The following is a 144,179-nucleotide window of genomic DNA, read 5'->3' as shown; positions in this document are numbered from 1 at the left end:
GTCTTTTGCCAATTTTAAGGTGTTTTTGGTAAAGGTCCCTGGGTTCAATCCGTGGTCCAAAACAAACAAAAAAAGGGAATGCATTCCGATGGGTAACTTCATGTTAATTGAAATGACCCAGACACACAAGGAAAAATATTGTATGATTCCACTTATATGACCAGGCAAATTCAGACACAATAAGAACACAAGTTATACGAAATAAAGTGGCTGACCAGGTATGGTGGTGCACGCCTGTAATCCCAGTGGCTCAGGAGGCTGAGGCAGGAAAATTGCAAGTTCAAAGCCAGCCTTAGCAAAGTGAGGCACTAAGCAATTCAGTGAGACCCTGTCTCTAAATAAAATACCAAATAAAGTGGCTCAGTGGTTGAGTGCCCCTGAGTTTCAATCCCCAGTACCAAAAAAAAAAAAAAAAGAAAAAAAAAACGATAGAGCAGAGAGGAGAGGGGAGACAGGAGAATTATTTTGATGGACACAGAATTTGAGTTTTGTAAGGCAAAGCATCATAACACAGCACTGTGACTGCATTAATGCCATTGAATTAGTCACATGAATATGGTCAAGATGGTGAATTTTGTTGTACTTATTTTAATTTTTTTTTTTGTGTGTGATGGGGATTGAACCCAAGGCCTTGTGCAAGCACTCTACCAACTGAGCTATATCCCCAGCCCTACAGTAGAATTCTATTTATTTATTTATTTATTTATTTATTTATTTACTTTTTAGATTTAGGTGAACACAATATCTTTATTTTATTTTTATGTGGTGCTGGGAATCGAACCCAGTGCCTCATGCATGCCAGATGAGCATGCTACTACTTGAGCCATATCCTCAGCCCCTACAATAGAATTCTTTAAAAATTGTTCCAGGTTTCTCTGTAATAAATTCTGCTGCAATGCAGCCTTTCATTTAATAAATCTTTATTGGGCATCTGCTATGACTCAAGCAATGTGGATAATCTTTTGTAGATAAAAAAGGAAAGAGACACAACCAGCATTTATCAAGTACCTACTCTAGACACCCTGGCTCCTCAGGATTTTGAGAGGTAGAAGCCAAAAAAATGCACAAATAACAGTAAGGACCCTATAAGAGGATCCTCAAGGGTGCAGGTGAAGCACTACTGGCTTTGTGAAATGGAACGGTTCCATCGAGTCTCCAAGGATGGCCACCATGGTAACAGTAGGGCAGACAGGGTGAATCCAGGTGCCAGCAGGAAGTAAATGGTGGGGAAGAGAACAGAGACAAGTATGGTGGGGACATGGGACTTATGAAGAGGACGTGGGGAAGACTGGAAGCCAGGGGAGCTGGCTGGTTCCAGATCCTGAAGAGGTCACAAAGCTAGTCGCAGCCTTAGTGGGTGAAGCCAAGGACATCTGCGGGTGAAAGAAGCAAGGGATCTTGAGTGGGAGTAAAGCAAAAGGAGAAGGCAGGATCGAGATGCTGTCCATGGAAAATTCTGGTCTGAAATGAGTTTGTGTTGACTAAAGCATCTCTTGCTAACTTCTCAGCACATGGAAAGTCTCATCTGTACACTCCAACTCCTGCCTAGTGAAGAAAAGCCAAGTGGGAATTTTTTCATCAAGACCTTGATTAGGGGAAAATTCCTTAGGACAGACAATTATGTCCATATATTTCTCTAATTTATATTTTGAAATGCATAAATGTTCCCAGAGGCCTGGTGACAGACTTAACATTTATAAATACAAAAAAGGTAATCTGCCGCAACTGCTGGCCCCTTTCAGAATTAACCGGTCTGGCTTTTTTTTTTTTTTTTAAAGACAATTGTGCTTTCAATTTTTAAATATGCAGCTAATCAGTCTAAGAAAAAACCAAGTTTACTCCAATAATGCTGCAGAAGAGCATATTCCCTCAAACCCTGTTTCTTCAACATCAGAGTTTTTCTTCTTGAATCGAGAGCTGGAGACCTATGTACATCACCAGGTACGTGAAGGAAAACCTGAAGCTCTGCGAGGTGTAGGCAGATGTGGTGGTGCAGAGTCCCTACTAGGTGGCAGCCCTTAAAAAAGTTACTTAGCCTCCCTCCCAAGAGGTCCCTTAGTGTAGTAGCTAAAAGCCAGGGACTTCTTGGGCTCAACTGGCAGTCAATCTCTCAATGGGGAGGTACTAAATTACAGTACATATTTAATGACATAATTATGAGGAGTAAATGAGTTAACATGTAAAATACTTAAAAGAGTACCTGTCCCATAAAGAGTAATGTATAAATGCTTTCTGGTTTATTATTAGTTAAAAAGAAAAGAGAAGAGTTTATGAGGGGAATGGGATAACAAACATGGAGGGAAATGAATTACAGTAGATGGGGTAGAGAGAGAAGATGGGAGGGGAGGGGAGGGGGGATAGTAGAGGATAGGAAAGGTAGCAGAATACAACAGTCACTAATATGGCAGTATGTAAAAATGTGGATGTGTAACCGATGTGATTCTGCAATCTGTATTTGGGGTAAAAATGGGAGTTCATAACCCACTTGATTCTAATGTTTGAAATATGATATGTCAAGAGTTTTGTAATGTTGTGAACAACCAATAAAAATAAATAAATAAAAAAAAGAAAAGAGGATATAAACCCTCATAGGGTACTTGTGACAATTAACTGAGATAAACACAAAATACACAGATTCAAATTTTAGCTCTGCTACTTATCGATCCTAAAACAAGGACCTTTGTCTTGCTGTACTTGATCTGAGAAAAGATCATGGAAAGATCCATGGAAAGATCATGCACTTGCAGAACTTAGCACAGGACCTTGCACACAGTGAATAGACAGTAAGTGTGGCTACTATCATCTCACAACTGAAACACATGGTATAAAATGAGAGAGAGAGAGAGAGAGAGAGAGAGAGAGAGAGAGAGAGAGAGAGAGAGAGAGACAGCTCTCAACTCTGCTGAAGAGAAAGCTCCTTCCAGGTGAAGAAGTGGTGAGCTGGGTATAAAGAGGGAGAGGAGTCTTCCAGGCTTCCAGGAATAGGCAAAAGAACACTCTAGGCAAAGAGATGATGTCTATAAAACCTTCCCTTCAAGGTCCTCACCATCTGTCCAGGGAGGCAGGGTGTACATGGTGTTGAGTATAGTTATTCAGGTGGAGGAATAAATACTCTGCAGGAAGATTAAAATCAGGACCATCTGAACAAGGCTGGAGAGACCAGGAGAAGTATCACCTTAGCCACGTTTTGAAGGACGTGTGAGCCACAGAAGGGCATTCCATGCACAGGGGACAGTATGAAGATTTGCAATGATGCCATGTGTAAAGTGTCTCAAAAGTGCAAGCACATGGAGTCCAAGGCAGGATTTGAAGATGCATAGTGAGCACTGTGCTAGGGGATTTCCACATACCTCAGTTGATCCTTGTAACAACTCTATGGGATAGTTTGTCAAGGTTATTAATGTTGCTATAATAGAAAACCCTGAAATCTCAGGGGCTTTCCACAATAAGGGGTTATTTTTATTTTTTAAAATATTTTTTAGTTGTCATTGGACTTTATTTTGTTTATTTATATGTATGTGGTGCTAAGAATCGAAACCCAGTACCTTAGTCATGCTAGGCAAGCGCTCTACCAATGAACCACAATCCCAGCCCAATAATGGGTTATTTTTCAGTTGCATTAAGTCTAACACAGGTGGAGCAGCCCTCCTACAACCTCAGTGTTTTAGTCAGCTTTTTTTTTCTGCTGTGACTAAAAGATCTGGCTAGAACAATTTTAGGGGAAGAAAAGTTTATTTAGGGGTTCACAGTTTCAGAGGTATCAATCCACAGACCACCAGCTCCATTCCTCAGGGCTCAAGGTGAGGTTGAACATCATGGCAAAAGAGTATGGCGGAGGGAAACAGCTCACATGGTGATCAGTAAACAGAGAGAGACTCCACTCACCAGATACAAATATATATCCCAAAGCCACACCCGAAATGAAACACTTCCTCCAGTCACAACCCACCTGCCTCCAGTTACCACTTAGTTAACCCAATCAGGGATTAATTCGCAGGTTAGGCTAAGGCTATAATCCAATCATTTCTCCCCCAAACCTTCCTGCATTGTCTCACACGTGAGCTTCTGGGGGACACCATATCTAAACCATAACAACCAGCTATGCCATCCTGAGCACGTGGCCTCCAGGGTGGTCATGGCAGGAAAACAAATAGAAGAAGGTCACAAGGGCCACACCAATTCCACTTCCTGTCAATTGGCCAAAGCAAGACCCCTGGCCCAAACTTAACTTCAGGAAGAACTGAGAGACACAGAGGTATTTGCTGAGCAACTGTCATAAGTAGATAACGTTATCATATTCCCATTCCATTAGAGAGGTTAAGTGTTTCTTTCACCCAGAGCCACACAACCAATAATCAATGTAGCCAACAGTCTCATTTAACCATCTGATTCTAAAACCTACATTTTACCCACTTAATGGCATTGTCAGATGTGAAGAGCTTTTTATTATGATAAGATTGGATGATATACTGTAGACAATGGAGAGCTACTCAAGAATTTGAAACAGATAATGGCATGATTAGATTTTTCTTTTGCATAGATCACTTGGGCTGTGGTTTGGAAGATGGCTTTGAGAGATCAAGATCAGATGTATAAAGGACATTTAGGAAGCTGTGACCACAGTTCAGATGAGAGATGATGAGAGTCTCAAGTAGAGCAAGAATAGAAGGAACAGAGAAGAGGGACATACTGGAGAAGCTTTGGGGACATGGATAAAATTAGCCAGATTTATTGATTTATTATGAGAATGAGGAATAAGAACTATTCAAGAAAGATATCCCGATATTTGAATGATGGCCTAAAAAGACAATGTCATCAATAAAAGTAAAATATATAATAAAAGCAAGTTTAGTAGAGAAAATGGTGATTTCGGTTGTGGAAATTTGAAAGACATCAAAGTACAATGCATAATCAACTGCTTATAGAGCAAAGTTAGGGAACAAGTTAGGGTGGGAATTCATAGATATATAAGTGGCTGTTGGATAAAAGACAAAGTTAGAATCCTGCAAAAAACAATCATTGAAAGACAAAGTTCTCAAAGGAGAAAGAAGAGGAAAAACCCAGTGGTGGTACAATCAAAGCAGCAGACAGTCCAATATAAATATCAGTTGGGTTTTGTCATTGAAAGTCGATGATGATCATAGTGGAAAGGCTTCAGTGCAGTAGGAGTGGGGGGCAGAAGTCATCACATTGCACAGGGAAAGCAGATGTAAAATGCTGCCTCTTTTAATTCTCTCAATAAGTAATTTTGTCATCACTACTTTATAATGAAGCTCAGAATGGTGACTTGGGGTCTTGGGGCCCCAGATATGAACTCAGACTCTGGAACATGGCTATTTCAAATTGGGTTCCTTGGAATTAAACTCTGAGATGGATATTGCATGTAGATTTACTGGGGTGCATTTTCAAAACCAAGGTCTATGAGGACTGGGGATGGGAGGTGGGCAGGGGTGACGAAGGAGCTATAGGAGGGCTACTCTGACCTTGCAAAGACCTCTTGAATTGGAAAGGACATACCAAGCTGCCTTAACATAGAGGCTTTTAGTCCACATTGCCCAGACATTGGGAGTGAGCTAATTCCAAGAAAGGATTTGACCTGGGGTCTGGCAGCTCCCTTTGGTCAAGGACAACTCCCAGACAGGGACTCACCCAGAGCCATCAGGACGCCAGTTTTCCCAGCAGCCTGGCTACTGAATACAACAGATCGGAACAGGGACTCTGTGGGGCCTGTGACAGGATCCATGACAGCACAGTCTACTGGGTAGCAATCTCAGTTCATCCACTTACTAGCTATGAAACCTAGATTAGTTTCCTAATCATTCTATGTTTTAGTTTTCTCAATTCTACATCAGGAAAAATACTATATATATATATATATATATATATATATATATATATATATATATATATATATACTCATTCTGATAATTATCATGAGGATTGGATGAGTTAACAAAAGAAGTTTTTAGAAACATGCCTGATACAGGGTCATACTTCATAAGAATAGGCTGTTATCACTAAAGGTAGAAAAACCACTGGAGCCCAAGTCTGGAGATTTTCAGACCTGGGTTGCTTCTTCAAATCATTCAGCATCCTCCAGTCTAATTCTGTTTCCAGTACATGAAGTACTTAAGTATGGTGGGTCACATCACCATGGTGAAGTACATAGGCTATATCTGGTTAATTTGCTCCTTTACAAAAGTCTGTGTTAATTTAATATTACCAAAACAAGGATCTCAACAACCTGGACATTTCAGTAATTTTATCCCAAACCTTTGCCCACTCATACATCTGAGGGTTCAGGTGATATGGCAGGGTTTAGCTGCACCTGCCTCCTAGCTGCAGGCTGAGTCCAGGCCTGCTCCACGTCACTCACCTCTATTATCAGTGCCCATGACATATTGTTTTCAAGGTAAAAGGGAGGTACTCATGAGAACACCCAAATATGCAAGCACAGTTCAAGGCTCTGCTCACCTCTGTGGACCTCCCCTTGGCTAAAGCAACTCAAGTAGCTGAGCCCAAAATCAAGCACATGCAGCAGGGTAAGGAGCATATGCACAACACCCAGGGAGGTTGGAGTGAAGGAGGAAACAGAAAATTGCTAAACAATATCCTTCTACACATCTGAAGAACAAAGATTCTAAAGTAGAAAAGAGGATATCTGTGACCAGAATTTAAAGAAAAAGAAAGAAATAAAAAGCTGCAATTGCTGGGCATGGTGGTGCATACCTATAATCCCAGCAACTCAGGAGGCTGAGGCAGGTTTGTGTCCAGTTTAGGAAACTTAGTAAGAACCTGTCTCCAAATAAAATTAAAAGTTCTGGATATATAGCTCAGTGGTAAAGCACCACTGGGTTCAATTCCCAGTACTGGTGGGGGCAAAGGTTGCACTTGAAAGCCTTTATTAAATATGTTTTGCTGGTGTGTCTGGGTAAGTCCTTCTAGCCTCTCTTTAACTAAATTTCCTCATTTATAAATCATAATTACAATATTACTTCGACTTAACTTGCAGGCATGAGATATCATCATTCTCATCTATGTGTCATACTTTTATGTGAAATATTGAAGCACCTTTTATGACAAATTGAAATTTTTGCCATCTAGTATAATTTTTTGTTGTTGCTACTAAGAAGCAAGGTGTTTATTTGAAGAAATAATCAACTCAATCTGGAGAATGCTTGTAATTCTTTACTGAGTGTTCCAACATGGGCCTGATTCCCAGCGCTGCCATAGAAAGACACAAGAATTGCAGATTAAGTAGACAGAAGCAGATGGAATCTAACAAACTACAGATTCCACACACCCTGGGTCTTCATCTAAAGGCCTTGACAGTGCCCATATTATCTAGTTAATTTCCTGAACTCCTATGTCTTCAAGATTGGTTAAATAGAAGATGGTACCAAAACACTGCTGAGATAGATCCCTTTCAGCCAGTGGCCTCTGCTAAAAATCTAATTCAAGTCTCATTGCCAATCACACTAAATACACAGCTGAGCACATCCCTGCTTAATTCCAAAATCTTCTATTTGGGCACTGCCTGTGAAGAAGCAGTAAGTTTCCTCAATAAAGGACGAAAGAATTGTGGTTCAGCAACCTGCAGCTTCTTGTCCAAAAAAATATATATATATTTTTGTCTTTCTAATCCATTCAATTACAGCAAGACAGACGCCAAACTCTTATGGCCTCTTAGTCTAATCAAATTTGTTTACACAAAGATGAACTCTCCCTCTCTCCACTTGCCAGAAACAAGACAGAATCTTTATCCCCATAAAAAACTATCTTACTACAAGCATCATCCAGCTCCTTAAAGGTACTCTGAAATCATTTAGATTTTAGTAATGCTTTTCATTAAACCTCTTCCAGACAGATCTTTTATAAGTGCTACAGACTTCTTGAAAGAAACACCAGAGAAAGTCTCAGTGGCTTAGTGACTATTGTTAGGACTGTGTTGAGAGCAGCTGTGACCTGCTCAGAGTTATTATAATATGCATAGAACAGCAAGTTTTTAGCTGTGCCTAAACCTGTGTTACTCTGTTTTTTAAAGCAGTAGTTTGCCATGAGCTACTATATTTTGAATACAAGTGCCAAGTAGAATAAGTCTAAACCTTGATCATATAATTAAATAGCCACCATCAGCCCAGTACAATCATAAGGCATGAATTGATAAATTATATGGGCCAACTTATTAAACTAAATCAAGTATCTAGACACATGGACATCCAAAATCATATCAGAAACACCAGACACAGGAACTTATCAACCTCACCATATGCAACCCCTTGCTAAGACCCATAAAAGGAGGAATACCCTGAGAATAGACATGGCTGTACCCTGATCCCATCATCTGACCACTCATCACCAAGCCCTACCCATAAAAATCACCACAGTGACACACCTATGACTCTCTGTTCTCTGGCTTCATCTAGTGAGGCTACTTCTGCTCCTGATGACTATTCATCACCCAAGCTGAGAATCTGAAACTGAAACTGACATCGATTGTTGTCCAGACCCTCTGTTTTGACAGAACTGGTTCTTGATATTCTTATCTGGCTACCTACAGTGACTCTGACTCTGCATTCATCTCACTGCCTGTGCACTTGTCTCAGCATTCTGTAACCCTGTGGCTGCCTTAACCCTTCTTTCATCTATCAGTGAGATATATATATATATATAAATATATATACACACACACACACACACATATATATCATATATGTCACAGCATATATATATGTGTGTATAGATATGTTATTATGTGAAGTATGATATGTGACTTGAGTGTTAGAGATATTAGAAATTAAGATTGGAATAAAAAAAACATGCTTTCCTAGGTGACCCACAAGCATTTGGAGAATCATCATTAATAAAAATAGTATATCCCATGAATTTATTGTTATTCAAAAGTTCTGACACTGTGGAAAGACACAAACATGTTTGGTCTATGTTAATGACATAGCTTGCACACAACAGGCTGCCATAAAAAAAGTTCCACAAACTGAAGGGTTTAAACATCAGAAATTGTGTTATCTCACAGCTCTGGAGGCTGGAAGCCCAAGGTCCAGGTGTGAGCAGGGTGGTTCCTTCTGAGGACCATGAGGGGGGACTTGTTGCAGGCCTGTCTCCTCTCCTCACGCTTGGCTGACAATTTGGCATTTTTTGGCTTTGGATACCTCACCCAATCTCTCCTTTAGGTTCACATGGCACTTTTCCATCTATCTATCCTCAAATTTCCCCTTCATATAAAGACACTAGTCATGCTGGATGAGGAAATAGCCCAATAACCTCATTCTAAGTTGATTATCCCTGTGAAGACCCTATCTCCAAATGAAGTCACAATCTGAGGTTTTAGCGAGTTGGACTTTGATATATAATTTGGGGGAGATATAATTCAACTCAGAATAGTGACCTTGTGTGACATAATAAACCATAAAAAATACAATTGATAAATTGAATGTCATCAAAATCAAACACTTCTGGTATCCAAAAAAACACTGTTGAGAAAATGAAAAAAAAATCAGCCATAGACTGAGTGAAAATATTTCCAAACATGTATCTGATAAGGAATATATAAAATATAAAGAAATCTTAATAATGACTCAATAAGAAAAATGAAATGACAAATAATCCAATATAAAATGAATAAAAGATTTGGACAGACATGTCAATGAAGAAGATATATAAATGGTCAATAAGCATATGAAAACATGCTCAAAATTATTAGTGATCAGGGAAAAGCCAATTAAAACTACAGAATACCTCTGCACATCAATACATGAAAAATCAAAAGGAATGACAATACAAAGTGTTGGAAAGGCTAGGGATCAGCTGAAACTCTCATGTAGTTATGTTGGAACACAGTATGGCATTTCCTTGTGAAAGTCATCATATCTCCATATACAATACATCAATACAAATCTTAGGTATTTTACACAAAAGAAACAAAACCCACATCTATACTGAGACCTACATGAATGTTCATAATATCTTTATTCATAGTAACCCAAACCTGGAAACAACCTAAATGCCCATCAATTGAAGAATGGATGAATGGTGATATACATGTACAGTGGAATACTATTCAGTAATAAAAAATGAACTTCTAATACAAAAGAATATATATCCTGTATTCAATATATATGTCATTCTAGAAAAGAAAATACTATAGAGACAGGAAATAGATCAGTGGTTAACAGGAATTGGGAGTAGTGGAGGGAACTAACTGAAAAAAAGGAGAACAGTAGAACTTTGGTGTGACAGCTATTTCTGTACCTTGATTGACAGACTTCTGTATCTGGATGATAATGATATTAGACGACAATGCATTTACCAAAATTCACTGAGCTCTACTCTTAAAAAGGAGAATTATTGTATGTAAATTATTTTTAAAGAACTACCATATCTCTCATTCCTCCAGCATTTACAAAGATTGCTGAAGCTGCCCCACCTCCATGTGCAATGCACCATGCAAATCCCCACCACAAAGTCATCAGGGATGTAGTTTCCTCCTTGCAGCTCATTACTAGAGCCAGCTTCCCAGCTGGAACATAACATATACCTGCTGACTGAGTTATTCTCCCTCTGATCATTTATGGAATGAGTGTCCTCAGCCCTTCTCCTTTGCAGATAAATCAGGTTCTGATTCTGCCCACTGATTGGTACCTTCCCTGCCTCTCCCTCTGAGCACAAGTAAGCAACACTGAGGTCCTTGGGAGGCAGAATTGAGGTGGGGGAAGCTGAGGAATTAACTGTTATGAAAATATGCTTCACTTTCCAGGGCATTGAGAGAAGAATCCCACACCTGGAAAGTATGAAGAGACCAGAGCAGAACTGTGAGAGTTGGGATCAGGGTGGTCCAGAGAGAGAACTGGGCTGGGCCAGGGGGTGATGAAGAAGATCCTTCTGTGGGAGAAGAGAGATGGGTCTCCATCCATGTTGTCAGGTGCTAAGGAATGTGAGGGAAAGGGGGTTGTGGTAAGAGCTGCCTAAGTGTTGCATATTTGATTTGTGTGACTTTGATTCATCTTTGTAGTATTCTTTGAATGTGGCTCCATCCCAAATGAACCACAGAGGTCATGGTTTTAAGATGATCATACATATCACAACCTTATGGGGATCCCATATCTCACTATGCAGCAAAGGATAAGCAAAAGATGTAAAAGACAGCTTTCAAAATCTTAGGATGTTTGATACATTATGATTTCATTAAATCCTGATAAGAACTTGGTGGGGCAGATAGAATGGGTCTTATTTTATCTAACTAAATAACTGAGAGTAGCTGGTGTTCAGCTCAATGACAAGAATCTGAACCCAGGTCTGAAGGACTGCACATCTTGTCCCCATTGTTCTCTCTGCAACCTCTCACTCTGTCTGGTCTGATAAGAATCATGGAATACCAGAGAGAGACTCAAAGCGGAAGTCCAGTTTTTGGTGTGTAAAGTGGCACTCAGGGTTTACTCCAGACATGCCTAGTTCCCTTCAGAGCAAGGATCGCCAATAAGGATTCACAGCATGTCAGGTTTCCAAGTCATCATCTGCCTTTTGGCTGGACAGTCACTCTTGGTCTCAAAGAGTTGGCTACACCACAGGCTCACAGACCACTAATCGCATCTCATCAAACATTGGGAGATAGCTTCCATTTCTGCTTATCTCCTGGAATCCATGCTTAAGAAGAAAGAGGATCAAGTTTATCAATCTAGCACCATCCCATACAGCATTCCTGTACAGGAAATGCTTTTGCCCAAAACTCCATGAAGACATCTGGCCTCCCTAGTTTTCTTCCAAGGAGAGCTGTGGATGGATTAGCAGTGATGAGTGGAAAGAGGCTGTGAATTTGAGGAAAATGATACAAGTAACACTGCTATTATATTGTATTTTCTATAAATTTTCGATAAATATGTAACTTTGTTCTTTCCTTTGGTACAATATAAACCTAATATCTCACGTGTTTTTGCATTTTTGTCTCCAATGCTTTCAGGCAACATGGGCTTTCAGAGCAGTTAGTTTTCATTACTCCATCTACCCACCATTCCTCCACTTCATCCTCTCAGCTTTAAGAGTGCATTTATCTCAATTCAGAAAAGAAGAGAAATACCTATGCTATTGCTTTTTAGATGACTCTGAACCAATTCTAACATAGCACTCAGAAGCAGATATTGCTAATTCTTTAAAGATTCTAAAGCTCCCTGAAAGAGATATTTTTAAAAACTGACACAAATTATCAATGGGTCATATTATTTACTATATATTAAGGTTTCATAAAAAAACATGAAACAATCTGATCTGTAACTCACAATTTGAGTGTTAACTCAAATTTTTAAAATATGTAATTTTAAAATTAATGTGGTACAGATAAATTAGAAGTCATACCTGTTGGCCTCAGAGTTATTTAGTATCTTTAATTCTCTAAAGTTATTTAGTATCTTTAATTCTGTGTCATGAGGAAGGATTAACAGCTCAACTGCTTCACTGTAAGCATAGCAATTACTGTGGTTGGAATTCAGGGTTCTATAAACTATCCCATCAAAGTACGTGGAGAGCAGTTGTTGAATCAGTATAGTTAAGGATTGCTGCCATTACGCCACTTAGATCAGACATCTTAATTTCCTATAATAAGGTCAACTATTGCAATGTTTGCATAAGAAGAGTGAGGTAGATGATGGGACTGACCTTTGACCTAAGACTCAGGAAGCCTTCTGGAAAGATCCCAGCAGCAAACCCTGCTGTCACTCTCAGATCACCTCTCAGCACATCATCCTAGTCCATGTTCCTGTCCTGTCTGGATGAGTTGATGAGGGTTGTTTGGACTAGATGTAGAGACTGAGAATTAGTAGACACCCAACTGTATTATGATTTGGAAGATTCTTCAAAGGATCCCCTTTCTCCAAGGATAGTCCCTCTACCTTCCATTAGGATATCTGAAATCCAGATCTCAAAGGCATTCTAGTTCTTTTGACATTTTTGTCTAAGATCACACATCTTTCGTGGGGCACAGGGGAGGAAAAAGAGAAAGACAACACTGGGAACACTGGGATTGGTCTTTCTCCAATAAACAAGATTGCAGAGCTGGCTCAAGAAATCCTTCCTTTCTTTCTCTCTCTCTCTCTCTTGTCTCTCTCTCTCTCTCTCTCTCTCTCTCTCTCTCTCTCTCTCTCTCTCTCTCGCTCTCTCACTCTCTCTCTCATCCTACTCATTCAAAATATACTTTCCACTTACATCTTCTCTTCCTTTTGCAAATTTATTCTCTTTCCTTCCCTCTCCTTTCTCCCTTTGTTTCTCTTTCCCTCCCACCTCTGACTTCTTTCCCCAAGATCAATTATAGAAAAATATCAAGAAATTATGATATTCTTTTATCTTCTGTTGGCCCTTTTAAAGACTTCTCAAATCTGCTCAAAATTCAAATTAAACATGTGACTTATAACATCACCCTAATCCCCAACTTCCTTGAAAGTTGTGTAATGAAATGCACAAAATACACAGAATCTGACTGAACCCCTGAGAAAACTTTGCTTTTGTCTTCTGAACAATGCAAGTACATTTTGAAAATATGCTAGGATTTTCATATAGTTATAAACATATAGTATAAATATGGTGATAAGACCCGCCAGCCGCAGCACGCACGGGTCAGCGACCAGCCTCCGAGGCTCGGCTCAGCAGGCACGGTGCAAGGACCCTATGAAGAGGTCTCTAGCCAAGCCTTCATGAAATAGTGATCCGGGAACCGAAGCCAGCCGAGATTGGGGCAGACCAGAGAAAGACCAGTCCCACGCCTCCCTTCGGACACTCCAGCAAGGAGCCTGGGGCCTGCCATAGCAGAGAGGTGACATAACCAGAGTTTGGCAGAGGAGATTCCATCCCAGCGGGATCCACTTTAGCAGGTATGTGACTCCCACTCCCACCAGATACAAACAGCCAGGAAACCTCGGGAATCTCTCTGTGGGCGTGACTGTGGGGGCTGAGGGAAGCAGAGGGGATTCTCGATCCCCAGCTCCCCTTACAACCAGTGGTGACACCCAAGGTCTTAGCCGCCAGTTTCCAAGGCCGTGCCCACCAAAGGGGTCCAGAAAAATTAAACTGTTGTTTCCCAGATTACTGCTCCACAACACTGGGGCTTGGATGAATGACAGAGACAGTGCTCAGTCATTTGGGAAATAGGGCACGCAGTGGGGATGCAAGTGTAACCGGATCCTTGGGGAAACGCCTCCAGTGAGCAGGACCTGGCTGGCTGGCTGGTAGGAGGAAGGGGGGAGGGGCCAGAGAAGTGAAACGACTCTGGACTAACAGGATTGAGAGACTCCCAGGAGCCGCCTTACAGGGGTTGCTGTCGGCACATAGAGGGCAGAAGCTCGGCTCAGAAGGCACAGCTCCGCCTACTGGAAGAGAAGAAAATGGATCTCTAAGACTTCATTTTTTTTCTTTTCTCCCCTTTTCCTTCTTTCTTTATTTCCCTTTTCAAGCTTTATTGTTCTTTCCATTCTCCTCTAATCTATATATCTCTCTCTCCTTCTTTCTTTTTAAGAGCACCTTCCTTCCCCTACCCCCCAACTTTCATCCCAAGCATTACGTCTTCCATTATGTGTAATTGTCTAAATGCAAATAGGTGAATGTTTTGCGGCTGTCTATAGGGCTCCTAAATACCTAGCTATTACCAAACACCCTGATCCAATCGCCTGTTAATATCCCCCTTCAGTAGAGCAATCTTCCAAAGTAGCCAAGATATAATAACCCTCATACCATCACAGCACCTAACCTAAACATAAAGTCCTAAGACCAAACAACATATCACTATATGCATACAGAATCCGGAAGCCTTTTATGAATTGAATGAATCAGCTTTAAAGTACAATAAAACCAAACATTTCTAGGCATAGTCTCCCACCACAAAGGTGAGACCACAGAGATATACAAAACCAAAACAAATTTATAGGAAAAAACAGAAACACAGCAGTTAAACAGAGTTGGAAAGTAACGTGAACAACATGAAAAAACAAGGGAAGAAAGAATTACAAACAATGCAGGACAACTTAAATCTACAGGGGAACCTAGAGGCATCAGAAAAATGGACAGAGAAAGAACTCAAGGCATACCTGACTCAGATGGAATGGAATCTTAGAGAAGTCATGAGACAGGAAGTCGAAACAATGAAAGAATACTTTGAAAATGAATTGCATAAGCAAATTCAAATTGCAAAGAAGGAACTCTACCAGGAGATAGAGATCTTAAAAAAAAATCAAACAGTAATCCTAGAAATGCAGGAAACCACAAATCAAATTAAAAACTCAAACGAGAATATTACAAATAGACTAGATCATATAGAAGTCAGAACATCAGATGATGAAGACAAAGTTTATCAACTCGAAAAGAATCTAGTCAACACAGAAAAGATGTTAAAAAATCATGAGCAATCCATGCAAGAGATACAGGATGTCATAAAAAAAACCAAACTTGAGAGACATTGGGATAGAAGAAGGTATAGAGTTTCAAACCAAAGGAATGCACAATCTGTTGAATGAAATAATCTTAGATAACTTCCCATATTTGAAAGATGTAATGGATTGCCAAATCCTGGAAGCCTACAGGACCCCAAACATATTAAAAGCTACAAGACAAAGGAGGCAGATTACATTCAGGGGTAACCCAATTAGGTTAACAGCTGATTTTTCATCACAGACTTTGAAAGCGAGAAGATCCTGGAACAACGTATTTCAAACCCTGAAAAATAATGGATTCCAACCAAGAATACTGTATCCAGCGAAATTAAGCTTCAGATTTGACAATGAAATTAAAATATTTCATGATAAAAAAAAGTTAAAAGAATTTGCAGCCAGAAAACCAGCACTGCAAGGCATTTTGAGCAAAATACTACAAGAAGATGAATTGAAAAATAGCACCCAAAACTAACAGTGGGAGGTATCTCAGTGAAGGGGGAGAAAAATAACCAAAGAGGAAAAGCTAGCCAAGTTAAAATAAATAAATAAACAAACATGACTGGAAGTACAAACCATAATCAATAGTAACCTTAAATGTTAATGGCTTAAATTCACCAATCAAGAGACATAGGCTAGTAACCTGGATTAAAAAAAAAACAAAAAACAGATCCAACAATATGCTGCCTTCAGGAGACTCATCTGACAGGAAAATACATACACAGGTTGAAGGTGAAAGGTTGGGAAAAATCATACCACTCACATGGCCCTCAGAAGCAAGCAGGAGTGGCCGTACTCATATCGAATAAAATCAACTTCAAACCTAAGTTAATCAAAATGGATAAAGAAGGACACTATAAACTGTTAAAAGGAACAATTCACAAACAAGACATAACAATTATCAATATGTATGCACCAAACAATGGTGCTGCAATGTTCATAAAACAAACTCTCCTCAAGTTCAAGAGTCAAATAGACCACAACACAATAATTATGGGTGACTTCAACGCACTGCACTCTCCATTAGACAGATCCTCCAGACAAAAGCTGAATAAAGAAACTATAGAACTCAATAACACAATCAATAACCTAGACTTAACCGACATATATAGAGTATATCAACCATCATCAAGTGGATACACGTTCTTCTCAGCAGCATATGGATGCTACTCAAAGATAGACCATATATAATGCCATAGGGAAACTCTTAGTAAATATAAAGGTGTGGAGATAATACCATGCACCTTATCTGATCACAATGGAATGAAACTGGAAATCAATGATAAAAGAAGAAAGGAAAAATCCTGCATCACCTGGAAAATGAACAATGTTACTGAATGATCAATGGGTTACAGAAGACATAAAGGAGGAAATCAAAAAATTCTTAGAGATAAACGACAATACAGACACAACATATTGGAATCTATGGGACACAATGAAAGCAGTTTTCAGAGGGAAATTCATTTCCTGGAGTTCATTCCTCAAAAAAAGAAAAAACCAAGAAATAAATGAACTCACACTTCATCTCAAAACCATAAAAAAGGAAGAGCAAAACAACAGCAAATGTAGTAGAAGACAAGAAATAATTAAAATCAGAGCAGAAATCAATGAAATTGAAACAATAAAAACCATTGAAAAAATTGATAAAACTGAAAGTTGGTTCTTCGAAAAAATAAATAAGATCGACATACCCTTAGCCATGCTAACGAAGAGAAGAAGAGAGAGAGAACTCAAATTACTAACATACGGGATGAAAAAGGCAATATCACAATGGACATTACAGAAATACAGAAGATAATTAGAAAGTATTTTGAAACCTATATTCCAATAAAATAGAATATATTGAAGATATTGTTAAATTTCTTAAGTCATATGATCTGCCCAGATTGAGTGAGGAACACACACACAATTTAAACAGACCAATAACAAAGGAGGAAATAGAAGAAGCCATCAAAAGACTACCAACCAAGAAGAGCCCTGGACCAGATGGGTATACAGCGGAGTTTTAAAAAACCTTCAAAGAAGAATTAATACCAATATTTTTCAAGCTATTTCAAGTTATTTCCTGATCTAAAATATCTAAAAAGTCTTCTATACCTCCTCCAAATTTGACTTGAAAACTGAACAAATATTTTTAGTTTTCTTTTCATGTTATATCATGTAGAGTTAAAAAAGAAAAAAAGCCCACTGATTTTTACAAAATTTGCCTCCAAATATCTTTAGTCAGATACACAGTTTTATTAGGTACATTTTAAAGACAACTTTCTGAGTTACTGTGGGCAACAGTTTTACCAATGTTTCCACCAGTATAGAGCATGCTTTAGACATGAAGTGTCCCTCCAAAAGCTCATGTGTGAGATAATGCAAGAAAGTTTGGAGGTGAAATGATTGGTTTATGAGAGCCTTAACCTAACCAGTGCATTTATTCTCTGATAGGGATTAACTGGTAACTGAAGGCAGGCAAGTAGGATTTGGCTAGAGGAGTTGGGTCATTGGGGTGTGCCTTTGGGCTGTATATTTGGTCCTGCCTCACCTTAGGCCCAAGCAATTGAATCAGCCATCTATGGACTGAGACCTCTGAAACTGTGAGCCTCAAATAAACTTTTCCTCCTCTAAAATTATTCTTGTCGGATCTATTGGTCACAGCAGTGAAAAACTGACTAAGACAATGGGTCATGATTTCTCCAGAATCTAATAGTGGTTACCCCACTTTCTATCTTCAGTGTTTCATCTGCTTCAAAGGCTAATGCTATGTGTTTTAGGTTTTTGTTATGGCATTCCCTCTATCCCCCCTTTCCAGTTGGCCTTTGTTACAGAGCCAGTCCCAAATTCACAGCTTAAAACAACAATTTGTTATTTCTCAGTATTTTGTAAGTTGGTTGGTTGCTGCTCTGCTGGGCTCAACATTTGGCAAGTCAGCTGAGGACTGGGCTCCCCTGGGATAGTTGGGCCTCTCCATTTGAACTTGCAGCCTTAAGGAAGCAAAAGTGGGTTCCTTTATTTTTTATTTTTATTTTTTTCAAATGCATCCCAATTTATTTTATTTTTTATTGTTGTCATTACTTCTTTTTTTATTATTGGTTGTTCAAAACATTACAAAGCTCTTGACATATCATATTTCATACATTTGATTCAAGCGGATTATGAACTCCCATTTTTACCCCGTATACAGATTGCAGAATCACATCGGTTACACATCTACTTTTTTACATACTGCCATACTAGTGTCTGTTGTATTCTGCTGCCCTTCCTATCCTCTACTATTCCCCCTCCCCTCCCCTCCCCTCTCTTCCCATCTTCTCTCTCTCCCCATCTACAGTAATTCATTTCTCTCTCTTGTTTTTTTCCCTTTCCCCTCACTTCCTCTTATATGTAATTTTGTATAACAATGAGGGTCTCCTTCCTTTACCACACAATTTCCCTTCTCCTTTTTTTTTTTGATATGAGTATGGCCACTCCTGCTTGCTTCCGAGGACCATATGAGTGGTATGATTTTTCCCAACCTTTCACCTTCAGCCTGTGAATGTATTTTTCTGTCAGATGAGTCTCCTGAAGGCAGCATATTGTTGGATCTATTTTTTTTTTTTTAATCCAAGTTACTAGCCTATGTCTCATGATTGGTGAGTTTAAGCCATTAACATTTAGGGTTACTATTGATATGTGGTTTGTAACTTCCAGTCATGCTTATTTATTTATTTTAATTTGGCTAGTTTTTCCTCTTTGGTTATTTATCCCCCTTTACTGAGTTACCTCCCACTGTTAGTTTTGGGTGCTGTTTTTCAATTCCTCTTCTCATAGTGCTTTGTTCAAAATGCTTTGCAGTGCTGGTTTTCTGGCTGCGAATTCTTTTAACTCTTTTTATCATGAAATATTTTAATTTCATTGTCAAATCTGAAGCTTAATTTCGCTGGATACAGTATTCTTGGTTGGAATCCATTATTTTTCAGGGTTTGAAATACGTTGTTCCAGGATCTTCTCGCTTTCAAAGTCTGTGATGAAAAATCAGCTGTTAACCTAATTGGGTTACCCCTGAATGTAATCTGCCTCCTTTCTCTTGTAGCTTTTAATATTCTCTCCTTGTTCTGTATGTTGGATATCTTCATAATTATGAGTCTTGGAGTTGGTCTATTACGGTTTTGTATGTTTGGGGTCCTGTAGGCTTCCAGGATTCCATGTTTCATATCTGGGAAGTTTAATGAGACTATTTCATTCAACAGATTGTGCATTCCTTTGGTTTGAACCTCTGTGCCTTCTTCTATCCCAATGACTCTCAAATTTGGTTTTTTTATGAGATCCCATATCTCTTGATGCATTGCTCGTGATTTGTTAACATCCTTTCTGCGTTGACTATATTCTTTTCGAGTTGATAAACTTTGTATTCATTATCTGATGTTCTGACTTCTATTTGATCTAGTCTATTTGTAATATTCTCATTTGAGTTTTTAATTTGGTTTATGGTTTCCTGCATTTCTAGGATTACTGTTTGATTTTTAAAAAAATCTCTATCTCCTGGTAGAGTTCATTCTTTGCTATTTGAATTTGCTTATGCAATTCGTTTTCAAAGTCTTCTTTTATTGTTTGGACTTGCTGTCTAATGACTTCTCTAAGATTCCATTCCATCTGAGTCAGGTATGCCTTGAGTTCTTTCTCTGTCCATTTTTCTGATGCCTCTAGGTTCTCCTGTAAATTTAAGTTGTCCTGCATTGTTTGTAATCCTTTTTTCCCTTGTTTTTTCATGGTGTTCACGTTACTTTCCAACTCTTTTTAACTTCTGTGTTTCTGTTTTCTCCTATAAATTTGTTTTGGTTTTGTATATCTCTGTGGTCTCACCTTTGTGGTGGAGACTATGCCTAGAAATGTTGGCCTTTATTGTACTTTAAAGCTGATTCATTCAATTCATAAAAGGCTTCTGGATTCTGTATGCATATAGTGATTTGTTGTTTGGTCTTAGGACTTTATGTTTAGGTTAGGTGCTATGATGGTATGAAGGTTAGTATGTCTTGGCTACTTTGGAAGATTGCTCTACTGAAGGGGGATATTAATAGGTGATTGGATCAGGGTGTTTGGTAATAGCTAGGTATTTAGGAGCCCTATAGACAGCCTCGAAATGATCACCTATTTGCATTTAGACAATTACACGTAATGGAAGACGTAATGCTTGGGATGAAAGTTGGGGGAAAGGGGAAGGAAGGAGCTCTTAAAAAGAAAGAGGGAGAGAGAGATAGATAGAGTAGAAGAGAATGGAAAGAACAATAAAACTTGAAAAGGGAAAGAAAGAAGGAAGGAAAAGGGGAGAAAAAAACTAATAAAATAGAAATTTAAAAAAATGAAGTCTTAGAAATCCATTTTCTTCTCTTCCAAAAGGTGGAGCTGTGCCCTCTGAGCCGAGCTTCTGCCCTCTTTGTGCCAATGGCGGCTCCTGGGAGTCTCTCAATCCTATTAGTCCAGAGCCATTTCTCTTCTCCTGCTCCTACCCCCTTCCTCCTGTCAGCCAGCTAGACTCCCACTCACTAGAGGAGCTCTCCAAGCATCTGGTTACACTTGCATCCCCACTGCGTGCCCTATTTCCCAAACGACTGAGCACTCTCTCTGTCATTCATCCAAGCCCCAGTGTTGTGGAGCGGTGATCTGGGAACCGACAGTTTAATTTTTCCAGACCCCTTTGGTGGGCACGCCCTCGGGAACTGGTGGCTAAGACCTTGGGTGTCACCGCTGGTGGTAAGGGGAGTTGGGGGTTGGGAGTCCCCTCTGCTTCCCTCGGCCCCTACAGACATGCCCATGCCGCTGGCGGTAGGGGTAGTTGGGGGTTGGGAGTCTCCTCCGTTTCCCTCGGCCCCTACAGTCACGCCCATGGAGCTCTGGGTCGAGATTTTTGAGGTTTCCCGGCTGTATGTATCTGGTGGGGGTGGGATTCACACACCTGCTAAAGCCGATTCTGCTGGGAAGGAATCCCGTCGGCCGAATTCTGGTGACATCTCCTCTCTGCTATGGTGGGCCCCAGGCTCCTTGCCGGAGTGTCAGAAGGGAGGGGTAGGTCTGGCCTGTCTCTGGTCTGACCCAGTCTCGGTTGGTTTAGGTTCCAGTTCGCTGTTTCACGAAGGCTTGGTTAGAGACCTCTTCATAGGGTCCCTACATCTTGTCTGCTGAACTGTCTCCTATTGTGCTGGTCACTGCGGTGGGTGGCGGGTCTGTACCTCCGTGCCACGTGGCAGAGATTCACTCGTCTGGGGCAAACTGTCACCTCCAATAATCCTACAAATTCACCAGCAGGTCTCACTACAGCGGAATTTTGCTAGAAGTTTCTCAGCAGGTAGAATCTGCACGTATTAATGCGTCTCTTTGACCCCGTTATTGAGTAGATACTGAAAGCGCTGCCTCCCCACCCGCCACCATGTTGGGTCCCTCTCAAATACTCTTCATGTCTATTGAGATGATCATATAGGTTTTGTCCTTTTTATGTTTAATATGCATATGTTGAACCATCCTTGCATTCCTGAGATAGACAAACTTAATTATGGTGTATAATTTTTTTTAAAGAGATAATTTTTTAATATTTATTTTTTAGTTATCTGTGGACACAACATCTTTGTTTGTATGTGGTGCTGAGGATCCAACCTGGGCCGCATGCATGCCAGGCAAGTGTGCTACCGCTTGAGCCACGTCCCCAGCCCCTGTATAATCTTTTTAGAACAGCTGTTGGATTCAGTTTGATAGCATTTTATTGGGAATTTTTGCGCATATATTCACCAGGGATATTATTAGTCCATAATTTTATTGTTATTATATTCTTATCTGGTTCTGATAACAGGCCCATTCTGACCTCATAAAAGGAGTTTGAAAGTACCCCCTTCTCCTTTAATTTTTTGGGGGGGAGATTTTGAGAATTGGTATTAGTTATGCTTTAAATTTTTGGTAAAATTCAGCTTTAAAGTCATCAAGAGAGATTTTCTTCACAGAAGAGGGCACATTACATGCAATGCCACGGAAATTCTTTTAAAAAGATCATAAGGGACTATTTATGAACAATGACAGGCCAACAAATTTCATAACCTAGAAGAAATGAATAAATTCATAGAAACATATAAGATTAAATAATTAGTCTTATATATATTAAACATATAAGATTAAATAACATACCAAGATTAAATCAAGATGAAACAGGAAGCCCAAGCAGAACAAAAACAAATGGGATTGAGTTAGGAATTTTAAAATTTCCAACAAAGAAAAGGCCAGGAACCAACTAGAAGAAACACATGAATTGGAAACAGTGAAAATAGGCAACTAAATGTTACGGAGGGTGAGGAACAGCCAGATTACTTTGGACATTATACATCACATTAAAGATTTTCTCTTTATCCAAAGCCATTGAATACGTCTTAGGTTTGTGATACCATCAAGATTAGGATTTTGAAAAATCACTCTGTCTACTCTGTGAACAATGGGAAAGGACAGTGAGGTGGGTCACAGGAGCAGGTAGATGATCTCAGGTTTGAGATATAGGAAGAAAAAAGTGATATAGGAAGAAGTAAACAGATTCAAAATGTATTTCAAAGAAGGAATTAGTGAGACATTGTGTTTGCAGGGTGAGTGTGAAACAGTGGGAGTTATCAGGATGAACAAGCTTAGAAGTTACAGAGGATAATGACTCCATAAAGGGGGGGAAAACACATGTTGGAGTTAGGAGAAAGGAAACTTTCTAGAGGTCTGAGAAAGAAAAAAAATAGGGGGAGGAACATAGTTTGAACATTGCTCACTGTTGCACATAAAAACTGTGCACTGGGGGCTGTGGCTGTGGCTCAGTGGTAGCACAGTTGCCTGGCATGTGTAAGGCACTGGGTTCAATTCTCAGCACCACATATAAATAAATAAAGATCTATTAGCAGCTGAAAAATACATTTAAAAAATTGTGCACTGGGTGTAGAAAGAACAGGAAGTACAGCCACAGTGATTTACAAACATCTCCCTTTCACTGGCACAAGCCAGCTTTTCTTACAAAGGAGCTGCTGCTGATACTGCATTTTTGTTTTCTCCTTCTAAAAGCCAGGTGCCTCCACAGGAACCTCTGTCTCTAAGCCCTTTTTTGTGGCCTCTGAGATATTTCTAGGTTCCAAGCTCATTGGTAGAACCTCAAATATTCATTCATTCTATCAGCCATGCTTAGCCACCAGGTGCAGCACATCATAAATATGACAAGATGTTTTTGTTTTTATTTATTTTATTTGTGGAGCTGGAATCGAACCCAGGGCCTTGTGCATGTAAGGCAAGCACTCTTACCAGCTGGGCTATATCCCCAGCCCAAATAAGACAAAGCACTATATAAAGCAGTCTCCTCCCTCAAGCCTATCATCAATGGTGTAATCTAAGGCAAGGCAATGAAACACAAGTGACAGGGACACAGTTCTAGTTCATTGCCATGCTTCAGGACATAAGCCTAGTGGAGTCGGACTATATGGAAATTAGTAGGAGGGAAAACCCAGCTATAGAACAAGTCTCCAGGACAGAATGACTGGCAAGGAAAAGAAACAGGGCACTGTCCTCACCTTCTAGGCAGCAGAACTGGAGAATCATTCTAAGTTTACAAAAGCAGTGTATTTGACGCCGAGACACAGCTGAAAGGTACCCCTGAGGCCTTGTGGGGAAGTTCCCGTTCTTCCCAGGTTTTTCTTCCATGCCTAGATAGGTTCTTTGGAGGAAAAGTTTCCTGAAGATATTCTTCTCCGAATAGATCTTAGCTCCTGTGCATTCTAAATCATTGTGATAGTCTTGAGACACCCCCATCTACTTGCAAAAATCTTTTTCAAGTTCGGCAACCTCCAAGATGAATTTCTTCTCATGTGTCCTGCTAGGAGCACGTGAACCCACTCCCTCTTCCTCCCTGATGGCACAGTTTGCATCCCCTCTCCGGAGCACACTCCTCTCCTTCCTCTACCAGCACTACTCTCTTGCCCAGCCTCTCCAAACATATGCTCTTGATTATATACTTCTGCTGTCTTAGCTACAGAATCAACTGTTTGCCCTATGCTTCTTCCTCAAGCACAGTCCATGCACAAAAAAGGAAGCCACTCTCTTGATTTTGCAGACGTATCAGCAGAGTACCCAAAAGCTCACAACCCACCCAGAGTCAGCACTGTACACTCATCCCAATGCAGACAATGGAGTAAGGACAGGAAGGGTTGTCATCTACAGCTCACCTGATTTTTAACAGATGACACACGTGTGCATGCACACAGAGATGGTTCCTAATACTAGGCCAAGTTCCCCTGGATTTTCAGTCCCCTTTACTGAAAACTATACTATATGTAATTCACTCTATCACTTAGAAAACAATTATTTAAAAATTGTCATTTATCTTAGAAACATTCACTAACTTCCAGTGTATTGGTTCAGTGTAGTCTTAAAATAACTTGGAGGTGAAGATTTTATTGTCAAGAAAGGGAAGCACTAAGAATATAAAGGCTAGCATATATCCAACCAGTTATGACCACTCTGAATTTGATAATAAGAATATTGTTCCATTTTAGTCACCTTTTCTCTTCCTTCCCTTTCACCTTCCCTTCCTGATGTAGGTAAATGACCTTGCTTTCCCAGAACTCTGTCACTCTCATTTGGATATGTGACTGGGGCTCAGTGGTAGAGTACTTGCCTATCACTGTGTGGGGCGCTGGGTTCAATTCTCAGCACCACATAAAATAAATAAATAAAGGTGTTGAGTCCCTCTACAACAAAAAATATTTGAGAGAGAGAGAGAGAGAGAGAGAGAGATGGGGCTGGCTTCCTACCACTCCCCATACTTTGGCTGTTCCTGATGAAACCTTCTGTTGGCCCAGATGAGTCCCTGGTACCTTCCAGACCAAGTCACCTTGCTGCAGGTGTCAGAAAAAGGTACTGATAGTTTGTTATCTGCCTAAAGCGCCTGCACATTTTGGAAAACATTTCACACAGAAGAGTTCAGAATCCTGGGAATCAGTCCGCATTTTATTTTACAGTACATTCATGTAAGTTCCTGCATTTCCAAGATAACCAGATCACATTCAGGTTAGCACTGCTGGTAACAAAATCATACAACTTCCCTGGCTTCAAATACAAGATAGGGCAATGCACATTAATACTTCTTTCCCTTTAATACTGCAGAAGATAATACATCACACACACAAAAATCACATGCCTTTTACAATCCAGTGTGAAGGCATTTTTATGTTAAAATTAAGCCATGTGGAACATGGGCACAATAAGAGTTCCAAAGTTCCCTAAAATTCCCAACAATGCCATCTTTCTCTTAACTGACAAGGATAAGATTCAGCTTCAATGCCTTGGGAAGTGAGGGATGGGAAAGCAGAGGATTATTTAATTCTGAAACTCATGGCTTTTCAGGCTACTTCTGTGAAAATTATTTAAATAATCTAAAATTGTAAAGAGTTAATATGAATAAGGGATAGTAATATAGGAAGCACCTGGGAAATAAATTCCACCAGTCACTGATGAGAAATTTAAACTGCAGACATTTCACAAAAATGGAAAATCTGTATCACATCCAGTAATATGTAAATTCTCAAGATACATTTTCATTTTACTGAATGAACACACTATGATCCATGTTCTGGTCTTGAACAGTTCAGAAAAATTCTCCATCTGCAATATTTACTAAAAGCCATCCTAGATCATTACCCATCTAAAAATACAACTGACCAATATACCCAACCCTTACAAACTGAGCTATAATAAAAACGAAAACAAGATATGTAGGAGAAAAATCAGAAGTGTGGGAAAGCAAGTTAGACTTGTTTAAGTCGTGTGACTAAATAAACAATTTCATTATAAAATGGTTCAGACCCTGGTCCAACACGGCTGGAATGATGAGTTACTGAAGATACAAGCTCCCATCCAGAAAGACACTGTGCTACGCAGCATCTTTCTCCTAAAAGTTCAATGTGCTTTAGGTAAAATCATTACTTCACTGCATAATTAAGTACATGATTCAGAATATCTTCAGACTTGCTGTTAACTCCAGTGACTAATGAGCCTCTGCCACTTGCTTCCAAGAAGCTGCCGAGTCCTGAACATATCGTGTTCTGAATAAAATTGATATGCATATTTGTTGATCCTGAAAGAAATCCCACCCCTTTCAAGGCAGAAAAATATGATGGAAGAGGGAATAAGACACTTCTTAGGAAAGCCACAAAACAACTTATGAAAAACCAGAGCCAGTGCATATTTTACAACCCCTGAAGAAAGCCCCCATAGCAGGGTGGGCAAAGGGAGCAGTGATGTTTTTGAAACCAGAGTGACTTGCAGCTAACTGCCTAACAGTAAATTCACAGAGTAAAATGCAGAATAAGTCGACATATAACCAAGGTTTACATTATATCTAGAAATATGTTTTATGCTTTAAAAAAATTACAATGCACTCCAAAAAAAATTTTCTGATAATTCATGTACAACAGAAGGCACTGTTATCCGCATAAATCCATGGATTCTGCATGGCAAAAACCTGAGACCTGCAAGTCAATCCAATCCTCTAAAAACCACTGTAGGCTGTCAGCCTTTGGAGCGTATGGTTTGTCCTTTTCAATGCAATGATTCTGTTTTTCTTTAATTTCATACATTACAGTAGCTGTTGAAAATATATATTTCAGGGTGAGAAAGGTCAAAGGGGAAAGGGAGAGTGGATAAAAGTACTGCCTAATGCCAGATGATAACTGGTGCAGCAGGAGGGCCCTGAAGAGCAGCCCCCTAATTTCTCCCCTTGACTCTCACACTCCCTTTGTGAAATTGTGAGACAAAACACAGCGAAGACGTCTGGTCAGCTGATGTCCTTCCTTCAGTTGTTGCCCGGCACAGTCCCAAAGTTAAAGGCAGAGAGAACTCCTTTGTTTTCAAACGTGAAGCCTCCCTGTTGTTTAATCTTCTTCTTTGCCTCTAGCATTTTCAAAAAAAAAAAAAAAAAAAAGAGGAAGAAAACAGAAGAGTCCATAAGGCACAAAGTTGGAAAGAATCTCAAAAGAGCCAGATTCTTTGCATACTTAGAACTGAAGAACCGTGACTTATGGTATTTGTTACCTGGCCAAATTGAATGCCAGCCTTTAGCAGGAGCACATCAATAAGTAATTATGTTTACTATCACAGAAAAACATTACTACAATAAGTGAAATGAAAACAAGTCTCAAGCTAGATTCCAATAGCTTTACTGTCTCTACTGCTGAAAAGGCACCCGACTTCTCATAGCAGGAGGGTCGATACCAAATCCGAAGACCTAAGTCTGTGAAGAACCAGAGTTCTCAACTCTAGACGCCCAGCCATGATGTTTTCTACCAAAATATTTTTGTGATCACAAAGTCTTTTCCATTGCTAATCTAGGAGTGACCATAACAATCTCAACATAAAAATAAAATAATTTCTTTAGCTTAAAAACTGAAAATCAACATGAGTCACCAACACAAAAAGCCCAACAAATATAAATGGAGAGCATTTGTTACAGTTTGGATTGTAAATATCCCCCAAGAGCCTACATGCTGAAGGCTTGGTTGCCAGCCTTGGCACTCCTATGGGGGGGATGAAACCTTCAAGAGGTGGGGCCTAGTTACGGGAAGTTAGGTCAACAGGGGCATGCCCTTTAAGGGAACACTGGGCCTTGGCTCCTTCCTTCCTCTGTTTCCCAGCCACCTCGATGAGCAGGTTTCCTCCACCACAAACTCCTACATGATGTTCAGCCGTACCACAGGCCTAACAGCAACAGGGCCAAGTGACCTTGGATTGAAGCCTCTGAGACTAGAAGCAAAATAAACTTTCCTTCCTTATAAGTTAATTTTCTCAGACATTTTGTCACAGCAACAGAGAGATGACTAATGTAGTATTTCATTTCCAGGAATACAAGTTCCTTGCAAGAATTCATAAAGAGACTTTGGTCTACCTGTGGTTAAGATGTTTAGGTAGGTGTCCATCTGATTAAGTCTCCCTCAGCAAGATTCATGCCTACCCTTACTTTTTACCTATACCTCCAAAATAACGTAAGGATCTGAATGGGAATACCACTAATAAACACATAATGGACAGATTTTTGCAAATCTAAGATATTGGAAATGATTAAAAAGAACAACCATTCAATGATGACAACTCCTCATTATCATAAAGGGTTGGTCTCTAAAAATTTAAAAAGCATATTTAGGTGCCCCCTAGGACACTGAAAAAGTCTGGCTGCCAGCAGTCTGACACACGTGAAAGTGAGTGGCTGACCTGCCACCGTCCTTCGGTGCTCTGCCAATGTGTACACCTCCTGCAGTGTTCTCTTCTGGTCCTCACTGAGAGGGGCTAACAACAACTGGTACCAAGCAGCATCCCGATTCTGCACAGCTGTTGCATTTCAGGGGTGTAGAGGAAAAGGAGAAAAAGATAAGAGTCCAATAACAACTATTACCTCAGAGAAAAACGAGTGGCATGATCAAATCACAATGAAATTACTTCAGATGATAAGGGACAGGATGATGAAACTTAACCAAGGAATAAATTGTTCTTCTTTCTAAATTTTACCATCTATCAATGTTCCCTAAAATCCAGATCATGGGACATACACCTGTACGCACTTGTTACCATTTTCCTCTAGAAGCTTCAGCATTGTTTCCACAACAAGGACCCACATCTGTGTGCATTTAGGCAAAGTCTTCCCCTTAGCTACTGGACTGTCCCCCTTGGATAGCTCATCTCAAATTCTACACAATAAAACCAAATTCAGCACTTTCCTCCCAAACTCTGTTTATCTCCCTATTTCTATCACTGGTTCTATTAGTCTCCCAGGCACCCATCCCAAGCCCTTACCACCTCTGCCCACATTCTCTTCATGTCCAATCCTCTGAGACTTGATGTTTTCTACTCACATGATTCTTTCCATTAAATCCCATTCTCTACTCCAGAACTTATTCCTCCTACTTTAACAAAATAATCTCAGAATGCTTGGCTCCCTCAGCTCTTTTTACACATTGAACACCTGGAAACTCCCTGAAGGTAAACTACCACATGCCCTTACAGAAAACACTCAACACTCTACTGGGGAATGGCGACCAGAACTCAAAGCCGCTACAATCTCGTCCTGTTTCCTTCCTTCACTGAGGCTTTCAGCAGTGGTCATTACAAACTGGCCCAAAGCTGGGTGTCTAACTATCACTTGAGGCGCATTTTAATAGTACCATACGTGCTGGGCACAGAGGCACACACCTATAATTCCAGATACTCAGGAGGCTGAGGTAGGAGGATCACAAGTTTCAGGCCAGCCTCTGCAATTTAGCAAGACCCTATCTTAAAATAAAAAATCAAAAGGACTGGAGATAGGGCTCAGTGGCTAAACACCCCTGAGTTCATTCTCCAGTACCTAAAAATAAAAAAGGGGTGGGAGTATAGCTCAGTGGTAAATCACCTCTAGAGTCAGTCCCCATTACTGAAAAATTGAAAAATGAACTGTATCTTTTGAGACTCCACTCAATACTTAAAAGTTTCGTTGGTGACTAGGGTGCACTATCTTGGTACACATCATATTTCCATCTCCACATTTATGCTTTTATTTTCCTATTGTTTTGTAATGACATTCCTTGTACTCTCTTTAATTCCTGTGAAATTTCAATAAAAATATTTAGGTAGTTTTTAATCTTCATCAATGGTATTTGCAACAACACTAAATGATGCCAAAATTATGCTAATATTGTCCCTGTCAGTAAAAATACTTTATACAGAAGCATATCCACTTTAATATCACTTATAATAACAAAAAACTAGAAATAATCCTAAATGTCCAATAATAAAAATAAGTTGTATTATGATACAATCACAGAAATACCATCTAACCACAACAGAATATACATTAGTGGGATTTTTTCATTATAATTTCTTTAATAATTTTCTAAATATTATCATTGGTTTATTATTTCTTTTGCGGGAAGGACTGAACTCAGGGGCACCCAACCACTGAGCCACATCCCCAGCCCTATTTTGTATTTTATTTAAAAACAGGGTCTCACTGAGTTGCTTAATACCTCACTTTTGCTGAGTCTGGTTTTGAGCTCACAATCCTCCTGCCTCAGCCTCCAGAGCTACTAGGATTACAGGCGTGCACCACTATGTCCGGTTCATTTATTTTTATTCTGTAAAATTTCTATTTCCCATTTTTATACTAGTTCATTGGTCTTACTCATTTGTAGAAGGCTTTTGGATGTTGTGCATCATAAGCCTATGATACATTTAGCAAGTCTTCTCTCCCAATCTTCAATGAGTCTTTTAATTATATTTATGTGTCTTGCTGTACAAAATTGGTAAACTGTTTAAGAAGTAAAGAGCTACCCTCTGTTCCTTCCCTCAGGGACTGTGAATAACTAAAAGGTTTACACCACCATTTCTAAGTAACATACATATGAAATACTTCATTCTTTTCTGTAAATGCTCGGTCGATTTTTGCCTAAAGGATCAACAACACATTTGCCTGGAATTGCTTTCCTGAGGATAACCTACAGGCTCACCCTATTGCTTTAAAATGATGAAAGATGCTAGGACTGGGTGATGAGAGATTCTTTATGCCAATCCCTTTCATTTTGCATATGTATGGATATTTCTGTAACAAAAAATTAAAATTTTAAGTGTCTATACCGATTTTTAGTCAGATCCCAAAACAAGTAACAGAAAGGAATGAAAAAAAAAATTCTAAGAAATAGCTCAAAATTCAGGGAGTAAAGACATACTTAACAGAGCTTGTGTAAAGAACTGATATTCATCCACACTATTGTCAAGGTCAAGTGGAGTACTGAACCCCTCAAGGGCAGTTTCTTCCAGCACTTCTTCATCCCAGTCATCCTCCTCTTCCTCCTCGTCTCCACCTCTCCCGTTATTTGCCTGCATGGCTTGAGCAGCAACGTTTGTATCCTCCTCATCACTGGAAATCTCCTCTGTGGATCCATTAATTATTTAAAAGGAATCAAAATATGCAAGTGTAATAGATCAAATTCCATGAAAAAGACTATTTTAAAAATGTAGAAATGGAAAAACAACAATTTTACATAAATACATAGAAATAAACCTTATGCCTACTCTACAGTTTGATAAATTGAGAATGGCTTTATCCTTCTCACTGAAAACAATTTCCCTAGATCTGTGGGTTACCTGAACATTGCTAATGTTATACTATAGCTGACTCATTAACTTGAGAATACTATTTAACTGCAGATTTCCCACAATTTTTGTTAAAAAAAAAGACATCAAATGATTTTGTAATCAGTGCATGTTTTAGATAATAATGACCTCCCATTGACTAAACAGATTACCAAGTGTTCAGAAGTACCAAAATGAGGAGGTCATTTCCTTTAATAGAAATAGTAAAAATGCAAAAAATGTAAATAATAATAAAGTAGTCAACTACATGTGGCTTGAAAAGTTGTAAGCCAAGTTACACATGACCTATTTTCAGTGCTGCTCTGTTCCAAGTGGTTAGATGAATATTATAACTGGAATATTGTAACTAGAAGGCAGCAAATGCAGAATAAAAATCAACTTAAAAGGAAAAACCTAGAGTAAACCAGGCAACGTCAATCTAAAACTAGTTCCATAAAACACACCACACTGAAACAGTTGGATTAAACTAAAAGGACTAAAACAAGAAACCATAGTTTGGGACCAGACATGCAGTGGGGGAAAGTGGCAAAGGTACAATTACAAAGATAGCAAGAAATACCTTTGCTAGTTAATAATTCTACACTTTGGTAGGAAATTCAACAAGTCTTGGAATATTACTAGAAAAAATTATTTCAAGCCGTATTATTTATAAGCCAAAAACCAGCAAAACATGAAGTTAGAAAGAGATCATAACACAATGGAAAAAAAAAGAATTTGTAATTCTTCGCATATGCTTAGCCCTTCCAAAAAAAAATAATAATAAAGAGGAAAAAAAAGTAACTTCTTGAAAGAAACTACTTCAAAAGATCTACTGAGAAATCAGAAAAATCAGAAACTTTTGTGGTAAGAGTAGTGAAGGGTAGCTTAAAATTCCTTATATATGAACAAACTGGATACCAGTTAAAACAAAAAGTGTTTTAAATCTATATCTGCTGAAATCACAAAGTTTAGCATCAAAAAATAGTTTGTTTTTTCTTTTTGTTTGTTTGTTTGTTTATTTGTTTGCTTTTGTTTCCTGGCAAGAATTCTGATTTTTCTTAGTTAAAGATAAATGTCTATATTTAACCAGAAAAGGAAAACCTCCACTCAGAATTAAATAGTGCTACTTCCTGGGCCCTAGCAAGTAGCTTTACAATCTCATTATTAAATGTCTAATATTCTTGATATTGACAATCATATTCTGACTTTAGATTAAGCAAATCATTTTCATTTCTGAACTTTATTCTAAATGTATATTTAGACCACAAATACATCTCTCATTAATAATTTTGGAAGATGAATCACCTACCAAGACTTATTTTTTTTAAAATCAATCTCCACTGTTCTTAATCTAGTGTTTCACTTAATTCATGGCTGCTGCCTTCATTGAGTCTATTAGCATTAACAATAAAATAAAATACTAAGTTGTTAACATGTAGCAAGACCATATGATTCTGTTACAAATATATTTACCAGGTATAAAAACATCCATTAGGCTCAGGTTTAAAAATAATTCAGTTTACAGTTTCAAGAAGTACACAAATCTGTTATCCCACATGATACAATTAACAAGTCAATCAAGTCCAAGATATTTGTTAAATGTTCAGCAAGCCAAAGAATGTAAATCTGTTTAATGAAGCCAAACAGACTAAAAGTCAAAGAAAACAATGCTCAAATCACAATCAATTCTAGCACTGTATAAGACTTTACCATTTTCTTCTATGTCAATTTTGTCTGCTTTTGAGCGATCTTCCCGGTTTACCAGTTGCCTAGTGGCACAGACCTGCTTTAGGCCAAGGAAAAGGAAAAGTATCAAAGGGACAATCTGTCCCACCACAGCATCTACTGCAGGAGGTCAATTTTGCAATTCAAAAAGGATACTCAGTCCTATTATACACATCTTCCGATCATGACGCCTGCAAAATTTGAAGGGAAAAAAATGTAGACATGAGAAGTGCAATAAAGGACAAAACCCAGAGAAATTACAAAAAGAAATGTTCAAGGCAAACTCTCCGGTTTATTCATTGGGATTGTACAGAAATATCTCTAGTTTTCTGCTATATGAAATCTTACATTAAAAAAGTTTTATAAATGTTATCATTAAAGACCCATGGGAGTCTGCAATTAGCATGGTGAATCTTGCTGTAATACCAACTTATGACTAATGTAAATGCTACATTTGATTGTTGGCATAATGGGTTTTGTTAAAGCAGAAAATTCTTATACAATGGAAAACTTGGAGAGTTCCCCAGACTCTTCCCATTAGACTAGTCCTCAAGTTTTCTTGGCACAGGTACTGTACACTAACATCAGGTGCCAAAAGCTGTTTCAAAAACTCGACATCCAATAAGCTGAGCTTAATAGATCTAAGTAAATCTACTAGCATCCTCTGCTATAACACGGATAAGGAACTCTTTTTATTAAATTATTTATTTATTCTAATTTGTTATACACAATGGCAGAATGCAATTCATTTCATATTACACATATGGAGCACAATTTTTCAAGTCACTCATTGTACACAAAGTATTTTCACACCATTCATTTATTCATACGCGTACTGAGGGTAATGCTATCTAACTCATTCCACCATCATTCCTATCCTCTTGCCTCCTCTCTTCCCCTCCCTCCCCTTTGCCCTATCTAAAGTTCCTCCATTACTCCCATGCTCTGCACCACCCCAGGAAAATTTAATTCTGAAGAAAAAGATGTTTGACCAATTTATATTACACATATTTTTCTATATGTTCCCTTTAAATTGTTTAAAACTAAAGATACCAAGAACTAAAAGACTATTATATTAGTAGAACCAGTTAAAATTGCAAGCATGAACAAAAAAAAAAAATCACTTGCAGTGGTTCAATTCATTTAAAATGAGATTATAATACAACAACCTCATGAATACTTTACAAGCTTCTGTTATTCCTTATTATTTGTATTGCTTGCTTCATTTGAGTTACTAATGGCCACGTCGTATGACATAAGAGGAATTGTACTTGACCTAAAGGCTTTCTCATTCTCAAGGTACCAAATTAGTAGAGCATACTAGTCAAGTGGATCATAGCAGGAAAGATGATTAGCCAGTGGGTCTCTAAAGAATCCAAGGAAGCACTCTCCAAGGATGCCCAGTGTATGCAAAAGCTAAGAAAGACTGTATCTTTGAAAAACTGCTTATTCATGTTGACAAAGATAAGAATACCAACTACATAACTTTTCATGAACAAATCTCTAAATCTTTAACTTTAATTAAGCACACTTTTTTTTGGGGGGGGGAGGGGGCTACTGGGGATTGAACTTGGGGACACTCAACCACTGAGCCACATCCCCAACCCTATTTTGTATTTTATTTAGAGACAGGGTCTCACTGAATTGCTTAGCACCTTGCTGTTGTTGAAGCTAGCTTTGGAGAATGTTTTTCCCTTGAAAGTTTCATAAACAAATATAAATGAGGGACAAATTCCAGGCTTCTACTAGTAGAAAACAGGCAGAGCCTCCTGTAAATGTGTTCACTCAGTCCTATTCTACCATCCTAACCCAGGCCTTCACTATCACCCACCACATGGTAGTGTACTGATCATTTCTACCCAAGGGTCTACTCCCTTCAGCAAATTTTTCTAAGTAATAACTTATAAAACTTAAAAAATGTTCCCAAATTAAGACAGCAAGTAAGCTCAAATTCTAACATAATATGGCCATCAACATGTGTTGGGTGACTTGAGATGGGCATATAATAATGAAAGACCTTACTTTTCCTGTGTTTGAACCATGCCCCCTGCCGTTTTTTTTTTTTTTCCCTAGCAATATTGGAGATCAAACCCAGGGCCTCATGCATGCTACGCAAGCACTCTACCTTAGCTATATCCCCAGACATAATTTGTGTTGTTTTCTTTGTGGCACTGGGGAATGAACCCAAGACCTTGTACATTCCTGTCAAATGCTTTACCACTGAGCTCCATTTCCATCTCCTGTGTTTGAAAACTAGGAGAGTGTTTCACAGAAAGCCAAACTCTTCTACAGAGGCAATCTCTAAGCTAAAATTAATAATCTTTCTGACCACATTTGAGAACAGGCTCCTTTGAGAGCTGAAAAGAGCTAACCATCCCAGGACAGTATGTAACATCTTTGGCAGACTGGTATCCTCCTTAGAAACCTGATTGCCCCTAGAATGTCTGCCCACAGACACATAATAGTCATAGCATTTAGACCCTTAATTTTTGCTGCCTAAGATATAATGACACACAATAATCAAAAACAAATGGGAAGGGGCTGGGGCTGTAGCTCAGTGGCAGAGCACTTGCCTAGCACATGTTGAGGCACTGGGTTTAATCCTTAGCCCACATAAAAATAAACAAAATAAAGGCTTTCTGTCCATCTACAAGTATAAAAAAACTTTTTTAAATGGGAAGAGGCTTGAATTCTTTCCACTTGATTGTACTGTTGAAACATTCATAATACTCTAAAAATTAAACATCGTGTTACTAATATACCAAAAATAGATCCAACGATATGAAAATTGATTTTGTACATGGTATCCTACATATATATATATGTGAAGTAAACTTCCCAGAAACAGAAAGTCAATATGAAGTCCAAAAGGCACACCTACCCAATAAAATAATCTGTATCGTTCATCCACTGGTTTATAAACTGTACAGTGATAGGTCCAGGGTTGTGAGGCAACTGAATTCGCTCTAAAGTATGTAGCAGCAAATCAGGGTTATAGTACAAGGCAGCAATTGCAACCTGAAGACACATCGTATGGAGTTCACTAGTTTTGACCCCTCGAGTTAATCTCTCCAAAACAAGTTGAACAAAGAGAGGAATGCACTAAAGAGTAAAAAGAAAAGAAGAGTCAACCATACACAGAGCAACCAAGTAACTTACAGAAAGCTAATGCTGGCAAAGAGTAGTATCATAAGTCTTAATGACAATAACATTTTTGCTTATTTAAATTGTTTTTAGATATTTACAAGATTTATATGCTCATAAAATTCACAGAAATTAAGTAAACACAATAACAGTCCTTCAGCAATGCCAGGAAATCTGCTTTCTTAAGTGAACACTGGAGTTCATGGAAGATTGTCCAGTAGAGTCCACACTCAAATGGTGACAATAACCCATGGGTAAACTCAGCTAGATAAAATGATGAAGGTGGACTTTTCTTTGATTAATCAAATTGAAAATAAATGTTTGGGACTAAAAGTAAGTATGATACTCTCAGTATGTCTCTTGAAAACAATTTTACATGAAAGATGAAAAAGAAGTGGTGAACCCCACACATTAAAATAAAATGATCTAATTCCAATGCTAACTCTGTTTCTTACTCAGATGCAGAATATTCCTGATTCTAATGTAATAGCACAACACACATGATTTTAAAATATATTAAAAATTATTACCCTGGCCAAATAATTGGTTGAGAATCAGTGAAGTCACAATGGAAAATAAGCCTGAAGAGCTCTTTTTGAGAGGTTTTAAAAGTAAATTTTAAGTAACTTAATAATACATACAAAGCCAAGAGGAATCAAAGGAATCTTTAAGTTTTAAACTAGTAACACTAAAATTACCCTCTTTACAGTATATTAAGACAAAACTGATTATGGAGACAGGTTGGACAAGTTACACAAATCCACAAATAAAGCACTGTGCAACTACAAGAGCAGTGCAGGAGAGCTGCACGTACCACTGTGGAGGGTGGCCACCAAGAGAAGAACAGCGAAAAACATAGGTAGAGTGCACTGCTGTGTATCTAAGAAGCAAGGAAAGAATGAATTTAAAATGAGGGGAAATAGGGAATTGCAGTAAAGGTAAAAGGATCAGTGATGGAGGCTAGACTCCTCTGAATATACCTTGTTTATTAAGTTAGACTTTAGAACTGTGTATATGTTCTATATTCGTTAATTTTTTTTAAAAAAGCAATCCCTAAAAATTCACATTAATTGAAGTAAATGAATAAGCCAAACAGGGATTATTTTAATAACTTTAAATTTAATGATTTGACTATATATTGACTACATGTATATATTTGTATACTCTTAGAGTATGGACATACCTTGGGTGAAAAGAGCTACCAAAAAATCCTGAACTGTTAATAGTAATCACATATTGATGATAATAATGATATAATTATTCTGAGACTATTGTTTATATTAGTGGAATAAAGCACATAAGTAATTATGATAATAACTATATTTTTTGGTGTAGGAGATAGGATATATTAGGTTAACTAAAAATAAAGAAGCCCTGAATTTTAATTAGAAATTAGAAACATCTACATATATCTATGTGTACTAAAGATGCACCGACTAAAAAAAGAAAAAGGTACTTCAGCTCTTTTTCATAGAAACAATGACCAACTCAATATTGATGACTATACATAAATAGCAGTAAGATATATATTATATATGAATGTTAATATATAATTGATGCATATTACACCATCAACATACTAATATATTAATGACATACTACATCTACATAGAGAGAAAATGTGCATGCATGCATAATGAATATCACTTATGCCCAACTTATAGTCTTGAAATACCATTTCCCAGGGTAGGGCAGTCTAGGACAAGAAATCTAAACAATGAGCCTGGAACAGCTAGTCCTACCAGATAATAGGAAAACTACCAACGACTATCAGAGTTATGTCAAAAGGATTCATAAGGGCTGGGAAGATAGCTCAGTGATAGAGTGCCTGCCTAGTATTAGTGAGGCACTGGGTTCAATCTTAGCACTGCATATAAATAAATAAAATAAAGTCCATCAACAACTTTTTAAAAATCCAAAAAAAAGGGACTCATAAGACAAATTCAAGAGGTTCCCACTGGCCAAAGATGACACATCTTTGTATACTTGGAATATATTCAAATACCTCAAACAATTTGAATCCATAAGTTCATAATGGTACAAATCAACAGAATGAAACAAAAACAATATAATAAAACACTTCATTGGTCATCTCTGGAAGACGTCAAGAAACAAAAGTATTATCTTGCTGGGCACAGTGGCGCACACCTATAATCTCAGCAGCTCAGGAGGCTGAGACAGGAGGATCCTGAATTCAAAGCCAGCCTCAGAAACAGCAAGGCACTAAGCAACTCAGTGAGACTCTGTCTTTAAATAAACTACAAAATAGGGCCAGGGATGTGGCTCAGTGGTCAAGTGCCACAGAGTTCAATCCCTAGTAACCAAGACAAAAAGTATTATTTTGAATCATGGCAGAAGAGAGAATTAACATACTTAAATACTCAAACTTTCTCAGGATAATCTGATAATTTATGAGAAAACATTTTGTTTTATAGAAATATTTCATATAATAAAGGAAGAAGGAATGGTAATTAGAATATCACTTTCAACACCACTAACCTCAGAGGATAGGAGACAACTAGACCTACTGTGCTTCCTAGGAGAAATACACATCATCACACATGACTTGTTCTTGCCAAAAAGTAAAACCTGAGTCTAACCCAGTCTCTAAATTTAACTACCATGTGACAGGAAATTGAGAGAAATGGAATGCCAAGGTGATGTGTTCCTTAATAGATAGTTAATGCACTGTCTATTCACAACCATTAGAAATAATCTTAAGTCCTCAGCTTTCTGATTAAAAATTCTCTAATACTATCTTTCCAGATCCTTCTACCACCCAGTTTTAGGAGTAGAAATTCACTATATCACTTTAGAGATTTTTGGTTGCTGACTTTAAATGAACCTACACAGATAAACAATCCTCTTATTCAACTCTTCATTACCTACAATATTGCTCCAAACTGAAATTTCAATTTTTTGCACTTTTTACAATTCTTCCTAATTTGCTGATAAACAAAGCCAAGATAGGCCAGTAGTTCATCAGAGAAAGCCCAGGAAGGAGACAGCCAAGAACAACTTTCCTGGGGAACAAGAACAACCCTCATGGGGACAAGACAAACCTCACAAGAACCTGAAAACAAAAACTCAGCCATTACAAATGCTTAAAGAATAAAGGAGGGCTGGGATATAGATGAGTCTAGAGTGCTTGCCTAGAGGTGAAGCCCCTGGGTTCAACCACCATGAAGGAAGAGGAAACCATTCTTAAAGGAAACTTTGATTACAATACCTCAAATATAAAATAACAATAAAAACAGACATTTTTGTTTGGTTCATAAACTGGCACTGATGGGAATTTCAAAATAAGAGTTTCTAAACAATATTGAGAACTGCAAAATGTATAGAGTTAAGTTTGTGGCCACGATCATTTCAAACGGTCTCTTTATTAAAATGCCAGCCACAGTACTCAATCTTCACAATACATACATACACACATTAATTTTGTGATAACAGCATTAAGTACTGAGAAATATGTGTTCTCCTTTTTGCATTTTACAAGAAAGTCCTCCAAATGTGAACATACATTTCATTTTATTACGTTTTTGGGAAAATCTGTATATCCCCCTTTGAGATTGGTGCGTGGGGGTGGGGTCATATTAAACAAATAGTTTAAGATGAAAACTCAGTTTTGGATTCTTTACAATGACTGTCAAACGGATCATCACCTAAAGCCCAAACTGAAGAAACAGTTCTCAATTGCGTGGATATTAGTACACACAGGGAAAACAGCTTATGGTGTTCCAGGAACATTGTAATGAAGATATGTTCTCAGAAAAAAGAAGGAAAAAAGAACCACCCCTCAAGATGGCATATGGGGATCTGAGACGAAGAGGACAAGAGAGGTGGGAAGGGGTAACTGTGAGTGGGCTGCACACGGGAAAGTGTGCCAGAAAGGAAAAAGAACCTACTCATGGATGACAGTGTTCTGCTTTGGCAGAGATGAGACAAATATAATAATTCAAAAGTATTCTCCGTCCATGAGCACGTTCTCATGTAAATCAATGACCTCGGTGCACACCTTCTTTACTCTCTACAGAGAATGTTCAAATTGTTATTAATTGTTGTGCTCAGGTCGTTTTCATTCCTACTGATACATTTACAAAGACATGACTGCGCTTTCCAAGCAAGACAACTTATTCTTTTTAAGAACTCTCCTTTCTCCTTCCTTTTCTATAATCATATGTTCATTTTATTCTTATTTCTTTCCTGAACATCCTTTTCATCTCACTTTTTTCCTCAACTTCTCAAAACCGTTTCCATCTCCTGTTGTGTGCTCTATGCCATTCTCAGAAAAAATGCACACTCACACATACATACACTTAAGTCTTGAGGACCAATAAAATGAGTTATTCGCCAAAGTCCAACTCAACAGATTCCAAGGACATAATCAACATGATCAGTCATTGGTCAGGAAGAAATAATCACTTCACACCCACTGATCAAGTCACAATCAAAAAATAGATAATAAGATAGTAAAAATTACTAGTGAAGATGTAGAGTAAGTGGAACATTCCTATGTGACTGGTAGGATATATCGACTGGTACAGTCAGTAGGGGAAAGAGTTCAGCAAAAGACAAATTTATGCTCTGTATATCCCTTCCTCCAAATTAAAGACCTTGTATGGGAATGTATATAGCAGAATTATTCATAATACCCTAAATGAAAACCACCCAAATGTCCATAAGTAAAACGTTTATAAACAAAAGACAAGAGAATACTACATAGCATTAAAAATAAATGAAAGTACTTATACATACAATAAGGACAACAAACCTCAAAAACATTATGCTAAATTAATTCTGACACAAAAGAACACATATTTTATTATTACATTTATGTAAAATGTCTAGATGAGGCAAATCTACCAAGACAGAGAACGAATGGGTGGTTGCCTGGGGCTAAGATTGAAAGTGAGAAATGACTTCAAATTGTTGAGAGCCACAGCCTAAGGGGCCCCAGCAAACTTCCAGCTGCCAGCTGACTGGCTCCTTTGCGGTGATGCTCATTGGGCTGTTTCCCCTTCCTTTCAGACCAAGGAGCTGCTCATTGGGGGACTCTTTTGGCTCCGCCCACATGACCCAGCCAAGCGGCCTCAAAAGCAGGAGGAGTGGGGGATTGAGAGGTTCATGGGAAGCTGGTGGTGGCAGTTGAGCTCTGAGGGAATTCCTGAAGAGCCTGTGTGGTGCAGAGTGTGTGTATGTGTTCTAAAAATAAAATTCGTTTCTGCTTGATAAGTGGCTCGTGAATTGTGCCCAGCCAGACTGCGGCATTTGGTGGCCTTCACAGTGAACGACTGAGGGTGATACGGTAAACTGCTCACCCCTGAGGGAAGGGCGAGAGGATGGATAGCCATTTTAAGATTCTTCTTTCATTTTGTTTCACTTTTAAGTTGCCTGTCCCTGGAGATGGGTAAGACAGAAGAAAAACCACTCACATCTGAGGAAAAACTATTTGCGTCTGAGGAACAGATAGGGAGAAAGGATGGATGGACATTTCAGGATAGAAAGGCTGATATAATGATTTTTTTGTTATTCCATTTTTGTTTCATTCTGTTTCAGTTTTGTTTGGCGTCATCTTGTTGGGTTGTTTTATAGTTATAGTAAAAATATGGGATCAGAAATTAGTAAAAAAGCAAACCAAAAGAGTCCCCCAATGAGCAGCTCCGTGGTCTGAAAGGGCGGGGAAACAGCCCAGTGAGCATCACCACAGAGGAGCCAATCAGCTGGCAGCTGGAAGTTTGCTGGGGCCCCTTCGGCTGTGGCTCTCAACAACAAATGCCCATAGGGGCCTTTGAGGGATGGTGGGAATGTTCTAAGACTCCAGTGTAGTAAAATATGCACAACTTTCTAAATCTATTTTACAACACTATATTGTACATTTCAAATACATAGATTATATAGCATATAAATTATACCTCAATAACGTTTAAGAAAGAAGATATTCTATTAGTATCATTTTCATATGGTAGTGATAAATATTATCATGACAAGTTATCTATTCAACAGATAACATTGTAAAGTTAGAGAAATATTTTCATGAAAGAAAAATCTGACAGCCTGGACAGAAAAAGGTTATTAAAATGCCCAGCCAGATTCATAGCATGTTAAGTGTTATACTTTAGTTCTCTTAGCATTCATACAGCAGACTGAAATATGCCCTTCATAGTATGCTCCAGGTTAAAAATTCATCAAATTTAAAGCTTTAGGATATTAATTATATTCTTTTTATATATTAATGGGTATACTAAAAATAGCTTATTTTACATAAATGCTTTAAAAGTATAAATCAAGAATTACTGGCAGTTTAACATTGGCATTGCTAAGAAAAAGTTGTATTTTCCCCACATTCCCAATGTTTATATTTTTCTGTATACATTTAACAGACGTTTTTCACACTGTACCATTATGAGCCCATCTGACTCACTACATCTGTGTAAGCTTCTTGCAGGAAAAAGAGATATTCTCATTGACTTGTTCACAGCTCTGATGTAATTGTTGTTCAGTGAATCTTTGTTGAGCCATACACACATTAGTTTCCCATGGCTGCTATAATAAATTATCGTAAACTTGGTGAACTAAAAACATAGCAATCTATTTTCTCAAGTTTCTGAAAGTCAGAAGGTCCACGTTGGGGGGACACACTCCCACTGAAGGCCCTAGAGAAAACTCCTTTCTTGCCTCTTCCAGCTTCTGGTGGCTTCAGGCTCTTCTTGGCTTCCTTGGTTTGTGGCCACATCACTCAGACCTGTGAATTGCCTTCTCCTCTGTGTGTCTGTCTTCTTCTCTTCGGTCTTTCAAAGGGACACTCTTTCTTTTTAATTTTATTTTTTAAGGTTTTAGATGGACAGCATTCCTTTATTTTATTTTATTTTATTTGATGTGATGCTGAGGATCAAATCTAGTGCCTCACACATGATAGGCAAGTGTTCTACCACTGAGCCACCACTACAGTCCCAAAAGGACACTCTTGATTGGAGTTAGGGAACACTAAAGTAACCCAAGATGATCTCATGTCAAGATCCTTCACTTAATTACACCTGCAAAAACCCTTTTTCCCAATGAGGTTACATTCACAAATCCCAGGATTTGGATGTGGCCCTTTCAGGGAGCTGCTGTTTAATCCACTATTCTATATAATCTGAAAGTTAAACTGAAGTCATTTTAAAGGCTTGACAATAACCATTTCAAAATTAAACAGTTGGGCTGGAATCTAACTCAATGGGAGAGCTCCAGCTTATCATGCATGAGGCCCTGGCTTCAAACCCCAGCACCAATATATAAAAATAAAAAATTAAGCAGGTTTGCCACCTCACTGATTTACTTTTAATGGGGGGAAAAGAGTTCTTTTCTTTTCCCTTCTTTTTTTTTTTTTAACTTATGTCTTCAATTGAAATTACAGAAGCAGATTTTGTGATGTATTTGACTATGGCCTATAGGGAAAACAGGAAGCAATCTTTTCCATCACTGAAATAAATCTAATTCACTGCAGCATGAGCCAGCTTCACCTTATGCTCCCATGGTTTCACATTTTTCCAAATTTCTTCTCTTGAAGGATAGAAGTTATTTTCCGTAACTACTGTTACTTTCCAATAATGTTTTTCCAAAGGAGGTATGTTTTAATATATCCGGGACTAGAATAATGTATTTTAATGGATTGTGAAAGGATATAAAAAGACATTTGCTCTTTATCTCAACATCTCATCATGGCCCTCTGTATCAAAAGCACTGTTACCTACTCCATCATGTACAGAGGCATTAGTTTGTGTCTGGGGAAAGGATGTAACCAGCCATGCACATCTGGCTCTGAGTCACTGCAGGCTACCCGAAGACAGAATCCAATCCCACTGCTTTGATGGAGAACAAAGGGAGAAAAAATAATATGCTGTTAAGTGTGTCAAAAATGAGAATAAATGGAAAGATCAGGTGCTTTTGAAACCTAACTTCTAGATATGACTAGAACTCAAAAGTCATCAACTCCAACTACCCCACCTGTGACTTTGGGACATCATCATATTATCATACATTTGCTACCTATTTCTCAGGCTGATTTTCAATAATATGCTAAGAAATTCACAGAAAATGAAAAGGAATATTCTGATCTACAAAAATTTGAGGCTACCTCATTAATGCCAGCATTATTCCTTTCCCCAATTACACCACACTGTGTCTACTTCCACATGATCTTGAACCTTCCTGTAATGCACATTTTCCTAGAAAATGAAAGCAAAGGACAGTGGGTATTAAATTTCTTTTATAGGTTCTGCCTCATTTTTTTCAAAGATAAGCTTGTGATGTCATCCTAATTTAAATGATGCAAATATTACATTGTACATTGAAATGAAAGATGCAAATAAACCTAAGAATTAATAAGTACCATTTTAAAACCCCATAGTTTTTGCTTGTTTTCTTTTCTTACTAAACAGGATTTAAAATCTGAAGGCGTACAAGTGTTTCATCAAGCTATGGCTTTATTTTTTAAAGTTTAAAAAATATGTATGCTGATGTTTTCCTAGGACTATTAAAATGTTACATTAGATTCTCAATAAGTTTTATTGGGGTGGAGTAAAGCAATGAAAAGAAGAAAAAACTGTAATTTATGAAGGAGGTATTTTGTAGAAATTAACATTACTTATTTTAAAATGTATAATTTTTTTTTTCATTTCCTCATTTATAATTTATAGTAGAATAAAATATAAGGAACTTACTAATAACTGACACGGAAGAGATATTATTCTTATTTAAGGAAAAATAAAATGATAGGATGTAAAAGGGTTTTTGGAAACTATGAAAGTCTGTAGAAATGTACTCTGTCTGATAAATCATCCCATTCACTGTAAAAAGTAGATTTGTAAGCCCCACGAGAGCAAGAGACTTTACTAGCTTTGTTTAGCAATTTATTCTTAGAACTTTGAGCTCTTCCAGGCTTAGAACAGGTTCTCAATACCTATTTGTCAAATGAATGAATAAAGAAATGAAAGAGACCAAGAGTGCAGCTGCACAGACCTAACTTTGAATCCAGGTCCCACGGTGTACAAGCTAAACCTCCCCATCCATCCCAGCCACTTGGCTCCTGATACAGCATCTGCCCTGAAAGCTCTTTTACCTTCCCACAGTGCACCCTACCTCCCTCAGTTACACTGTAAGCCTCTTTCTGCATCCCCAGTGTCTGTCCCCATGAGACTCACAATTCTGAAAGTGTCTGAGGATGACAACGATGATTGGGATAGAAGGTCTTCTCTTATATTTAAGGGCTATAATGTCTGAAGTGACTACATTTTACAAGTGACCTAGTGTATTCACCAATGTTCTCCAGAGAAACAAAAGAGAACATGTGGATATATACACAAGGAGATTTATTATAAGGAATTCACTCATGTGGTTATGGAGGCTAACAAGCCAAAAAGATAGGGGAGTCAATGTCCCAATTTGGATCTGAAGGCAGAATGATCTGATTTTGCAGATGAAGTACATGGACCATCTGCTAGAAGGTAATTCCTTCTTGCTCCAGGGAGGCCAGCCTTTTTCTTTTGTGCAGGCCTTCAACTGATTGGATGAGGTCCACACACATACAGACTGCTTTACTCAAATTCACAAGTTTAAAAATTAATATTATCCAAAAACACCTGTTCAGAAACATCCAGAATAAGGTTTGACCAAATATTGTAGAGTACCTTGGGACAAGACAAGTTAATAAACAAATTAAACATCATATTTAGTAAACGAGTCTCATCATGTCTGCTGTGGAAATGTCTATAAATAAACTGTATTCATCATTTCCATGTTTCTAAGTGGCAGAATAACTTCATAGAATAGCAATAAGAAATTTTTGTTCTTTAGTTGCTCCAGTAACTATTTGACTGACACCCCCAAATGCAGGCACATTTCAGTACCTAATACTCTTGCCTGAAACAGGGACTCCTGGAATTACTCCTTTCTAAATCCAAGTCAATGTCTCACTAGTCTTTTTGCCTGACTTCTAGGCCAGGGATTGGGGGGACTGTCTTTAGTGAGCCCCAACAAACCAGCTCTGTCCACTTGCCCCAAACATCAAGTGAAAAAATAATGATGAATTCGGAAAAGAATTTACTTAATATACCTATTTTGGGAAGACTATGGACTAGTGTCATCAGCCCTGTCTTTGTGGGTACTAACATTAGCTTCAGATTTAAATAGGGAAGAACTGGGGAAGGGACAAAGGTCTGCATAATTAAACAGTCTTGGTCAAACAGTGGACTGGCTGATCATTATCTCACTTCTGGTTCTGAGACCATCCTTATCACTCAAATGAGCCATCCCGTTCCCACTGTGAGATGACTACTACTGCTTAGCAGGGTCAGCTTCATCATGGGTTGATGTGTCTACAAGGTTCACTGTCTCTGGAAGGTTTAGGGCAATGGCTGAGGACTTCTAGGTGCTGTTCCAGGGGTCTGGAACAGAATGTTGTAAAAGATAGCAGTTGACAATCTGTTGATTATTATGTCCTGCAAATCTTGAAAATAACTTAGTTCTTCTTACCTTAGTGGCTTCATCCTTGAAGGGAGAAGAGATAGGTTAGGTAAATATAGGAATAAACAACATTGTCTTGTTGACAGACATTTCCTAAGTCATTAACTTGTTCACTGTGCAGAGCTGAGCAGGAATCTGACTAAAAGTTTAAGGTAATAAAGGAGATGCCAAGCTTTTATCCAAGCTTTTAGTTACCGATCAAGCATCAAGAGCCCAAGTCAAAGAGTCAATGCTTTCAGGAAAAGCAGCCGCTAAGTCTCTGTTTTGGTTTTGCCAGAGTATGAACAGATCTTCACTATGCTACAAATCTGAGTATCTGCACAGTTCTCTGGAGCCCAATTCTTATGTTTAAAGTTAAGCAAGAAATAGGGAAAGAGAGGGTTAACATCTCATTGCTGAAACCAACCCTCCACTCTCCAGCTGTGAACAATTAGGCTTGTCAGCATTCCCTCCAGGAAACTCCTGCTGCTTTATTAGGATGAATGGGAAACAAGATTTTGACTTTTTGATAGGTGAGGTTATCAATCTACTATCAAGACTGGGAAAAAACAGCTGGGCTTATGTGCACAAGCTGAATCTTTAATTATGGACCCCACAAAATGTTAAACTTCAGAATGCCCTAATATGTTCCAAGGCAGAAGTGGAAAGAGATGAAGGGACCAAGTTTGTGTCTAAGGATTTACATTATTTTAATTGAATTATATAGAAGAGCAGGTAACAGCTGTGCAGAACAAGGCCCCTGAATATCCCTGGTGTGTCAACTTGGAAATATTTGCTACACACAATTTTTTTCATGCTTTCGAACAATTTTATAACTGTCGGAATTTCAAGTTTAATTTTAAAATAATCTTTGATATAAAAATGGATAATCCAGTTCTGAGAAAATAGTATGAGGAGGCAACTTAAAATTGAATTTTGGTGCATATTATTTAAAATACACACACAAACACACACACACTATATATATATATATATATATATATATATATATATATATATATATATATATATATAATTTTTTTAAAATAAAAAGTTCCAATTAGAAAAACAAAAATCTCTATGACTAATTTGAATGCCACTATGTAAGGATTCCAAATTTGATTGAAAAATATTAGAAAAACTTAACTTATTTCACATAAGATAGAGCAGAAAACTTAGAAAATAATGCTCAAAGGGTTGTTTTTGAAGTCAGTCCTTTCACCAGCCTATATGACCTCCCTGCTCAATATAACTCATTTCTGGAATGTATGATGAAACGGTTTTAAATTAATGAAATATTTGGTCAAAACCACTTCCAGTTGTTCATCTGGTAGCTTTGATGCCTCTTCTTCAAGAGGCACACATTTCTCTTTAGTAAAATTCACTCTACATCTGACAGTGTTTTATCTGGTCTCCTTAAATCCAGTTTGCCCCTTACCTTTCTAGTCAAAAAAGAAATGCAAAGATAAGAGCATGGTTTATTAGTACTGTATTCCTTACAGTACCCTGTTCACAGAAGTTTTCGAAAGGTGTTTACTGCATTAAATTCAAAGTCTCTCATTATACAGAACCCAATGCCCACTGAGAAATTTAAGACATAATCTTTCTGTACCTCCTTTTTCTCTTCTGTAAAATGAGAATAAAGGTATTGGACCGAAATATGTGACTCATTAAACTCAATGCCAGGCACATAATCAGCACTCGGTAAAAGTATGTATGTATGCATTCAGGTACCTGGAATCAAACCCTAGGCCTTTCACATGCTAGGCAAGCACTCTACATCCGTGCTACATTCCCAGCCCTTTTAATTGTTTGCTTTTTAAAAGACAGGGTCTTGCTAAGTTGCCCAAGCTGGTCTGAAACACGAAATCCTCTTTCCTCGGCTTCCAAGTTGCTGACCTTATAGATAAGTGCCACCATGCCCAGTCTCTGTAAAGGTTATTTTTAAACAAAACTTTTATTATTCATTGTCATGAGGAGAAATTGATAAAACATATAATTGCATTAAGTAAGTAAGACTCAGACACTTTACAAGTTTAAGGAGTTTTTAAAAAATGATTTTAAGCAAACTTCCCAATTCACAGCTACATTTTAAAATTAAAGAAGTTCTTGTTTAAAAGTTCAACTATTTATAATAAGATACATGATCCAAGAGGGCAGGCTAGAAGAAGGCTGCATTCTGTGATGCTCTGTGACCTGGAATTCAAGCAGTGGGAATACTTTTTCTCTGAAAGTTATTAGAGCACTGCACAGGCTGCTCCTGTGCAGTAATCCCTGATGCTATGCCCACGTGGGTCGCCAGGCCTCAGTGTAGCACAGGACCCCTGGCCACTCACCTGAACAGAAATCCCAGCACAACTCCCACAGAAGACCCTCATCTACCAATGTAGGGCTCCCCAGTTGCCTCTATCTTGGACACTGCACCTACTGCCATAGTCCTCTACACAGGATAGCCTGCACCTGGGGACACGGCACAGGATCTGTAGATAGCCACCAGCCACAATACTGCACATCACAGAGCTGCATCTCTGACCATGCCATCCAATGCCACCACCCAGCCTGCAACACCCAGCCCAACCCAATCTAACACCCCATCCCTGAAAGCAGCCACCTCCATCTTGGGACACCTTTGTTGTCATCTTTAGTTGGGGCAATTCCCAGCTTGGGACACTGGCTAGGGCCTAGAAGCAATATCAAGGTACCTATAATCCCCAAATCCCTCTTCCCTTTAGTCAATAACCTGGCACAGTGCTTGTGGCTATGCAGCACTTCTGGAACTCACAAAGCCTGGTCCTGAACTGCCCAATATAAAATAGCTCTCACAACAGGTGCACAGTCCCCAGAGTGCAGCCCACAAAACCTCCAGATAGAGAGGTTCCTGATTAGGAAGGAGAAAGGGAGGGGGTGAGTGAGATACACTTTAAAGACAAGAGACCAGGAATTGTGAGGTCCACAGGCACTATAAGGAGATAAGACTAAGCAACCAAATCACAGGAATGAGCCCCAAAGAAGATCCTGGGGATGCAGTCTCCCTTTGGGGACTGGCAAGTACTATACCCGACTTCCAGGAGCTCCGCCCCCAACACCAACCCTCCTACCCTACTAACCTTCACCATCCTGAGGATGGAGATACCAGCAAACAGCAGAGAAGCCCACCTATTGGATGAGAAGAGAAGCAGGAAAGATACTGATCTCCAACAGAAACAATCCTTGTATTTTCCTTCAAGATTTTTTTCATTTCTCTTTTTTTATTCTTTTCTCTTTCCCTCCCCCCTCCCTCCCTCACATCCCCAACATTTGTGAAACCAAGTATTTTTCATGGATTAGGCTATGGAGAACTGGGTTGTCTTAATAGTATATTATAGTTGAGTTGTACATTCTTTTATCTTCTATCTTTTCATTTTTTATTTTTCCTAATTTTTATGTTTGTTTGGTTTCTGTAGTCTATTGTCTTCCCACTTGTCTCCCCAAAATCACTGTTTTCTTCTGCTAGTAGCCAACTTCTTTAGATTCCTCTTTCACACTTCCTAAGATCTAATAACTCTACATCATTACTTCCTACCTCCTTAACATCTCATCCTACACCCCACCCCCAGTTCTCTCTTTGGTCACCATCAGAAACTGTAGACTCTTTTGCAAACCTACTGTTTATACTGTAGATAATAATTGAACTCACCATTTCTGTACATTGTGATATAACTGAAATGTCATAATAGAAGCTTTTTGGTTCAAGGCTGTGTATTGTTTGTATTGGGATCTGTTAATATTGATCTCCCCCTTAAAGGAGAGGTATTGGAACCTTGCAGGGGCACTATAAGCCCATAGTGTAAAAACTGTAATACCTCAGACCCACAGAGCTAGAAATGAAGACACATGAACAACATGAAAAAACAAAGGAAGAAAGTGCCCCTAAACAAACCAAGATGCTACATTATTAGAATCCATGGCCAGAATAGCAGAAGAAATTACAGAGAAGGAGTTCAGGATGTACATAATTAAAATGTTCTATGAATTAAAGGATGATATAAGAGAGTAAACACAGGCAACAAAGGATCATTTTGATAAAGAGCTACATAAGCAAATACAGGCTGCAAAAGATTACTTCAATAAGAAGATGGAGTCTCTGAAGAAAAACAAACAAACAGATATCCTTTGAATGAAGAAAACAATAAATCAAATTAAAAACTTAATAGAAAGCATCACCAACAGATTCCATCATTTGGAAGACAGCCCCCAAGACAATAAAGACAAAATGTATAATCTTAAAAATATAGTTGACCACACAGGAAAGATGGTAAGAAACAATGAGAAGAACATTCAAGAATTATGGGATAACACAAAAAGATCAAATTTAAGAATTACTGAATAAAAGAAGGCATAGAGGGGCTGGGGATGTGGCTCAAGTGGGAACGAGCTCGCCTGGCATGCCTGTGGCCGGGGTTTGATCATCAGCACCACATACAAACAAGATGTTGTGTCCGCCAAAAACTAAAAAATAAATATTAAAAATTCTCTCTCTCTCTCTCTCTCTCTCTCTCTCGCTCTTAAAAAAATATTTAAAAAAAGGAAGGCATAGAGTTACACACCAAAGAAATAAACAATCTATTCAATGAAACAGTATCAGAAAATTTTCCAAAAATAAAGAATGAATTGGAAAATCAAATACAAGAGGCTTACAGGACACCAAAAATAAAAAATCACAACAAATCCACAACAAGGCACATTTTAATGAAAATATCTAGCATAGGGAATAAGGAGAGAATTTTAAAAGCCACAAGAAAGGGAATCAGATTACTTATGGGGGAAAACAATTAGGATCTCTGCAGATTCCTCCACCCAGACTCTGAAAGGTAAAAGATCCTGGAACAACATATACCAAGCTCTGAAAGAAAATGGATGCCAACTAAGAAACTTATATCCAAAAAAATTAAGCTTTAGATTTGATTACAAAATAAAAACCTTCAATTATAAACAAAAGTTAAAAGAATTTTAACTAGAAAAGAAATTTAACTAGAAAGCCTACACTACTGAACATTCTTGGCAAAATATTCCACAAGGAGGAAATGAAAAACAACCATGAAAATCGCACAGGGAAGTAACACACTAAGGGGAAAACCAATTAAAGAAGAAACCAAGTCAAGTCAAATAACAAAAAATAAACAAAAATGACCAGGAATACAAATCATGTCTCAATAATAACCCTGAATGTTAATGGCCTAAACTCATTAACCAGAAGACAGATAATGGCAGACTGGATTTTAAAAAAAAAAAACCTAACAATATGCTGTCTTAGGGAGACTCATCTCATAGAGAAAGACATCCGCAGACTCAGGATAAAAGGTTGGGGAAAAAACATACCGATAGAATGGACTGTGGAAAGAAACGGGCTTCAATCCTCATTTTAAATAAAGTAGACTTCAAGCCAAAGTTAATCAAAAGGGATAAAGATGGATATTACATACTGCTTAAGGGAACCATTCATCAATAAGACGTAACAATAATAAATATATATGCCCCAAACAATGGAGCATCTACATTCATCAAACAAACTCTTCGAAATTTCAAGAGTCAAAAAGACCACAATACAATAACACTGGGTGACTTTAACATACCTGATGACTTTATTACCACTGGATAGATCTTCAAACAAAAGCTAAACAGAGAAACTATAAAACTCAAGAATACAAATAATAACTTATACTTAATAGACTTATTTATAGAATATTTCATCCATCAACAAGTCAACACACTTTCTTCTCAGTAACACATGAATCCTTCTCTAAAATAGACCATATATTATGCCACAAAGCAATTCTTAAGAAATACAAAAAAGTACAGATACTGCCATGCATTCTATCAGATCATAATAGAATAAAATTAGAAATCAATGATAAATTATATTATGTAGTCTCCAACAACTGAAGACTAAATAATATGCTACTGAATGAACAATGTATTGCAGAAGATATCAAAGAGGAGATTAAAAATTATTAGAAGTAAATGAGAACACTGATACAACATATCAAAATCTCTGAGACATCACAAACACAATACTAAAAGTTCATTGCATGGAGTTAATTCCTTAAAAGTAGTAAAAATCAACAAATAATTGACCTAACATTCCATCTCAAAGCCTGAGGAAAAAAAGAGCAAATCAGCATCAAAAGTGGTAGAAGACAGGAGATAAGTAAAATCAGAGCTGAAATTAATGAAATTGAAACAAAAGAAACAATTGAAACAATTGACAAAACAAAAAGTTGGTTCTTTGAAAAAATAAATAAAATTGATAAACCCTTAGCCATGCTAATGAAGAAAAAGAGAGAAAACTCAAATTATTAAATTCTGTGGTGAAAAAGGAAATATCATGGTGGACACTACAAAATATAAAAGATAATTAGGAATTATTTTGAAAATTTGTACTTTAATAAAACAGAAAGTATAAAAAACATCAACAAATTCGAGAATCATGTGATTTACTCAAACTGAATCAGGATGATATACACAAGTTGAGCAGATCAATTTGAAGCAATGAAATAGAAGATGCCATCAGAAGCCTATAAACCAAGAAAAACTCAGGACCACCAGGACCAGATTTATATACAGCTGAGTTCTACAAGACCTTCAAAGAAGAATTAATATCAATACCCCTCAAATTATTCCATGAAATAAAAAAGAGGGAACATTTCCAAACTCAATCTATGAGGTCAATGTCACCCTGATTCCAAAACCAGGCAAAGACACATCAAAAAAAAAAAAAAAAAAGAAAACTTCTGACCAATATCTCTAATGAACATATATACAAAATTCTCAATAAAATTCTGGCAAATTGAATAAAAAAACATATTTAAAATATAGTGCACCACAATCAAGTGGGGTTCATCTCAGGGATGCTAGGTTGGTTTGACATACAGTAATCAATACATGTAATTCATCAGTCAATCAACTTAAAGATAAGAATGATATGATCATCTCAAAAGATGCAGAAAAAACATTCCACAAAATACAGCACCACTTCATGTTCAAAACACTAGAAAAACTAGGGATGAAAAGAACATATCTCAACATTGTAAAAGCTATCTTTTCTAAGCCCAAGGCCAATATTATTCTAAATGGAGAAAAATTGAAACCATTCCCTCTAAAAACTGGAACAAGACAGGGATGCCTTCTTTTACCACTTCTATTTAACATAGTTCTTGAAACTCTAGCCAGAGCAATTAGATAAACAAAAGAAATTAAAAAAATACACATAGGAAAAGAAGAACTCAAACTATAATTATTTGCCGATGACATGATTCTATACCTAGAGGATCCAAAAACTTCCACAAGAAAACTTCTAGAACTAATAAATGAATTCAGCAAAGTAGCTGGATATAAAATCAACACCCATAAATCAAAGGCATTTCCGTACATCAGTGACAAATCCTCTGAAAGAGAAACAAGGAAAACTACCCTATTTATAATAGCCTAAAAAAAAAAAAGATACTTAGGAATCAACTTAATGAAAGAGGTGAAAAACCTCTACAATGCAAACTGCAGAATGCTAAATAAAGAAATTAAAGAAGACCTTAGAAGATGGAAAAATCTCCCTTGTTCTTGGATAGGCAGAATTAATATTAACAAAATGACCATACTACCAAAAGCACTATACAGATTCAGCACAACTCCAATCACAATCCCAATGATATTCCTCATAGAAATAGAAAATGCAATCATGAAATTCATCTGGGAAAATAAGAGACCCAGAATAGCCAAAGAAATTCTTAGTAAGAAGAGTGAAGGAGGTGGCATCATGATACCAGACATTAAACTATACCACAGAGTAATAGTAACAAAATCAGCATGGTATTGGCACCAAAATAGACTGGTAGACCAATGGTATAGAACAGAGGGCACAGAGACAAACACACATAAATATAGTTATCTCATACTAGACACAGGCACCAAAAACATATATTGGAAAAAAGATAGCCTCTTCAACAAATGGTACTGGGAAATCTGTAAATCCATATGCAGCCAAATGAAATTAAGCCCCATCTCTCACCATACACAAAACTCAACTCAAAGTAGATCAAGGACCAAGGAATTAAACCAGAGACCCTGTGCCTAATGAGAAAAAAAGTAGGCTCAAATCTTCATCATGTCAGATTAGGCGCTGACTTCCTTAACAAGACTCCTATAACACATGAAATAAAATCAAGAATCCATAAATGGGATGGATTCAAATTGCAAATGGTATGCAAAGCTTCTTCTCAGCAAAAGAAACAATTGGTGAAATGAATAGAGAGCCCATAGAATGGGAGCAAATTTTTACCACACTCATATCAGATAGAGCACTAATTCTAGGATATATAAAGAATTGAAAAAACTGAACACCAAAAAAACAAACAATCCAATCACTAAGTGGGTCAAAGAACTGAACAGACACTTCTCAGAAGATGATATACAATCAATAAATCACATATTTTCATAAATATGTGAAAAAATGTTCATGATCACTAGCAATTAGAGAAACGCAAATCAAAACTACTCTAAGATTTCATCTCACTCCAGTCAGAATGGTAGCTATTAAGAATACAAACAGGGGGGATAGTAGAGGATAGGAAAGGCAGCAGAATACAACAGACACTAGTATGGCAATATGTAAATCAGTGGAAGTGTAACTGATGTGACTCTGCAACCTGTATACGGGGTAAAAATGGGAGTTCATAACCCACTTGAATCAAAGTGTGAAATATGATATATCAAGAACTATGTAATGTTTAGAACAACCAATAAAAAAATTAAAAAAAGAAGAAATATTACAAACATAAAAAAAGAATAACATACATTTTTAACAGTACATATATACCTTACATGTACTTATACTAATTACAAGTGCCTAATTTTAGTTAATGTATCTTCAAATTTCTGAAGTTTTTACTCAAAAATGTTATGAATTAAAATTCTTTGGTGAATGTAAAAAAAAAAAAGAATACAAACAATAATAAGTGTCAGTAGGATGTGGGGAGAAAGGCACACTCATACATTGCTGGTGGGACTGCGAATTTGTACAACCAATATGAAAAGCAGTATGGAGATTCCTTGGAAAACTTGGAATGGAATCACCATTTGACCCAGCTATCCACCTCCTTAGTTTATAACTAAAGGTCTTAAAAACAGCATACTACAGGGACACAGCCACATCAATGTTTTCAGCAGGACAATTCACAATAGTTAAATTGTGGAACCAACCTAGATGCCTTCAAGAGATGAATGGATAGAGAAACTGTGGTATATATACACAATGGACTATTAGTCAGCATTAAAAGAGAATAAAATCATGGCATTTGCAGGTAAATGGATGTGGTTGGAAAATAACATGCTAAGTGAAGTAAGCCAATCCCCCCCCAAAAAAAAAACAGAGGCCAAATGTTTTCTTTGATATGTGGATGCTGATGCATAATGGGGGTGGGGGGAGCATGGGAGGAATGAAGGAATGAACTTGGGATACAGCAAAAGAGAGGGAGGGGAAGGAACAGGGCATGGAGGTAGGAAAGATGGGGACATGAGATGGACACCATTACCCTAAGTACCTATATGAAGACACGAATGGTGTGACTCTATGTATGGCACATTGGTTCATAGGGAAACAAATTTTTGTCATGACACATATGAAATCAGTATATGGTGTCTAAACAACAATGCCACCACAGTTTAGATAAAGATGCAATAGAATACTCAGGTAAAGCATCAGAGAGGCTGAATTCTTACCTGGGTCATCAAAGAAGGGAAAGGTTTAGAGGAGTGTGCATTCCCAAAGAGCAAGTGTTTTAGCAGCAAAGAATCAAAGACAAAGATAAGAGCAAAAGCAGTGGGATCCTCATCACTATCTCTGTGTGTTTAGACAGAAGAACTGCATTTTCCTTTGGCCCAACTACTGTACTCTCATTTTATCTCTGATCTAAACTAATTAAAAGTATATCTTGGCTTTTGAATGAACCACAATGCTAATGAGATAGCACCATTAGCATCAGGACTGGGAGGTAATTACTTCTATCTACATTTTGGCTTTTTTTGCTGAAATGTAGCAATGTGAAGAGGTGATTATGGAAATATTCTAACAGGGCTTGCCGCAGATGCTTTCATCTGGAACACTGACTCCTACAGTCTTCAGCCACTTGGGAACAGACATTTGTAGATACAATTATTTTAATACTGAAAATCTAGAATCAGTTCCCTGTTTACTGTTAATTTTATTGATGACATGAGTACTTTTTAGTAAAACTTGCTTTCTGTGCTGCAATTTCTATGACAACATTTCATTGTCGGTGCTGATGGATTTGTGAGGGTTTAGGAGAAGGAGGAAGGTAAAATCAAGACTTAATAAACAGCTGGCAAAGGGAGGAGAGCTGGCAAAGGAAAGAGAGGATGGAAAGCACCCAGTGGGAAAATGTGCTTCATTACAAGTGAGAAACATGGGATTCTGGTGATGGCAGAAGGTGACAGTTTCAAACCTTAAAGAAGAGAATTAGTTCAGCCTGGAAACCTTGGGTCCTATGGGACTGTCAGACCTCATGGCAAATAATAACTAAGAAGATGATTAACTCCCTGCAGATTTGTTCCTTTTGACTTGGTGGATGCTGAGCAGTGGCTTGGGAATATGCTGAGACCCTCTCAGTTTTACAGTCATGGTACTGGACCCTCTGTATCAGCAGCCCACCCAAGCCCCCACAGTAGGCATCATCATATCCCTTCCTTGAACCAGCTCCTATCACAGCTGTCATCACTGTGGTCTCCATTTGTCCCCAAGTCATGGAAGCAGGTAGACTAAACTGTATTCTACATTTCCTTCTAGAAAAGGGATTGCTTGGGTAAGCCCAATTTATTTCCAAATCTTACTTTGTCCCACACTCGTTCCCATGCTCTGCAAACCTCCACCCCATCCTCTTACCCTCTTTTGTTCTCCAGCTCCAAACAGCCTTGCCAAAAGGCCACAATGATCAGAGGGCTCCAATGACCCCCAGCATTTCCCTTTCTCCCTTAGGAAAACTCCTTCCAGTTGGCTCTGACATGTTCTCTCTTCCATTCTCCTTCCCTCAAGTCCTCCCCCTATCCCTTCTCTATGAGGCTTTCCTGGTTGCTGCCCGCTCCCTCTCTCTGGTTTTGACGTTCCACAACATTTACGATCAAGGCTTCCAATCTAGTCTGCTCAACCCTGCTGTGCTACAAACAAGGTCATCGAGGTTGGGGATCACACAGTACCTTCTGATTCTACCCCTTAGCATTCAAAACCAAGTTGAACACTCAAACTCCTCCAGCGACTAGTTGTTCACAACACATGTGAAATGAGCCCCTTTTGAGACACTAGGCCCTCTAAGGAGACATGTGTTCATTCAACGAATACTGCCCATGATCCTCTCACATGCCAGGAAGTGTGCCCAGCCAGCGCTGTGGGATCCATTAGGCAGGAAAACCCACACAAGCCCTGACATTCTCCTGAGGAGACAACACACAATACATAATTACAAAACGTGATGACAGTTAAATGGGAAGGCACTGGATCGCATAATGAGTGTATAATGAGGTGATCTGATGTACTCTGAGGAGACATGGCCTGCTTTAGGACTGTGCCCAGAATAATACCGACTTAATAAGTAAATGAGTAAATGAATGAATATAGTTAAGGAGAAGAAATTTAAATTATAAAAGCGACCAAAAAGTTAACATACATTATTAAATAAATGCATATGAACAGAGAAATAATATATGTATTCAATTAAATAATCCATGTAAACAGAGAATCATCCATGTAAACAGAGAAAAATGTAGTTAAAACAGGTAGTAAAAATCACAGGAACAATTTGGTTGAACGCCACTATAGAGATCACCTAAAGACAGTTCTTAACGCTGAATCCCCTCTGGAAAAAAAAAGTAAAAACAAAAACAAATGTTCCACACAGTTGTGGGGGGACTCACTAAAGCCTATGGACCCCAGGTTAAGGTCTCCTAATTTAGAGGCATCTAACCCATGAGGCTCACTTCTGGACAGCACCACATGAAATATTTCCACATAGGTCATTTCCAAGCAGGTCTCTAATAGACCCACACTGGCAGGCCCTTTGGAAAACTTGGGTTTGTTAGGAACATTCTAAAGACAAGGTAGTTTTCATGTCAAAAATAAACAAACAAGCCCAAATATAAACCTGGAATGTGCTCTTTTGAGCCCTTAGACTAATACCTATTCTCAGGAGGCACATAACAGAAGAGAGGGCCTCTCCAACAACAGAGATCTCAAACTCAGGATTTCTGCAATTAAAATCTGCATCTTACACCAAGAGCCAAATCCCAACAAAATTTTACCTCCATTTTTCTCCAAGAAAGTGAAGGAATTTTTCTTGTAAACACAGGAATATAAGAGAGTATTGTTTTGCCAAGAGCATATCCCTTTCAGACTAGTTCTACAATTAGGGAAAAGCATCAAGAAGAATATTGAACAAGTGTCAAAAGGCAATATGAGGAAAATACATTTTTAAATGTCATTTCTGTTTCTTTTTGCACCCATAAAATGCAAATTTCAATATTTGAAGAAAAGTTTCAAAGATTAGGAAACAATTTTATACAATAGTTTTAAGAACATGGGCGATGTGATCAGACTTCCAGAATTCAAATACTGATGTTAACAGGTGTGACCTTGAGGTAATGGTATTCATTCTCAAAGCCTCAATTTAGCTTATGTAAAATGGGAAGAGTAAAAACACTAATAGCAACCTTGCAGTACTGTATATATATTCAATTAAATAATTTATATAAATGAGCTTTAGTGCAATACCCAAAGTTTTCAGAAAACAAAAACAATGTAGGCAAGAGAGTGAAAAGGAAAAAGAAAATAGAGAGAATGTTTCCTTGTTAAATACAAATAAGAACCAAATGATATATTTTCATGATTCATTTTTCAAAATACAAGTATATTTAGATGAAAAATTTTTGAATAAAAAATTCATAGATTTTCAAAAGAACTGGAAATCAAAGAAAATCCCCCTTTCCTGAGTTTCTTGGCCTTGCTTTTCTCTGTAGAAACTAGATGTCAAATAGTAATAAAGCCAATCACAAATGGAAAACACTTTTTCAGATAAACATTTTCTCTCCAAAATGTGCTTAGAATTTTTTGGGAGTAGTGTGGGTGGTTCCAGGGATTGTATTCAGAGGTGCTCTACCACTGAGCTACATCCCCAGCACTTTTTATTTCTTATTTTAGGACAAGGTCTCACTAATTGCCCAACCTGGTCTCAATCTTGCAGTCCTCCTGCCTCAGCCTCCAGAGCTAAGATTATAGGTTTGTACTCTCACACCTGGATTAATGTGACTCAGTCTCGCTCTCTCTCTTTTTTTTTTTCTGCACTGGGAATTGAACTCGGGGTGCTTTACCACTGAGCTACATCCCCAGTCTTTTTCCTGTTATTGTTTTGTTAAGTTAAGGCAGGATCTTGCTAAGTTGCTGAGGATGTCCTTGAACTCATGATCCTCCTGCCTCAGCCTTCCAAGTTGCCGGGATTATAGATGTGTACCACTGTGCCCGGGAATATTTCTTAATGATATCTTTATAATTGTTTATTTTTCAAAGGTTTTTTAATCATTTCAGTCATATGCTTTCCACTCACCAATTTCCTTGAGGTTGTTATAGGTGTTTAATGACAGAATGTAGGTAAAGTACGCTGGCAAGCTTGGAGTACTTTACTGTTGTAGAACACAAGTTTCATCAGCATTGCAGACAACAAGAAAACAATGCTGAGAGCCAACCCACAGCACTAGGGCAAAAAAAAACCTTGAAACAAAGGGGAGTGAAGAGCCACAGTATCCTGTGCTGACGCTGTTAAACCCTGTTGTATTGCTGGTATAACAGGTCTCTATCCCTACTCAAACAGAATTTAGCATCTACTCTGTTCTCTCATTCATTTTCCTAATTTCCACTGAACAGTCAGCAGCTGCCACAGCACTCACTGGCTTCTGACTCCAACCCGGCCTGCACCACCTTGCTGGGGTCTGCAGAAAATCTTCAGGCTTGTGAGGACATAGTGGATCCCTTGTAGTCACTGTGGCTGCTCCTGCTCCCCGCTGCCTGCCAATTAGTCTGCTGTCTGTTTTCTCTGCATTTGTTGGAACCATGTTCCTATTTCAGGGATCTCAGGGACCATGTGGCAGAGGAACCAAATGGCAGAAATGCCCAGTATTTGTCATCGACCTGGACCTCAAATATCCTTGGCACAATCTACCTGAACTCTTAGAACATTTTTAAGGGAGGAAACATAAAAGTATTTTTAACAAGTAAGAAGGGAAAGGATTTATTCAGGAACTAGTTTTATAGGATGACTTGGAGAGTTAAAGGATTTACTTATTAAATTAAAACGATCTCTGGAGGTTCAAATTATGCATTAGTGCTGTGCTCTCCTTTCCTCTTAAACATACAGATACTGTATACCTTATCCTCCAAGTTTCAAAACCAAAAATTAAAAGACATTGAACCAGGATATTGGTGTCATTGGTTTAACTCAAACTGCAAACAGCTCTGCATTGCTAACCCTGCCATTATGAAGGGGGAGGACTGAACAGCTGGAGCAGATGTGGGAGATGTTCAGAGATACAGAGCCCCAAGGCAGGATGTTAGGAGCTGCTGAAATTCCTCTAGTGCTGGGCAAAATGCTCAGTCTCTACACAAAACAGCTCTACATCAGCAGCTCATGTCTGGAAGACACTGTTATCCAACCTATGACTAACTTCCCCTCCACCAAATCCCATGTAGAAAATCCCCCAAATTAACCAGCTCCTTCATTTCATACCATTCATGTTACCTCAGGTGAAAACATTACCAAAACTCTACTTCAAAAAGGTTTAGGAAAACTTTTAACCTCAACATGTGCTGTCTTAGTAAGAACTAATTATTTTCCTAGCCTATCACCTCCTGTTTACTAATGCAGCAATAATCAATCAACTGTGCTCATGAAAGCAATCCATTCACAATAGCTACAATAAATGAAGAAATTGCCCAGGAATGAACTTAGGATGTGAAAGGTACAAAACACTAAAAAAAATTGAACACAAAAAATATGGAAAGACCAGGTTGGTGGATTGGAACAATCAATATTGTTAAATGTTTATGCTGCCCAAAACCATCTACAGATTCAATGCAATCCGAAACAAAATATCAATGGCGTTCTTCACAGAAAGTCCAAAAGAACCCCAAGAGCTAAAGCAATCTTGGAACAAAAAGAGCAAAGCTAGCTGTATAACAATACTTGATTTCACAACATACTACATAGCCATGGTAACCAAAACAGCATGGCATAAAACAAGACACACAGACAAATGTAACAGAATGGAGATTTCAGAAGTAAAACCACAACCTCAGCCAGCTGATATTCAACAAAGGTGCCAAAACTTACACTGGAGAAAACAATAAATGGTGCTGGGAATACTAGATATTGGGTGCAGAAGACTAGAACTTGACCCCTCTCTCAATGCTGTACAAAAATCAACTGAAGACGAATCAAAGACCTATGATCTGAGACTCTAAAACCACTAAGAGAAAACTTCAAGACATTGGTACAGGCCAAGATTTTCTGGATTGGACCCCAAAGCACAAGAAACAAAAGCAAAACTTGACAGATTGGATTGCATCAAACAAACAAAAAAACTTCTGCACAGCTAAGGAAACAAATAAACTACATGCAAAATGGGAGAAAATATCTGTCAGCTACTCATGTGACAGAATATGCAAGGAACTCAACAACCAAAAAAATAAAGGGCAAAAACGTAATCCAATTAAAAATGGGCAAAATATCTTCAAAGAGACTTCTCAAAAGAAGAAATAGCCAACAAATATAAAAAAATGCTCAAAATAACTAGGAATTAGGAAACTGCAATTCAAGACAAGATACAATCTTACCCCAGTTAGAATGGCTATTTTCAAAAAGCAAAACCAAAACAAACAAAAAATAATGTTGATAAGTATATGAACATATATTGATGGGAATATAAATTAATACAGTCATAATTATAGGGAGGTTCTTCTAAAAAATAAAAAAAAGAACTATTATGTGATCCATAATTCCAATGAAATGAAATGAAATCAGCCTATGAAAAGAAATATTTGCATGTCCATATTTACTGCAACACCAGTCACAACAACTAGGATAGGAAATCAGCCTAGGTGCCCATCTTCCAATGAATGGATAAAGAAAAAGTGGTAAGTATACACAATGGAGTATTATTCAGCCATAAAGTATAATATAGTTCCTGTCATTTTCAGCAAAATGGATGGAACCAAAGAACGTTATGTTACCTAAAATAAGACAGACACAAGAAAGACAAATATTCTGTGTTCTCTCTCATATGTGGAAACTAAAAAAATTCAACCTGAAAACAGAATAGTGATACAAGGGATTGGAAAGGATGCAGGAATAATGGGTACAGATGTTTGGATTTGATCAGTGCACACTGTTTGCATATACAGAAATATCACACCAAACCCCAATAATATGCAATTAATTAATTAATTAATGTCAATAATAAGTAAAATTCATAAACCTAAAAAAAATTTCAGAAAACAATTGTGCTAAAGATCTCTTTACATTTAAAAATGACACTAAGGAAAATAATTTAAAATGTGTTAAAACTAAAAGAGGGAAAAAGATTTTGAATTTATTGATTCATTAAAATAATAAGTCAATTGCCTATTAATAAACATTGCATTTAAAAATCTAGATTTCCTAAAACCGAAATAATTCAGTGAAAAGAACAGAATTTTAAAAACATTTTTTGCAAATCTCTTTAAATATGTGGCTTAATAGAATAGAAATCAAATTCCCCTATTTCCTTCCACATTTAATCTATTCCTATATGTTGTTTTACTTGAAGTATATGAAGAAAATCCACTTTTGCTTAGATGTAGTTGGATGGGCTATGTTAATAACTTTCTAGATGACTGTTGTGTTAGGATCCTCCAGAAGACTAGAACCAACAGTATGTATATACATATATATGTGTGTATGTATGTATACACACACATTTACATACATACATTTACAAACTATACATATGTATATAGACACATATATAGCTTAACTGTATTATATTATACTAATTATATTACTATAAGATGAGACTTATTACATTGGCTTACACAATCAGAGGCTGAAGTCACAATAGTTTCACAGGCTGGAGACCTTGGGAAACCAGTAACTACTCAGTCCAAAAAGTTGGAAGCCTTAGAACAAGAGGGACCCATGATGCAGCCTGGATCCCAGGCTGAAGGTCTGGAAGCTTCCAAGAGGGTTGCTGGTGCACATGATAGTCTCTTAAAAGCTTAGTTGCAATGTAGATTCTACTGGTCCATCTTCAACACTAAATAAAGCTTTTATCCATTGTGAAGGCTAATTTTGTTTCACCTTAGCTAGGTTATGGTGTTCAACTGTGTATTCAAACACCAATGTATGGGATGCTTTGAAAGTATTTTTTAAGTGTGACTGATTTTTAAATCAGTCAACTTTGAGTGAAGCAGATCACCCTTAATGATGTGGGTGGGTCTAATCCAACCAATTGAAGGCCTTAAAAGAAAAAGACTCCCGAGGAAGAAAGAAGAAGAAATTTTAAGAAGGAATTCTGCCTCCTGACTACAACACAGATATTTTGCCTATCTTATCAGCTTTTAGACTCAGGACCACAACACTGCTTGAATTTCTAGCCTGACTGCATGCCCTGCAGATTTAAGACTTGCTAGCCTCCACAATTATATGAGCCAATTCCTTAAAATAAATCTCTCTACATAGGAGATGGAGATGGAGATTATATCTCAGTTCAGTTTTCTGTAGAAGCTGTTAGAGTTTGAATCTGAAATGTCCCCAAGGGCTCATGTGTTACAGGCTTGGTCCCCAGCTGGTGGCACTACTGGAAGGTGGCAGAAACTTTAGAAGGTGTGGCATCGTTGGAGGAGGTAAGTCACTGGGGGCATGTCCTTGAGGGGTATGTCTTGTCCCTGGTTCCTTGCTCATTCTTTATTTCCTAGCCACCATGAGATGGGCAGCTGTGCTCTGCTTTGCCCTTCCTGCCATGCTGTTCTGCCTCAACAAAGATCAAAAATCAACAAAGACCAGTGACCACAGACTGAAATACCTGAAACTATGGACGCAAATGAATCCTTCCTCCTCTAAGGTGGACACAATGTTCAAGGCACTATCTTGGAAGCAGAGAGAGACTTGTCTTGTTATGATTCAGGTGTAAGGTGTTCCCCAAAAGCTCCTGTGTGAGACCATGCAAGAAGGTGTAGAGGTGAAATCATCGGGTTATGAGAGTCCTAACCTAAATCAGTGTTTTAATCCCCTAAAAGGGATTAACTGGATGGTAACGGTAGGCAGGTAGGGAGTGGGGCATGCCTTTGGGGTTTGTATTTTGTCCTTGATGAGCAGAGCTATGTCTGCCACCTGATCAACATGTCCTGAGCTTTCCTCCACCACACCCTTCTGTCACGATGTTCTGCCTCATTTCAGGCCCTGCAGAACAGAGCCAGCTGACTAAGGACTAAGACCTCTGAAACTGGAGCTCCAAAATAAACTTTCCCTCCTCTAATTGTTCTTGTCAGGTCTTTTGGTCACAGCAGCGAAAAAGCTAACTAAAAGGAGTCTCTAACCTATTGGCATCTTGATGATGAACTTTCCAGTGTCCATCCCACTGAGAAAATTCATTTCTATTTTTATAAATCACCAGGAGTGGTATTTATATTCTCTTGTAGCCACACAAAACTAGCAAAGTAGTTTGAGTGAATCTTTCAATCAAAAGTGATATTTAATTTTTAAGAAATACAGAACAATACAGCCAGCTCAGCTGCAACTCAGTCACTCGCGAGCTCTTCCTGAAGACAAGTTCTTTGTGCGTACTGCTCATTTCATCACACAGAATGTTGAAAACACCTCAACTTACGTGTTGGTATTTAATAAAAAAAAAATTCTTATTGATTCATTAAGGATATTCTCACCAGGTGCAGCGACTTGTAATCTCAACTACTAAGGAGGCTGAGATAGGAGGATTGCAATTTCAAGGCTAGCCTCAGCAACTTAGAAAGATCCTCAGTAACTTAGCAACTCCCTGTTTCAAAACAACAACACCAAAAATAAATGTCCAGGGATGTAACTCAGAAAACACCCTTGGGTTCAATCCCCAGCCCCCCCAAAAAAGAAAGAAAAAAACAGAGTTTGTTTGATTTAAAAATCCACTTGTGTGTATCTGTATATACAACAACTACTTGTACAACTAGTGCTGCCACAATGATTCACAATAAGGGCCAGTGTTACCCACCATTGCTATTAGATTCTGGGGAAATTATCAACACAGTGAAAATAGAAAATGTCTTCATAGTACTATTAAAACAGACTACCTCCAAAAAAGTATGTGGGACACCCCATGGACCTGGGAGCTAGTTTAATAACCACAACTGACTGGCTCTCTCCCAAGCCCACATGCCAACAAAGATCAGAACACAAATCTATAGAAAAGGGGTCTACCAGTTCAGATGGCAAAGGGGAAAAGGATGGCCCCAAAGCCATGACTGTTAATTTGGGGCCATCCTTTTTCCCTTTACCAGATCCTTTTTTTTTTTTTTTTAAAGATAGAGTGAGAGAGGAGAGAGAGAGAGAGAGAGAGGAGAGAGAGAGAGAGAGAGAGAGAGAATTTTTAATATTTATTTTTTAGTTCTCGGCGGACACAACATCTTTGTTGGTATGTGGTGCTGAGGATCGAACCCGGGCCGCACGCATGCCAGGCGAGCGCGCTACCGCTTGAGCCACATCCCCAGCCCGACCAGATCCTTTATGTATAAAATACCTTTGTGTTCTGATCCTTGCTGGCATGTGGGCTTGAGAGAGAGATGCACTTGGGGTACACAGAGACTTTTCAAAATGGATTTGTTTTGGACAGGGTGCCATATACATACCACTTCTTGGTTCTCCATCTCAACCTTTCCTTTCATATTAGCTCTTTTTTTTTTTTTAAACAGCACTTCTTTTATTTAGATAGATTAGCCTAGTACAGTGGCACATGCTTGTATACCAGCTACTTGGGAAGATGAGGCAGTAGGATCACAAGTTTGAAGCCAGTCTTGAACTTTTTTTTTTTTTTTTTTTTTAATGAGAGAGGAGAGAGAGTGAGAGAGAGAGAGAGAGAGAGAGAGAGAGAGAGAGAGAGAGAGAGAATTTCCAATATTTATTTTTTAGTTCTTGGCGGACACAACATCTTTGTTGGTATGTGGTGCTGAGGATCGAACCCGGGCCGCAAGCATGCCAGGCGAGCGCGCCACCGCTTGAGCCACATCCCCAGCCCCTCATATTAGCTCTTACCCCCTCTTTTTAAAATAAATTTCTTACCTTGTTTTACAACAGCCTACTGTCACACATGGTAAGTCCTCTCAGAGCATCCAAAAAGTGATAATTAGAAATGCTCATATTGTTTTTACAAAAGAAAGTGACTATAAAGAGTGGACAAAAATCATTTTCCAACTGAGGTGATTTCCAATTTAATACTTTCAACAAAACTGAAGCAGAATCTAATGAAGCCATTCACTGAAATATCATTAAAAATGATACCTATAATATATCAGAAAGTGGTTTTTGGCACATAATCCAACAGGAATTCAAAGAATTGGTTTTTATATTGTCATCTACTTGTCTCTATAAAAAGGTTTCTCATCATCAAAATATAGATGAAAGGAAATATATATGTAAAAAGCAAGGCTAAGCTTCATGATGTAGAATATGTTTTCAAATATTTACATAGTATTTTAATTAAGCATTACAAGTGTCATAAATTCTGTTGCTTAAAAACCACTATTTGTGCAGAAATATTCAATTTTTATTATTCATCTGCTTATGATTATTCTGGAAAATGTAAGCTATTGGGATAAAGTACAATATTTTTATTTTTAGAAGGGTTATAATCTGCTGCTCTGGGAAAAGGAAAGCACTCCGCCACAGCGCCAGGCACACAGATTTCTGAACACAGAAATCTGTTAAATTTTGAAATATTTGCTTTCCTTATGGTTGTTATATTTTCATTCTACTTTTCCCAGAGACTCGTATCTGTTTCTCTGTTTTGCTTTGAGTTGAGACAAGGTCTCCCTATGCTGCCTGCTGAATTCATGGGCTCAAGCTGTCCTCCTGCCTCAGATTCCCTGTGCTTGACTCTGTATCTTGGTATTTTGTACTTTATTGGTCAGACTTTTATTCTTCTCTTAAAATATGTATATAACCTGAAATTAATTTTAAAGAAATTAATGTCCTATCAGAAGCTAGTTGTAGATAATAACTTGACTAAACAGTTTACCTTGTTCTGAAAATAAAAAAGAATTTAACCGACAAACAGGAATTAATGGGTGTCATCACATCACCATGACACATTATGTAGCAACCTGCAGAAAAGGCAGTACTGAAATACAGGATGCTATGATTGCTAACAGGGTAAGTGGGATAGACGTTGACCTGAGATTCCCTGTGAGCAATCATAGACTGTGATATGGATTTTTAGCCTACAAAGTCCCCAAGATGGGGTGCTTTCCTTAAGACATGCAACTTTGACTCAAAAGCCACTCAGCTGTCACATAAAGAAGCACGGGATGATAAGCCACATGATGTCTGCATTAAGACACAGGAAAAGACAGTAGTGAATTTCTTGTTCTGGCAGCATTGCAGCTGAATTTTCTCCAGGAAAAACAACTGAAACTGCAAGAAAAAACATTTCTAAAATCCATTCGGTAAATATATTGATGAAAGTAGAATACCCAAAATGTGGTATAAAAAAAAATTAGCTAAACGAGGTTGTGATTGATCTTTCCTGTCCATGGCCCTGCACATGTTGAAGAATAAAACAAAGCCCAGGGATCACCCAAGACAGAGTCATTCCATCTCCTGCATAAAGCTAGTATTCTACAGGGTTCCACCCTCACTGTAAGGGCATATGCCAGGAAATTTCACTGCCCTAAACACTAACATGTACTAGGGGAGGGAAATAAATCTTCCTTGAGAACTTACAATCAGACTATCCATAAAGGATTTTGGCTTGAATTCATACCACTGTTGGGTTGGTCAGCTTTTTGTTGCTATGACCCAAATACCTGACAAGAACATCTTAGGGGAGGAAAGATTGATTTTGGCTCATGGTTTTCAGAGTGCTCAGTCCATGGTTAGCCGGCTCCATTGCTTTCAGCTTGAGGGAAGGCAGAACACCATGGTGGGAGAATGTGACACAGGAAAGATGCTCAGCTCATGGCAGCTGGGAAACAGAGTTGGTAGGTGGGGAGGAAATGTCCCCAGAGAAGATATAATCCCCAAGGCATACCCCTACTGGCCTATTTCTTCCAGCCATGCCCCACCTGCCTAGAGCTCCCACCACCTCTCAGTAGTTCTTACAGCTACAAATGGATTAATCCACTGATGAGGTCAGAGCCCTCATGATATAATTACTTTTCATAAGCCCCACCTCTGAACATTACAATGGGACTTAAAGTAACCTCCAAAAGCCATGTGCAAGATGAAGCAGGAATGTTCAGAGTGATAAGATTCGATTATGGGAGCTATAACCTGACCAGTGGATTAATCAATTTGATGGGTTAATAATTTGAAAGGACTGCTATATTGAGTGGTGACTACAGGCAGGTAGAGTGTGGCTACAGTACATGGGTCACTGGGAGCAGGCCTTTGGGGTTTATATTCTGTCCTTGGCAAGTGAAGCTCTCCCCCTCTTCCTCCTGGTGGTCACGAATGGAGCAGCTTCCATTCACTTCCACCCTGATGTTCTGCCTCACCTTGGGCCAGAGCTACAGAGTTGACTAATCCTGGACTAAATCTCTAAAACTGTGGAACAAACTAAACTTTTCCTCCTCTAAGTTGTCCTTGTTGGGTATAATGATCTCAGTGACATAAGGCTTACTAAAATAGGGACCATGCCTTCAACACATGAGCCTTTGAGGGATGTTCCAGATCCAAACCATAACAACTATGTTCTCCAAAATCCTTCAAGTGAAATTTAACATACTCCTGGGGTTATACTGTCCCCAGGCAAGTGCAACAAATGCAGACCATGCCACAAGGGCATCTAAGTATGCACAAAGTTCCAATTATGAGTTCAGAGCTAATAATAAAAAATACACAAGTAAACAAAGTATCTGAAAGAGGCAACAGCTAAAACTCAAAACAAAACAAAAACCAGCCAAAATTAGACCCATGAAGACTTCATAAATAGGCATTATCTGAAACACAATTCCCAAATTTCATTAAGTCTATAATGCCATTGATTTTTAAATGCACCATTATTTTAACACAAGGAGAAAAATAACAATTACAATTGTAAGCTGCACCCCAATTTCAGAGAAGACAAAGTGGGGAAAAATAAATGTTTATTTTAGGAAGAGTGATATTTAGTTAATATGTTAAAATGACTGAGCACTAAAAATCATCTTGTCTAGGATTGATTCTCTGAGGGCTGGGAAATTTCCATGAGATTTCTAAGGCTGAGTGCTTTCCCCCAACAATTCTCACAAGGTACCGAGGCAACAAATCCAAACTAGTAATGTGCTACATAATTGAGTTGTATCCACTAGGCTTGGACACCAGGCTTCTCTTCTTGCCAATGGAGAATGGAGCTGCGTTCCCCTGACTATGAATAGTGAGGTGGCAGAGCAGAGATGGGGCCAGGTTTTGTTATGTCATAACGCAAAGATATGTAAGAGCCATTCATTAATCCTGCTAGCAGCAGAGTGGTATTGTCCCAGTCTTGCAGTTTAAACTTTCCACAGCCTAGATTGATTGATACTCTCTCCCCTGGTATCTTACAATTCCCCATGCTAGACCCCTGTGCATGATCAATGGACAGGTAGGTGAGCACATCTGCATCAACTACTATTTCTGTGAGTTTCCCCCAACAAAACAGTGCCAGAAGAGCCTACAAATATGCCCTTAGAAACTTCATATTTCATTGCTCTAGGATGTCTCAAGAATTTGTAAATAAGAAGGAAAATCATATTAAAGGACTAAGAAGATTGGAATAAAAAGCAAAGAGTACTTCTAGAAATAAGGAGCATGGCCAAAGAGTTGAACTCCAAGGACAGGTTTATGAACACTACAAATAAAAAATGATGAACTGGTGAAGTGGAGTTAGACCTAATTAATTATCCAGAATATAATAAAAAGGGACAAGAAGGAACACAAAAGCAGGATTAAAAGAGTGAGAAGGCTTACCCCATTTCAGTAGAAGATCAAGAGGGAAAGTTGAAAATAAATAAATTAGGGGTAATATTAAAACAGGTAAAGGCTACAGATTTTCCAGATTAGTAAGAAGCCCAATCCACAGGTTCAGGACTCCAAACATATCACAAGCAGAACAACTAAAAAGAAAACCACATCTTGTCTTTGTCTTAGTAAGATCTTAAAAACTAAGACAAGATCTTCAAAGCACTCAAAGAGAAAACACAGATTTTATACCAAGGTGGGGCAGACTGGTATCCCCTGAAATCAACCACAGAAGCTGAAGTTAGATAATGTCTACAATGAACTAGGAAAAAATAACTGTTAATCCAGAAATACATGCCTAAAAAATCTTTCAAGCATTAAAGTGAACAAAAGATCTTTCAAACATGCAAAACCAAACAAGTGTATGTACCATCATCACATGTACTTCAAGAAATATATTCTAATATAGGCTTTTCAGAAGGAAAAGTGATTATAGATAAGAGAATTGAGATCCAAAAGAAAAGAAATAACATCAAATAGTGGAGGGGGTGTCTGTGTCTGTGTGTGTGTGAAAAGATTGGAAAATACACAAAAAAAGATGGAAATAAAATGTATAACAGGATAAATGTCATGACAATGACTGCATTTTTGACATGTTAAGTAACTTTCAACTTTGTTTATAAGAGTCATACATGAAATATGAGCTAAACCTTTAGAAAGATACATTAGGCTAACAACCCAAAGAAAGCCTGAGTAGGTACAACAATTTTAGACATAAGATACTTTAAGAGAAAAACCACTGCTTCACTCTTATTAAACAACTTGCACACAATAGGAAGGTCTGAGTATAGAGAGAGCAAAACTAACAGAATTGCAAGGAGAAATAAACAAATCAACACTGACAGCAGAAATTCTAACACATCTTTCAGTAACTGATAATAGACTGAAAAATTCACCAAAAGAGAAACAGTAATGACAAAATATCAGAATGATGTCACAGACAAATCTGATCACAGACCCAGTCTTCTCCTTTCTACTCCTGTAGCTCCCTTTCTACCTCACACTGAACAATTACTGAATATACTGAAACAGTTTTGCCTATATGGGTTATTTCTGTTGATATTTACTACATAAGAAATGAAAGGCAAGAATTTAAAATATTCATTTCTTAATAACTTTTTTCAGAAAATTAAAAGGCCATTGCATATTAACTTATATAACTTGCATGGAAAGTACCTAAGACCAAAACAAAAAAGTTCAGTGATGAAAGGTCTTTGTTTTCCATTTTTGTAAATGTGTTTAACATCTGGTGTAACAGATGACTGCTGTATTCTTTTATCTGCTTCTGTATTAATTTTGTTGCAAAATGTAGTCTCTAGGAAACCCTACTACACACTCATAAGAGAATGAGATGGAAAAGCAAACAATATTTTGGTATTATTATTAGAAGAACAATGTGGACCTCAAGGAGCCTTTGACAGGTACTGGGGTCCCTCAAGGTACCTACACAATATTTAGGCAATGGCTAACATATCATATGCAATCATTTGAACCCACAATGAAAAAAATACATAAAGCTTTCACAAGTGTTGATTATATACAAAAGGGTGGCAGACTCTCAATATAATTCCATTTAGAAACTTCTAAAATATTAAGACTAGATAGTAGCATGGTGACCTATTGGCTTTTTTGTCTCCATACTGGTCCATACATAAAATAAATCTAAGTAAATTTTAAAGTATTTGCATGTGAAAAGCCATGTTGTATGATGATGGTACAACTGAGTTGGTAATAACACAATCTCTTGAAGACTGGGGAATTACATAAATTCCTGTTTCACTATTTCTTTTCAACTGTGTATTATAGGACAGAAGTCTAAGGCAGAAAAAATAAGCACAACATACAAAAGTAGAAAGGAAGAAGTGGATGGAGATGATATTATTGTATATGTAGAAGACCTAGAAGATTCTATATAGAAAGAGTCACAACTAGAAAGTTTAGCAATGTGGCTAAATATGAAAAATATAAAAATGAATTTTATTTTTATACATTAGGTAGCATAAAAATGTTGAAAATGCAATTTTTAAATAATGTCTTTTGTAAGAGCATCAAACAAGGAACAGTTTAAGGAGATGTGCTTCATATAGAAAACTGTAACACAGGCTGAGTGTTGTAACACACACCTATGATCCAACTAGCTGGGAGGCTGAGGCAGGCACATCAGAAGTTTCAGGCCAGCCTGGGCAATGTAGTGAGACCGTCTCAAAATAAAACCTAAAGAGGGCTGGAAGAGATAGCTCAGTCAGAGTACTTGCCTTGTATGTACAAGGTCCTGGGTTCAATCCCTAGCACCACAAAATAAATGAATAAATAAGTCAATAAATCAACCATTACATAAAGAAATTAAAGAAGACCTCAATAATTGGATAAATATATACAATTTCTTATCTATGATAAGAAAATTCAATATCAAGATGCCAATTCTCCAGCTTTGATCTAGACTCTCAATATAATTCCACTCAGAAACTTCTATAATATTAATAGAATGGTAAAGGTTCATAAAATAACCAAGACAACTACAAAGAATTACAGAACAGTTATTATGACAGATATTAGAAATATTTTAAGACCATAACAATTAAGACTAAATAGTAGCATGGAAGACAAATGAACCTAGTAGAGAAACCAGAGCTGACTCATATACATAGAGATTTAATTTATGACAGTTTTAGTGGTTCTGTAGATTAATGGTAAAGTACTGTACTTCACAACAAATAAGAGACTGAGACACTTGGTTATTCATATGAAAAACAAGGAAAAAAGTAAGAAAGGAAGTGAAACTTAAATATAAAGGTCAAATGTATGTTTTAGAAAGGTTTAAAAGCAATTTGGAACATCTCATGACTTCAGAAAAAAGATGACAACAAAGGTGCAAACCACAAGAGTGAAGACTGATAAATTCTACTGCACTAAAACTAACAGTGCTATAGAAAAGTCAGCAAATGACTTGAACAAGCACTTCACAGGAAAAAACTATCCCCAAGTGGCTAATAATAATCATATGGACACATGATAAATATTACTAGTACTTAGGGGAAAAACAAACTAAAACATAGTGATAAAATATTTCATGCACACAAAATTTGCAAAATATTGGCCTAACCATATCAAGTGATGACAAGAATGTTATGTATACTCTGGTGACCACAGAGTACATTGTCACAACCAGTACAAGGAAAAAAAGCAAAATTTTGGTGTAATTAATAAGGATGAAGATATGCATGACCTATGATCTGAAAAATGTCATTTGTAAGAATATAACCTAGGGCAATCCGTATACCATATATCAGATGTGTAAAGAATACTTACAAAAAATGATTTGTGATAGCAAAAATGATAAACACAATTTTCTTTCCATGTTATTCTGGATAATAAATAACAGAACAATTCTATAGCTGATACAGCATTAGACAAAGTATCATACAACTAAAATATGAATGGAGCAATAGAAACCAGTATGAGTGAAAAAGCAAATCACCAAATAATAGGTATGATTAATTTATACAAATTTATTATTTAGAGATACAAATATGAAATAATCATAAAAGTAAGAGAAAAACACAAAATTCACAATTCTGTTACCTCCAAAGATACTCAGAAAAGGTGTATTGGAAGAACACCTAAACATTGGAATCATGTAAACTTTATATAAATTTCAGTAACGTTTTATCAACTCAAAATTACCTTTTAAGGTAAACCAAATAGATTATATAAAAATGAACCAACAAACATGAGTTAAAATGCCACAGGGTTCAAGCCTTTTATTACAAAAGTCTAAAATTCATTATAAAACTTGGCTGTATCTCTGCCAAGTTCTTACTCTAGCAATTTCTCATTCTGAATTATCAGAACATCATGTTATAAAGGCAGACTATCCCAGTGAATAATTGTGTTTATGAAACACTGCTCCAGAAAAATGACAAAAATACTATAAAATATATTATTTATTTCTGGTTCACATTTAATTAGATGTCCTACAGAGACAAGATGCTTCAGAAGTAAATTACAAAAGTTACACTGGGTTTCACTAAGTTGCTTAGAGCTTTGCTAAATTGCTGAGGCCAGCTTAGAACCTGTGATCCTCCTGCCTCAGTCTCCCAATTTAGCAAGGCTCTAAGCAACTTAGTGAGGCTCAGTCTTTAAAAAAAAAAAAAAAAAAAAACTTTAAAAAGGGATGGAGATATGGTGCAGTGGTTAAGTTCTCTTGGGTTCTCCTTTTGTAATTTGGGGAAAGTTATCTATTCGATCAGCTTTTTCAAAATAGTCTATTATCTGCTACAACATTCAATTTTCTATAAATAGCAATTCAAAGTCATCACTGGACTTCCAGAGTAAAAACAATGACATTGATGACCTCCAATTGTTTAAACCCATTATTCAAATTCAAAACTTTATCTTTTTCCTCTGCCAATAATCTAATGAGACTTGAAAGAAATACATCAGAATCTGAAGAACAGGCTGCCTGCTGGAAGTTGAATTCCATTTTGGTTTCTCCTCTTTTTTCTTTTTTCTTCAGTGCTGGGTATTGAACCCAGGGCCTTGCAAATGCTAGGTAAGCACTTTACCCACAATCCTTTTTATGTTTTATTTTGAGACGGGGTTTGCTCTCGCTAAGTTGCTAAGGTTGGCCTAGAACTTCAACCTTCCTTCTTCAGCCTCCCAAGTAGTTAAATTTATAGGCATGCACCATCACCTCCTGCTCATCTCCTCAGTGTTTTAAGACCTAAGCCTTTCTATACAGACCCACCTAAGACCTAAGCCCAGAATTCCACAGCTCAACTGAGTTGGTTGCCAAGTACTTGGTCTGAGCAGAATTTAAAAACACACCTGGAGCCAGACGTGGTGGTGCATGACTGTAATGCTAGTGGCTTGTGAGACTGAGACAGGAGGATCACAGGTTCTAAGCCGGCCTCAGCAATTTAGCAAGGCTCTAAGCAACTTAGTGAGACCCAATCATAATAAATAAATAAATAAACAAACAAACAAACAAATAAATAAATAAATAAATTTAAAAAGGAATGGAGTGGTTAAGCTTTCTTCGGTTCAATTCCTGGTGTCAAAAAATTGTTTTTTTTAATAAAATAAAAACACACACCCACTGTTCTGGTTCATCTAAAACTGCTCTGGAAAACAACAATGCAGGCTCAGGGGACACAGCCCAATCCCAAGAGCCTGGGAGTCACACAGCCTGTGCTGCTAGGCTTCTGAGCCAGAGGTGCAGAGAATTAAAGAGGGGCAAAAAGGAAGCAGCCTTTCTCATGAAAACATCCCAGATTTCTGCTCACTACCTGTATCTGATATCTTTACTCTAAGACAAAAGCAATTAACTTGGAAGTTTTCCTTCACAGACACTAGGGACATTTAAATACAATATTAACTCTGTTAGTAACATATCCCAGGATTTGTCCCAAGAAATTCCCTAGATAAAGTCCTCTCCAAACTTATGATTTCATGAGTTCAACAGGAAATAAGGCACGTGGCCAAGACAAGCATATAAATAGAGCTACAGAACAACTGTGCTCTTGCAGGAGGGCAATCAACCTGAAACTCCCTTCAACTGTTTTTGTAATTCTTCTTGTCTTCTCTCCAGACTCATGGCCAGCTTTATAATAATATCTGACACTACCACAGTTCTTATCCTTTAACAGTCCCAGAATGCCATCCCGGTTTAAATGCTTGCTATACCAATGCAGTTCTCGCTAACCACAACAGGTATCAATGGCACATAAAGAAAAAAACTCCTGAGAACAGACCAGGAAAAATTAGACAAGGCAATACCCTCCACACTGAGACCATTCTAAAGTTACAAAGACTTGTTTAGATTGAGACATTAAATGTACACACAAAGACTCTTCCAAAATATTGTATCTACATGATTTATGCGTAGCCCTAGATGTAGTTAGGAGGTAATGAATGATGTAAATAGGGTAACAAGACAGCAAACAACCTCCTCTTCAACCTTCCAGGAGGCTCTGCTGAGCACAGCAGGGGTGTAACTCTGCTGCTCTGTTCAGATTAGGCCAAGGGCATCCTCAAATGCAATTAAATCTCCCCAAATGTCAAAATACAGCAAAGAAACCATAATGCAGAATGGCATAGGAGCTCTGCATCTGGAAAGATTCACTGTGTGAGTGATTGAGCCTGTACTAGAGCTCCGCATGATCAAAGCAAAAGGAAGAAAAAGAAAAAGAGAAAAAAAGGCTCAGTATTAAGGTCCCCACTGGTTTTCTGAAACATGAAGTCTGAGATTGTGCATATTGCTAAGGATAACAGTGAAACAGGAGCCCCACATCACAGGTGGAAAGCTTGGGAATTTGGAAGACCAGAACAGCGAAATCTGTTTTGAATGTTAATAAGAGGGTTTATCAATTTCCATTCATAATTGCTCATGGCAGCAATAGACTTCTTCAGTTATTGCAAATGGGAAAAGAATTTGAAAAATAATTTAAATTTGAATTTAAGCAGAGCACAGACTGGTCATATCGCATTAAGTATATTCTGTTGGTCTAATAGTAGAAACCCCTTTAAAAGAGAAAGGAGATTTATTAAGATGCTAGAGGCTTCTTCACAACAATATTAAAAATTGGGGGCTGAAATTTCAAGACACAAAATAAATGACACAATGTGGCACCTTAAGGATCAGCCTCCATTTTTAGATCCAGCACTCTAATTAGCTGTGACAGGGAATGAGAATTCATGAGGCAACAAGGAGCAGCACCAGATGCTGGGAGATGACTGGGACCTGGAAGGAAACAGCCACAGCAGGGTAGACCCTGTTAGTCCCAAGGCTCCAGGGTTGGACTCTGGAGTTCAGGAGGGGACTGAATGCCAGCTTCCCTCTCTGGAGCCTCCTGGAATGTGCTGCTCAGGAAAACTCCAACATGGACCTCCAAAGGGAGCCTCCCATTCGTCTTGGGTCAAGGGAGAGCAGGATTTTTGCAAGCGTGGATGGGCCTTGAAAATCATCCGCTCTGCTCACATCACACATCAGGGAAGGGAAGACAGAGAGACGGGGTGATTGGTTGCACTGAGCTACCTGGAATCTTGTCCTCAGGGCTTGGACCTCACTTGGAGAAGTCCGAACTCTCTGTTCCTTGCTACACAATGCAGAGCGGCAGCAGCTGGCAGCAACATAGACTCAAGACCCATCTTGGAACCCATCTCTTGAGGATTGATCCAGGTACTACTTTTCAACAGGATATCCAGAAGATTTCCATGCACATGAAGGTCTAAAAAGCTCTGCTCCACCCCGCAGTTATCACTCTTCCAAAGCAGAGCACAGACTCTAGAGACAGACCTTCTGGGTTCAAACCTCTGCTCCTTGTTTTACTAACTGTGTAACCCTAGGCACATTCCCTAAGCTTTCTGTTTCTTCGTTTTCATCTGTACAGTCATCACAACATTTATCTTGTAGGGTTTTTGTGAGGGTCTTTGGTAATTTTTAATTATTGTTCAAAACTATGTCAGAATTCTGCTCACTCCTGTCTCTGCTAGGCTGGTTGCTCCTCAGCAGCAGGGAATTTCATCTGTACTGTGTGTCTCTTCCATTTTCCATCCAGATGCTGTCGGCTCCCTTTTCTTTACCAGAAGGCTGGCCTCTGTGGTCTCCATCAATGAGCTGTCCCACCCTCTAGCTTCTGGTTTCATTCAAAATGGGGAGCCCTGGCCCTAGAAGAGAGAATGGGAAGAGCTGGAGAGCAGGGAATATACTCCCCAGACTCCCTCCCTGATGGGTCAATTCAGGCTTGCTGGTGCCTGGACTAAAGGTTCTTTTCGAGATAACCTCTCCTGCTGGATGTCTTCTTTTTCTGCTGTCACTGAAGACAGTGCCCTGCTACCTGTGTACATAGTTCCTTTGTAAATAATCCTCCCCCAATTATCCTAATGTGAATGTGCCATCTCTCCTTTTGTGACTTACTAGGTTTCCTTCCATGCATCCACTACATATTTCCTGCAATGTGCATTGCTACTATGCTAGGTGCTAAGGGTACAAAGGTAAAATAGAAATGACAAAAGTCTCTGCAACCATAGAATTCATATTCTGGACCTAACACCATGTCAGGCACAGATCAAAAATGCTTCCAACTGGTTAAATAGAATTTCCTCTTTTCATTAAAACTACTTCCCAATGCTGGATCAAAAGAACTTGTCATCAAATATACCAAGAGCCAGGTAGTTTATATACAGCAGATATGCCAACAGAAAGTCGGGAGGCTTAGGTAACAAGCCACACAAGTGACTCTGAGACTTGTGGATAGGAACAGCTAAAACAAGCACAATGTGGATTTGAATCCAAATCTACTCATTTTCATCCAATAAAATCAAAGACCTTGAAAATGTTTTACTGAGAAAGTGAGATTTTAAAAGTAAACATGGGAAGGCGAGTTTTGTGCTATTTACATGAAATCAAACCACTGTGTAGCCTAATCAGTCCCCCACCGACCCATATCCACACACCAGACAAATAGCCCACCTACAAAAATTCTAGAGTTTTTTTATTTTAATTTTTATTTTTTATGTATTTTGTAGAAACCAGCCACATTTCTTAAGAGGCAGATGGATTAAGCTAAATATATTACTAGTAATATGTGTCACTTAAAATTCTGAGCTTGAGGCTTTGCAAAATCATCTTTCCACATCTGCTTGAGAGTTTCATCAAAGTATTACCCATGTCTAGAGACCAGAAAATGTTACTGATTCCTTTCCTCCACTCTTCCTTCCCAAAACGTCAGATTAACTGCAAGCAAACAGATTCTTCCTACATTTAGAACCATCCCCAAGAAGAATCACCAGAGGACAACAGTGTCGCCATCTGTAGTAGAAATGCCAGTATTAGCAATAAGACTATTTAATTATTTCCTGATGCCAACAAAGGTATTCACCTGCTCCTTCTTCAGCTGTTCCCAATTAGAAAGTAAGCCAGTAAACCCCATAACAACAGTCCTTAAATTCCAAAACCATAATGGTTAACTCAGTACTAATATATCTGGAGTAGAAAAAGGGAGAGAAATCACAATGAGAAAGTACACTTAGTATGTGTTCAAAAGTGGAGAAAGGTTGAGGTTGATGTTTTTGTTAGTATTTGTCAGCATTAAGCAGAGTTGTTTTAGTCCCTATTTTATGCAAGGTACAAGCGGTTCAGTAAGTTTTCCTGCAAAACCCATTCTATTAACATTAAGTGAAGCAGGAGTATACCACACACTGGAATTTTGGGGAGTGGTGACTAATTAAAGTCAAATCAGTGACAGTCTATTTTTTTTTTCAGTTTTCTCCCAGTGAACTCTCGTTCTTACTAAAAGAGAATTTAACTCAGCATAAAAATGGACAGAATTAGAATCTGAAATTCTAGCAAAGTGAACTTTTTAACAACACAAAAGCAAAGTGGTAGAAAGTAAATATGCCATACAAGCATACTCTTGGAACAAAAAATTTAATGAACAAACTGGGAACTGCCCACTACTTTTTAAGCAAGTATAAGAAAATGTAAAGTCCCTGACTTCAATATTAATCTTATTTTCTCCCCTCATTTACTTGATAGAAGTCAGACAACCAGGTGAGATTGATACAAAGATTTTCATGTGTTTGGATCCGTTTAAACACTCAAAAACAAAATGCCATGTCTGGTTATACAAGTGTACAAGGATTGTTCTGGCCACCACACTTACCACATCTGGGCATACACTTAAAATTTTTAGTACAAATTGATCTAATTCTTCTAAGCCAGAATATCAGCTCCCATGTGGTTCCAGAATACCGCTTCCATTATTATACAGTTTTTCTTGGCTACAATTTTCTCCTGATCATTCATTTCTTTCTCTACTACAACACTTAAGGAAGTTTATTCTAATTCCCATAAATTAGGATATGTATGACGATTTTTATTAGAATATTATTTTCCTGGAATTAGTCATTTGAAGAATATGTATGAACTTTAAATGATATGTAATATGCTGTATTAAGCACTGTCAGGATCAAAAATAAAAAAAATTAAAAAAAGATACCATGAAGACTTTAAGGTATTTTTAAAGTTCACATAATAAAGGCTACAAACATGTGGTAGCAACTGATAATCACAAATCACTAAAGCAACAGTAAATGCAATGGGCCCTCAGATGAAGGGACCCAGACTAGCTGGATGCCCAGGAAAGAGTATTTAAAAATACTGGCTTTAGGCAGGAAGAAATGACTGAGTGGATAAGGTGAAGGCATAGAGATGCATGACGAGAAAGGAAAACCATGGCAACCAGAAACACAAGGTACATTCCAGGGGAAGTGTGCAGAGCCATTTGAATGAAGTAAACTCACAGTCATAGGAAGGCACTGGACAGGTGGACAAAGAAAAGGCTCAAAGTCAATCAGTCTATAAGTACTAAGAGAAAAGCTCTATGGCCAGACAATGCCTGTTCTAAGCCTAGTGCTAGAATTGCCTACCTGGAACCTGCCTACTAAACTGGGTTTACAATAAATAATGTTCACCATTAGAGGGGTCTTGATGTAGAGTAACATGACAAGTTATTCATCTGGAAAACAACATCCTTCACTGTGTCCAGATAGAAGCCACCTCTTCCCACATCCCTTCATGCAGACATTTCAGTGATGTCTGCGTCTGGATAGTCAGCCCTCCAACATGGATGTGAACTGGCTTCTTCCCCAGCCATGTCATTCCATGATACCCAAGGCCCTCCAGAACCAAGTCCTTCACATCTGTTCATACCAGCAGACTCCCAATAATGCTCTAGTACCTTCTCTTATATATGCTGAACTTCACAGTACAGTGAACAGGAGTTAGGTCAACACATTTCCATATTGATTCCATGTTGTACTCTTGACCAGTTATTTTGTCTGAGCTCAATTTTTTGACATGTAAAACATGGAAACAATAAAACCAATCTGGATATGTTAGAAGGAGATTTAAAGATAAAAGAAAAGCAATCAGCAATTCAACACAGAATGCTAGGCAATGAGAGTTATCTAATTAACTCTGAAGGCAATTCTGTGAGGTGAATGTTGTTATCACTCCCATTTTACTCATGAGGAAACTGAGGTTTAGAAAGATAAAGAACTTGCAGTCACCCCTGGGGAGAGTGGCAGAGCTGAATCTGAACCAGAACTCTGACTCCAAGACTCTTCATCACCCTGGCCATCCCCATGGTGTCAGAACCCTAAGAGGGTGTGGGCCTGGGGGCCAGCCCAGGGTGTCCCTGACTTCAGTGCCTTACCTGTGAGAATGACTGGTTGACAAACAAGCCACAAGCAGCAGGAAATCCCTAACACCTTCTATAAAGTTGTTTATTTACTATCAAGTTTTTAATCCCTAATGCCAAAGGACTGGCAGCCACTTCAGTTGTAGAGGGAAGGCACAAGAGTCAGGCTAAGATCCCAGATGCTCACCACATCACATCTCTTTTCCTTCCAGAATTAACACATTTTTAATGAAAATTTCCATCTCCTGAACACATTCTGTCTTCTCCCTCTCCTGGAAGCAACTTGACAAAATTTGCAATCAGGTTGGCTTTATGCCTCACTGTGAGTTTGAATTTCTTATGAGCTACTTCTTTATTCATTCCTCGTCAGTCTTTCTGTTTCTATGCCATTAATAATTTTCCTGTGCTCACACATCATGCTCTTTTCTTCACCTGTTTCAATATTGTTCTGCTCACTCTATTGTTTTGCTTGGGAAGCTTCCCATTTCTTTATTTTGACAACTCAAGGCCATTTTTTTTTTCATGGCAGTTTCCAACTCACGTTAATGCACTTTAAACTGTTTACTTACTGTTCTTTAAAGACCAGCATCCAACACCTCACTGGGAAAAATAACTTGCTTCTGCTAGTACTGCTTGTGTGTCTGCACCTTTCATAATACAATGGTCTTCTGTTCTCTTTTCCTTTGTCCAGGTACAGAATGTGCCCTAAGATGTATGTTGGGGCCTCGGCTTTTTCACTGAGCAGACAAAAGGTATATATTTAAACTATGACCCCTTCTTTCCCTAATGAAATGTTTCCTTTTTTCTCTCATGTTTTGATGTGTCTCTTAGACATCAGGAAAATACAAGTCTGACATCCACAGGGAGGATTTATTTCTTCTGAGACACCTTTCTGAATTTGCCTCTTTAGTAAGGCATTGCATGCCTTTACCAACCTGAGGAAGGACTGGCATGCTCCGATTTTTTTCAAGTGGGATATAAGAAATGCAATAATTTGTCATGTGGATGAACCTCTGTCCCTTTCCCAGGACACCACTCCACCCTTTCTTCTGCATTTCCTAACATTTGACATACCCTTCCTTTGGACTGCCATGGTAAGCACATGGGTGACCTGTATAAATAAGCTGGAGGATCATAAGTTATTTTGACAGTTTTACAAACCAAACAGATTATATATTTGAACAAAATGCTTTCAGAATGTACCACATTTCCCATGTGCTTAATACTGGTCTGCCACAAGCAATTGTTCACAAAACTTTTTTTTTTTTTTCACAATATCACTCCCTTTTACCATAGTTTCAGTGACTAATATTTTGGACTTCTTATTTTCTTCTTTTGTGTTTTAGAACAGAAGTCATCATGGTAGATATTTCTTGGAGGCATGAATCCTTCTGCCTCAAGATATTTCTTGCCACTTTAAACTGTACTGTGATTAAGAGGATTGCCGGGACCTCTGGGGCTGTTCCAACTCTGTGTAAACATAGTCAGAACATAATCTGGAGGATCTGTTTCTGTGAGCTGTGCTTCATGACAGTATTTGGCTTCTGTCATAAACATTAGCCTCTTGCAGGTTAAAAATATCTAATAGTTTTAAACAACCAATCACATACCAGCTCTGATCTCATTCAACTCAAGAACCAAACTGACCTGGATTGGTCAGGCAGAGATAAAACTTATGACAGAAGGAAAGAGTAACACCTGCTCAGAAAGCTGAACCCTCTGAAGGCATCTAACTCTCCGTGTTCTTCAGGGAGGTGCTATCCTTAACTGACAACTTAGTCATTTACTGAAGGTCTGAGATTTCCCATCAAACTCAGCCTTCTCCTACAGTGAATTGATTTTAAAAGCAAAGACTCAGGATTTGGGCTACAGAGGTGTGATTTCCAGTTCTCCACTATTAGCTGAATTTTTGCAGGGCAAGTTACTATCCCCCTGTGTCCCCATTACTGAATCTGTAAAATCTGGATAATAATGGTGCCAAACACATGGAGCTGTTATGAGAGTAAGTAAATTAATGTATGTAAAATGTTTAAAACAGTATGCAAATATAGTAAATAGTCAAATTTTAGCTATTATTACAAATTATGCTCAATATATTCTGGGGGTCACTTAATGGAATTCATTATTACATCCAATGAGAAAACTATTACCTCATCTTCTAGTAGGTGTTTAATAAATACTTATGAACACACACTCACTGAGGTAATGAGATTTTATAAAACCAGCATAAAAGTCAGTGGACATGGAAGAAAGTTGACTGCACTTGTTACTTAGGGAAAAAAAAAAAAAAAAAAAAAAACCCTCCCAAGGTGAGGTGAGCACAGCTAAGAGTCACTTTTGGCTCAGATGGATTCAGGACCAGGAGGTCAGCAGAGACATATCCACCTCTCCCTGGCTGAGCGCCCACTGGGCAGCAGGTGACAAGAAAGCAAGAGAAAAAAAGACAAATCTCTGATACTCAGACAATTTAGAGTTTTCCCAGACTAGATTTCTCTGTGTTACCCCAGATTCAAAGAGACCCCTCAGCTCTGTTTCAGCCTGTAGTGGGTTAAGGAGATCAAGACAAGAAGAAACTCAAGATTACCCTGGTTATCTTTTCTTCCTGCCATGTAGATATTCTAATTCATTTCCCATGTGGAAATCAATCATGTGACCAGATTAACCAGAGGGGGAAGCACAGTTTATGTGGGATAAATATAGTGTGAGAGAGCAGCCTCCCTCTGGGAACCCCAGGACAGGACTACTCCCAGGAGACACCAAGGGAAAGAGACCAGCAGCAATGTCTAGGTAGACAGGCCTCTAGCTGTACCAGTTCTGCTTCATTCCTCAGGGAAAGCAAAAAAAGGCTGGAAAACATCTGACTAAAAGGGAACATGGATTTATTTTTCATATTCTTCCTCAATATTTTTAAGTTCTTAGGCCAAAGGAAATCAATAAAAACAGAAAAGCAATCATTTCCTGACTATGATTGTTTTCTCTTAAAAAAACAAAAATAAGGGCTGGGGATGTGGCTCAAGTGGTAGCACGCTCACCTGTCATGCGTGTGGCCGGGGTTCGGTCCTCAGCACCACATACAAACACAGATGTTGCGTCCACCGAAAACTAAAAATTAAATAATAAAATCCCCCCCCCTTAAAAAATAAATAAATAAATAAATAAATAAATAAATAATGGCATGCTAGTATAGCAAAGAAAAAACTGCTTTGGCTTTTAGAAATATGCATTAACTTTGAACCACACACTCACACACACACACACACACACACACACACAATCACTCAGAAATGTCACACATAGAAAGTTTCACAACAAAGCAGCACAACCTTCCAACATGAAACCCAGTAGGTACCATTCAGGGGCCCAGGACTGTATCCACATCATTGAATAGCTACCGCACTGCTGCTCTACAGAGCTTTCTAGAACCCTATTTAACGACAGCCTACAGATGAAATGTGACACATCCCCTTCACCTTAAGGTAAAGAATGTCTTACTGAAAAGTGCTGAGCCAGGTGCACCGAACAGAGAAGCCCACTCACCTGCAGCAGGAGGATGACAGTCTGACAGCCCAGCAGAGCGTCAGCACCTGTTTTAGCTTTTTTCGCTGCTGTGACTAAAAGGACCTGACCAGAACAATTGTAGGAAAGGAAACGTTTATCTGAGGGCTTACTGTTTCAGGGGTCTCAGGACATAGAAGGCTGGCTCCATTCCTCAGGGTTCAATGTGAGGCTAAACATCATGGCAGGAGACGGTGGCAGAGGGAAGCAGCTCCCATCACGGTGATCAGGAAACAGAGAGACTCCACTCTCCAGACACAAAATATATACCCCATCAGATATTAATTCACTGATTGGGTTAAGACTCTTTCAACCTAATCACTTCTCCTCTGAACCTTCCTGCATTGTCTCATAAGTGAGCTTTTGGGGGGCACCTCGCTTCCAAACCATAACAGCACCCAGTGGGTAAAAGCCACTTGGACCCCAAAAGAGTCAGTCAGCGACACAGGGAACAGATGAATGCTCCTAGGATATTTCTGCTTTCCCCACAACAGGCCTTTCTAGAAGCTGCTCATAAATCCTTCCCGAAAAATACTGTAAAAGGCTTGACCTCCATATCCTGGGGGTTCTATCCAGTGCATCAGATGAATGTGGGTTCTAATCTATACAAATTATGCAGCCTTTCTGAGCTCTATTTTTCAAGTGTGTAAATGTGGTGGAAGACCTACTGCCCAAGGACATGGTGACAGTTAAAGAGCTGAGTCATACTTGCCTCCTGACATTCCATACTGGCTCCCTTTCATCTCTCAATGGGAGAGAGATAATGATAACAAAGCCCAAACTTTCAAGACATGGAAAAGTAGCAACACAGATGTATTAAACCAATGGCTCAACTGCAGAATGACTAGACATCTCCATATAAGTGTGCAATAATAAGTGCCAATTGTGTACTTTACCTGATTCATGTCATTTATAATAATTATTAGTTATTTTAGTGATCTGGGAGTCAGTCAATTCAAATTTTTACTGCTACTAAGTGAAAAATCTCAGACCTAAAGCTCCTCTGTGTGACTCCCAGGATCCAGGTACCCAACCACTGAGCACACTACCACTTCACTGTCATTAAAGGTAAACAAGGAGGGAAACTCTACAATCACTTTTGGAGAAAATTGCATCCTAGGGTGCTTTGAATCAACATAACTATTTTCATTGTGTGAACATTAAACTGTTTATTACTATTTATGTTCTAGGACTCAGAAAGTGAGATACAGATTTGGTCAGAATTTATGTTGGCCAAAGTGAATTCCTGGCAGTTAGTAGCTGCTTTCTGATGTTGAGCCACACTTACTGCATCGCTTAGGAAAATATGGTCAATATTAGGTTACAGAGCTTCCAATTGATCAAGCCAGAAAAAGATATTTACTTTGCATCTGCTCATTTTCTTTGCCATGTAGAAAAGTAATCATCTGTTCCAGTACAAAACATAACAGCTGCTTGGACACAATACACACAAGAAGAAATGATTATTTTAATCAGAAACTGGAAATCAAAATTATAAACTTAGCATACTGAATGAATAATAGGAAGGTATTAGCAATCCTGTGAGGTTGCAATTATTTTCTTTTTTTTTTTTTTCCTGGAAGACAATTGTAAATTGAGAAAGCTTAAACCAATTAGCAGATGTGGATAAATGACATAGTTTCTCCATGTAGAGGGCTAAGAAAACACATCCTTGAGGTTCCTGTTAACTTTTCTTAAATATGAAAACTACAAAATTATAAAACTATAATAAGGGATAAAGAAAAGTCTATAGGGCTTGGGTTGTGGCTCTGGGCTGGGGTTGTGGCTCCATGGTAGAGCACTCACCTAGCATGTGCAAGGCCCTGGGTTCGATCCTCAGCACCACATAAAAATAAATAAAATAAAGATATTGTGTCCAACTACAAAAAATAAATATTAAAAAAAAGAAACGTCTATACAAGAGACCATCTTAACAGAAAATATTGAGCTTTCATAAATATGCAGGATTCAATTATGGTAAAAATCTCAGAACTACCATTATGTCACTCTCAAAAACAAAACAGTACCAAATGGTTTGAATTTTCTAATTATCACACTTAAATAATATGCTCCATCTGGCCTTATGAGCAGACTTTCCCACAGAGGAATCTAAATCGGATAAGCATGCCACTGCACTGTTGCCCTTCCTCTACAGGATCAAAGTCCCTTGGCATGACTCCCAGCCTCCTCCATCACAGGACTCCTGCTGGCCTCCCCAGTCTCATCTCCCACCATTCAAGTCCTGAGCTGCTGTAGTTGCATACACTCACATACAAGCACACATGTGTGCACACTCACGCTCTGCTATCACATACTTCTGTGTCTTTGCTCATGTTGGGTTCTCTGCCTGCAGATGGTTCTACCTCTTTCATCTATGAAGACTCAGTCTGAGCCAAAGTTACCAGGTTAGCTAAAATAACATCTCCTTTATATCCCATAATTCTATCATTGCATTTGCCAGAGAAATTATCCTTTTATTTGTAAGATTTCCCTACCATTTAGATGTAAGCTAATCCATGCTGGGCCAATGAGAATCTCTTACTGAGAATTTGGAGTGAGGACACAGCAACTGTAGTTCACCTCTTACAGAGAACTGAACTGAGCGGCTGTATGAAGCTAGAGTTGAGGCAGTTCTGCACTTGTCAAATTAACCCCATCTTTTAAACGAGGAGAAAAGGAAAACAATATAAATTTCAATTTTTTTCAAAAGCAGAAGAGAGATTATGAAGACTATGAAGCCCTTAAGAGACCAAAAAAAAAAAAAAAAAAAAAAAAAGAGTAAATGTGTCAACTTAGCTAGTTCTGAGACCAGAAACCAGCCTCATTATACACCCGTGGGTGATAGAGATTTGGGTATGTCCTACCAATAAATAACCCAAATTGCTTAACAAAGTTTTATTTATAAATTTCTGGGCTTGGGAATAAATGATCCTTAAAACATTTGTATATCATAACTGTTTAATAAATGTTAATTAAATGTATCAATGAACTTCCTTTTAAGAATCAACAAGAGTCAGTTTGTAAATGTACAGTTTTGACAACCTCTGGGATAATCCGGCTGAAAACAACATGCATTTAATCTTAATAAATATTGACATTTTCCATCAATATATTTGACCTAAGTTCCAAGCACTTAGGAGTCAAGAATCCAGGATGGAAAAGGAAAAGGGAAAAAAGACACACTAGCAAAATGTCCTTCACAGTCTGTTTAGTGTCTCATGAGAACCTGTCATTACAATATCTCATTTTAGAGTCAACCTCCACCCTCCAACTCCCACAAAACTTCCAACTGCACACATGCCAGTGGATTATGGTAATTAAACAAGAGGAAACATGACAGTGCAGTTTCATGCATGTTTGAAGAAAAGATCATAGACACAGTATCAACTGACATGAGACCACCCTCCCCTGTCTCCCCTGTATCATTTCACAGATAAGAAAAACCAAGATCCAGGGAGGTAAATAACTGGCCCAAGAACTACAACTTAGAAGCCAAGAAAAACCCAGTTTTCCATCAGCTGGGCTCCTCTCCATTCTGTTTTCTCCTTTCTTTATCTCCAGGGCAAGCCAGGAAAAAACTATTCTCTTCCAAAAAACAAGCAAACAAAAAAGAAAAAGAAAGAAAAACAAAAACTAATCAGCAGTGCTGCATTATTCCAGTTCTTCATAAACAACAAGGGAGGAGCAACAATGAGAGTTTAATGCTCAGGACATTCTGTTCTCTTGGTCTTCAACCATAATCACACTGCTATTGTCTGCTTCTAAATGGCTGGAGATTGGCTGCCAATCTCCACATATCTGAAAGGTTTACCTGTCCTTTGCAGCTGTAAAGAAGAGAAAAATATACTACTTCTCCTGAACTTTGCATGACAACCCAAACTACTGTTTTATAATTAAAGAGACTGCTTTTTTAATCAAAGCTTTTTTCATCATAATTGCAGTAGGGATCATTATTCCTTTTACAAAATCACATTCCTTTCACAGTCACAAAGAAAAATCACTTAACAGAGCCAAATGCAAAGTATGAAAACTTAACTGTCAGGAACTAAACACTCCAGCACTCAAACACTGAAATACAACAGTTATTCATTACCTACTCAGGGCATGTCCACCTCTTAGCCTAAAACACGGACAACTCCTTCCCTCCATGCCATTCTGAATTGTCTGAGGTTAGTGGGTTTTATTTATTTCATTTTTTCCAATTATGATATGTTAATTGCCTTCATCCCCTAAAAATCCATACTTATGTTCCCTTTAAACATTTGACCAATATTGTATAGGTTAAGTCATTAAAGGGCAAATCTTGAATGCTGGACCCCTCGTGGGAACAGCAGCTTAGGGTGATTTCAAAATCAATAGCATTTCTAGCTTATGAAGTAATAAAGACTATGGTTTGAATACTATAAATAGCATTAAAAGTGCATTAATCTGTAACAAGAAATATATCTTCCTATATGGTTATAAGATTATCTGTCTGAAAAGCTACTAAAATAAGTCTTCACTACTTTATTGTTTTAAACTAATGACTTATTTATTAAAGTGATGTTTTATATAATAGTCATTCTAAATACATCAAAAGATTTCATTAAAAAGAAGTCAACAGTCTCAGAAGCAAAGAATAGCTATGAGTTGGGGGACAACTAATAATGAGGATGGCATTCATCAGTTCAGGATACTGATCACGGGCACTCTATTACCTTGCCAAACTTTGATGGGCTTTCCATCATTGCCACAGGAATGCTTTCCGTTTATAATCTACTTTCCTCTAAAATATTGTAAACTCACAAAAGGAAATTAACCAAACCCTATAAACAAGTCTAACGGAGGCAATACAACTCTCCATCATAAATACAGCAAAAACAGGGGGAGGGGTTATGAAGGGAAACAATTTCTAAATAATCCTTCCACAGTGTCTTCTGCCTAAAATAAATATGGGGGAAAAGGGTTAAATCTCAAAATTTATGAAAACTCACAATTTAAAGCTATTATAAGCTCTTAACACATATTAACTCATTTGCATTAACTCATTTGTTTGTCACCATAACCCCATGGGGTAGGTACTAGTATTACAGTTTTACATAGGAAGAAGCCAGGATAGAGGGTTGAAACAATTTGCAATGCTCATACACCTGGTAAGCAGTGGCACACAATCAGAACCCGAGCACTCTGGTAGAAATCCATGTTATTTACTACTATATAAGCCGCCTATCTCAAAGATTTTTGTAAGAATTAATATTGTAAGGTGTGTGTAACACTTGTTACATGGTTCTGGCCACTGGTACGTGCTACTGGGGTACTTGCAGTGTTGATCAGTGTTGATGGAAATCATGATCAGAATGCAAGCTTCGGAACTATAAGAGAATTTTCAAATCGTTTGCACTTCTACAATTCTGTTTTCCTTCTGCTGAACAAAATGTCCCTCCAAACTCTTCTTGAAATTTTTTTAAATGTTTCCCTCAGGCTGTATATATTATTTAAATCTGCCACATTGAATCTACAATCCACAAATCTAGATTAAAACGTGTGCCAATTTTCGGGACAACAAACTGGAAATCCCACCAAATTATCTGAAACCACGGTGATCTATTACCCAGCATAGAGTAACATCCTCCTGAAGGAATTATTTATATATTCCCTGAATGTTTACAAGATGAACTCATGCTACTTTTATTGCAATCACTCCGAATTCTCAGCAGGTTACCTTGAAAAAGAGGAAGAGAGAAAAAAAATTAAAGTGGGTGGTAGTGGCATTAACCAAAAGAGCAAAGAAATGCAGCAAACCCCCAACAACACCCTAAGGGCTCTGACTGTTCTGCAAAAGAAAGGAGAGCTGGTTGGTGGCCTTGAAGTCACAGCTGTCACCCTCCAAGCAGCACAGACCAGAAGTTGAGGATTCCACATGGTGTCTGTTAAGGTGATAGAAAAGCAGGAGACCTGAGATCCTGTTCCAAGAGCCTACTGTGACACTGGGGGAATTTCATGCCAACCAGAAATGCCTACATTCTAATAGCTTTCTCTTTCAACATATGTCCCTGTGCATCCTGATGGAGGCAGATGCCTAAGCTTGATTGCTCTACACTGAGGAAGGAAAACACAGGAACATCCACTGACTGAAATTCACAGGGGAGTCAAGATTGCCAAGAATCAGTACCCAATCGAGATTAACCAGAATGAACCACAAACCAGGAACTGTTAGCAGTTAGAAACTCCACTGACTGCTATTCATAAATTAAAAGGAATTTTGCCTTCGTAGCATGTGATTTATTTGGAAGAAGCTTTTAGTGCTAACTTCTGAATGAAGCCAAGAAATACTTTATTGAAATGATCTGCTCTTCTACTAAGCTCAGTTCAAGAATCAAATCAGAATTCAATAAACTTTTGGATGAACTCAGCAAGGTAATTCTGGCCTTAGCACACACTCTGGTCTGGTTCAGAAGGAACAGTATCACTCTCCACTAATAGTCAGAATAAAACAAACAAACAAAAATCTTATCTTCACATTCTTTCTCCACCAAAGAAAATGCTTTTCTGCTAAGTTGCATATTTGAGAGAAAAAAAATGACTAAAGGAACTTGGGAAACCAGCTTTCTATGTCAACCGACCAAAGAACATAAAACACACCCTAATGACCTATCCCAAAAAACACAGTTACCAGTTAAGAAGCCTTGCAACACTAACTGATACACTCAGTTTATTTTTAAAACTAAGTGCTTTAGTATTTTTCAAAATAAATTTCTCAGCATTTCTATTAGTCCTATAGCAGACATCACCATTTGCTCATCCTTGCCAGTAAAACATTTCCTTCTCCATAAAAGGACAATTGTCTGCAATAACCACTCACTTCCCTCCTCCAGTGCCTTAACATTCCCTGAGCACACCTGCAACCCAGGTACACATTAAGGGTACATATTAAGTCTTTGCAAAAGCTATTGTCAACAAATTATGAAAAGGCTTGGGGTCCATATGGGGCAAAGATCAGAACAGGATTTCATTTTGATCTTATGTTCATGTGTGCACCTTGGTCATAAACTGTTCTAACGTTGTTTGGCAATAAATATCTTTAATTATGCCAGTTGGTTTGGTCATCATTATGTAATGCAGTCTGAAAGTCATTGCTTTCTTGGGTCTGCCAACACCATGCTCCTACCTCCCCCAATTCCATCACAGTTACCATCTAATGACTGAAGGGTTTATACCAATGAAAAACATTGATTCCGTGGCAAAATGTGGCCCAGATTTTTAAACAAAATAGCGATTAAAGAATTTGCATAACCTCTTTAATGTGAATATAGGTTAATGTCTATGTCCAAGAGGTGCTCGGTGTCTATGAGGTGCTTCGTGTTCTTAGCATGCACTGGTCACTGAGGTTTACACTTTTCATAAAGAGATTTTAAAGGGATGGGAGAACTATTAAATAAATATATACTCCATTTTTAAATGTTGGATGTATTTTCTGTTTAGGCACATTAGTTAACGCCGCATCTTTTCATACAGTCATTCCATTTATGAAAGCAGGAGCTGAATGAGATTGAAAAATGGCTCATCTGAAATCAATCAATGGCAACAGTGTACAGGGGGGAAGAGGAAGAGAATCCAGTTATTATTACTCATCAATATTACAGGCTTTTAGCACAGGTATTTTTCTTTCCTGTCACCTGCAAATCTCATTTCACTAGCTCCCTGAGCTACTCTCATAGCCAACGTGAGGCTGTTAATGATGATCTAAAACACTTTTGCCTTCCTCACAGAACCATGAGTGTGTGGCATAAAAGTTCAGAATCCTATCTCAGGAGTTCAATTTGTACAGCATTTCTTACTTTTGGGGGAAAAGTGTGCAATGCAAGGTCTACAGAGAAAAGCATTAAAATGACACTTAAAAGATCAGTTACCCATTTCATCAGTGAAGGTCACACAGTATTTATATGCCTCTCCAAGTCCCCTGAATTTAATTACTTACAATTTCACTATAGTGCCAAACTCTTCTCTAGTCTTAAATCTGTATTGGTTCTTTTATTTGCATCCTTATGTACAAGGTTATTTATAAGAAAGAATTTTAAGATCCACTAAAGTGAAAATAGAACTATAGTCTGACACACTCCTTGAGAGTAAAAGAAAACAAGCCCATTTTGAAGCAAAAACATAATGATCACCACTCAGCGGAGTTCTATGGGGGCAGGGTTTTGTTTATTTCACTGCTAATTTCTTGGTACTGAAATATAGTTCTTGGCACCAAAAAATAATGCCAGGAACACACAGTAGGTGCTTAGCAAATATTGTTTAATGAATGGCTCATAATAGACATGCAGGGTCACAGAGAAAAAAGGAAACAGCCAAGAATTCATCATCTTCAATGCCAATAGTGGTCACCGTTATTTATATATTAAATCAATCAAGAATATGAACACAAGATTTATTTATTTATTTATTTATTTACTTACTTACTTACTTACTTTTGCAGTGCTGGTGCTGCAACCCAGGGTCCTCATATGAGCTATGCAAGAGCTCTATTACTGAGCCACACCTGCAGCTCAGGATAACATTTAGAATTCACTGAGCTTTCTAATGTGAAAGAGAAAGTGTGTCTGTGTATGAATTTGATGTTTTGAAGAGGGTGGGATGGGTAGGAATATTTACATACAAAACATTTCTCTTTTAACACAGAATAATTCAGTAAAAGATAGTATCAACTGAAATGCCATCTGATTCCAGGATATATATGCTCAGTTAAAGATTTTTTCATTATACTTTCTACTTATAGGACAATTACTAAATCACACATTAAAACAGGGCACTAAATAAATAGCTTCCATTAGGATTTCCCTGAGTTTGAATTTTTCCTGTGTTAGATAATTTCTGAAAAAATAAAAATAAGAAAAAACACTTTACCTAATAGTGGTTAGCCGAATTTTTTGTTAGCTCCATACCAATGCATGCAACCAAAGTTGCAGAAGTTCAACCAAAAAAGGGAACTCCCATACAAATTCATTCCCTGAAGGCTCATCACTTGCACAATACATCCTTGGGATCAGAAACCCACATGAGAGTAATAATACAGTCTTCACAATACCAAGCAAATAATAAAGACATGTTATCTGCTCATTGGAGGGCCATGGTAGATCAGGAACAGATTTACATGCTTGTGATACACACTACTTTTGATCCTGACAACCAATCTGAGAGTAGTGTGCTGCATGTAGGCTCACAGAGGTAAAATAACTGGTTCAGGATCAAGTGATAGAGCCATGATTTAAATGCTCTATCTACAGAATCAGAGATGGTGGAATAGGATTGCATCTTTAAACTTTTTCTTGATTTACCTGATCACTTTCTGACAAAGGCATAAGCATACTGTTCAAAAAAAATTTAATACTAATCACACTTATATCTAAATGTGTGGCACTTTTCTTTCCCAAAGAGGAAATCTATGACAACTTTTACTCTCAAGGAGGAGAAATGGTCTTTGCCCAGAAACACATTAATTTGGTAAGAATCTGGCCTACTTCTGGCTGTGCAGTCTACAGCTCTCCACTACCCTTTCCAAAACAGCCTGGTGCTTAGAGTTGAAAAAATAAAAAGTAACCAACAAAAGCACATCACTGAACTCCATGTGTTAGCACCCAAACTCTCCCCAATTCAAAGGTACCAGCACCAATGTCCAAGTAAATCAAGGTGTCTCATTTGTGGATACACGGATGACTGCAAGAATAATTCTACCCATGAAAGTTCAACGGGGAACAGCGCCTCTCAGAATGATAGCAGAGTCTGCTTCCACTTCAGAGCTAAGTCCTCAACTATGAACTTCTGAGTGTGGCAAGAGGCAAAGCGCAGGTGTAGGAGTCAAGGAGCCTTGGTTCTAATCCCAACTCTACCACATACTAACTTTGTAAATTGGACCAAAGTTTGTTAACCTTTAAGATTCTCAGTTTGCTCACAGTAGTGGGAATTACAATATCAACGCTCAGCAGATACAGTGATGGTGCGTGGGATAACACATAGATAACAGATAAAAATCTTCTCCCACCCCCTGGAGGACCCTCTTCATTGGTGTGCTGGAACAGCTATTATGCTGTCAGAAATTTTATAAGCTGATTATTAAAAACAACCATTATTGAAAATTAAATTATATAAACTTAAATAAACTGCCCTTAAAGCAAAGTTAGTAAGGACTCAAAGCTTGTCACTTCACTTTACTGTTACCTATGCTCTTGAGACTTTATGTCTATTAAATCTGTCTGGTAGAAACTCTGCATAATGGGAGGCAAACCCAATCTTATCAGTGATGTCACACTTGTGCTTGAAATTAGCCATGTCAGAAATATTTATATGCAAATTGGCAAACACTATAAATTAGAATTCTCCATTGGAAGGTCGATTATTAAACAGTAAATAGCACCCCACTGGTATTTATATGTCATTGTATCCCTTTCTGTTCCAGCATCTTGCATCTTTCCTCTCTACAGGTACTCTACATACACACACACACACACACACACACACACACACGAAATTTAAACATTCCTCTAGTTAACATGTCTTTCCTTATTCCTTCATTTTCAAATTTATTAAAAAATGTTTCATCTCTACTGAATTCTATACACTCTCATGATCCACTCTTAAGTCAACTTTTGTGCCACCATAACCAAAAGACAGGACAAGAACAATTTTAGAGGAGGAAAAATTTATTCAGCACTCAGGGTTTCAGAGGTCTCAGGCCATAGATGGCTGACTCCACTGCTCTGGGTCCCAAGGTGAGGCAGAACATCATGGCGGAAGAGTGTGGAGGAGGAAAGCAGCTCAAGATGTACCAATCAGGGCAGAGAGAGCTCTGCTCAACAGGAACAAAATATAAACCCACATCCTCAATGACCTACTTCTTCCAACCACACCCTGCCTGCCTGTAGTTATTACCCAGTTAACCCATATCAGGGGATTAATGCACGGATTAGATCAAGGCTCTCATAACTCAAATCATTTCACTTCTAAATCTCCTTGTGTTGTCACGAGCTTTTGGGGGACACCTCATATCTAGATCATAACACACTCATTAAGTTTTTCATTTCAAAAATATCTAAGCAACTGCTATTAGACAGGCTCTGCATCTGAAACTGAGGATGCCACTGTAAGCAAACACAACATGATTCTACCTTCATGAAGTTCACAGTCACACTGCAGTCTAACTTCTGTCCCACCTTCATAATCTCCAACCCTTTCCTAACTCCCTTTTCCTCCTACTTTGCCTTCTGTTAAAGAAAGAAAGAAAGAAAGAAAGAGAGAGAGAGAGAGAGAGAGAGAGAGAGAGAGAGAGAGAGAGAGAGGGAGGGAGGGAGGGAGGGAGGGGGGGAGGGAATGAGGGAGGAAAAGAAATTTGCATTTTCCCACTTGCTTCATATTCCTTTCCTCCATGGCTCTCCACCACAGGTCCAGATTTTCTCAACATTTTGACCCTTCACCCTTCTTTCCTTTTCCTCAGGAATTTCGCACCTTGGTTTAGTTTTATCTACTCCCAATTCTTAGAGACCCCAATTCAGTTCTTTCCTAGCTTTCCCTTCTCAGTAACCTAGACCACCCAACTGTTTAAGCCAGAAACCTGAAAATCCTTGTTTCCTTTCTTTCCCCCTTCCCCGTCCCAAACATCAGCACATGCCATATTCACAATATCTCCTAAAGTCACCACACTGTTTTATCTCATTCTCTGTCACCTTCAGTCAAGATCCTTTCTTTCCTCACCCAGCCATATAAAGCCTCCTAAGCCTTTTCCTTTCTTCACTCTTGCCTTCCAAACACCATGCACCACAAAGAATCTAGAGAAAACTTTTTGAAAAGAAATGTAATCAGGTCCCTCCACATTTTTAAAATAAAACCTCCAATGTTTTCTGTTATGGTTTGGATCTAGAAATGCCCCTGGAAAAGCTCGTGTTTTGAAAGCAATGGTCCCCAGTATAGCACGGTTTAGAGGTTAAACTTTTAGACCATGGTTATATCATATAGGGTATAACCTCATCAGTGGGTTAATTCACTTGATGGATTAATAATCTGAATGGAGTACTAGGTGGTAACTGTAGGCAGGTGGAGGTAGATAGAAGAAGCTGGTCACAGGGGGCATGGCATGGACTATATCTTGTCCTGGTTCCTCTGTCTCCCTCTCCCTCTGTTTGCTTCCTAGCTGCCATGAGCTGAAGTGGCTTTCTTCCACCATGCCCTTGTGCCATGATGTTCTGTCTCACCTCAAGCACAGGGCAATGGAATCAGCCAACCAAGGCTTTGAAACTAGAAACCAGAATAAACTTTTCCTCTTTTAAGTTGTTCTAGTCCGGTATTTTGGTCACAGCAACTAACAACTAACACATCTTCCAAATGCATCCAGAATACAACCCACACTTGCTTTTATGACAAATATGGCCTTTTATTTCCTGGGCCCTGCCCACCCCCAACAATATCCCACTTTATCATCATTCTCAAGCTGAAACTTCTCTACCCAGATCTTTGCAGGGCTGGCTCCTCACCTCATTCAGCATTGAGGGGGCCTTCCCTGATCTGCCAGCCAAATTCTCCCAGATCCACCAGTAATGCTTCATCACCTCCAGCTTCACGCTCTGCTTAGCATTCACATTGTTCATTCATTGTTGAATGTTGTATGTCTTTCTCTCCAGAAGGAAGGCCATACAAAAGCAAGCAGCTAGTTCTCCATATTTGCTAGGACATTTCTGGTGCCTGGAACCTGCCTGACTCATGTCAGACACTCAGTAGACACTAATGAATCCAGCAAGCAAGCAAACACTCAAGCAATGAGTGTTAAAAAATTAAAAATAGCAAAGCAGACTAGGGCTTAGCTATACAGTAAAGAGCTTGCCTAGCATGGGTAAAGCCCTGGGTTCAGTCCCCAGTAACGAAGGGGGTTGGAGGGATCACCAAAAATGGAAATTATTGAAAACAAAGACCCTGATAGGATAAAGTTTTAATGGACCACACAGAAAAATAAGAATAGGAATCTAAAGTAGCAAAGTGTTAACAGTATGAATAGAAGTTCCATATGTCAAAATAACTGGGAGGCCATTCAGCTGAGGCTGCTCTAGCACCCTGGACTTTACATAAGCAAACCAAAGCACAACTTAGAGGAAATGGCAAAATGAAACTCAAGCTTAATCAATCAGAAATCATCAACTGATGTCTAACTAGGGACTTTCCCCTGGATGATCTAAATAAGGATGCTACCACACTTTAACCCATCAAATATTTCTCTGCTCTGCTTCTGTATTCGCCCTGTAAAGGTCTCCTCTTCATTCCCCTGCATTAGCGCTTCAGACCAGCGGTGGTTTGGACTGGCAATTCACTAATCACTGCTCAAAGAAACCCTTTAAAACTGTGAAATGTCTATATATCTTTTAACAAATGTGTGCTAAATTCTGACTTGCCCTTGGTTTGAGCTATTTGTGAAGCAATGTAATTTAGTGAGCACACCTGTGCTGAAAAATACTGCTAATTTTCATGGCTAAGTTAAAACATTCAAAAAAAAAGAAAGAAAAACAATAAACATTTCATACTCAATTTTCCTGCATCTTCTAAAACGCTAGAGGAGTAGAGTCCCCTGGACTTCCTCCCATACTTGGGCTGCACTAACTTCATGGCAAACAAAAAGAGCAGGGAAGAGAGGGGGTAGTGGGAGAGCACCTTCCTCCCCCAGAAAAAAGGTAGGTATCACAGACCACAGGTTATCACCCTGCATCCCCTAGCTATTCCTTTCTCATCCAATCTAATATAGGCTAAGAAGGAAGGGAGGAAGAAGGGAGAGAAGGAAAGGAAAAGGAGGGAAATGTGGAGAGAAGGGGATCTCAAAGAGTCGACTCAATGCTTTAATTTTCCAGCATCACAGGTGGCACTGTAAGATACTGGACACTGAAAACATGCACAGCCAAGAAACCAGGCCAGTACCTCATCAGGGACCACACAGCTCGCGGTGACACTGGGAATCCACTGCTCTTGGGTGCTGGTGGAAGTGAGGAATGGCAGCCACCCCATGCTCCCTTGTGAGGGAACCGCTGCTTCCCGTTCTCCCGGTGGGGGTGGGCTGCCAGTGAGGAGGGCTGGGGGCTCCCAGGCTGCTGTAGGCTATGCTGATGGATGACCCCGTTGCTCCTAATTGTGCAGAGAAGGGAGGAGAAACAAAGTCAAACGGAATGACCAGGCTGGCAACCAAAACACCAGCACCCTGCCCCAACCCCCAGGTCCTACTCCCTCGAAGCAACCATCCCCAAGTCTCTGAGCCCTTTGCTTCTGGTAGTTACCACACTATATATATTTTTTAAACATAATTACATTATTATTTCTTTTTATCAGTTTTTACAGCTTATCATGTTGATTTCCAGAAGATCAGAACTTAGTCCCCCGTAGGTGATCACCAAGGCACCCACAGACACACACACTTCTTTACCCCTCACATTCCAACTATGGTCTTCTCATAATATTTGATTTTGGTGGTATTCAGGATTAGACATTATGATGATCTTATCAAATAATGTTCATAGCTGGGCCATCTGATGTACTCTTATTACATTTTCTATTATGAATCCTCTGAGATAAAATTTGTAATCACCAGATGGACAAAAATTTTAAAGTGTGATACTTGCAAATGATGCCGAGAATATGAAACAAAGGAGATTCTCCATGATTGCTATAGTCATTTATCGAGCAATGACTCAGGATGTGACCCAGTGAACATGCTTCTAACCTAGCAGCTCCACTTCAACAGTTGTGCCAGAGAGACAGCCTTGTGAATTTGCACAAGAACACATGCACAAGAATCTCACTGCAGCAGTATATAAGAGCATAAATGTGGACAGCCTAAATTCCAAAATTAGAATGATGGCTAAATTATGATAATTAAATATTATAGAGTGGTAAAAATGAATGAAATATAGCTACATATATCAACACTGATGTATCTAAAAAGCATAATGCTAAATGAAAAAAATAGTGATAACATTCATGAAAAGTTTCAAAATACTATGACTTGATATTCACTGGTGTATATATAAGAAATAATGCCCTAGAAATAAAAAGTGCCAAATTCAGAATTATGTTTATCTTTGCAGAAAGAGGGTAGGAACTGAGGTCAGAGAATGTCGTTTTCTACATGTTAGAAATTACATCCTCATTAAAAAAAAAAAAAAAGAAAGAAAAGAAAAGCCGGTATGAGTTCGGGAATAAAGAATTGCTGTTTGAATCTACAAAGCTGTGAGTGGCTCGTGATTTTGTGCCCAGCCAGACTGCGGCATAGAAGAGACAGCAGCCCGGTATTGGATAAAAAGAGAGATCTTATCCCTGGAGCTCATGAGCACAGCACCACCCTGAAGCCTCCCTTCTCTCCAAGCAGATGCTCACTCTACACACACAGCATGGCTGTAATCACAGAGGAGGGCTTGCTGAGCCATACATACCTATTGTAGGAGAGGAAGGAACAGGAACAGGAGACACGCTAACACGTCAGCTCTGCCAACAATCCCAGCCACCTATGAAGTTTAACACAAAGAAAAATTCAAAAACTCAGAAAATTCTGTCAGAAAAATCTCAGAGAAATGTCTTTGTTTGTAGATGAATAATATCATGTAACAAAATAGTATAGTATAATAAAATAGAATACATATTATTCTTCAAATTCTGACATGACTACCTCTGATCAGTAAGAATTAACAATAAGCTTACAGAAGGAGAAAAAGAAGAAGTGACAAGATTTTCATGCTTAACTTTATTTTTAACTTCTCTTGTAAAGAGGATCAATTTATAGCATCAAAGCTTATTCATTTATTATTATATTTTTTAAATCTTAAAAAGAGGGCTGGGGTGTTGTTCAGGGATAGAGCACTTGCCTAGCACATATAAGGCCTGGGTTCAATCCCCAGTATCATAAAAATAAAATAAATATTCTTTTGAGCAGTAATGGAGTGTGTGACACTGCTAATCTTTGGACACCACAGTGGTAATGAAGCAGAGGATATTTATATACTTATAGAATAGAAGGAAAAAGTAAGCTGAGGAATCAATATTTTGGACAAGAAAGGGAATAAGTTTGAACTAACAATCATTCCACCAGAGTATATGTTCATGCAATTGTGTGTATATGCATATGCAAGTTTATGTGTATGTGCGTGTGTGTGTGTGTGTGTGTGTGGGTGTGGGGGGTGTACACGTGTACACGCATGTGTGCATATTTCTAAGATCTGCCATTGCACTGGCTAAAAAGTAGCAAAGTAACTTCCTGGCACACCCAAAAGTCAGTCCCCATTCAAGAGAACATTGGCTCCCTGGAAAAAAGGGCTGATTACTGAGAGGAGGGTGGAAAGAATCAAGAAAATTTCTATCATCTTCTCATAGCAGTAAAAAAGGACCCCAAAAATTAAAGTCAAAAGGTCACCGAAGCCAGCAACAAGGGGCTCCCACTGACCAAACCTGAGACAATTTGATATCAAAATAAGTAAGGACCATGATTTATTATAAACCACTGAAAACAGAAACCTGTGAGTCCATTTGTTTAATATACAAATGATGAAAGAATGGATGCGTATAGAAGTGCATGCCTACACAGAGCAAGCAAATGGATGGGAAACAAGGAGAGCTCTGGTTTCACTGAAAAGCTAATGAATGTGGGGGAAATAAGGGAGGTGAAAAAAACATTTTTGCTGCCAAAAAGAAAAGGCTAGATAGAGCATGAATACCAAAAATATCAATAGGGCAGGGTGTAGTTCAGTGGTAGAGTGCTTCCGAAGCATGTGCACTAGCCTGGATTGGATCCCTAGTATCACAAAACACAAACATAAAAACAAATAAAACGATAGATGCAATCAAATGCTCTACTACTGAGCTACTGGATTAGACAGAGCAGAATGAAGGGAAGGGAGGGGAAAGGGGAATAGGAAAGAGTAGAATGAATTGGCATATTTCCTATGTTCGTATGTGAAGAAATCCACATCATGTACAACCACAGAATGGGAAGTTATATTCCATGTATGTACAATATGTCAAAATATACTCTACTGTCATGTTTGCCTAAAAACAAATTTTAAAGTTTTTTTGAAAATAGATGCTAAATCTAAACAGTAAAGTTTCCTGAAGTGAGAGATATTAGCATGACTTCAACGTCTTCCCCACTGACTACTTCTCTAGAAAAATAAAGAGAATTAATTACATAATGGAGATAATGTGTTACATTGCATTACACATTCACATCAAAATCAGCACCGAGAAAGATGCCTTCTTTATACATTATTCTAGCCAAGAATATATAACCTGAATATAATCATGAAAAAAAACCAAAGCAAACTCACAGCATCATTCTATAAAAACACAGATATAAATATGCTATTAAATATGATAATAATATATCATATATAATAATATATAAAATCTATATAAAATTTTATATTAGTATTTTATAACACTAAACTTTTATTACCTTTTAATTTATTCTGGTTTATATTACATCATGATTCCTAATTACAACTTTTTATAATCTATTGTCATAATATTGCATATATAATATGCATATATAAGTAAACATATATATGTATATAATTATACACATATAAGTGTATTATATATGCATGCATATATTACATATTTGCAATACATTAAATTTCATACATTTTAAATATTTATACATTATGTATTATGTATTTACATATAATATGTTATATATTCATAATGGTTTTTTACATTTATTGATTTTAATCATGTTACAAATTATAAAACATAATATGCGTATTTATATTATAATTTTATAATAACATTTATATATTACAATTTAATGTATTTAAAACATTTTATAATACAGACACTTCAACCTAAATTCTGAATCATACTGCCATCTATAAATTATATAACAGAAAGACTGAAGATTAGTAATTGTTCCAAAATAAAGGAGACTACAGAGAAATTATGACCAATACTCTCAGTTTTAGAAAATATACCACTAAATTATTAACATGCAAAGGGGTATAAATTATGCAACTCCTTCCAAATATTTCAAAAAACAATATTTTTACAGAGAGGGAGAAAGAGAGGAAGAGTGATAAAACAAATGTGGAAAAACATTAAAAATTAGTGAGTCTGAAAAATATTGTCACTCTGTGTATTAAGTTTAAAGTTATTTCAAAAAATGTGTTACTTCAAAAGGGGACTGGAATGGAAGTGGAGTGGGAGACAGATGACTCGTATTATTCTGCCTCACAGGATGTGTGTATTTCTCTTCATATTTTAAAGTCCAAGAAATAAAACTGTAAAGGAAAAAATGGGATACAGATTTTTAAATTTTTAAGTGCTTCTAAGAAAATGTCCCCAAAGAGCTAGATGAGCAGTTCATGAGGGAAATGATAAAAGGTGACATTTCGGGCACCAAAAAACAACATCACCCAAATCAGGAGAGCACCTGAGGCCCACGGGGTGTTGGAGAATCCATCAACAAGAGCAGAAAATAATTTCTTGGGATGCAGACCCGTGAACATCCTCATCACTAGGGCACAATTTGTGGTCACAGGGAGAAGCGATGGCACAGCAGGGAGCGGCCCACCCACCAGCAGCACAGATGTCTTTTGTCACCTGATTGAGACTTGATTTTGTTATGTTCAATTTCTGAGATTTGGGGTAATCTTTATATGAATATAACAACCCCACCTCACATATTGTCGTCACTGATGACACATGGAAATTGCCAGCCTGATGAACACCAGTGCCCTTCCTCCTTTTCCCTTCAGAGAAAGGGAGTGGAACTCTTCACAAAGGTTTGCCTGTACGAATTGTGGAAATTGTCTTTTCACTTTAAGATGTACATATATGATATCTTAATCTAATTTTATTAGGCAGTCTAATATATAGTTAAAATATGCATAAATATACTAACTAGACAATTAGTATACTGTACACACTGACATATTGTACATACCAATTGACAGCAAGTCACATATTAAGAAAAATTCTAGTCTCTTGGTGTAGTCCAACCTATAAGAGAAACCTAAACACAGCCAAAGAATTGTATCGCAGCAGAGAGCAAAAGCTACTACCTAATTTGGCTGCTTGGACCACACACTGTTCATTGATTGCTTAATCTATAAGGAACCTGAGGGACAAATCAGGTAGACGGCATGACTCAAGGGAGGCAGGCAGAGCAGTGTGGTATCACCATTGTCAAGGCTTACCTCAGAACTAGTAAAGCAACAATTGGGCACAGGTCACGTGTGAAGCTTAGATCCACTCAGTCTGCACCTCTGCTTCCTTGAGCATTTAGCTGAGCAACACTGCAAGACTTCCTGAAGGTTCCACAGAGAGCCATCTAGCCTGCTGCAGTCTCAGAAGAAAGCCTAGAGTCTGGGCCTGGAGGGACACGCACTACAGTATCGCCAATGTGGCCAAGAACAAGACTTGCAAACTGATATCAGGAGTAGCAAGTTGGAGTGAGGCAATTACAAGCGAGGCAGGCATACCTAATGCATTATAGGTGTCCTTAAGCCCTTCAGCCATTTTGGAAGCAGCAGCAACAACATATATCCTGGATGTATAGAATGTAGTAACCCTTTGAGCAGAAGCTCAGAGAGGACATTGAAACGTTAGTGCTGACACTAACAGGCTCCTTGGCCAAACCAAACCATTAAGCATTCAACAAACACCTGTTCTATACACCTTTGAGCTGGGATCTTTGGGGCAAAGAATTAGATATCTAAAAGCAAAGAGTTCATCATCAACTACTAGAGCAGCCACTCTAGTGATTCAATTAGTGAAGATCATCATGTTCAATAACTGTGTATTTTATTCCTGTTAACAAGAATTTTCCAAGTGCCTATTTGTCAAGCACTGTGCCAACTGGAGGGATACACCCTGCCTCGAGGACTTAAGCATCTGGTGGAGTTAGAAGAGGGCATTAAATATGATACAAGGAAACCACATGCAACACAAGAGGAAAAATCACTGCCAGGAAAAGACTGGAGGGTTTAATTTTGACTGTAGGATCTGGGAAGGCGTCACAGGGGAATGGTTTTACAATCTGACACTGAAAAGATGGACAAGGAGGATTTCAGAAAGCTCAAGACTAGGGGAATGGAAGCCTCAGCCAGGAAGGGAACAGAGATGCATTCCAGTCAGAGGATGGGAGTAGGGAAAGAGGTCTGAGGATATGTGGAGTGCTTCCTGAAGGAAGGGCAGAAAGTGATGAAGAGTGTGGAGCACATGAAAAGAAGTGGGGGTGCAATGGGAAGTGGAAAGGGAATGTGAAGTGGGAGCCAGTTGGACTTGATGCTATGACAATGTGGTTGAAACTGTACAGTTCATTAGAAAATAAAAAAGTAACTGGTCAGTTTTGGGCAACTGAAAAACATAGGCAAAAGAACAGCATGTATTCTGGCCCCAAGTTGAAGGTCTATACCACCAAGAGGGTAGCTGTAACCTGGAAAATGTAGCCTTTAACAAAATGTTCACCCACTGGGAAAGCATCAGTGTGTAGAATTCTAAACAGGTTTAGTATCCCTCATCTAAAATGCTTGAAACCCTAAGAGTTTTAGAGTTCGAATTTTTTTCAGATTTTGGAATATCTGCGTAACATAATGAGATATCTTAGGCATGGAACCTTAAACACAAAATTCATCTATGTTTCCATATACTTTTTATACACGCAACCTAAAGGTAATTCAATGCAATATTTTTAGTGCACCTGTGTTTTGACTGTGACCTACCTCATGAGGTCTGGTGTGGAATTTTCCACTTGCAGCATCATATTAGCACTCAAAAAGCGTCAAGAGTTGGAACATTTTGGAACTGGGAATTTGGGATTAGGGATGCTCAACCTATAATGTAAAATACAGAACTCCTAGCAAGAGTAATAGAATCATGTGTGGGAATTTTAACTAAGACTTAACTTGCTCTCAAAACTTGGTATTTTTTGAACACCACTCATATGATTTTTACAAAGTATGCTATTTTATAAAGTTATTAATGTTTATTCTATTTGTAAGACTGAGTTCCATTAGCATCAGACAGGGCCAGGAACACATACTTAGCATGTGGTAACAGCTACATGCCAGCCTGATCTAATCAGAACACAACTAACGTTCTCTTCTGTCCTCCTGGCCCATTCTGGAAATGGCCTTGACCTTGGAACTCCATGTATCAGCTTTTTCTCCTCTTGCTTCCAATTAATGTAAGTGCATTCCTTCAAACCAGTAAAGTCTCTGTGATGATGGGGTTTTCTCAGAAGACAATTGTAATTTTCCCAATTTCTCTGTTGATTTTTCTTATGATTTCAGGATTCAGAAAAACATCTTATTTCCCAAGAAATACAATGTCAGGAAACATTTCCAAGAATCTCAGGGACTAAAGTGAAGTAAGTCTGCCTCTAATTTTTTTCTTTTTTTTGCAATTGTCCAGCAGAGTGTCTATTCAATAGGCAGTGTATTATAGGCACTCCAATGTTTGTTGAAAGAGTGAGTATAGAAATGAATTGGTCCCTATATATTTATATTGGAAAAATGCTTCTTTCCTCTAGGGTTCTTGTGTTATTACAACATGTTGCTTTGTCTTGTATCTATTTATGTGCCTATTTTCTTTGCTTTCCTATGAGCTTGGTGACCATCAACCTGTGGATGGGGTCCCTGCTGTCCATTCACTTATTCCCCCAGCATAGAGAAGGCAGCCCTACACCAAGCACATACTCATCACCTATTTGATGATCTCACAATGAATAAAGGAAGCCTTTAATCACATCAGCATGTTTATATATGATCATATCAATGTGTTTAAACTAAATCCTATCCCCAAATTTTAAATTCCCCATCCTGTTCAAGATAACTTATGGTCTGGTCTCACTTTTTTTCTTTTTTAACAAAAGGGAGAAACTTCCCAGTAATTCCCTTCCCCCACCACAACAAGGTCTTCTGTTGTTTTAAATAGTTTTAAATAATTTATCATTATATCTTCTATCAAGTACATCTTTCTTTCTATTTCTCTAAAATCTATAATGAAATATAGCAGTCTCTATTTTACTTTGCAGTACAAATTGTTTTGTAGGTCAAAGTTTTTCCCTTCTTCTCTATACCTCCCTCATCTTCTTGCAAATGTAAATGTCTTCCCTAACATATCCACTTTTTGACTCCTTTGCACCTTTAATTGTGTTACTATGGATTGTATTTTTATTAGCACAAAAGCCTGTTGAAACCCTTCGTTAAAGGTCATTTTGCTAATAGGATTTGCCTGTTTGCTTCAAATCCAGCCTAAACACTATCAGCTCATGATCACACTGCCCCAAGTGGCCCATGCTTTCTGCTTTCCCTCTGAAACCATTGAATTACATCTGCAGTTTCCCTACTTGTTTGATCTTTCCTGTGATAATTGACTCCAAGACACTTTAAGTATAAATTTTCAGTTGAACTTTAAAAACTATTCGTCAGAAACAAATATTGGTCTGTGGTCTTAGATTAAAATACAACACTGACCCAGCATCGTATATTTTATATGGCTAGGATTGGCAGCCTTTGATTATTTTTCTTCATGTTAGGACCAAAAAGAACATTAAAATTCAGGTATCTCTCTCATCTCATTAAGTTTGTATCTAAAGTCTGTCATGCTGGTGTTCTAAAATAAGGTTGTGCTACTGCTCTAAATGTACCCAGTGGAATGTGGACAGGAAAGCAGCTCAAAGCACTTTCTCTGCCCTTTACAGGATCATATACAGGCTCTTCTTTGAATAGTAGACATTTGACACTATCTCCTTGAACTTATTTTATGTCCCCCTCAACATTTTTAAATGTATTACATACTTATGCTTAAAATATTTTATTATCTTATCTCTCTGTAATAAAAAATCATATTTAATTAAAAAAAATTTTTTTGCAGTGCTAGGGATTGAACTCAGGCCCAGGACCTTGTGCATTCTAGGCCAGCACTTCACCACTGAGCTGTGTCCCCCAACCCATAATTAAATTGATTTTTTAAATTTCATGTGGCCAAAAGCCTCTAAAGGTTAAAATTTTAACCCTGTATTACTATACCCAATATTATTAATTCATAATTGTTCAATATATCACAACTAAAATAGAAAACATGAAAATTATTAAGTATAAAAGCTTATATTTTGATATGTGCAGCAAGTTTCAATTATGTGTTTAGCTATCTGTGGCTGAATCTTATTACCTTTTGTTTAGAACAATGAGACAGCATGAAGCACCAATTCTATTCCTCCTGCAACCTTTATATAGATTATCCACATAAATGAGAATGAAGTATCCGTGTTATAGCAATGACTTAATTCTTGGAACTCTGAAGTTACCAGCACTTATCACAAAGTGATCTATCATCTTACACAATTTTTTAATGATCTACCAGCAGACAAATCAGCCAGGTCCTCCTCTAATTTGGTCAAAAGCAAAGAATTTAAACACATCCATCATTAGAGTTAACTGGCATTACAGCCATTTACTTTCAGAGTTTTGTAGAAGTAAAGCAAAAATCCTCTACCAAGAGTTACCAAAGGACCATTACTTATACCTCACGTTCTTTTACTTACAAGCATCTTGTCCAGTCTACTGTACTCAGAGTAGGGAAAATTACCTAAACAATGTCATTTTTTATATGATGATTTTTATCAGTCTGTGTGTGTGTGTGTGTGTGTACACGAGTATACACACATACAAGTTTATCAAAACCTAGGGCTTAAAGGTTTAGAATTCTGTTTGTGGAAAATAGCCATCATACAACCTGATTGCCCAAATCAATTCTCAGTATCAAACCAATTAGTCAAATCATATTTCTTAGGTCAGTTCAAATAAACATACAACTGTGCATCTCTACAATTATTGAACTTCTGAACTTAGAACATCAACAGGAGCCACCAATCCATATTTCTAATACCATATTGTATTCTTCATAGAAATACATATTTGGTTTGGATGTGAGGTGTCCCCCAGAAGCTCATGTGTGGGCTGAGATTGTAGCTCAGTGGTAGAGCACTTGCCTAATATGTGTGAGGCCCACTGGGTTTGACTCTTATAGCACTGCATATAAATAAATAAAGGTCCACCACCACCACCACCACCAACAACAACAACAACAACAACAATATATATATATATTTAGAAGCTAACAACAACAACAACAACAATATATATATATATATTTAGAAGCTAGCCAATCCCTAAAAAACAAATGCCAAATGTCTTCTTTGATATAATGAGAGAAACCAAGAACAGAGCAGGGAGGAAGAGCAGGAGGAAAAGATTAACATTAAATAGAGTCATGAGGTGGGAGGGAAAGGGAGAGAAAAGGGAAATTGCATGGAAATGGAGGGAGACCCTCATTGTTATACAAAATTACATATAAGAGGTTGTGAGGGGAATGGGAAAAAAAATAAGGAGAGAAATGAATTACAGTAGATGGGGTAGAGAGAGAAGATGGGAGGGGAAGGGAGGGGGGATAGTAGAGGATAGGAAAGGTAGCAGAATACAACAATTACTAATAGGGCATTATGTAAAAATGTGGATGTGTAACCGATGTGATTCTGCAATCTTTGTAATGTTTTGAATAACCAATAAAAAAATTAAAAAAAAAAACCTCATGTGTGAGACAATGCAAGGTTTAGAGAAATGATGAGACTTAACCCAGTGAATTAATCACCTAATGGGATTACTGAAGGCAGGTGGGATGTGGCTGGAGGAGGTGGGGCATTGGGGGAGGGATTTGGGGGTATATTTTTGTATCTGGCAAGTGGAGATCTCACTCTCTGCTCTCTGATCATCATGTGACCTGCTTCCCTTCACTACATTCTTCTGCCTCACCTCAAGTCCTTAGGAATGGAGCCTGCTGTCTATGGATTGAGACCTCTGAAACTGTGAACCCATAAATAAATTTTTATTCTTCCAAAATTGTTCATGTCAGGTCTTTTAGTTGCAGTAGCGAAAAAGCTGACTAAACACATAAGACAGGGAGAGATCACAAGTTCTTTCCTCAATGTATCATGTATTAATTGAAGGAAGCCTCCTGACCCCAATAGTCTGTTCCTTTAGAAGGAAACTCAAGGGTATGTATGCCTCAGGCATGGTAGATTCTGAAGTATGACAGTATTCCTGGTTTAGGAGTTTTTGTTGTTTGTTTGTTTTCCTTTTTGGTACCAGGGATTGAACTCAGGGTGCTTAACCATTGAGCCACATCCCCAGCCATTTTAAATTTTTTTATTTTGAGACAGGGTCTCACTAAGTTGCTTAGCGACTCGCTAAATTGTGGAAGCTGGCTTTGAACTTGAAATCTTCCTGCCTCAGCCTCCCCAGCCACTGGCATTGTAGACATGCTCCTACACCCAGCTCTTATTTTTGTCCAAATGAGAAAAGGGCAGGTGAGAGAATAAGTTAAGAAAAGAGAACCAATGTGCCATCTTCCCTGCTGGTGTGTTCTTACACAATCGACTTTGGGAAAGTGTCTGCATGCCAGCTAAGGCTTTGCAAAAGACTGAAAAAAACTGTGGGGCCATGTACTCTTGGAAAGACATCCTCTGCCTCCAGCAATGTACATGAAATAAACTAGCTATGGTTACTAAGATGTAGAACAAGGAAGTTCAACAATGCCACCTCATTCAGTGCATAATTAAGTAAATATTTTAAAGGGGCCATAGATCTAAACTATCAATAATTTCAAAACAAGAGTTTTCATCAACTACAAAATAACTACACCTCTTATTAAATAACTTGGAAAATAATTGGTAAGCCTCCTAAGTCTCTTTCTAACATTAAGGATGTCACTCTAACTGTTTTTGGTCCTCCTCCAGCTCTTACAGTTCTGCTTCACAAATATTATAAATACAAAGCACAGTGAGCAAAAGTAAAACAGAAATATAGGGCAGGAATAATGACTTAGCATGACAAGTATCTCAACATGCCCCTTGCTGTTTAAAGACGCATTAGGATTTAAATTTTCTGCAAATACCATGTACTATTACTTGGACTAATAATAGTGGCTATTTTAAAAGCAGTTAAATCCTCAAGGTGCAAAAAAGTCAATTTGAACATTCAAAAAGAAAAGTGGTCAAGCAGAATGATTTTTATATAAAGATAAACACTTCAGTAGAGCTTTGAATTCACCTGGTTTTGAAAGAAAGAAAAAAAAAAAGATCAGTTAAGCTGATACATACAAATACATTTGTTTTGGTTGTTATTTCATTGAGTTCCAATTATACTCACTGCCTGTGTGTGAACAGGATGCACAGCAAAAAGTAATGCCATAACAAAAGCAAGTCCAGGATTCTTGAAGACGGTTTTATCACAGATGTACATCAGCACGAGGGTCACTAAGCAGTGTAAAATTACATTTACTGCGTGAAAGTAGAATGGGTTCATGCCAGTCAAAAATATGTTTAGCCTGTAAAAAAAAAAAATTAAATTAAAAAATAAAAACCTGTGCTAACTTCAAACACAACACAAGCACAAAGAAAGCAGACAGATTCTATCATTTATACAGATAAGCTATTTGAGTAATTATTTTTAAATGACTCCCAACATTTCATTATTTGATAGATTTGAGTATGAACCACTTTTTTACTATCTCCAAATTAATTGTCCTATCTGCAGAAATCAATGCATATATAATACAATGTCACTTTAGGAAAATTTGGCCTCACTGAGGCAGCAAAAGCAGGTGCTCAACCTGTTTTTCCTTCACTCGGTGGATGATATAAACCCCTCTCATAATATTCTTGTTCTCACTGCCAGCTACTCCAAAGTGGCCAAGTGTTCAAATGCAAGTTCACAGTGCTGTGGGTCAGAGCCACAGTCACTGCAGATGAACAGAAACCAGAAGCCTGTGACTGTGGCCACGGTTCAGACAAACCAGGCATGAATGTGTTCTCTCACCTATGGTGCCACCAGGAGCCACATTTCCATATTATGCATGTGACGGCATCATCTAATTACTATCCCACAAGGGGATCTTTGGGGCATTACATACTATTACCAGCTGCAGCTGAAATAAAAAAACATGAGCAAAACCATAATGTTTCAGAAATCTATACTAGATATTTTTAATGCAGATTCCCAGATCTCAGAATCTGATTATTAAGACTATGACAAAGAAACAAGAAGAGGACCACATAGAGAAGGGAAATCAGTTGTTGAACATCATAAAAAAAAAAATACTTTCATGAGACAGAAATGCAGAACAGAGACATCTGAAGGTTGCTTTAAATTTAGTAACAGATCATACGATTGAGTCTATGGGATTATAGAAAAAAATGCACTGGACAGGGTCTAGATGTTTTAGAGGAACATACACACCCTTAGTCTCCAGTCCATCTTACAAAAGAAGTAACCCTAGGTCATTCTTCACATGCCCTTGATCTTCTTCTCTTACAGAAACAACTCCTCTTTGCCAAAACCACCCAGACTGCACAAGTCAGCTCTAGCAATGACATATGCATATTCTAAATACTTGACTTGATTCATGCACAGCTTTCACCTACAGAATTTTAATCATCTCAAGCTTTATTTGGGCATATGAATCCAAATGTCATAGTTACTAATCAACTCTTCCTTCACTCCCACTCCCAACAAAGTAACCATAATTCAAAACCAAACCTGGAAAACATGGACTGTTATATGGGATTCAACTAAGGGCATTGATGCAAGGTTGGACCCAGCTGTGTGTAGGCAGATCCATGAGCCTGCACACACCAGCACCCTTCTACAGACTCATGGTGGGAAATAATCCAAACGAGGGGAAGAAGAATGGGAACAGGCAGGTCCAAATAAAGCAAGAACAGCACCACATTCCAAGGAAGGAGGACCCCACATGTCAAAGTTGCCAGAAATCAGAAAGCTCCGGTCTGGAGATGTAAGAAGGTAAGACCACGATGTGGTTCTCAAAGAGCTGGACACAGTTGCTATAAGTCCATCCTCCTGAGGCTGATTCCTCACTGAACATTCTAGAACAACTAAACTATCCATTTAAAATTCATTCATATCAGTGATGATGATGAGAGGAAACAGCATCTCACAGGCATTTGCTGGGTATCCAAATTGGATCTCTGACAGGCAGTTTGCATGAAAGCCTTTAAAAAGTGTATACTCTGACAAAAATTCTCATTTCTAGGGATTTTCATGAGGAAATAACCAGAAAAGTATTCAAAGATCATGTATGGGCAAAAATGCATCTCACCATGCTAATTATAAAAATGGCAAGATCTATTAAAAAGTCTAAAATGATGAAGAATGAATTCTCCAAACTTCAGTCAGTTACCTTGAGACAAAATGTTAACAAATTTTTCGGACATATCCTGTTTGCAAGAATAGAAAAAAAAAGAAGATCTGATGCTGGGAGCCAACAGGGGTTCACAAAAAGAGGACTTAACTGATGAACCTCCTAATTTAATAGAGGCAGGAGTGTGATAGATACATCACATCTTTATTTTAACAAACACATTTATCAAAATCTCTTGCAATCTCCTTGCCCAGAAGATAGCCTAAGATGGATCTGTTGCAAACACAAAGAGTGGTGAGTAATAAATCAATGCTTCCTTGGACTGAGACCTCCTCTGTATGTCACAGCTTTCCAATATTATCTCTGCATTGTCCAATATTTTTATCAAAGATTTAAGTTTAACTAATATGTATGCTTATCAAGATTATAAAAATACCTGCATTGGGGAAGGAGTGCTAATATGCTGAAAGACTGATTGATATTCACAGAGTTTAAATGGGTGAAATTATGAATTTTAATAGGATTAAACTGAATAGTGGTAAGAGTAAAGAGGGGACGTAAAACAGAACAAAATGCTGCCAATCCAGATTAAAATAGTGTACCTGGTTGCCGCAGTCTTGGCTGGGCACAGAATCACGAGCCACCACACAGCTTTGTAGATTCAAACAGCAATTCTTTATTCCCGAACTCACACCGGCCTCCACACATGTTCTGGGGCAATCCCAGTTCTGCTGCCACCCTATTCACCTACTACACGAGGCTTATTTCCCAAAATGCTCTCTGAATCTCACGAGAGCTCAACGGGAGCTCAGGTAGCAGGAACGCCCTATTTCCAGCAGCAATAATCCTCAACATCGAACTTCCCTAAAACCCAAGGTCTAAAACTGGGAATGCCCTTAACCCAAGGAGCGGGATACTTCCTCAAACTGCAGCATACACCCTAATCCTGGATCCACCCTGGTCATTGAGCAGGGTCACCTTTCTCAAACACACATGCAAGGTCACAGCAAATTTCCAAGGCAAGTCCATTTAACATGGGGTACGCTGGCAAGGAAATTTCGATGTGTCATTCCTACTTGGTAATGGCCCTCAGCATCTCCCCCCTTCTGATTAATTAAACAACAAGCAATGTGGCTTAAGGACCGTGCCTGGTAGGTTGTCCAATTCAACATATGGTTCTTACCCGTCATGGGAAAACTGACCTTTAGGCATCAGCCTCCTGTCTTAGGTTGAATCCACTGCAATCAGATCAACCCGTCACTGACTACCGGTCCAACATTCAGCCATGCTTGTGGATAGGTCTATGCACCAGTGGGGGGGTGAGGTTCTTGCCTCACCTCTGTTGGCCCCCAAATTTAGCCTTGGTGCCAGTGGGGGGGTGAGGTTCTTTGCCTCACCTCTGTTGGCCCCCAAATTTTAGACCATCACTAGTAGAAGGGAGGAAGATACAGAAATGCCACGACACCAAGCCAATTGACGGCTCCTTTGGAAAAATTGCGTCACTGGTGACACCATCAGCAAAGATATGCCAGCATTACCACAATTAACATGGGGTGAGCTGGCAAGGAAATTGCATCACTGGTGACACCATCAGCAAAGATATGCCAGCAGTACCACAATTCGCTGCACCAGACGATATTTCACAATGCATGCAACTGATATATAGTCCAGGCAAGTTCTGCAGGCAGTTCAAATTGGAGGAGTCTATCAATATGTCCATTTCCTCCCAAAGTAAATCAAGTCCTTGATTGAGCATTACTTGTTGAGTTATATTCATTGATGCATCAGTTTATACAGTTTACTGTGATGGCTATCATAGAAGCTGTAGTTTGGTTTTATCTTAGTCTTCACCGGCACTGGGATGGAGATGGGAATTCTGGCAATGATGCTAAAGAGACATTATCCTGAACAGAATTATTAAATATAATGAAAAGGAAAGGTGAAACTAAACAAACAGATCTGTTAACCTCCTTTAAAAACAATCCTTAACAGCTATTTACCTAATTAAAATTAAACCATTTAAATCACGTGAATAAAAAAAATTCGGATCCATTTTTTTATGAGCGCTCCTCATATATGAAATATGGACATACACACATACAGACATACAACACAAAACAGAAATATGCACAACATACAACACATAAGACAATAGTAAATAAAGGCCTTGTAGCTATACCTAGGTGAAATCTCCATTGCAATGTTTAAAAACTCTAGTCAAAAAATAAAAGACAGTCAAAAAATAAAACTGATCAGAAAAACATTAACCCAGGTTTGTATGAGCTCAAAAAATAAAATAGAACTTTACGATGTGGGAAAAATGCAATAATAAAATAGATATTGAAAAAAGCACCGTGGTTAATCACTGTCGCAGATGTAAGAATAGTCAAGCTGGAGCTCTGGATATCAGCTGTTATGGATTTGAGTCAAATCATCTTTTTTCTTCTGTAGAAATTGCTTTAGTTAATCTCTCTGGAATCCAAATCGGCTGCTATTCTCCCTGTGGAAAAACACAAACGGAACCCCGACTCCAGACAATAACTGGGTCAGGGCCTTTCCAGTGTCCTGTTAGAATATCTTTCCAAAGTACCTTAGGCTTATGTACATTTTTCGGGTACATATGTCTTTCCGCAGCACTAAGTCCTGATGAATCCAAATTTAGAAAGTTTAGAGTAAAAAGGGTTATTTTAAGTTTATCTTTGGGGGATATATACCCCTTACCAATTCCCTCTTTTTGCTTTAATAGGTATGTTTTAATACTTTGATGAGCTCTTTCAACTATGCCTTGTCCCTGTGGATTGTATGGGATTCCTGTTATATGAGTAATACCAAATGATGAGAAAAATTGTTTAAAAGAGGCAGAAGTATAACCAGGACCGTTATCAGTTTTTAACTGTTTAGGAACACCCACAGTGGCAAAATTTTGTAAGCAATGAGCTATAACATCTTTAGTTTTTTCTCCGGCATGAAGGGAGCCCATCAAAAATCCAGAAGAAGTATCAACTGTAACATGCAGATATTTTAATTTTCCAAATTCTGGCAAGTGTGTGACGTCCATCTGCCAAATATGGTTAGGTATCAGTCCTCTAGGATTGACTCCAAGATTAACTTGTGGTAAAAAGGTCACACAATTTTGACATTGTTTTATTATTTGTCTAGCTTGTTCCTTAGTTATTTTAAAACGCTTTTGTAAAGTATTAGCATTGACATGGAACCTTTTATGAAAATTTGTAGCTTCTTCTAGTGTAGAGAAAATATGTATGTCATGTGTAGTTTCATCTGCTAGTTCATTGCCCAAACTAAGGGCTCCAGGCAATCCTGTATGTGCTCTGATATGTCCTATAAAGAATGTATCTTTTCTGTCCCAGAGTAGACTTTGTATAGTGGAAAATAAAGAGAAAACAGTAGAGGAAGGGGAAATCCTACCAGCATCTTCAAGGGATACTATAGCATTAACTATATCCTGATTATCAGAAAATAAATTAAATACAGAATCTTTAAACATCACAAAAACTTGTAAAACTGTATTAAGCTCTACCTTTTGAGCTGATTGTTTGGGTACTAAAAATGTAAAAGTTTGATCAGGGGTAACTATTGCTGCTGTACCATTACTTGAACCATCAGTGAATACATTTGGAGCATTTATGATAGGGGTTTTTCTTGTCGCGGCACTCGCCTGGCTCGCGGACAACGCCGCCGCGTTGTCTGCGATGAGCCTCACGGGCCACCGTCCTCCCCCAGCTCCTCTCAGACCGCTGCGGTCAATAACGGACCTTCTTGCCAAAATACTCCTGTAGGCATATTTTTTGTTGGTATTACAATAAATAATAAAGACAAAGTTATATCAATTCTATCCAAATGCATATTTTCCATATATGTTTCAATAATTTTTCATGCCTTTCTTGCTTCAGGCGTTAACATTCGGGGTGAATTTGGATCTGATGGACCTTTTAGGATATCAAATAAAGGTCCCAACTCTCCTATTGGTATGCCTAGATAAGGCCTTATCCAATTTAGGTCTCATAATAACTTTTGAGAGTCGTTGAGTGATTTGAGTTGATCTACTCGTATTTGAATTTTCGGTGGACGGACCATGGTTGAGGATAATAGAACTCCTAAATAATTAATTGGAAAATTTAATTGTACTTTATCTATTCCTATCTCTAGATTATAATTTTTTAATAAGTTCGTAAGTGTGGCATAACATTCCAGCAATATGTTTTTATCTTTATGTGCTAATAATACATCATCCATATAGTGAAATATTTTTAGTTCAGGATTTTGATTTCTAAGTGGCTGGATTGCTTTATTAACATAGATTTGATACATAGTTGGACTGTTAGCCATTCCTTGAGGGAGTACTTTCCACTCATATCTCTCATCAGGACCCTCATGATTTAATGCAGGGATAGTAAATGCAAAACGTGGACTATCCTCGGGATGAACTGGAATTGAAAAAAAACCAATCTTTAATATCTATGGCTAAAACATGCCACGTTTTTGGTAAAGCAGACAATTGAGGAATCCCTGATTGAGCAGGTCCCATAATAACCACCTTATTATTAATGGCTCTTAAATCTTGCAATAATCTCCATTTACCCGATTTCTTTTTGATGACAAAAATGGGAGTATTATGGGGAGATACGGAAGGTTGTAAATGTCCTTCCGCTAATGGTTGTTTGACCAGATCATGGGCTACTTGTATCTTTTCTTTAGTCAAGGGCCACTGAGGAACCCACACTGGTCTTTCTGATTTCCAAGTAATTTTGATTGTCTCAGTGGCCCTTTCTGAAAATCCGACCCATGTCTGTCTGTTCCTTGATCTAATTGAATTGGTGCTGCTAAACCTTGTTCTTGTTTTCCTAATCTTTTTTCTTTCTTAACACCTTGTCTAGCCCTAGTAGTGGGCACATTAGAATTGATGTTATTTGTTAACATCAAACCTAGTTGATCCAGGACATCTCGTCCCCATAAATTAATAGGAAGGTGATCCAAAACATATGGCTGTATAGTTCCTTCACATCCTTCAGGATCCTTCCAATCTAATACCATAGAACTTCTATGGGGATTAGTCGCCACTCCTAGGCCTCGAAGCGTTTGAGTGGCTTGTTGTAATGGCCAATGTTTTGGCCATTCTCGACGAGATATGATGCTAAGCTCAGCACCTGTGTCCAGTAGCCCATTAAACTCGTGACCTTGAATATTTAGTTTTAGCATCGGGCGAGAATCTAAATTTAAAGACAACATAGCCCAATCTACTCCTGTGGAGCCTAATCCCTTAGAACCTCTTTCTACATTATGACTAGAGAACTTATTATGTAGGCTGGGTATTATTAACAACTGTGCTATTCTATCTCCAGGTGAAATTACTGATATACCTCCTGGAGAACTAGCTATAATTTTTATTTCACCTACATAATCAGGATCAATTACCCCAGGACTTATCATAAGTCCTTTTAATGTAGATGAACTACGTCCCAATAATAAGCCTACTGTTCCTTGGGGAAGAGGTCCTTTTACTCCTGTAGGAATGATTTGAACTCCCATCTCTGGAGTTAATACTGCTCTGGCAGAGGGGCAGATGTCCAACCCTGCGCTCCCTCGGGTTTGTCTGATGAGGGATTTAATGGACAATGTGTCCTGGGCACCACCCTGATGGTGTTGCTGGGTTCCTCCACTGCCCCGTATATTTGTGGTTGTGGGCCCCGGAGCATTGGGCCCCTCAGTCCGTTTTTTGGCAATGAAGCCTGATGCCTTTCTCCACGATATCGTGGGTAAATACCTGATCCTTGTCCGTTTTTTGATAACGGAGTACCTTCTATGGTGGTTTGAGAACGGCATTCATTAGCCCAATGTCTCCCTCTACGGCATCATGGGCAAATACCCGGTATTCTATTCCTTTGATTTCTAGTTTTGTTAAAACCTCCTCTTATAGGGCAACTCCTTTTAAAATGTCCTGTTTGTTCACAATTATAGCATGTTTCTGGCCTGGCATCTAAAGCCTGTTGTACTGCAGCTGCCAAGACTTGCCCTTGTTCATTAATATCTCTACATAATTTAATATATGTATTTAAGTCTTCATGTCTCCATGGTCTAATAACCTCTCTGCAGCAACGATTTGCTTGTTCATAAGCAAGTTGTTTTATTAATGGCATTGCTTGATCTGTATCCCCCAAAATTTTGGCGGCTGTTTGAATAAGCCTATCTACAAAGTCAGCGTAAGGTTCATTAGGTCTCTGTATTACCTTAGATAGCTGACCTTGTAAATCTCCATGTCCTTGTAAAGTCTTCCATGCCCTAACTGCGTCTGCAGCAATTTGTGCATATATAGCAGGATCATATTCAATTTGTTGCCGTTGACCCTCATAAGGTCCTTTTCCTAAAAGCATATCTAGATTTCTTTGAGGGTAACCGGCTGCTGCATTTCGCCTAGCTGTCTCCGTGCAAAATTCCTCATTGGCAACTTTCCATAACAAATATTGTCCTCCATTTAGCACAGATTTACACATGCTAGCCCAATCTGCTGGCGTCATGTCCAAGTTAGTAATGGATTCGACCATGCTTACCGTGAAGGGAGCTTGGGGACCGTAGGTTGTTACAGCCTCCTTTAACTGCTTCACTGTTTTAAAATCTAAAGCACGGTGAATTCGCTGCCCTCCTACCTGTTCAAGTACAGGGCATGCTAATCTATGAGGTCCTGTCTCAGGATCCCACTTATCAACTACGGGGTTTGAGGGCCACTCAGCTGTTTCCATCGGTGGGGCTGTTGGTTGAATTACGCCCTCTGGTAATAAAACGGAGTTAGTAACAGCCTCTTGTTGTGGCCTTTTTCCTAATAACCCCTTTTCCTTTAAATTTTCTTCCTCTCTCTGACTAGCTCGAGAGACCTTCTCTTTTGCTTGATCTAAAATGTCTTTCTCCATGGTCTGAATCTCTAACAATTTACTTAACACCTTTTCGGTTTCTTTTTTACTAATTTCTAATCTTCTATAAAGATAACGCAACCCAATAAGATAACACAAAACAAAACCGCAACTGAATGAAACAAAAACTGAATAAAAATTCGCTGTATCAATTTTCTCTTTCTCCGGGCTGACAAACTTCAAACCTTGAGCCATCCATTTTTCCCAGTTTGCCTGAGAAATTTCTAGGGACAGGCAGCTTGAAACAAAAACGAAATAAATCAAAACAAGAACACATTGTTTTTTGAAATGGTCACCCATTCTCTCGCCTTCCCTCAGGGGCGAGCAATTTCACTTACCTCCAAGTTTCAGACGTTCCGCGTACGGGCCACCAAATGCCACAGTCTTGGCTGGGCACAGAATCACGAGCCACCACACAGCTTTGTAGATTCAAACAGCAATTCTTTATTCCCGAACTCACACCGGCCTCCACACACGTTCTGGGGCAATCCCAGTTCTGCTGCCACCCAATTCACCTACTCCACGAGGCTTTCTTCCCAAAATACTCTCTGAATCTCACGAGAACTCAAAGGGAGCTCAGGTAGCAGGAACGCCCTATTTCCAGCAGCAATAATCCTCAACATCGAACTTCCCTAAAACCCAAGGTCTAAAACTGGGAATGCCCTTAACCCAAGGAGCGGGATACTTCCTCAAACTGCAGCATACACCCTAATCCTGGATCCATCCTGGTCATTGAGCAGGGTCACCTTTCTCAAACACACATGCAAGGTCACAGCAAATTTCCAAGGCAAGTCCATTTAACATGGGGTAGGCTGGCAAGGAAATTTCGATGCATCATTCCTACTTGGTAATGGCCCTCAGCACCTGGTACTGCCCAGGAGTTTTTAGTTCCCCTTAACTTAGAGACTCAGTGTGTCTTGGGTATCAAAACAGACCAAAACATCAACAAAAAGACAGGGAACTGCTGGGTAAGGTAGCAAACACTGTAATCCCAGCGGCTCTGGAGGCTAAGGCAGGGGGATCCAGAGTTCAAAGCCAGCCTCAGCAATGGCAAGGCACTAAACAACTCAGTGAGACCCTGTCTCTAAATAAAATACAAAATAGGGCTGGGGATGTGGCTCAGTGGTTGAATGCCCCTGAGTTCAATCCCCAGCAAAAAAAAAAAAAAAAAAAAAAAAAAAAAAAAATCGGAAAACGTACAAGTCAAACTCTTTTTCATTTCCATGTACTCCAACAGGACTTATCAAACACCTATTAGACATCAGGAATAGTTCAAGGCCCAGAGTTACAAAGAGAAGATAGGGCATTTGCTTTTAAATGGTTGACCACATACTAGGAGCAAGAGAGGCAGTTAGTCAGATAAGTAATAGTGACAGAATTCTAGCAATGGAGAAACTACCAGGTGCAAAGATTTTGGAGAAGGTAATATTCTACCTGTGGACAGGAGAGACAAGGTGGGTGGAATCCAGCATGGAACAGGAGACCTCCAGAGTGCTTCTTAACCCTAGAGCACCTTCACAAGAGGGCTCTAGGAGTAGAAGAGGGAGAAGCTCTCTGAAATGAGATCTCAGGAAGGTAGGTTTGTGGAAGGGGGTGTTCAACCTGAGGATGATGACAGAAAGAAGTGATACCAAGTTCTCTGGGGGGAAAGATCTTGGTCAAATTTATTGCTCGACCCCAGTATCTAACACATTCATGGTTGTAGCACAATATATTTTTTGTATGAATAAACATGATGAGCAAATGAAATACTGAAGCAAAGCACTTACTCTAAGTATCTCCCCAAAGGGAAAGTAAGATCCAATAACAACATTGCAAACAGGCTGTCTAAGAGCCAGGTTTATCCAGTAAATTGTTTTGTTTCACCTTTATATCTTTTTTCTTTTTAAAATTTACCGATATTTTACAAAACAGATGGTTATTTGGATAAATTTCCTGTTCATCTTGAAACGTTATTGGACCTGGCAACTCTGGGGTTATATGGCTATGCAGAAATATTTGGGTGCCCATTTCAATAAGACAAATGTTCACAATTTGCCATAGTCTCTGCCAATTTCTACTATATTCCTAACCTGATGCCATTCATCTATCATCATACACACACACACACACACACACACACACACACACACAATTTTTCTTTTAGTAAAAAGACAGTGCAATGTTTCTTGGGCCTATATTACTATCACAAATGGGAAATCAAAAGATAGTCAAAATGACTGTTTGAAGAAAAATGGAAGAAAGTATATTTCTGGAAGAGGAAGATATTCCCATATGCCTACTATGCAAAATTCTATATGTCAAAGAATATAACCTCCCATCCGGCTCAATTCACTCAACTACCACATCAGCCAACCCTTTCAGGATTTGAGTTTTCAACCATTAGTATACAAAATACTAAGAGGACTTAGCTCAAAAAAAGAATTAGCACTTCAACTAGTAAACATCGGTGCATTTAAACTCTATCACGTGGGGCATGGTAGTACACACCTGAAATCCCACTGGCTCAGGAGGCAGCAGGAGGATCCGGCCTCAGCAACTTAGACCCTGTCTTCAGTGGGAAAGCACCCCTGGGTTCAATCCCCAGTACCACCAAAAAAATAATAATAATGTAATAACAATTAAACTAGATCGACTACTTTGATAACCAGAAACATGCCCACAGAAGTTCCAGGCAGGATGACAGTCCACCTGGAAAAAATTCTCAACAGCAGTGTCTCAGGTTGCACTTCACCCTGAAGGTGCCTCTGTGATGGCATTTTACCACTTTCCTAAAATTCACTAGTTGTATTACTCAAAAGTTATGAGCATTTTTTTTAATTGTAAGAAGCTAATTTCTTTCCATTTACATATCCAACCAGTTCAGCACACACTAGATTCTAAATGAAAATTTACTGAATGAACAGATGAATTTATATAATGTTAGAAGCTAAAAGATTGTCATTCCTTTTCAACCCTAAGAATCTCTCATTTTATTTGGTCTAGCCTTCATTTTTTTTTAATTTAAAACTAGGCCAAACAGTAGGAAATAAAATATTTTTTTTTCTGAAAATAATCCTAATAACCATCTCTGTCTGCAAACCTTCCATAGTTTGACAAATATGAGCACAAATCGACCCTTCTCCATCTGAACTCTCTCTGCCTTCTTGTAAAACTGCCCAGAAAGGTGGAGCAGTAAGCTCACAGAAATCAGAGTTGATGGTTTCCAGCATGGCCACATCCATTCCCAGGAAAGGTCACAGGATCTGGAACCAAAGGGGAGGCAAGGGAAGGGCTCTGAGCTGTCTGCCTCTAGGATCTCACAGCCAGGAGCTCGACATAAACTCCATCACTCTTTTTTAATTCTCTGCTTTGAAAATGGCTCTGGTTTAGACAGACAGACAGACAGACAGACAGACACACACACACACACACACACACAACAGGCTGTATCCCAGAAAGAGACTTATACTGGGGGGTGGGGAGGAAGTCCTCAGAAAGATCCCAATTCCATTTCAATCAATCAGCTCCATCTTCACAAGCTGGCACAGGGCTGGAAACTGGCTAAGACGTCAGAAATCTCCACTGTGGCAACTTGAGCCTGATCCTGGTCTTGCACCAATTTTCCGCAGCATATAGATCAAGCAACATTTTAGAGGCCTATCTATTTCATTCCTAGGAACAAAACATGATTCACCACCTTGATGCCTTCAGGTCAAAACTTTCTGATGCCCAATGCATTCCCACTGTTCCTCATGATATAAACTGCACCCAATTGGTCTTTGGTATTCCAGGATCTTATCACTCCACTGATGCCAGAGAGCCCAACTGAGCAGCATCATCCAAACATATCACATTCAGCCTACACAAGGCAATCATCAGAGCACATTCCAGAGCTGCAGGTGCTCCTAATAATGTCATTCTCAATGCCTCCATGAAGGCAAAGCCATCTGCTCTCTCCAGGAATATTATGGAGGGGTAGAAGGGTGTATGTGGTTTGCACATATTAAATGCTTCCCAACATTGCTATCTCAGTGAGCCTTTGGATTCCTTTCTGTATATTATGCCAGGGAAACTGTGGCATGTCAGTCTCACTAAACATAGGCCCCCATGGAGTCCCAGTGGTTTCCAAGTTTCTTAATCACCTTATGCACTAATTATGCTGCTAATTTCCTGATTCCTTCCCAAGATACTCTAAGCCAGTAGATCTGAAATGGAACCTGGAAATCAGCCCCAAGTAATCCAAGTAATTTAAGGCAGGAGAGTCTCAGAACAATAAGACATAGATCTCAAAGCTTTGGGAAGTTGGGTAGGATTGGCAAGCTTACCAGAAAAGTTGTTTTCTCAGCATAACACAACACACATTCTTTTCCCAGAAGAACTAAAAACGAGGGAAAAGGAAAAATTGACTCTATCTCCTTTATGATGTTTCTCAGTTCTCAAATGATATTTTCTCCAAAACTTTCCAGTGGATTTCCACAGCCCAATACTAGTACACATCACATTCTCCTGTCTTCCTCTATTGCTGTTCATCTTCCTTCTTCCCCACCTCTTGCTATCATTATAATTCTCAAATGCTTGTAAGTGGTTTCCATAGTCTTCTTAGATCATTCAACCAATAAATAACAACATCTGGTTCTGCTCTGTTTTTCTCTAAGGCAAATCCCTTTGGCCCTCAATCATTTTGGTTGCTATCCTTCTGCATTCCCTCCAGTACCAGAACTAAATAAGCAAATCATCATCACTTAATGCATCTAAAGTACCAAACGATGCAGTTCACAGGCACCAATGCAGATAACAGCACAGAGGAAAAGCAAAATTCCTGTTGATTTGAGCTCAGTGAACCACAGCCTCACCTGCCCATGAAGGGGCAGCAAGTGTCATTATGACTTCATTTAGAATAATGACTGTATCAAAGGAGTCAGAGAAACTGAGGATACGAAGATCAGTAGTGATACCCAGAAGACAGCAAGTCCCAGAAGAAAATCCTTAAAAGGAAATCAGAAAAAAGTAGCCCAGTGTCCCAAATACCTTAGTTATAACTACAACTGAGCTGTCAGTTTTTAGCAAATTCTCCCTCTTTTTTTTTCTTCTCTCTCTTAATGGTGTTTGGTGAGTACTAGGATGTAATGCAATTCAGACATCAACTATCCAGCGTTATTGAAGACATCCAAGATGCAAGCAAAGTACTCTATAAGACTCTTGTACTTCAATTATTAGCAACAAGTTGAAAAGTCACCAAGCCATCTGTACTTCCAATCAACTGGCTGCAAAGTGGGGGCTTCCCACAACTCTCTCAAATTCCATACTTCACTAGAATGACTCACACGAATACCACTATACTTATTGTAATTTGCTTATAAAGGACACAAATCAGAATCAAAGAAAAGATTATGGCGTAAGGTCTAGGACAGTCCTAAACACAAACATTCTGTATCTTCAGGATGCATCTCTCTCCCAACACATCAGTATAAGATTACCGACCAGGGAGCTCAAGCAAGATTGGAGGTCCAGTATTTTTAATGAGGTTTCATTATGTACACATGATTGATTAAATTATTAGCTATGGATTGAACTCAATCTACAGCCCCTTTTCCCTCTCAGGTTGAGAGACAGAAGCTGATAACACATGGCTCACAGCCCCAACTCTCTATGGTAATATGATTGGTCTTTCCAGCATGGCCAGTCCTCGTCCTGAAACCATCTAGGAGTGAGTCACCACCACTCCCTCAGAAAAATTTAGGTATGTGGTTCCATTTCTATCCGTTAGGAAATTTCAAGGGTTTAATAAGGTCTCTCCCAGGAACCTAAGACAAAGACCGGACAAATTCTTTAGTATACAACAATGGGAGAGAGGAAGTGATAGCCACATTAATTCCTTTGATAAAGTAATGTACTCTATTTGATCCAACAGAAAATATTTCATGTTACATGTCATTGACTAAAAACAAAACAAAACAAAAGGTCATTTCTTATAGAAAGCAGGGCACTGGAATTGATGAATTTTAGGGCCCTAAGTGCAGGTTGTAGGAGAACCCGTAAAATTCTGAGTTTTGTCTCAGAAGTACAACTGCTATCTCTAGCTTAGAACTTTGTAGCAAGCATCCACCAACGATTTATGCTTCAATGCCATTCGACAGGAAGAAGATCCCAAACTTCTAAGAGACTCATGATCTCCCAGCAGGTTTCAATGGAAAGCCATGATTGCCCCTTTCAAAATCCAAGCTGCCTTTAACCTCACAGTAAGCAGGACCCAATGGAATCCTCTGGGTTGGTCAGAGGAAAGACCAGCTCTGCCTTCACTTTTCCCAGAGAGGAAGTAAAAAGGAAAATTAACTAAGAAATAAATCAGACTTTTCTACATTTTAAAAGGAGGCCTACCTTAATATTTCCCCAAAAGCAGGCATTCATAAAAAATGGTGTATGCATTCATTTAAATTGTCTATTATACTTATTACATTTTTAATAACATAGCTCTGTTTTTTTCTAATTCTTTTTAAGTTGTTGATGGAACTTTATATTTTATTCATTTTTTAATGTTTTTTAATTGTAGATGGACACAATATCTTTATTTATTTATTTAAATATGTGGTACTGAGAATAGAACCCAGTGTCTCACATATGCTAGGCAAGTGCTCCACCACTGAGTCAATCCCCAGCCCCTAATTATTGCATTTTAATTTACAAATTAATGGGGTTGACTGTGACACTTCCATTCATGCACATTCTCATATCCTGCTTTAATTCCTAACCATCCTACCAACTATTCTCCCTTCCTTAATAGTCCCTTTTCTTCATTTTTTTCCCTATATGAGAGAAAACATGCAATATTTGGCTTATGATTAACATGATGACTTCCAGCTACAACGATTTTTCTGCCAATGACATTATTTCAGTCTTCTTTGCAGCTGAATAACACATAATGTCTGTGTATGTACGTATGTATGTATATGCATACATACAGCATTTTTTTTATTCATTCATTCATCTGTCAATGAGCACCTAGGCCGATTCCATTTCTTAGCTATTGTGCATAATACCACAGTAAACATAGGCACAAAGGTCTCTCTTTTGCGTGCTAACTTCATTTCCTTTGAGTATATAGCCAGGAGTGGTAGAGCTGAATCCTATGACAGTTTTATCTTTAGTTTTTTGAGAAACCTCCATACTCTTTTTCCATAGTGGCTGGAAATTCACATTCTCATCAACATTGTATAAGGGTTCTTTTCACCCACATTCTCATTGATATTTGTTTATTTAGCCATCCTAAGTGGGATAAGATGGAATCTCAGTGAAGTTTGATTTGCAAGTCCCTAATGGCTAAAAATGTTGAGCATGTTTTCATGTTAAATGAATTTATTTTTAATTGTCAATAAAATACTCATTCTTTCTTTCAGCAGTAATTCTTAGGCCGCTACTATGCAAGCCAGGCAGAGTCCTAGATGGTAGGACAGAGCGCACACTGTCATGACAGGATATTAAAACCAACAACAAAAATACAGTGCCAGGCAGCAATGAGGGACGTGAAGGCAAAGCAGGGTGGAAAGATAAGGGTGAAACATGAGGGAATGTTTGCTGTTTAGTTCAAGAAACGCCCTGTGAGGAAGTGGCATGAGCAGATACCCCCATGAGGCAGTGAGAGAGCAGGCCGGCCGTCCACAGATGGATGGTGAAGAGCATTCAGGAACAAGAAACCACAAGTGCAAAGGCTGCTGGCGGCAGCAGGTCTGGCCTGTACAGGAACAAGGGCTCCAGAATGCCCAGCTGGAGACTGACAGCCCAGAGGACAGAGAGGGAGCCAGGGGTCAGGCTGAACAGGACTCTCTAGAACAGAATCCCGACCTTACCATCTGGAAAAGGAACATGGCCATTACGTTGGCATAATCAAGCATTCCTCATCCCTCTTTTAAAGTGGGATGACACTGGGCACGGTGGCACGTGCTGATGATCCCCAAAGCTCCAGAGGCTGAGGCAGGAGGATCATGAGTTCAAAGCCAGCCTCAGCAACTCAGCAAAGCCGTAAGCAACTCAGCAAGACTCTGTCCCTAAATTAAAGAATTTTAAAAAGGGATGGGGAAGTGGCTCAGTGGTTAACACCAAGTACCAAAAATTTTTTTAAAAATAAAATAAAGTGGGATGACTACACACGAAAGTCTGGAAAAACATGAATGTGACTCCAAAGGAAGACAGAAAAGACATTAGTTGATAGGAAGAGATTGCTTCAGAAGGTGACTTCCAAGCCTCCATTCAGGGACTCATAAAAAAACCCCAGGATCCAAAAATAATTCCTCTCATTTTCCAGCCTCCTATGCTACCAGACTGTAGGTTGAGCTTATCTGGCATCTACAGCGCGTCCTACCAGGCAGTAATCATGGCTCCTCCTCTGGGGTTTCTAGGATAACCTCAGTTTGGTACACAATTTTCAAAGCCACTTTTTCATTTTTCTCTATAAAATACTGCCTCCAAACCTGTTTTTCCTTTGCTGTTTCTATCACTGAATATCCCAGACTGCCTAGGCAAACATTCTAGACCATCTTCGCTTGTCTCCTATGATAGACTTAAAAAACCACCTTATCAGCCTTGGAGTGACAGACTGTCTCAAAATGAAATTCCACAGAGGTCAATCAAAAGGAACAGAACCAAAAGAAACATTTCACCATTTCTTTAAGGTTTTGGGCATGGAAACTAGTGCTTATTTTCATGGTTGGCATAACGCTTGTGACTAAAAGATGCAAACTACTGAGAAAAAACTCAAGATCAAACAATAAAATGCTGCAAATTCTTACAGCTGCACATATTAAGATATTCTATTTTTTAGCTCTGACATTTTAAACCACCCACTTCACTCTTACGGTTTATATTACCATCAGAAGCCTTCAATAAAATAAAACTTTATAGCAAACTATGATCTAATAGCCTAAACATGGAAAGAGAATCATGAGTTTAAGTTCCTTTGATTTGCCTTGGGTTCTGCATCTTAACTATGGGAAATCATTAGTTCTTTCTGGTTGAAGCCAACCTCCACTCTCTTACTAAACAGAATGATACAGTTAATAATTCCACAGGAGCTTCTTCTCAAAAGGAAAAGGAAAGGGGGTAAAATTAAAGAGCTAAGCACCTTTTAAATCAACCAAAGCCACTTTTTAATTTATTTATTAATTAGGTATATATGACAGCAGAATGCATTTTGATTCATCATCACAAAGGCAGCACAACTTTTCATTTCTCTGGTTATACAAGATGTAGCATCACACCATATGTGCAGTCATACATGTACCTGGGGTAATGATGTCCATCTCATTCCACCATCTTTCCTGCCCCCATGCCCCTTCCCTCCCCTTTGCCAAATCAAAGTTCCTCCATTTTTCCCATTCTCCCCCTCCCCCCTCCTTATGGATCAGCATCCACTTGTCAGAGAGAACATTCGGCCTTTAGTTTTTTGGGGGGATTGGCTTACTTTGCTTAGCATGATATTCTCCAACTCTATAACCAAGGCCATTTTTCAGGGGAGAGTTATGGACACGGTGGGATTTGGTTCTGTGTCATTTCAGTGTCCACAGAGTAGCTTAATACATTCCTCCTGATTTCAAAGCTCCAAACAGAACATGACCAGTAAGGGATAAAGAAACAAAATTTAAAAATGGTTACTGCTGCAGATTAAGTTTCACAGATGTTTTGATTCTGCTCTACCATGGTCTAAAAATATTCCTGCATGCTCTTGGACATACTCTTAGGAAAAGATGGAATGTAAGATTTGATCAGAAATACAGATTCATCAGAATTCTAAATTCACCTGAAGGAATACAAAGAAATGACTATTTGTGTCTGTGAGAGTTTTACAAGAAAAACAAAGCCACCAGGAGTGATCCTGAAGAAGGGATTTACTATAGAGATCTGACCTTTCACAACAGTGGGAGCTGGTTAAATAACCCCAGGAAGTCTGATGCTTCTGTATCTAAAACGGAGGCTGCAAGCCAGCAAGGTGGTCTCTCCGCAAGCGGGGATGGGTACACCAGAAGTAGGGAAAACAAGGCTGAGCTGGAACTCACAGGATAAAGTGGGGTACATACCTGTGACCATTAAGACTCAACTTCAATGATGTGAATGGCTTGCAGAAAGGCTGGTGGTTCTCTTCTTCAAAGTGAAACACTGCACACACACACACACACACACACACACACATCTGACTGCAAGTAGCTGAAGGAGGAGCTCTGGAGAGTGCAGGAGGTGCTGTGGGCATGGCTGCAACTGAACACCACCATCAGAGCAGCCAGCACTTCTTCCACAATCTGCAGGAGGCCCCACAGCACCAAAACCTCCTGTACATGAACCCTCTCAGCGTGATCATGACTACTTCACTTCCACCTTCTAAGTCCTGCAGAATTCTCTCCTGTGGACAGCCCTAATGCAGAATCATTGGGAAGGGAATTCTGGGAAACAGTACTAACTTTGCTAAACTGATGTAATGCAAAACCACCAGGTCTTGGTAAAATGCCTTGATGTTTCACTGCCCTGTACCTCCACAACTGGTAACAGTAGATGCGCTGATAAGTCATTTCCTTGTTTCAACTTTAGCTCATTTCTTATGAGAAAAATTGTGATTAGTACCTTTACTACATAAGTACCTTAATTATTAATTAGTACATAAACACTTTTATAGTAAAAGCATTACACATCTAAGGATTATATTTATTCTTATGTGAATTTCTAGCTCTCAGTATGTGTGACATACATCTGATGAATTGAAATTAACAAATTTACTTTGAATAAAAAGATGCATTTAAATTCTACACTAGGAACAACTGTGAAGACAAAAATATAAGCTACATAGTGGGGGAAAAAACATTTGCCAACAGCATACTTGACAAAGGACATGTACTTAGAATGTATAAAAAAAGTTTAAAACCCAGCACACACAAAAAAAATTCATTTAGAAAATGGACGTAAGACACAAGGGCACTTTTTTGCCAAAGAGGAAATACAAAGGGCAAACAAGCACAAGAAAATATATGTAATAGTATTGGCCACTAAGAAAATAAAAACTAAATATACTGATATACTACTATCACTACAATAAGAAAAGGAGCAACAATACCAAGTGCTGGCAAGGAAGCAAGCAACTGACTTAGTCATTCACTGCTGGTAGAAATGTCTGGAAAACAGTTTGGCAGTTTCATAAGGAACCAAACATGCAACCTCCATACAATGATGTTGTACTCCTATATATTTCCTCCAGAGAAATAAAAATTTATGTTTACACCAAAACCTATAAATGTTTAGAGCAACTTCATTTTAAATATCCAAAACAACTTAGATGTCCTCAACAAATGAATGGTTAAATAAACTGTGGTATGTCTATGCAATGGAATACTACTGAATGGTTAAAAAGGAACAAACTACACACACATGCAACAATCTGAATAAAGCTCCAGAGACAGGTTGAATCAAAGAAAGCCAATCTCTAAAAATTATATCCTATATGATATAAACAATATTGAAATGGTAAAATTACAGAGGTGGAAAACTATTGGTTATTATGGATTAAAGTCGGGGGAGTTATGGATTTGGTGGTTGTTATAGATTAGGGGTTATGGCTATGGTATGGATCCTTGTGATGGAAATGTTGTATATCTTGGCTGTGATGATACTCTCAGAAATGTACAAATCTGAAAAAACTGCATAGTACTTAACAAAATTTAAAGAGTACATGTGAAACTGGTGAAAGGTGAATAAAAGTAGATGGTATCAATGTCAATTTCCTGGTTGTGCTATTACACTTCAGTTACGTAAGATGTTACCATTGGGAGAAAATGGATAAGAAGTATATGGGATCTATATTACTACTTACAACTGCACAGGAATGTACAATTTTCTCAAAATAAAAATGTTTTCTTAATGAGTTTGAAGTCTCAAAGATATCTGCTCAAACAAGCATAATTTAAGATATGGTTAAATGGTTTGCACATATTTAAAGAGCCACCTTAATTGTGTTTTCATCATCTACCTAAGATAAATATCATAAAGACATCGTTTTTGTTGTTGTTGTTGTTTAGGGTACTGGGGATTTAACTCAGGGGCACTCAACCACTGAGCCAAAGTCTCAGCCCTATTTTGTATTTTTTAGAGGCAGAATCTCACTGAGTTGCTCAGCACCTAGCTGTTGCTAAGGCTAGCTTTGAACTCCTGATCCGATGTAAAGTGTCAAGGTCAATACTTGGTTCATACTAAATAGCTAATAAATGTGACTTTCTGCCCATCCTTGCAGCATTAAGAGTTGTGTGAGACTAAAGTCACTGATACTCTCCAGCTCTATGCTGTTGCACTAGGAGATGCCATTTCCCCTGGTGACTGTGTGAAGAAAGCTGTCTTATCTTATTTAAATCAATGCACGTGAATAAAGAAAGACTAGTTAATTTTCTCTTTCTGAATAGGCACCTATCCATTTCCAACTAGCACCCTGTTGCTCTCTATGCAACTCAGTCTTTGTAAAAATAAAAAAAATGTATATTTTATAGCAAGTAACAGTAAACAAAGAGCAATGAATCTTATATACCAAGCTGCTTTTTCCAATCAAATATTACTAGAAAGGAAAAGTTTCTTCACCTCTTTCCCTTCTTTGCCCCTATTCTGCCAACCCCATTACTTCTCTTTATCAATGGCTTTGCCCCCTTACTTAGTCCCTTCCTCCATCCCTCTCTCCTCTGTCCCTGCCATCTGCACTGTGAATTTAAAACTTTTAGGAAGACCTGAAAACATTCTCCCCCACCTCCAGCAAGTGGATAAATGAATTTAAACCTTCCTTTTTTTTAATGGAAAATGCTCAACCCAGGGACCAGGGCAGTGGTTTTTATAAGTCTAGCATACCTCATACTTAAAATCTATCAACAATGCCCACATAATAAAATTAAGGTCCATCTAAAAGTGAAACATTTATATTTGGGCTATCTAAAGAAATTCTAAGAAATATTTGGAAAACCAGAGAGGGAGGAACTCTCTCAGTGGCTAAAGTTATCTTTCCACTGAAAACCACTACAACTTTTCAAGAGGTCTCGAGAGTCAAATGTGTATTTTCTCACCCTCTTTAAAACATTAAACTTTCAGTGGAAGGATTAAGTCAGAAGCCCATGAATTGTTGCCAATTGCCATGGTTTCCTTTTCTAAGTCATCAGAGCCACCTGTCAAAGGAGACCTAGTCCAGCAGGCCAGAACAGGCTTTCAAACTCCAACCCAGTCTCAAATGATCATTACCATAAACCCCAGTTCCTATTACACCCGTTGGAAAACACTTAAAATGCTGATAATACCGAAACAAAATTATTTCAACAGTTTCTGTCCAGCGCATTGAAACAAGCTTAAGTGCTGAGCCAAATTATAAGGGGTGGAGTCATCAGCTAGTGATGTAGAAGATAGCACTTCTTTCAAATCAGCCCTTCTCTCCTTTCTGTACTAGCCCTCTTTTTAAATTCAAGAAAATACTCTACCCTATAAAATCCTGGTGTACTCTCGGTTCCCTTTACACTTATTTACACTAGAAATGCTGAATCATGACTCCGGGGTTGTAAAAGAAAAACTATTTCAGCGGGGACCCCAAGATCCCCAGAGGATTCCACGCGTCTGCATGCTTTGCACCTTCTCAAGTCCATTTCCAGAGCTGCTTGGCAGACTGGAGAAGCTCTGGGAGCAGACAAGAGGGAGAAGGTCGGGGTGAGGTGGCTTGAGGACAATCTTCTCTCTCCCCTGCTTTGTCCCAAAACCTACGCAGTCCTAGCAGCTCAAGGCTCCCTCCTCCTCCCATCTTACTGCGTCCCCAGAGGGGCTGACACACTCCTCCTCGGCAAAGCTACCCAACAGCTTCTGAGAAATTCCCAACTTGGAAGCATCGCCAGCACCGCCACCCCTCCAGAACCCAGTGGACCCGCGCTGGTCCCATTTGGCAGCCACCGGGCAAGGACTGGGGTGCAACGGGGCCTCATCAGTTGGCCCCTAGCCCGGCCCAGAGAAGCCCGCCGAGAGCGCCTACACTTGAGAAACTCGATCCCAACTCCCCAGCTCTAGCCTCCCGAACCGCCCCAGGAGCCCCGAGAAGCGAGAGCAGGACCCGAGCGCAGAGTAGTGTGGACAGGCTGGAGAAAACGGAGGCGTGGAGGGAAAGGGCGGCAAAAAAGAGCGCCCGCCTAGCCAGTCCTGGAACTTCTCCTGGCCCGGAGAAGCAGTGAGAATCGGGGAAGGCGGCAGCAGCGAGCGCGAGGTGAGGGACTCACTTGAAGGTGAGGACGCAGAGCGGCCGGTAGGACTTGTGGCTGGTGTTCTCGGCCATGCCCTTGCCCCAGAAGTCGTTGGTGAAGATGCCCCAGCGGAGCGGGGCGCCCGGCCGCACATCGGGGTTGTTCACGATCGCCCACACGTCGTCGTGCACGAACTCGCCCTGCAGGGAGCGGCCGTAGCACAGGCAGCTGGCCCCCGCCAGCAGCGCCGCGGCCCCGGCCGGCGCAAGCCCGCAGCCCGGCCGCCGGGAGGGCGCGCGGTCCCCGCCGCCTCGGGCAGAGGTGGTCACCACCATCGCGCCGCCGCCTCCGCTGCTGCCCTGGCCTCTCCCGGGCGTCTGGCATCCTCCCCTGCGGGGGCCCGCGCGGCGTGCGGCGGCAGCCTGGAGGTGGGCTCGGGCATGGTGCGGCGGCAGCTGGACCAGCCGCGGGCGCCCCGCGCTCCGCCGCCGCCTGCGCCGCGGAGTTGGCCCAGCTGCAAATAAACAGCAGTCCCCCCGCCTCCCCGGGCCATCGCCACCTCCTCCGCCCCACTGCGCATGCCCGCTTGCTCTCGCCTCCGCCCCCCCACTCCCGGGACTCGAGCCGATTTCCCCCAACACCTGGCACCTTCGGCCCGCTCCCTGGCTCCCTGCTGGGCTCAGCCCGCTGGCGCGCGCCACCCTGACGGCGAGAGTTCACGAATAGGTAAGCTGAGGTCGCGTCGCCGGGCCGCTTGGAAGGGCACCCCCGGGACCTCCTGGTGATCCCAGCTCTGCACGCAGTCCCTCTGCCCCATCCATCTCTCCCGAACCGGGTTAAGGAGGGCAGATCTGGCGGGTTTAGCAGGTGCGCAGCCTGCAACCCCACACCCACCCTCCGAAATAAAAGTGGCTGCCGCTTCCCGGGAACTTCCCAGCTTTTCAGCACCCAGGACAAGAGCTGCCGGCGCCGGGGAAACGCTCCGGGCCGGCTCTGCGCTCGCGTCCCGCCGCCCTCGCCGTCATCCCCCGCCGGGACTTTCCCTCCCGCCGGGCTCTGGGTCCTGCAGTCCCACCCTCCGGGAAACCACTTCCAAAAACACCTTCCCAAACCCAGGAGAAAGGGTGTCCCTGGCCAAGGACTTCCTGCCCGCCCTGCCCGGGTTTGTTCCGAGGCGCCAGGGCTGTTTTTTCTTTACCGCCCATTTCTCTGCCTGTGTGTATAAAAAGCCTTAGGTTCGATTTTTGATTTGGGTCTGGGAGATGACTTGGCTTCTGGAACATTTCTCCTCGCTTTAGATTTTACTTAAACTCTTAAGATAATTCGGGAGTTGCCGAGCAAATTACTTTTTCTTCCTTTCTAACTGGACCTCTTGGATCTGATTTTTTCCTTGTCTGTGATAATAAATTAAGTAAATACTTGTTTAAATAAATAAATACTTTTTAAAAAATCAAACAGTTCTTTTGCAGTGTTTGAACTACTCCTGCTCAGTCGATATGAATTTTTAAAAACTAGAGGAACAAACACATACCCACAAAAACTGTATGAGGACTTTGGCATTAGCTTCTAAACAGCCTTTCTGAATAATTGTTCTCCTTTTTAAAATACTGATTATAAAGCATAAATGAATTTCATATCCCAGAGTGATGATTACTAGAATTTCTACAAGGATCAATTTTCTGGCCCCTTGTAAATTTCAGCTGTTTTACTGTTGAAGTCACCAGGATTTGACACATCCAGACAGAACACACTAAAATAAAATGTCACCATTTGGGGCTGGAATTGTGGCTCAGTGGTAGAGCGCTTGCCTAGCATGTGTGAGGCATGTGGATCCTCAGCACCACATAAAAATAAAATAAATTAAATAAAGGTATTGTGTCCATCCACAATTTTTAAAAAATTTTTTTAAAAGCTCAGCATTTCATTCCTTTCCTTCCAAAATTCTTTTAAAATCTCATTGATCTGAAACTAATAATAGTAAAGTACAAAGCAGAAATTGTTCTTCTCTCTGAGCATTTGGTGGCTCTTTACTACACCAACTTTTTAAAAATTGTAAGATGTATCTGGATGTTGAAAACTCAGTGAATTAAGACAAACATTTTTCAAGACAGAACGTAGTTCACCCCTTTTCACTTTGTTTTTTGATTTTTTTGTTTTGTTCTCTTTTGGTTTTGGTTACCTAAAATGAGGGATTAAAAATCCTAACCATTGATATTTTCATCCTTTCATCAAAACTTTTTAACCCTTGTTACCTTAAACATCCAGACCACATTTCATTTCCTCACACCACACAAAACAGCCCTCCCTATTCACTTAATAAAAATATATTGAGGTGCAGCAATGTGCTCACCGAACAAAACTGCTCAAATATGGGGTGGGAGCCGGTTAACACCATAAAAGTGGAGCTTTCTAAGTTAAAAACTAAAAGGAATAGTGAAGTTGTCCTTGCAGAAATGATATTAGATATAACATTATTCTCACTGATGGGCCAAGATGTCAGTCTTACCTATAATTAACAAGGAACTTCTAGAAATAATATCTTTACCCTAGAGAGTGGCCCTAATAACAGATTTTTATAAACAGCAAACTTTTTCTCCTCTTTAAACTCACCTTTATAGAAGTCACATCCTTGCCCGCTTCCTTAATCTGAGTTGTATTCTTTTTTACTTGAAAGAAGTGTCAGAGGTGTCCATGACAACGAAGAGCAGTGAAGAAGCACTGAGAGCTAAGGAAGGGGACCAGAGGGATCCTCAAGTCGTGTTCCAGGTTTCTGAGCACACAGTTGCCTGAAGGCATCTCTGTTCAGTTCAGATGATAAATTTTGGATTAACTCAAAATATATATGATCCCTGATTTACCATGCTTCTACTTAAACTCTTTCAACTTGAACGTTGGTGCAAAAGTGATACATATTCAGTAGAGTTCATACTTTGAATTTTGATTTTTATTTTTGATTCCAGTCAGCCACATAGTCAAATGGGTGAGCAACTGAAATTCTAATATCAGCTAAACTATTCGCAGCTAAAGTATTCTGTTCGGTAGTTTGAGTGTGCTAATTGTTTTTGAACTTACATCTTCAATTTACTGTGCATTAATTGGGACATAGCTCGTTGTCAGTCAGGGAGCATCCATAGTGAGATATCTCAAGTCTTCTCAAGGACAAACCAATAAATAAATACTTTTTAAAAAATCAAACAGTTCTCTTGCAGCCCCACCTTCCCTCATTTAATCCTGCTGTGTGTTACAGAAAAAAATTAAAAGTACAGATGTCAGAGACAGATTTACGTTGGTATGCCAGCTCATGAAGATATCTGCTTCTCTCTTAAGGTGTAAAGCCCTCATCTTGACTAATAAAGGAGCCCAAAAGGAAATTAGATTTGATTCTTGTTACTTAGTCTCTGATTATTTTTAAAGGATTGGTAATTAGAGGAATACTACCTTATAAGACGCCTTTGTCCACTCAGAGCAATTTAAAACATAAATTATTACAGAAGTGCCTCTCTGAGGCTCATACAGATTAAGTCACTCATGCCAATTAAATGGACCATATTCCTGAAAGAGATTAGGACACAACTAAAAATAAATCAAGGGCAAGTAGGTATTTTAATAAACCTAATTTCAAATGACTCAAGACAAAAATTTTTTTCTTGGCCAAACTTTAGTTGGGCTTCTTAACATTCTCCTAAGTCCTTGGAGAAGGTAGCCTTTCTGGTAAAATCCAATTGTGTCAAAGAACCCTACACTCTTGTTATCTGGTCAGTGTTGGGTAGGATTCTTCATACTCCACCTTCCCCAGGTGATGTCTGATCACTCTGGCCTGTCTTAATGAAGAATCCTGTTAGGTCAGTTAAACCAGATTCTTTATCCCTAATGTTTTCCTTTAATAATTTTCCATCCATTGACTCCAACTTTGTTCCTTGGTTGCAAATTTCTGCTTCCCCTTACCTATTCAGACATGAGCCCACTTTGTCGCCTCCACTTCAAGATCACAACAGTCCTGTTAAATTAAGTCTGCCTTGGGGCTGGGGTTGGTGCTCAGTGTTAGAGTGCTTGCCTTGCATGTGTGAGACACTGGGTTTGGTCTTCAGCACCACATAAAAGCAAACAGATAAAGACATGTTGTCCATCTACAACTACAAAAAAAAAAAAAAATTAAGTTTGCCTTACTGTGCTTTAATGAGTATCAGTGAGTAACTCTTTCTTTAATACTTTGATTGTACTTTTTCAGCCTAATGATACATACACCCTGTTCAGGTTTGTAAGTGATTGAGTGCAATGTAACAAAGGCAGAAATTCAGCAAAATGATTGGGAAAAATTTATATTAAAAATAATTTTTGTTATCTAATTATTTAGATATTGCCTGTTCTTAAGGAAATATTAAACAGGAAGAAGAATAAGAACATTCAAATTACCACACCACACTCTGGGCCCATAGTACAATAGGCAACAGGTGTTCAAAGAATCTGACCCAACATCTGGCAAGGCAGGTTTGGGGTAGTTTAGGGTGCCACATGGTTAGAGGGGATGGCTGTGGCCATCCCTGGGCCCAGACTTGTGGCAGAAATGAGGCAGCAGAAGTTGCCACCCAGGAACAGACAGAGGGGACTTCTTGAAAGAAAACTGGATCCTCCTTCCATCCCTGGATCCCATCTTTGGCATCTTCACAGAATAAAAAGAATATCAAAAATATTTGTGATCTTGCGTCTCTTGTCACTAGACAATGAACTCTGTTAACACGTTAGTACAAGGTAGAGGCATATGTGTGTATATTGCAAGAAAGCATATTGTGAGGGTGCGGGGGGTGTCTTTTTCCTGTTACCCTTTGTTGGTTCTTGGCTTGGGTCTGTCACAAAAGATAGAATAGCAAGAAAAATATATAAATCTGTTTAATATATTCAATGTAAGTTTTACAAGATACAGGAGAATCATGAGGAAATGAAGTTGGAAGGAAACAGTTAAAAAACCTGATTGCTTTTATACTAGGTTTGGTGAAGGATAAAGAGTCAGGGGAAAAGGTATAGCACAAAAAGGTTATGAACTGAGAGAGTGAACTGGGGAAAGTTAGCAAGGCCTATTCAGATTCCTTTTGGTTCCCCCAGCTTTGGAGATTAGGATACCTTCAGGTATATGGAGGTCACCCTTCATATTCTTCTTGAAATACCTTCAATCTTAATTGTCTCCCAAAGGTCTATGTGGCAGAAGCTTGTTCCCCAGGTTGGTGCTATTGGGAGGTGGCCTCTAAAAGGTGGGGCCTCATGGGAAATTTAGGTCACAGTGAGTATGCCATGGAAGGGGACAATGGGACTTGTCTTCCTCTTCCTGTCTTAGGCTTCCCAGCTATGAGGTGAGCAATTGTGCTCCTTCAGCTGCACCCCGCCATGATGTGCTGCCTTGTCACAGGCCCAAAGCAGCAGGGTCTACTGATCATGGACCAGAACCTCCAAAACTGGAAACCAAACTAAACTTTTTCTCATTAAAGTTGATTACCTTGGGTGTTTGTTATAGTAATAGAAATCTTACTAACACGTTGGTATTTCTGACCTGCTTCAGGGAAACATCAGGAAGTCCTTTTAGCACCTACTATTTCTTGAATTCCTTTAGTTTAAAATATTCAGTATCCCAAGTTGCCATATTTTGAGGTTGTATCCTAAATCCTATGAATAAAAAGGACTTATTGGAATTCTCCAAGGAGTTTAGAATCTCAGGTTTTGAAAACTGCTATAACATTACAAAGTAAATATACACCGAATTAGAGATTAAATTTTAGCATTATTATGCATAATAGAAAAGAACACTACTTTCCTATGATAAATTTTTAATGACATATATTTTTATTTTTATTTTATGCTTAATTACAAATAAATCCAAAAACTACTTAGTTTCTTGTTCAATCCCCACAATTTTCATAAAATGTCAGAAGAAGTACTAGAGTGTCATTGTATAAATTTACATTTAAAATTAAAATCAGACTTACACAAAACAGATTTGTATGAAGAGTTAAAAATTTTTAGAAAAATGTTTTCATCTGACTCATGAGTTCTAGATGTACTTTCTATTTTGAAATAATTTATCATATATTTAACCCAAAGTTGCCATAACCTATAAAATACTATTAGCAGCTCTAATAACAACTGAATCAGCAGAAATATGCTTCTCAAAATCAAAGACCATCAAAAATGTCCTGATTCATAGCATTTGCTGATTTCCATGGTATGAGGGTATGACTAGTCTTGCCACAACCAATTTAATGTTACCAAGATAATATCACTGAACATAAAAATGGGAAGAAATACTGTTTTAGTCAGCTTTTTCAATTCTGTGACCAAAAGATGTGACAACAGTTTTAGAAGAAGAAAAGTTTATTTGGGGCTTGCAGTTTCAGAGGTCTCATTACTAAACAACTGGCTCCATTGCTCTGGGCCCAAAATGAGGCAGAAGGTCATGGCGGAAGAGTGTGGTAGAGGAAAGTGGCTCAGGACATGACAATCAGGAAGCAGAGAGACAACCCCATTCACCAAGAACCCCAAAGGCATGCCACCCAATGACTGATCTCCATATCCTACCTGCCTACATTTACCACTCAGTTAATTCCTACTAGGGAATTAATTCACTGATTGGGTTAAACTCTCATAACACAATCACCTATGAATTTTCTTGCATTGTCTCACACATGAGGTTTTGTGGGACACCTCATACCTAAACCATGACAGATGTGTAGTAGCATGTCATTCTACAGAATTTTCACCAGGCAGATAAAGTGGATGTAAATAAGATCAAGAACATACTAATAGTAAAATAATTATAAAGGTATGGGTTTTGAAAAATAAGTTATTATTTTATCTAATTAATTGGTAATATAATTATTAGTTTATACAACTTAATTTTTAAATAATAGCTGTATTTAACGACTGGCTTACAAAATTTCCAAGAATTGTGAACAATCAGTTTTCTTCCTATTGTAAGTTGTTCTTGTCAAGTCTTTTGGTCACAGCAACACAAAGCTGATTAAAACAGAAATTGGTACCAGGAAGTGGGTTCATTGCTGTAACTAACCTGACCATGTGGTTCAGAAGCCTTTGGAAATGGTTTGTGAAGGAATGTTGAAAATTTTAGAGATACAAGTTGGGAATGCTTCAGATGTTATAACTGGAGTTTGAGGGTCATTCTGGTGGGAGCTCAGAAAATCAGAATGCTGATAGTACTGTGGACAATAAATATTGAGCTCATAAGGCTTCAGAGGGAAAGAAAGACTTTTTTGGAAACTGGACTAGAGGCCAGAGACTTTCTGTGAGGTTGAATTTAAAGGTTATGGACTAATTAATCTGGCAGAGGAAATTTCAAGGCAGCACAGCATTTAGGCAGTGGCATGTATATCACTGGAGACTTTTAGCCAAGTTTATGTGACAATCAGGAGCAAGAAGCAGAGTAGAAAGATTTGAAAACTTGAATTTTTGCCAGAAAAGTGCAAAAAGCTGGGTGAAAGGAAGGTGTAGTTGTTAAAGAGATCACATCAACTAAAGAGATTCTAAGTACTTTCCTCAGAAACAATAGGAAATATGGCTTTAGGGCATCTCAGAAATTAACAAGACCATGCTCATCTCAGACTCAAGGATATAAAGTTCAAAATTCCTTTAAAAAGAGGCCATGGGAGCACCCTGCTTGCACAGGGTACCTAGGAAGTTGTTTCACCAGGCTCAGTGACCCAAGGACTCAGAGGCTCCTGAAGCCATGGACCCAGGAGGCTGGTGCTGGTTCTACAGGAATTTCGGACATTGGAGTTAGGGGATTATGGAGGCTTCCACTGAGATTTCAGAGGAAGGCATTTGAGGTCAGGCAAAGTGCAGCAGGTTTAGAATCCTGGTAGGCATCCTCTGAGAGGGTGATGTGAGAAGGAAACTGAAACTGCAGCGCAGACCTCTGTTATTAAGTGATGTCAGTAATATGGAACGTCTTCCAAAGGAAGCTGCAAAAATTGAGCAGAAACAAGCCAAGAGAGAGATCATGTGGGCACCAACCAGCAAGGCCACAGAGGTGGAGCTACGTAAGCCCTTTGGAGAGAACATCATGATGCCATATGCTCCTGATGCTGGATGTGGAGCTACAGACCTTGTTTGCCAAGATGGATTTCATTTCTGTTTGGGTTCCATCCCTTCTTTCTATGCTACTGTTTCTCCTTTTAGAATGGAAATGTTCACTCTTTGCCATTATATATTGGATGTATGTAACTTGCTTTTGATTTTGACAGGAGCCCACAGCTAAGAATTTGCCTTGAGTCTCAGAAGATATTTTAGACTTGGACTTTGGGGCACTGCTCGAACTATTTAAAATTATGAGAACTCTTTGAAATAGATTTAAATTTATTTTCCATTGTGAGATGGGCACAAGATTTCAGGGGCCAAAGGTAGAATGTTATGGTTTGGATATGTGGTGTCCCACAAAAGCTCATGTGTGAAACAGTGCAAGACTGTTCAGAGGTACAAAGATTAGATTTTGAAAACTGTAACTTAATTTGAGAATTAATCCACTTAAATTGATTAACTGGGTGGTAACTAAGTGGCCAGAAGAAGTACATCACTGGGGGCATGGCTTTGGTGCTAATATGTTTTCCCTGGTGAGTGAAGTTGAGCACTTGCACCTGCTGGCTCTCCTGAGTGTCCTCTCCCCACCCCCTCACTCTCTCCTTCCTGGAAGTCATGTCCGGAGTTGTTTTCCTTCACCATTCCCTTCCACCATGATGTCCTGATTCACCTTAGGCTCCAAGTAATGGATTCAGTCAACCATGGACAGAAACCTCTGAAAATATGAGACAAAATCAACATTTCCTTCTCTAAGTTGTTCTCATCAGGTCTTTTGGTCACAGTGGTGCAGAACAAACTAAAACAG

At 38.7% G+C, this 144,179-nt stretch overlaps 1 protein-coding gene and 1 pseudogene across 2 annotated transcripts; both read right to left on the bottom strand.

Annotated features, from left to right (window-relative positions):
* Positions 1 to 26,458: 26,458 nt before the first annotated feature.
* On the bottom strand, positions 26,459 to 101,401 carry LOC308658409 (importin-8-like). Its single transcript, XM_081311022.1, has 6 exons — positions 101,394 to 101,401; positions 50,006 to 50,054; positions 33,255 to 33,327; positions 31,139 to 31,342; positions 28,653 to 28,769; positions 26,459 to 27,338 (listed from the first exon to the last, which is right to left on the bottom strand). The coding sequence occupies exons 2-6, from the start codon at positions 50,012 to 50,014 to the stop codon at positions 27,241 to 27,243; spliced, it is 501 nt and encodes a 166-aa protein (XP_081167148.1). The 5' UTR covers positions 50,015 to 50,054; positions 101,394 to 101,401; the 3' UTR covers positions 26,459 to 27,240.
* On the bottom strand, positions 101,339 to 136,008 carry LOC308658209 (protein O-mannosyl-transferase TMTC1-like; annotated as a pseudogene). Its single transcript, XR_014024307.1, has 3 exons — positions 135,332 to 136,008; positions 112,158 to 112,335; positions 101,339 to 101,465 (listed from the first exon to the last, which is right to left on the bottom strand). The product of XR_014024307.1 is annotated as a protein O-mannosyl-transferase TMTC1-like (transcript).
* Positions 136,009 to 144,179: the final 8,171 nt, after the last annotated feature.

Source organism: Spermophilus citellus (assembly GCF_964194105.1).
Source record: "Spermophilus citellus genome assembly, chromosome: 10".
Taxonomy (NCBI): domain Eukaryota; kingdom Metazoa; phylum Chordata; class Mammalia; order Rodentia; family Sciuridae; genus Spermophilus; species Spermophilus citellus.
This window is presented reverse-complemented; position numbering and strand designations above follow the sequence as displayed.

Excerpts from the sequence above, each read along its gene's own strand:
- LOC308658409 (XM_081311022.1), bottom strand. Across the intron at positions 31,343-33,254 it reads AATTGACATAGAAGAAAATG|AGGAGATTTCCAGTGATGAG; the intron begins GTAAAGTCTTAT and ends ATGGATCCACAG. Across the intron at positions 27,339-28,652 it reads GCACCGAAGGACGGTGGCAG|AGGCAAAGAAGAAGATTAAA; the intron begins GTCAGCCACTCA and ends TGAAAATGCTAG.